General features: G+C 39.6%; 1 pseudogene; it reads left to right on the top strand.

Moving 5' to 3' along the window:
* The first annotated feature begins 42,311 nt into the window (after positions 1-42,311).
* LOC149247952 (iron-sulfur cluster assembly SufBD family protein ABCI8, chloroplastic-like) lies at positions 42,312-115,693 on the top strand (annotated as a pseudogene).
* Positions 115,694-144,179: the final 28,486 nt, after the last annotated feature.

Raw genomic sequence — 144,179 nt, 5'->3', positions numbered from 1 at the left:
ATCTGTGAAAAGATAGGCCATTCGACCTTTATATTGCAAGACTTATCAGGGTTGAGAGAGTCTCTCCCTGTTAATGGCCTTATATTGAAGAAATTCTTTAATTGAGGAGGTAACCCCTTCTCCTTCTAGTTTGATAGATTTTTGTAGTTTGTAGGATTTGCAGAAAATAATGTTGTAAGGTATCTACTTTTGACCTTTGCTGTGTTTAAAAAGTTTGATCTATAGGAGTGCAGCGATATTTTCTTTTAAAATAATAGAACTCTTAACCAAAAGGGATAATTTCTAGGAAATTAGGTATCATTGTATTCTGAAACTATAGTTCAAGTTTTGTGAACTCCTTTCAAAGTTTAAAAGTATTGTAAATCATTCTCTGTTTTCAAATTCGTCTCAAAAGGTTATCAATATCAAGATAGAAGCCAATCCAACTTCAGCATCTTCAACTCTTACCCTATCATCCATTAACTCTTAAGGAGAAGATTGTTCATCCCATTCACTAAAGTTTATGATTACTCAGAGTGTAATTCTAAAATATCTGATATTAAAGATAAGAGGTCTTATTGCAAGCCTGCTTACCATGTTCATAGGGACATAGTTTAACTGACATTACCAATACTGCATACCAAAACAGGGTAATGGCTTGAAATTACAAGACAAGGGGTCTCATCACGAGCCAGCTTGTTCAGTGAGACTACTACCAGTGAATGGCATTGTCAACAGCTGGCCACCAAACCAGGACAATGGCTTTTTATCTTATCAACAACAGAAAAGGAAATGAAATACAAAATATGAAAACATGTTTTGAATTCATTTTGTTAATCGCACTCTTAATTGAATGGAACAATGGACAATAACATGGCTAAAAGGTATCCCTGTCGAAACTGTAAACGTTTGCTGGCAGCAGAGGCTCTACCTATGACAGAGGAGTTCACTTTAAAAGCTGATTTGGAGAAGTTTTCTGTTTTTATACACCCATAGAGGCTCATTTAAAACTTAGAATGTATCTATTTTCTTAAAAAAGAGAGGAAATTAGCAAAAATAGATTCATTTCACTTGGAATGCATATATACCTAGTTATATTAGAATTTTCCCCTTTGATTAGAATTCTATTTTTAAAAAAAAGTTTAAGTATTTCTATACTTTTCAGAGATAACTGTTTCTTCCAGCGAATCGCCAATTGTTGTGCTCCACAACAACCCCCCATTTCATAACATTTTATTTACAAAATTAATATATGAAATGGGTCCCTTTAGAAGTCAATTGGTATCAATATTGCATTATTTCTAAAAGGTCCGCAAACCGAATGAAGGCATTATATAAAACCTTTTGAAAAACCCATATTGAATCAAATATAATAATCTTTTATCATTGCGATAAAGCGATCGCAAGATCGCATATCACAATGACATAGAAGACGCAAATAAGTGACATATGGGATCCCGCCGACGCGATATCGCTATCAGCTATCGGCAAAACTCCATGCATAATAATAAGGCGCCTAGATTATACCCCCGATGCGATGCGATTTCGCTATCGGCGGTCGGGGGTATGCTATCCGTATGTTTATATAACACCTATTCTCCTGATGCGATGCGTTATCGCTATCAGTGATCGGCGTTTCAAAATTGCCAACATAAGGATTTAAAGTGTTCCCGATGCCCGATTGCGATATAGTGCGGATTTCGAAAAAGCCGTTAAATGGAGGGATATTATGATACATTCGTATTTAAAAGTTTGATCTCTTAAATAATCCATCACCTGCACTCAACTGCCAAAATATCCATAGCACGCTTAAGCGAGTCATTCAGCCGAATAATGGTGTAATGAGCATTTAAGGGGTGGAAGGCTTTAAACGGCAATTTAATGTATTTGTAAGATCTTCCCATGGATTGGATCCGCAGCCATTTTTAAAAGTTAATCTCTCAGCACGCTTTGATTGATATATCTTTCCCGTATTAGATTTTCATTAGCACATCTCTGTGTTACGTTTATTTTCGCCGCTGTGCAGAATTCATCCATAGAAGGAAGCTCAAACAAGATGGGGAAGAAATCGAAGAAGACCGTAGGCGCTTCCACTACACCAGCTGCAGGACAAGCTCTCGTGGACAAGAAGAAGGGCTTAATATCTGATACTACATGCACGGGTCTCACCAGAGTTACTTGGCAAGGCACTTACAACCTAATTGAAGCCGAAGAACCAGAAAAGGCAGTAACAGAAGCTACTGCGGATCCTACTCGGAAGTCTGAATGTACTCTCAAGGATTTAGCCAACTCTTTCCTTCACAGAATAGCGGCCAGGGAGAAAATTCTCCCATACACAGATGTAGTGCGGTGGGCGATTCAAGAAATCCCAATCTTGGATAGAACTTTTAGCACTAGAGATGGAAGAATCTTTGGATCGTTCAGGGCGGATGATCTAAGGCAAATGTATCATTTGCCCGAGCCAGAGAAGATATATAACAAAGCGTTCGTGGAGAAGTTTGCAAGCGAAAATGAAGTTGAATCTGAACCCATCCGGGATTGGAGACAAAATCCAGCCAAACACAAACACGAATCTTCCGGTAAGTACTCGGTTGATTCTTTGGCTTCTCCTTATTTCTATGCGGGAATAATGATGTGTAGATTATGGGGATTGCATGACTCTGCTAATTTTACCATAGAGATGGTTCCTCTAATGGAGGCAGCAGTAAACAGTATAATTATGGATTGGGCCACCATCCTTTCTGACAAATTAGCACAAGCTGTGCGTGATTTTAGAAATCAGACTGTCGTCACTGAAAGGAAAATTCCCCCATTCTATTACAGTGCATATATCTTAGATACACTATGTTTCAATTCTGAATTTCCCGTGCTCGGCTGGAGGTGGATGCCACAAGATCCCACGGCTATCCACATATACCATCAGAAACTATGGAAGTCCTCTTACAAGCACCATCTGTACCAAATTTGCAATGGCTTTATGGTGCCTATTCATTATTCTATTTTTGATAAACCCATTCCCAAGATTTCCTATCAAGCTTCGTTTGATATAACAGCGGTAGCAAGTTGGTTTGGAGAGGAGAGATTTACCTACATAAGAGTTTTCGGCAGCCAAGCCGACCCACATGTTCTCCCTTTGTATATACCAGATAAACTGCTAGCAAGAGAAATCTCTTATCAGATTATGGCCGAGAGTGTTACACAGACTCTCAAGAAAGAAAAGAAGAGGGGCTGGCCCTCTTTTCCCTTGAGGTGTGGTGTCTATACTCTGCATGATCTCAAACATGCAGAAAAGGAAGCCACAAAGCTTCAATCCTTAACTCTGGCGACTATCCCAAACAGGCCATATGATCCAAGCAAAGTTGCCTACAATGCACTAGAACAGGCCAAATTGACAAAATTTGAGCACAAAGAAGATATGTTTGACGACCTATTCGTTGCAGCCGAAACAATAGGTCAGGCTAAAGAACTCGCTCGAATGAAATATAATGATGAAGGGCTGACTAAGTTTAATAAGCTTAGAGAACAGAGGATGCAAACTCTGCCTCTAGATTTACTAGCAACAACCCCGGCAACATCATCAAGCGAGCCTGTTCGGCAACAGTCAAAGGAACCTCCGGTTGTGACAAAGGATCATAAAAAGGAACAGGAGGAAAGGCAGAGAAAAGAAAAAGAAGAAAGGCAGAAGAGAGCACAGGAAGAGCAACAAAAGAAAGAGCAAGAGGAAAGGCAAAAGAAAGAACAAGAGGAACAGCAGAGAAGAGAGCAGGAAAAAGTGCGGAAGGAGTCCCAAGCTGAAAAGGAAAAACAAACCACCACAGATGTCAATATAGATACTACTATTGACCCTAATCTGCTTCAAGAGTGGAAGCAATTTGACTCTATCATCAGTGGGTTGGAATGTTCCAAGGATACAGATACTTCCAAGACAAACGATATACAGGACATCACTTCACCTCAGGTTCTAAGTGGAACCAGCGGCCCACCCATTTCCAAGGATGTTGAGATAATACCAAAAGACCCCTCCGACCAAATCATTCTCCAGGTAGAAGATATTCCTCCCCTGGATGTTTTCTACAACCCGAGACATAAGGCAGTGGTAAAAAGATAAAGGAAAAGGAGGAAGATTGATCAACCTCCCCTTTTTCCAGAACAAACTGTAATGGGCAGCGTGGTTTGGAAGGAGGAATTCGACCCCTCCGATGACCTAACAAAACTGTCACAGTATGTCGAAGCCTATTCGGCAGCGACAATCGACAAGGCATCGGAGGTAAGTCTTCTACTAAAGACTAAGGACCAACAAATTTTCGCATTACAAGCAGATTTGGCTGAATCAAAGCAGAAGGCAGAGCAGGCGGAGCAGCAGTTGTCGACACAACAACAAGTGAACAGTCAATTAACTCAGCAACTGCAGGCAGAAAAGCAAAGGGTCGACCAAAACGCAATCTAGAAACAGAAGGAATTATCGGAGGCATTGGCACAATTAAGGGCAGCAAACGAGCAAATGATGAAAACAAAATATGAGCAAATCGCTCAATTGTCATCGCAGCTCGAAAAGATAAAGGGCGCTCAACAGGTGGGTGAATTTAGAGCAGAAGCAATGCAAATAAACACTGCATTAATATCCCAAATTAGGCTCCTGTGTCAACAAATCGCTCAGGCAGAGCCATTGTGTGAGCTAACGACATCCATAAATCAGCAGGTAGAGAAGGCCAGGAATGAGTTAGACCAGGCCGAAGAGATCATAACCGCATATCTTGACTGGAAAGATTATGATCAAGGGAGAGAAGAAAATTTTCCCAAGATTTCAGAAACATATAAAGACATACTTTTCACAGAATGGCACACTCAAGTGATGAAAGCGGAGAGGGATGCTTCAAGATGTAAATCAACTTCCAGCAATCTAGTTGATCTAGTTAACAACACTCTCTACTTAGCAAATAGGATATCCCAATGTACACCAGGAAAGATGACAACAACAAACACATTGGAACAATCATGCTATCCTGATTTAGAGGAAAAGGGGAGATTAATCGCTGGGATTAATAGTTTAACTACGGAAGCATATTGGCTCTTCCTGGTAAAGCCGCATACACAGAGAGCCGCCCTTAAGTGCCTAACAGATGCGATCAGGTGTATAATTCCTGATATTTAGGATGCCACCTATGCCGCCCAGCCCAGTTCGCGCCTCAACAAACCTCCTGAAGTAGAGCCAATGCTTGCGATAAGTCAGCTCAGGTTTAAAGGCAAGCAGCCTACCTGATGAATCATGCCGTCGATTGCCAGATCGCTGAGAAAAATAGGATCAAAATTTATTGATAACGATTTAGTTGCATTTCAGTTTAATAGATATTTAGATTAATTTAGTATTTATAGACCCTTTCATTGTTTTGGAAAGGGTCGTAAAGTTTTGTACCAGACTTAAAGACTGAAGTTTGCACTATTATGCTTCAGTCAATATTCTTTTATGAAACTGGACCAGTTTTTCTTAATTCAACAAGGAGGCTTTTTATGCAATTGTGCACTATTGTCGTTGTTGTGAATGTTTCTGCGTTGAAGAAAGAATTACAAGTAGCGATTGATATCGGGAGTGTCAAAGCAACTCATATGGTATTTCTATCTATGTCTGAATTCATTCCTGTTATGTGAATTGTTATTTGATTATCCTTGCTATTGTTGATTATATGCATGCGCTGTAACAGCAGATCTACATTCATACCACTATTGGATGTTTTATGATATGCTTTCCTTTTAATCATGTATATGTCGATAATATAAATGATGAGTGCGGTAATATTGCTGTAATCGCTGGGCTTAACTATTTAGGCACAGTAATCTTGAATGAATTAATATCTATGTCTGATCGATGGAGTCATCTATATGCCTGTCCTTAGACACAGACCATTAAACGCTGCACTTTAAAGTTCAATAGATTCCCGGGATAGGTCATAGTTCTTTTATTCTTGTCAATAGTTTTAATTATTCGCCCATCGCTAGCTTAATTTTATAAATCATTCATTCATCCCGTTTATCTACTTTTGGGAAACTGGTCCCATTATCCCTAGTCGGAGCCACTATTCCAAACGGAAAAGGAGCTGTACTAAGGTCCGGACCGGGTGGTTATCCCCGATGTTGTTGCAGCGATTTTCGAGGCATCAAAAGGGCCTCAACCTTGATAATACTCTTTGCTATGATGTGGACTAGGAGTATCCATTCAAACACACCAAAGATGCTCTTATTTGGATTCAAATAAATTTTGTACTTTTGAAACTACTCGAATATCTGCTTTAGATTATGTACATGATCCAACCTTTTCATAGAAAATACAGTGACATCATCTAAGTATAAAACAACGCTATGATGTATAAGTCCAGGAAAGGAAATTTCCATAAGTCTTTCAAATGGTGCATGAGCATTGATTAGTCTAAATGACATTCTTTTGAATGTGAATATTCCCCATTTATTATGGAACCTAGTCTTCAACCTATCGAGTTTTGATACGAGCACTTGATTATAGCCTAAAAATTTGTCTAGTAGTGAAAACATTTTAGACCAAGATATTATCTAGAGTATCATCTCCATGGATCACACTAGATAGTTGTCTTTATCTAAATCCCAGTTAAGATTTTAGAAATCATCACATAGGAATATTTCACTAGAATTATTTCTTAGAGGGACCAAGTTGGACACCCATGTAGAATGTCGGACTTTAAAGATGATCCAAGCATCCAACAACTTTCTCAATTCCTTTCGAATAAGGTGCTCCAATGTCAAATGAATTTTTCATAGATTGTGCTTGAACGATTTCACCCTTATTTTTTAGGAATCATGTGTTGGATGACGCAGATATCAGAAGTATTCAAATCATCATATGTTCAAGAGAACACATAACAATACTTCTTTAATAGACAAACAAATTCTTGTCACTCATCCAGGGAATAACATGTACCAAGATTGATATACTTTAGATCTTGTGGGGTTCCTAAATTGAATTGTTCAAATGTGAGATTTGAACTCCGAGTCTTTGTGTTTGTTGACCCTCTAAATTGGTTATGCAATTCATATAATTTATCTAGGGACACTACACCTTTTGGCATGGTGTTTCCTTTCATTTCTTGAGATGCTTCTTACAGAGCCTTCTCACACTCATCCTTATCTATGATGAAATATTTAAATAAATCAACATTCACCATAAAGTGTATTATCTACTGGTCGTCATTGAAACACATAAATTAGTACCATTGTCAATAAAAGATGATTTATATAGAATTTCAATAGAAAGCAATTCTCCAATGGTGACATCCTACCAAGAACATTTGATAATGTATCTGCTACTACATTTATAACTCTTGGAACATAAATAATTTTGAAAGCTTTAAAATCATTTATCAAACACCATACCTCTTGTTGGTATTTCTTGAGATGAGGTGAAACATAGTGTATAGTATTTTGTATCTAACTAGTGACTACCTCTCAACCATCGATTACTATCAGATACTCTACCCTCAAGTCCACAACTTTCTTCAATCCAAGTATGAGTGCTTCATATTATTTAGCATTATTAGTGCACTCGAACCCTGGACAACATGAAAATACATATTTCTTATTTTGTGGGTATGTAAGGACATAGCTAGCTCTGGAACCATCCTACGCCTTGGAACCATCAAAATGAAGAGCCCAAAAATTACAAGCTATGAAGCTATTTCCTATAGAATTACTACTATCATTATTAATAATGTTATCTGCATCTATATTACATAAATCATTTGCAGCAGCCGAAGAACAAAGAAAGAGATCCAATTGTGTCGTTGGTGGAATCAAAGATGGTTGTGCGATATATCATCCAAGGCCAATTTCGAAAATGAAATTACCAAAAATTAGATTGGTGAAAGTGAGCGACTCATTTTTCCCTTCCAAGGATGTAATTGTGTATTTCATGTATGGTTTTGTTTCCACCCAGATCTGATTGTTCTTGCCCCTATATGCAAGCCATAAATGTGATGAGTCAGTTGCAAAATACCCTTGTAATTTTCTCGACGAGTCTCTACTAAGGAGTAAAGCATATATTTCTAGTATGCCCACAATTATGAAATTTATACATTGGCGAACTCGATCCTCTTTAGGTAATCTGATAAGAAAATTTAAAATTTCACTTATAGCCTGGACCAAACATTTGTCCAGCTAAATAATATTTTCCTCCATGTTGTCCCATTTGGCATTTTATTTCCTTGCAACAGAATAAATTAAACATTGTGAACATTGTAATTGCAAATTTAAAAAGTCAATAGAAACAAAGGGTAAATAGTATTAGGTTCTAATCTTTTAGTGTTACGACTGAATCTAGGGAACCAGAATAATTACCATATACCCTCTTAGAAGAAGATTTATTACCTAATGAGGCCTGTTTCCACTAGATTTCTATTCTTGTGATGTCAAACATCGAAATAACTGTGTGTGATTTTTTCATATCCTCGACTATGTTGTAGTCAGTGGAGATTGTTGAAGTGTCTAGAGGAGTCACTTTTCCTAGTACTTCTGGTTTGATGGTCTTGCTTTTATATTTGGTGGAAGTGTTATATTCTATGGTAGCATCTCTAGACTTGTTCAGAGCTTAGATGACGAGTGGAGAGAGTTTTCTTAACAGATGTTCTTCTAACTTTTACCTTGTTAGATCTTATATAGGAATAGCCCCTTGAAATCTTAATTTATATTAGTTATTTTTCTTTTGAGTTAGGGCCTCATTTGATGGTGGTTCTTCAATGTTTTTCTTCTCAGCATTGAATAGACAAATAAAAGTATTAACTCCATGTCCTACACTTACAATCTCTTTATCTTCCTGAGATTATTCCTTTTCTTTTGTTCATTCAATTTTCTCATCTACAAGCACCGAGTTAATAATAGTGTGCAACTAAAGTGTTCATGATATGATCCCACTATGCGCATGTCTTTTCTGAATGATATTCCTGGTGAAAGGTACAATATTGGGCTCTCGACATTCAACATGACATTCAATCTCCATGAAGACTTAGTCAACTGACTATTGTTCTTCATTCTATTATTGAACTTCTTCAATAAGTTAAACTTTGGGGGCTTCTTATTGAAAATGGTCTCTCTTGTCATTTTCTTCATTTCTACCAAATCATTAGATAGATTCTTGATAATGTGGGTCATGCTTTCTAGATCAGTAGTGTCTTTATCCTTGGAATTGTTTGAAGAGGCCTGAGACCTTTTCCATGTATCCTTCGAGTCTTTTGATGGCTCATCATTAACAATGAGTCTAATTGCATGCAAGTCCTTCGCAACAACAATGTCTTTGTCAAAATTTTAAGCCAAGGTTTCTTTCGATGTTCTCTTTACAAATTATGAAATTTTTACAACTAAGGAAGGAGTATAATAATTAATTGTGATGGAGCCATGAGGTGTCGTATCTAGAGGGGATTAGTTCAATATTCGATTAAACCTTTTATTAATGTCCTTCACCTTTTCTTTTTCCCCATATTTATATTCCATAACTCTTTTAATAACATGGTTGGGGTTCTTTTCATCAACGAACTTTTTAGGGGACAACTTTTTAAACCCCCTCCAATTGTAAATTGAATTCACATGAAGACTATGTTACCAAGAAATTTCTCTACCATCTAAGGTATAAGGAAGGAGTCTACATGCAACATCGTCATAACGTACCTCAAGCATTTGTATGTATGGTATAAGTTATCAAAATGGTCTTTCACTTTGAGTGCCTTGTCAGGGTCATATTTTGTCAACAGAGTTTCTAGATGTCTCGACATATTATGTAAAATAGCTGGAAGCGAAAGTGGACCCTGAGCCACCCAATCCAGACCTTGGTTTTCCATGCCCTTGTCTATATCATCCTTCTCTTCTTAAGAATATGAGAGATATTCTTCCTCTTCTTCGTGTCTACCTAACTAGCGGAAAGTTTCGTCTGAAAGCACAACATTGTCCCAATCACCCCTGTTAAAAGATGTAGGTTTCTCTAGATTTTTTGTATTTTCCGCAGATTCCTCCAACTCTTAGAGAGTAGTGAAAACTTCTACTATAGAAAACAATATCCCAGAGGGAGTGGTTTATTTCTTCTTGTAAAAATAAGGAATATTACGTGCTCTAGGAATCAATATGATAACCTTTCTAAAGTTACATATTATGCATCGAATTGCCCATATGTGCTCATAATAAATCTAGAAACTTTGTTGAGATTCGAGCGGAGAAGATCCACTTTCTTTAGGAATATGTGTCATAGAAGTGTTGGGAATATTTCTTCCTTGTCCAAAGGAAGTATGATGTGGGTGGTGGAGTTATGAGTTGTAAAAAACTGACATCCCTCCTTCTATCACCAGAAATGTTGAAATTGTTGGACTTGCCAACATTCAAAGGGGTCTCCCTAATATGTGGCCCCAACTAGACCTCACACTATTTGGGTTAATAGCACCATCCATAATACGGCCTAGATTTCGTGTACTTAAATATTTTCCTTGGCTTTAGTTGTCAGCAAGAGAGAGAATTAGATATGCGCCTTGGTGTTAACGGGAAAAGTGTCTACTCAGAACGCCCCTATCCCACTAAGGTGTGACAGTACCTTAGAAACAAACAGAGAAAACTACTTTCGTATTCTTCTTTATGAACTATAAACGAAGAGGAATAGGATGAACCAACCTGTGTCTTGCGCTAGTCCTTTGATCCAATCTCTCTCCTCTTTGACAGCTTCCAGCTACCTGCTCCCTTACTTGCCCAGTTTCACCAAGTTCCTGCAAGATCACAGAAGGAGAAAACTACACAAAGACATAGATTTATATTCATAAATAGCTTAGGATCAGATTTAAGCTAAACATGCAAATATAACAAAACATCATCGATACACAAGCATGTAGAAGAAACTCAAATAGTTTTATTGATATAATAAGAAGGTCCAGGAGGAGTTACAACCGATGATTCCTGATCCAGCATCAACCCCCCAGCAAAGGAATCCCCTCTTCACCTCCAACAAAGCATAAATCACCCAATGCTCTGATCTCTATCTCAAAACCAACAGCAATTCTCTGCAATGTACAAAATTCCAGCCTCTGGATCTCTAGGATGAGGGATCCATATATAGATGTATGCAAAGAGGATGAGTCAGCTTATGATTTGACTTGTGGCTTCTCTCTGTCAGTTCTTGCTTCCACTTGGAGACTGAGAGCCTCTTACTCATCCTTGGTCGAACTCAGTGAGGCAAGTGTCGTTAGGGAAGATTCTGGAAGCTTCCATTGTCTGTCCACCTCGCGGAATGACACTGCCATTTGTCATTTCCCGCTCAGCGCACCTTGGTAGTGCATTTAGGTGCGTTGCAACGCACCTAGATAGTGTGCTTGGGTGATATGCAATGCAGCTAGCTAGTGGAGCAGCTGAAATGATCCTGATTTGACTGATTCTGAGCAGTTTCTGGTGGAGAACTTCTGGGAGAAGCTGTAATTTGTTGACCTTGTTCCTCTAGGGGTTGGAACAACACTTTTAGGGACTTAGGATCTCTTGGTTTATGGACATTTAATGCTTAGAGTTGTAAGGCACAAAAATGTCTATAACAGTTGCCCCCTAAAGTATGAGGTCGTTTATCGGGTGAAATGCTTTATTAGGAGGATCCGAAGTTCTTTCAATGCTGGGAGGAGACCTGTAATAAGATACAATACAATACATTATCTTCATGATGTTTTCATGATTTAGCTGAGGCGGGCATTCCCATGCTCAGCTTTATAAATTCATTTTCATGTACATAGGACAGACAATCGTCTGATGGTAGACTGATGATTCTGATAGAGCCATCATCCTTTTGGTAGGATGATTATCTGTGCTACAATGCTATACATTTCAATGTCTTTATTTTCCTGAATATATATCGCAGCCCGGATGGATGAAACTAGATCCGGGGTCTTCAATCTCGTCCGATCTTCACTCGAAGTACAAGTCGATCCATGTGAGAAATGTTTTGAAGTCGAACATGGAAAGACATCGCTTGATTACCAGTCAATGATGTAAACTGTTAACAAGTGCGAGAGGAATCACCGATAATGATGATGACCCTCAAGGTACTGCAATACAATTCACGTGGTGTGAATAAAGGACTTGGCGTCGAACACCACGCAAAATCTTTCGGTCGAAGGTCATTGATGTATATCTGTCGCCGGAAGTGAGAAACTTGCCATTGAGGCATGCAAGCTTCAAAGTACTGAATGGGGTGTTCCTAGATCAACTTCTTGGATAATGAGCTGATATCGACAAGAAGCGATCCGTCAAAGGAGGGCCTTAATGAATCCCACATCAATGACACGGAACGGAGCAAATGATTTTGATGGAGGTGAAAACGATCTGATGATATATGGTTCAGGATGGCGGTCATGAAAGAATGAAGTATAATGTATGGTAGTGGATGGGACACAGATGACTTCTCTTGAACATGTCGGCGACACTTATGTGATGGATTAGTAGCATTTACCCCAAATGTGGATGGTATGGCGTGACCATGGCGATGTGACCGGTGAATGAAACAACCCAACCCGACTTAGGCATGGAATGGAAGTGTCATGTTCAAGAGCGACTTGCTACCAATAAATATTCTTTGAGTTTCTTCCCAATTTTTCCCCAGTCATTGCTGACCAGTACCTCTTTATTTTTGTCAAGCTTGAGGAGGATAACATATGCTTGTTCTATAATTTTCCCTTCGGGCAAACCAATTGCTATGTTTTAACGAGCCTAGCGATAGTGAAACTCGTTCTCGTCTAAAGACAAGTTTGTCGCTATTAATCTTTTTAACGAGTTTAACGACAAAGATAACTCGGTCCTTTTCATTTTTAGAGAGTCTGAAAAGGTACGTAAAGGTAACTACAAAATTCCTTTTTCGTCATCTAATCCCTTAAGTCCAAAAAAGTATAAAACAATACAGAAGGGATGAATTTTCGATAGTTTTAACGAGCTGAACAAAACAAACGCTCGATCTTTTTGTGCAATAATCCCTCAGGTCCAAAAAGATTAAAATCTAGAGGGATAGCACTTTCGGTCGCTTTAACGAGCTGGAAGGCCAAAACTCGGCAATCTTTTCATATTTTATGAGTCAATTGAAAAGAGCTTAAAGAAGACTCGTCTTTTGAGGAACGAGTGATAAAATGGGTAGCAGCTGATTCCAGGTAAGGGTTGGAATTTTCCAATCACGGCAGTGTCACAAGGATGGCTAGTGAAATCACTCTTCGCAGCTGTTCCTCAAAATGGGTAAACAATCAAATGGAGGTGAATGATCGGCCAATGGAAAAGTGGAGGTGACGGTGCAAACACGACCAAGGCTTTAATGGCTGAAATGTTTCATTCACGGTGGTTATTTACCGGGGAATAGTTCATTTTTTAACGAGCTTAAACGCGGGTGGAAACATTTGCTCATCTCTTGTGTTTATTTTTTAACGAGCTTGAACTATGTGCTAAAACTGCTCGATTAATCCAGTCATATGATAAGAATGTCTCATATAAAATGGCAATTTTTAGATTTTTGCCCCACATCCTTTCTTTATGCAAGTTCGGTGACGACTAATCCTACGAGTTTAAAGGGTTAGAGGTCCTAAAAATTTAAAAAAATAAATAGCCGCCCCTCATTTGCACTCCAAAAGGTTTGCATGCCTCCAGGCATAAAATATGGTTTCAAAGTTACCCCTCAATTTGCAGACAAAACATTTGTTCTATCAGGAAAGGCCTACCTCTTACAGGTTACCCAAAGATTGTTCTATTCGCGATGCAAACAAAAAACTTCTTCGGCGATGTCTACCGAGATAAACAAAGGTGAGTGACTTAGTTCTGCCAACTCACATAACTTTGACAAGAGAATCTTATTCTAGAATAACCCCTCTTCCACCGACGGACGGGGTACAGACTAGTCATATTCTCCCGCGGAAACCTACCCTATACCCGAAGTTTTTCTTGCCGAAGCAGACCAGGATGCATGCCCCCTGGGTTTCAGTCATATCCCTCCGAATTACTCACGCTCATCGGGAGGACGGACTGGAGATTGAGACATTTCTTGCGTGAAGAGACCATTTAGGGATGGCATATGACTATTTGCTATGCGTGATCTGGGAAATGAAAGCTGGTCCCCGAGCTTGACCACTCTTCCTTCGTGCGGAAAACACATTACTCTAAAGAGTGAGGAGACGATGGCTCCCATGCAATAAATATAGTCTCGTCCAAGGAGTAGGTTATAATCCAAGGGTCCTTGAACAACCATTATGTTCATTTGAACTGTCTTCCTTCTCAATGTTATGGGCACATCGGGAAGGATCCCTAAAGGTCGACTGGTTCCTTTATCAAAGCCTGTCAGATTTCTCATCTCAGGCAAAAGCGATGGCGAACCAAGCGCTTTCCAAGCAGTAGAGGAAAGGATACTCATAGAAGCCCCCTCATCTATGATGGTACCATCCATAACCATTCTATATATTTGAACGATAATTCGGAATGGTATGCTTGCTGGTAAACGGGGTTTGCCTAGTTGATTCCAGTCGAAGGAGACAACTAGGTTGCTTGGAGGTGGGACCGAGTAGACGGCCGGATATGGCTCTGACGAACTTCCCTCCTGCGGTAAGGGAATGGATAGATTGCCCCCATGTTCGTCGGAGTCTGTGTTGATGAAAAGAATTTGGACGGTGTCATCCTTGTTCTCTTCAGTGACTGTATCATCCGAAGATAAAACCTCTGAAGGCAAAACCTGGTCAACTGCCGCCTCGACCTTTTGACTTTCGTCTAGTATGGATTCAGATGGTTTATCTTCGATGATAGGCGCTTCAACCGACCACTTGAGCGGGCCAGCTGGATTCTCAACTAGCGACGGACTCGGCAAGAGTTTTTTATATCCAGGAGGAAGTCGTAACGGTGAAACCGGACGATCATCCAAAACTCTTTTCGCTTCGTCTAAGAAGGGACAACGGTGGACGGCATGATTGCCTTCGCACAGTTTAGAGGGAAATCTAGCTTTCCCTTTTTGTCCTGGGGCTTCACTTTCGCTAGTTGACGGTGTGCTTTCAACATGATCATCAGAGGTTGATGACACCGGATTGTACAAACGAGGAGACCAGTCCCTTAGTATCCGAGGGATGCAAGGAAAATCTCTGTGAAAGTGGTCTCCTTTGCAAATGACACATGGCGATTTAGGCCTGGTCGGTGCAGTGTGTGGATTTTCGTTAGACGACACTCGTTTTCCCCCATTCGCCTTTGGCTCCTTCTTCTTCTTCTCTTTCTTCTTCTTCTCCTTCTTCTCCTTAGGAACTTGACTTTTGGCTTTGCCAACCCCATCAAGCGAAGAGGAAGGAGGAGAGGAAGAATTAGAGGAAGTAGAAGGTTGGTGGGAAACTCTGGACTCGTCTAATTGCTGATTTGATTGTTCAGGAATAGTGGTGTTCTGAACGACATTGGTTGAAAAGAGCCATACTGGCAAGCCAATTGTCAGTCCTGGAAGCGACAATGTGGCCATATGGGGTGCACCAACATCTCCCCAAGAGGAGAAGGGACTAGGATTTCCACCAAGGGGAATTCCTTGGTTGGTAGACTCCGTTTTCTCAACCTAAGATCAACGTAGGAAAAGGGTATGAATATTCCGTTTAAAATAAATTTTTAGACGCTTTGACACAACTTGTTTTTTCAATTTTAAAGAGTCGAGAAAAAACAAAAGATGACTCTAGTCTCCTTCGATTTTTAATGAGCCTGAAGTGACAAGTGCTCAGATGGACCTTTTCCATTAAGGAGTCTGAAAAGGAACGAAAGGGACTGCTCTGGAGATCTAGGTAGAGGGAGTACCAAACCAATCTCAAAACTGCAGAATACTTTTTACGGTACGGCAGTCAATCTTCCCGAATGTTGTGTTCGGTGCATTGCAATCAGTAGGGCGGCCGACACGGCTTCCTATGGATAAAAGGTTTTAAGCCTATAGGGGTCTCCCAATATATACTCGATGGTATGTGGGAGCACAAGTCCGTACTGGCACTTATCGTCTCAAAGTGGAGGAATCACCCAACCATCAGTGAGGACAACAGTTACCAGGCTTTACGACGCCGGAATACGTCTCTAGCCTAGACCTCTAAATGTTGTGCGTTAAGTTCCAAAGCGTTGTTAGATTCATTCAATTTATTTTAAGTTGATCTTTCTTAGAAGTTGCCTTTTGGGATCACCACGAGATGTAGATGTAATTCCTAAAATGCAATCTAAAGATGATAAGAAAACTTTTATCTCTTTTCAGCAATGAAAATCCTAGCTACAAGGGGAAAAGAAAGACACAATCTTTTCTCAAAGAGCAAAGAGCACACTGTAAATGCACTTTTCCTAAATCAAGCCAAATAGACTATCAATATGCAAATGCACATATGCATGTATTTGTTTTCACTTTCTTAATATTGATGCCTAAAAAGAAAGTTGATGTACAAATCTGAATTTGCTTTCAAGTGACAAACACAAACAAGCTTCTTTTCGAAATCAAAAGGTAGAGAAGATTACGACACTTTATGATTTTGAAATAAACACTCGTTTCGACACTAGAAAGTCACAAATTCAAACCAAAGGCAAAAGTAAAAGCATAATCGACTGTCAACAGCAAATAAACTTTCTCCTAAGATCGAAATCGACACTTACGACAGATCTAAATCAAAGGACGACAGTATGACTATTCTACTTTTTCAATGGAAAACTGTAAATGATGTAACAAACACACAAAGAACATCTACAGCCTTTTTGTACAAAGGAGGTGGAATTAAGGCAAAGAAAAGGGGTTTTTAAACAGACACACACTGATCACAGGCTGCAAAAATCATAGACAAAACTGAAAGAATGAAGCAAAGAACCTCAGCTGCACAAGGCTAGGCTGATCAGCGCACCTGTTAGACAGAGAAACTGGATTGTAGCGCAGGTAGCCCTCTCGGGAACTGCGTTGAAATGCAGAATCTCTTCACAGAGCCTGCGCTGGGGCAAAAACGAGAATTCTATCCGGGTTCTGGGTCACGGTTTGCAGTTTAATCTATGGTTTTTGGCCGAGTGAAAGCAATCAGTAATGCACAATCAGAGGGTGGATTTAAAGGAGGTCTAAGAGCTATCACAAAGGGTAATCAGATCATTTGTGAATCAGCTGTTCAAATCATAAACAAATCCAGTGAATGGATTGAAGTAGCAGGTGTCTACTTTGCATTTGATAATGGCAAATGCAGTTCGATTGCTACTTCTGTGTTTATGAAACAAACAACAAGAGAAACACAAACAAACTAACTAGACACGATCCCCAACGGAGTCGCCATTTTGTTAACGGGAAAAGTGTCTACTCAGAACGCCCCTATCCCACTAAGGTGTGACAGTACCTTAGAAACAAACAAAGAAAACTACTTTCGTATTCTTCTTTATGAACTATAAACGAAGAGGAATAGGATGAACCAACCTGTGTCTTGCGCTAGTCCTTTGATCCAATCTCTCTCCTCTTTGACAGCTTCCAGCTACCTGCTCCCTTACTTGCCCAGTTTCACCAAGTTTCTGCAAGATCACAGAAGGAGAAAAATACACAAAGACATAGATTTATATTCATAAATAGCTTAGGATCATATTTAAGCTAAACATGAAAATATAACAAAACATCATCGATACAAAAGCATGTAGAAGAAACTCAAATAGTTTTATTGATATAATAAGAAGGTCCAGGAGGAGTTACAACTGATGATTCCTGATCCAGCATCAACCCCCCAGCAAAGGAATCCCCTCTTCACCTCCAACAAAGCATAAATCACCCAATGCTCTGATCTCTATCTCAAAACCAACAACAATTCTCTGCAATGTACAAAATTCCAGCCTCTGGATCTCTAGGATGAGGGATCCATATATAGATGTATGCAAAGAGGATGAGTCAGCTTATGATTTGACTTGTGGCTTCTCTCTGTCAATTCTTTCTTCCACTTGGAGACTGAGAGCCTCTTACTCATCCTTGGTCGAACTCAGTGAGGCAAGTGTCATTGGGGAAGATTCTGGAAGCTTCCATTGTCTATCCACCTCGCGGAATGACACTGCCATTTGTCATTTCCCGCTCAGCGCACCCTGGTAGTGCATTTAGGTGCGTTGCAATGCACCTATCTAGTGTACTTGGGTGCTATGCAACACAGCTAGCTAGTGGAGCAGCTGAAATGATCCTGATTTGACTGATTCTGAGCAGTTTCTGGTGGAGAACTTCTGGGAGAAGCTGTAATTTGTTGACCTTGTTCCTCTAGGGGTTGGAACAACACTTTTAGGGACTTAGGATCTCTAGGTTTATACACATTTCATGCTTAGAGCTGTAAGGCACAAAAATGTCTATAACACTTGGAAAATCAAGCTAGTGTGCCAACTGATTATTTAGTTGCAAATGCATCAAGGTTCTTTTACCATGTAGCATAATAGCCCACATAAATGTGATGAATTTTGTAACCATTACAACACATTCTCAATAGAATAAGCACTAAAATAACTGAAATAGTTCAACTACCTTAGTACTGGTGAAAGGAAATGTGAACCATGAACATTCACACAATTTCCTTACAAACATCCATAATCCATGTACGAAAATGTTTTGGCCGTGAAGGCTTCAAATATTAACTAAAATTCCCAAGATGCAAGAATATAATGAACATCACTTGCTCCAATATAATTGGTCTCCAAAAGTACTAACTTATCTCTCTTATGCCTTATGAGAGAGGTGGAGGTTAAATGTCCTCTACATGAGAAATGAGGATCTATTTATAACTTTAGGAGTGAGATTTCATATCCTCATGACTCTTGACTTTCTAGCTTCTAGTGACCTTTGGACTTCTAAAACCTTCGAAGTTCTAAATTACTTTTGGAATTACATATGAATTTTGGTATTAAATATCCTTTGGAGTTTCATGAATCTTGAGTTTACATATGACTCTTAGACTCTACTTTCTTATCTTTTACAATAATTACACTAATATATTTTGTCTTCCATATCATCATATGATGAAACTTGACACATCACTATCTAGAATGACTGGGAGTTTGAGTGACTGATGACATGGAATTTCTTTAGTGGTGACATGGTTGCCACTATCTCTATTCTTTATCATCATCTACTCATGGTTCTTCCAAACTCTGAATTGTATTCAACCTTGGAGTGTTCATGATACTTTTATTATCATGTTTTTGGTGTGCACTTGGTTCTTCTTGTGCTTCCTATATTTAGCCTCTTTTCTCGTTCTTCCTTGTGTGTTCTTACCGTGAGGTCCCTGGAATACCTGTTTCTGCAATCACTCATGACAAGCCACCATCAATATGAAAATATAATACTCTACCATGTTTTATGCATATTTTACTCTTCATTCCTTTTTCGTGTGCCTAAAACAACTAAAGGATCTATAAGGAACAAGAGCACACTTCAAGAGACTGAAGGGCTAAGAAGGAGGAGATTCAAGGCTTCAGGATGTGCTCATGCACCATAAAAATCAAGGCAGTCAAGACAGGGTACATGTCACAACTATGAAGGATGAAGGGAAAATATTTGGGCTTCACAAGTGTGTTATGTGCTCGAGGGAGAGAGAGTGTGTTGGAATTATGAGTAATGTGTTGTCCTTGATGGAAAACTACATGATAAAGAATTCAACATGATGAATATGCAGGCTAGTACATATGTGACAAAGAGATAGCAAAAAGGAAAATCATTTCAGAGACATAGGAATGGTAAAGGTAAAGAGTAGGAAAATATATGTGGGTCCTATGAAAAGAGACCACGTACATACACGCATATGGAAAATCAAAGTCGTGTATAATATCTGCACCATAATATTCTCAATACCATGGTATTGTCCCATAGTAATGAATGCAGCAATGGATATTTGATCCCGTCAAAGAATACCATCGAAATTACTACAAGATGGGCCTAAGGTATTGGGTAAGACCTATGCTACATAAGGAGATGGATATCAAAGTGCTAGGTGTGAAATTTATGGGTTATGAATGAATGGTTTGATATGAAGCAAGAGTGCACCAAGGAGCATGAAGGAGGCTCATCTTCGATAGATCTAAAAGCATTGTAGTGACTAATAAACATGCTTTCTTGATCCCTTATGATTATGACTAATAATGATAAATCTTTGATGGTAATGATATTCTAATATGAACATGTGATAGTAAAGGTTGTGAAATATATTATGTGGTAGAAATGAAGGAATGATTCAGTAATTACAGATCTATATTTAGTTTTTCTTCAGAAAGGTCGCGTAAATATGCAAACCTACTTCAGGGGGTCAGGTATATATTTTGCAAAATTTCAGAATTTGTATGCAGGTGTGAAATATTAAAAACGTCTACATACACATGTGTGAAATATTAAAAGTGCGTACATATGAAAGTGTTCTTTATAAAAGTTGCGTACAACTGCTAGATTTTTTGAAGCATGAACTATTAATGATAGCTAATTAGTTTAGATATGTTTGTTGTTATCTTTCAATGATGTCTCTCCCATAATGATCTTTGTCTAACACTACTGTTTGGGTTCAACTAATTGTGGAATGAAATTTTAACTAAATGATGATATTACTGTATAATGATTTGTATTTTCTTTTGAGATCTGTGATGGGTTTAGTATGTGATGCAGTGATTGTTTCGGTGTGATAGTGATTCTGATTTAGGAATAGATGTTTTTTATATCTATATGTGGGTATGATTCAAGAGAAGCATGTACATACGCACGTATTATTAAGAACAATAGCGTATACAATATAATGTATGCTTGCTCACGGTTTCTAGTGGAAAAAGTTAGATTCTGTGATGGGTAAGAATATTTGGCTTGGTATATTGGTTAGTGGCTATGCATTGGCATGATGTGTTCTGATCTACTTTGATCTATTTTCATTGGTTGCATTGGATGATTTAATGATTCAGTTGGTTCAATATTTTAGTAATTGATTTCAAAATAGTTGAAAGGGGATCTAGTTTGAAACATTACGAAAAGTGATCCATAAATAGGTGAGGATACTAGTATTCAGAAAAGGGGTTATAGATCCCTTCCAAAATGAGCTGGAAAATGAGATAAGGTTGTAGCCTTCTACATGTCTGAGTCTACGTACTAGTTAAAGTCTTCAACGGTATAATATTATAAGAAGATTATTTTATTTTAAAAAAAAGACAGAGATGAAAGCAACAATGGTTTTCTCCCAGATTTTGTTTCCACATAAAATATTGGTGTTCATGTGTGTTGATGTTTTTCATACGTGTTGATGATCTATCTACTCTCTATTTCGCATAGTTTCCTCTTAATATATGTTTTAATTAAGTAATGATGCATTAATTAACAAATAATAAATTATATGTAAAGTTATTTTACTGGATATATGCAGCTTCTTTCATCATAGTCACATATGTATGCGGGTTCACTCAATAATAGTTGCATATAGAAATTGGAATAAGAGAATTAAAGTTGAAGTAAGTCTTAAAATATTGATTCACCCCCCCCCCTAAGTATTTTTTCCTAACAATTGGTATCAAACCAGGTTGTTCATAAGAAGCTCGATAGCCTAAAGGAAGATTCATCAAGATGAGCAATCAAGAGGGAGTAACATCTATCAGACCACCATTGTATGATGGATACAACTTGGTCTTCTAGAAGGTTTAAAAAAGAGCTTATCTGCAGCCAGTTGGAGTTGATGTTCAGGGAATCATTGAAGGAGGCTATCATTAGCCATCATCCATTCCCACAGGTGAAGAAGAAAAGAAAAACATTGAGACCAATGCAAACGATGTCAATGCTCTATTGGGAAGATTGGTAGAATTAGAATTTTTAAAGGTCATGTAGTTGAATACTGTTTTAGAGTCAGTCTTTGTGGCCTTCCTCTAGTGATCAAACATGCTCTTATAAAGTGATTTTAGGGTGTCAAGGTTAAATTTTGTCATTTTAGTGAGTCTTCAAGTAAAATTTGGTCACTGGGTATTAGGTCTAAGATTTGTTTTCACTCCTTCCAAAGTCTTCCAAGTATTGGTCCATGTCACCATTCAAATGAGTGTACCATCATTAAAAAAGTTTTCATCATTAGTTCATGTTCCAATGGGTCATTTCACCTTGTTCGTGCTTCAGTTGTACTTGGGTAAGGCTTTTGAAGGTAATTTCTCTTGGATGGTCAAATCATCAACAAAACTTGTATCCTTATGCTCATACACCTTCCCCTATCCTTAATGTACCTTCTTAAGCACTTCCCATCACTTATATCCTTCAAATGCATCATTTTCCCACAAACCCTAGCTTCTTGCTACAATTTGACAATTTCCTAGGCTAGGCATGTGTTTCACCCTTTTGGACCCCTTCCCCTCACTCAATATTTGAAATTCCACTTTCCCTTCCTTCCTAACATCCCTTAATATTTTAAAAAATCTTCTCAAGAATTTAGCAGCCCCTTATCCCCTTCATTTCCCTTCATTTCTACAAATCCCTTGTTCCACACATCGGGATAAGTTTTACTAAAATGAAGTTTCTGAGAAATAGAAGATGAATTTGAGAAACATGAGAGAGGCTTTTGTCCATAATAGGCCAAGAAAGAAAAACCTCCTAGAGAGTTGTAAATAGCTAGGTGGCAGAAAGAAGCCAAAGCTGAAGAGCCAAAGAACCAGAGCCAAAGAGTCAAAGCCAAGAGCCAGAACTAAGAGCCAAAGAGCTAGAGTCAGAGCCAAGAGCCAGAACCAAGAGCCAGAGCCAAGAGCCAGAGCCAAGAGCTAGAGCTTCAATAGCCAGGGGATGAAATGGTGTCTGAACCCACTTTTTGGTGTAAAATAGCAAGATTTGGGCCAAGAGCTTGTAAAAAAGACTTAGACCACAATCCTAGAGAGCCTAGTTGAGTTAACTAGAGCTCACGAAGACGTAGCCCAAGAGTTGTGGGTGAACTCCAAATTAATATTGTTGTTCATGTGTCTGCTTTATTGCTGCATTGTCTCTGTTGCCTTATTGACTGTTATATACATATATATATATGTTTAAGCACATTTACATATCAGTTAAAACAACATATTTTAAAGCACATAAACAACCAACAATAAATATAAGCATGTGCCTATATTTTCAAACATTTCTTAATTTCTACATTCGTTAATCATTGATACTTGGGAATATTCAAGCTTTGTAAGTGGGAGAGGTTATTGTAAGTTAAACAAGAGCCTAAGAGCCCCATTTTCAGATCAAGTGGTATCGGAGATTAAGATTGATTAACCCCACCTTCAAGGAAGGTTATAACAAAATGCTTGATTGACAGAGTAAAGACTACTTGTCTGAAAGGTGTTTGAACAACAAGAGGCTGATTGTATGCTTGTTTTGCAGACTGACAATTTTTTGAGTTTGTAGAGGTGAAGGGAAAGCTATTGATAGCTCAGTCCAAGAAGGACAAGAAGGAGAAGGGCTGAAGGCACTCTTCTTATCCCAAAAGACCTCAAGGCAACCAAAAGCACAAGAGGTTTGTTGCAAGAGGTTGCTTAAATAACACTTTATTTATCTTGTTGAAGATTTTTTGTTCATTGGCATAATGACAACTTCTATAAGTGCGTCCTCAAATTCTGCTCTCTTCACAAGATTCTTTGATGAAGACATGAAGCAAGAGTTGTCCACCATGATGAATATGGTGAGAGAAATGTATGAGGATGGAAGGAAGAGCAACATAATTAGATAATAGCTGAATTCCATGAAGGAAGAGAAGCAGTTGATTGCTGACAAATTGCAGGAAATGGAGAGGCAACTTCATATTGCAAATATGAACCTGAAGAGGATGCATGAGTTGGAAACATAGCTCTTTGTTGCCCAAGAATCCTTAGTCAAGTACCAACTTGAAGAAGAGGTAAGACATTCCAGTTTGTCTTCAAATTCCTCTGAGAATGCTTTATATTGGTTCTTTTGAAAAACATACTAAAGGCATAGGTTCCAATCTAATGTCCAAGATGGGATATGAAGGAAAGGGCTTGGGAAAGCATGCACAAGGTATTGTTGAACCAATAATGGTTGAGGAAAGGCCTGAGTATTTTGGTATTGGCTATGGACAGTCTTATGGACATAGTTCCAAAGCTGCCATGAAGGCCATTGAAATAGTCCCAAGAAGGAGTTTCATTTCATGTCCTCTACCTCAGAAGTGTGAAGGTTGTATTCAAGAGGAATACAATAGCTTGAAACAACAATTTCAAGATACAGGTGTTCAGAAGAACACACTTGAACCAGAGAGTTGGGGAGACTCCAACAACGTTGAAGAGATTGATGATGTTCCAAAGGGAGCTACTTCTTTACTCAATTCACCTCCTCATGAAGGCAATAAAGGTGAAAGAGAAAGGTATAAATTTGGATCTAAACATATTCCTTTTGATTTTGCAAAGTATGGTAAATTTCCACATAAGCATGGAAAAAGAATTGCATGTTCCTTTTGTGGTTTAGATAATCATGATGTTTCTAGATGTTGGAAGAGAATGGCCACATATAGGAAGTAGAAGAAGGAAAAGAAGCAAGCAGCCAAAGGTCCATTGGACAAGGCAAACCATGTTGTCAAGAGAATGCACATGCAGTGCACTTACTACCATAAGCGAGGACATCTTGCTGCAAAATGTTGGTCTTTGAATCTAGCAATGCTTCCACAAAAGTTGAAGAAAGTGGAAAGAGAAGATGGCAGAAATGGAAGTGAAGATTCCATGAATGATGTGTCTCAAAATGATTCACATGATGATGCTGATGTGCAGAAAAAGGTAGTACCTTTGAAAGGGATTGGTAAGGAATGATTAGAGTTCTTTTCCGATTGAGATTGCATGTCTATTGATGCATCTACATTATATTTCATTACATCTTTGAAAGTACAGTGTGCTTAAGCGAAAGTTGAAAGGTGAAATGCATGCATGAGCTTGAGATGCATGAACACAAGGATGTTGATGATTTCCTTGCTTTTGAACATGTATGTGTAATTAACTTGCAGGGTTGATTCCTTTAACATGCATGTGATGCCATGTTGACTTGGAAGAAGTTAACTTGGTCTCCAAATGGAGATAATGATGAAGTGTTTCATCTTTTGAAACAAAGTCCTAATGGTCTTTTTCTACATGCTTGACTTGAAGGGTCATTTATTCAAAGGCATGTTTTGTGAGCTTGTATCTAGTCCATCATTTGTATGCATATGTAAGACATGGAGGTGTTCACAAGATGTGACATTGTGAAATATGTTTATTTTGTTGAAGCAGGAGTTTAGTCCATCCAAGTTGTTGTTTGTATGCCTGTTGTTGTTAACAATTGTTGTTGGCAGCTTGTCAAACAGGTACAAATGAAAGTTTCTGGAGCAGATGTACTTCACATTTGTTGAGCCACCTTGGATAAATGGTCAAGGCAAAGAAACTCAAAACTACCTTCTATAACCATTTCAGCAGGAGTTCTGTAGGAAGGCAAGGAGGAAGACAGTTCTTCCCAAGAAGACCAGCCCATCCAAGAAGGGAAGTGGTCAGAAAGCTTGGTTCAGAGGCACTATGCAAAGGCAAGTGTAGGGAGGCGGAAAGAAGAGGGTGAGTCACTCTCATTTACTATTCAGATCAGTATATCAGCCTTTTCGAGACAAAAGTTCTTTAGAGGGAAGGTGTGATCCAAAAATGGATCCTGGATAAACCTTTAAGTCTAAAAGACTTCATATAAGAGGTAAAAGGTGCCAAATGGAACAAATCCTTTGTAAATAAGAGGAAAATTAAAGTCACTGGCTTTTGTCAGAAATAGTCTCATTGCAGAGATCCCTTCATTCTGAATCCAACACAACTTGAATGGGTGAAAATGGACTTCAGATACAGAAGCTATCATAAAATGAAGCTGCCCTTTTTCAAAGGAAAAAGAGGCAAAATCCCTAGATAATGGGTCTTAAAACTCTCTAAGTCTTCATCAATCTCCTAAATGGTAAAAACCACTGAAAAAGGGGAAGTCTTAAGGATATCGGATTACACTATCAAAACCTTAAAAACATGAGAAGACAACGAAAATAAGGCAATTGGAGGCTTGAACAATGCTTGCACAGGGGTCGTCGGACCTAGCCGATCAACAATCCAGATCCGATCGACAATCGTAATTGGCAGTGATAGGTGGAGGAAGTCGGAGGTATAACATAATGGAACCAAGCTGGTGCAATACCGTGATCGCCGATATCGGCAGATCGCAATCGGCGAACACAATGGAGTGGGGCCTATGTATATATGTGATGCGATATGCTGATTGCCAATTATCGGATTGGCGAATTGGTATCGACGATGGCCGGACCCAATGGAAATATAGACCTTATTCTATATATTCCTAAATCCAAAAAACATCAATTTCCTTTGTAATTGCGTAATTCATTTATTAAATGAGATCAAAAGGGATAAAGCCCTGATGCGATATTACGGACTTGAAATGGTTTATTAACATTGTTGCATATAAATTCAAGTCCGATAAGCGAGTTTTTTCCATGTTTTGGTGTATTTTTAAATACAAAGGGAAAAACCATGGAGCAGGCATTGTGACATATGATCGCGACTTACGAGTGGACCTGATAGGAAAATAAGGTGCAGTTATGAAACTTTGAACTCCGGAACTATGTTTTCTGCAGACTTTCATGTGTTTTATAGTGTTATCTCTCTAAACATATAGCGACTATTTCTAAAGGATTCAAAGCGTCGGTGGCTCCTTTCGTGTGGAATAGGTGGCATTCATCCTCGAGGGCATTTAGCAATAATTGTTAATTCTCAAAGAAGGGATTCGAGCGGACCAAAACATGAAGACAAAGAGCTCGAGAGGGAAATGAATCAACAACATCGTTTTGGCTTAAAAGCAATGAATTTCAAACACAGAGGATTTTTTTTTTAGCGCTGCTAAGTCGTAGTTGGTTTTTGTTTGAGGGTTTGCTAGTGAAGGGGAAGCCAAAGCAGGAAGCTAAGGCAAAAATAGGCAATGCAGAAGTAGAAGCGTAACCAAGGGAGTCACTTGGAGTTCAAGTGAAAAACCCAGAGAGCTGTAAATAGACAGAGGGTGAAAAGAAGCCAGAGTTGAAGAGCCAAAGAGCCAGAGCCAAAGAAGCAGAACCAAGAGCCAGATCCAAGAGCCAAAGAGCCAGAGTCAGAACCAAGAGCCAGAGCCAAGAGCCAGAGCTTCAAGAGCCAGGGGATGAAATGGTGTCTGAACCCACTGTTCTTGTGTAAAATAGTAGGAGTTGGGCCAAGAGCTTGTAAAAAAGACTTAGACCGTAATCCTAGAGAGCCTAGTTGAGTTAACTAGAGATCATGGAGACGTCACCCAAGAGTTGTGGGTGAACTGCAAATTAGTATTGTTGTTCATGTGTCTGCTTTATTTCTGCATTGTCTCTGCTGCCTTATTCACTGTTATTTGCATTTATATATATGTTTAAGCACATTTACATATCAGTTAAAACATCATATTTTAAAGCACTTAAATAGCCAACAATAAATATAATCATGTGCCTATATTTTCAAGCATTTCTTAATTTCTGCATTGGTTAATCAATAAGACTTGGGAATATTCAAGCTTTGGAAGTGGGAGAGGTTCTTGTAAGTTAAACAAGAGCCTAAGAGCCCTATTTTCAAATCACCTATAGCTGAGTGCACAGGGCGAAGTCGGGTCTGTACTTGGGATTGAAAGATAATAAAGAGAAGTTTACGCTATTCATCTATTTTGAAATCTTTATGTTGATGTTAGTCATTGCCTTTATTCTGTTTATTTACTTTGTGTACTTGATGAATACTCGTATGAATGCTTATATGTGAATTTAATCTAAGTAATCAACTAACAGAGACTAATTAAGAAATACTTGGGTAAATAACATGGGTCGTGTTACGGCTTGAACTACAGGAAGACAATATCACAGGGCCTGGAGTACCCGCAGGTGCACATAGCGTAGTAAGTGCGAAGGTTGGAATGCATTCGAATCACCTCATATTAGACATCCCCAGGGCATGGAAACCTAGTTCTAGCACCCTCCCATACTAATTCGGGTGAGACCTCAGTCCGTGCTCCATGGACTATTGTCGAAAGGGCCAATAGTACCGTGATTTGCTTGGCTAAATCACTTTTGAACCTGGGTTAGGCCCCACTAAGCCAAAAAATGGTTCCGTTGTGAGGACCAGGATATGCATAAAGGATGTGTAATTTCATGCCATTGGAACCCAACAAAGAAGGAAATTGAAGAGTGGTTGGATAAGCAGATTCACGAGTTCGCGGCGTAGGAAAACAAAAATCCGCAAGTATCTAAGTAAAAGTGGTTGGATCGCTACTTGTACACTGAAATCCACGAGAGTTTCTTTGCATCTTTTCTGTCAGAGTTGTATGAGCGGATCGCGAAGTTAGCAGACAACCAAGGAAGTTGTAGGCTCAACAAACCAATAGTGTGGACTTCGGAACTAGTGCATAGACTAGAAGCCTCAAAAGATAAGATAGCTTGTGCTGTGGACCACTGGCTTGACCGAATCATAAGAGGATTTATGACTAAGTTTGTGGTGGACAAGACTGTCAGTTATAGCAAGGCAAAGTGACATTTTTCAAGGGACCGCGAGGTAAGTATATTAAATATTTGAACACCTACATTAAGATGTTGTTATGTGAAAAGCAGGTTATGTGAATAAATTAATGTTTGGGACTACGCGAAGCGGAAAGGGCTATAGAAGCGGAAGTAGTGAAGAATTAGAAAACAGTCCCTTAAGTTCACCCTCATAAGAGAGCAAGGACGAGCTCACGAAGGTTTCTCTGAGAAGTTCAATCAATTTGATAAGACAAGGGATTCTGCGGTTACCACCCCCACCCACATCGCCACCCGCTTCACCTCCCTCACTTCCATCTCCACCCACTCCACCCCCACCCACCTCCTCGATTTAGTATGGTGAGTGCGATCAAATTACCAGTATTCAGAGGGGTAGAGAATGAGGATCCGAACCAATTCTGGTTCATGGTAAAAGCAGTATGGGAAGCACAAGGTGTCATGGATGACAATATTAAGAAGGCTACATTGGTAAGTGCACTGTAGGATCGCGAACTAACGTGGTACATCAAGCACTCTAAAAACCACCCAAACGGAGGGATAGCAGAGATGTAGAACATGTTGAACAAAGAATTTAACAGGCCAAAATCAGAGACGCAGTCAATCATCGGGTTTAAAGAGATCGTGATGCTTCTGGGCGAGGACCCTGGGATCTAGATCAATGGTTGAAGATTACAATCAGCGAAGCCAATATGATGTTGATAGATGCATGACATTGCACATGGTTTGTAGCATCTCTAGAACCACACTTAGGGACAATGTTGTCACAACAGAAACTTTCTACCAAGGCTAAAGCATTGGAGACGGCGATGAGATTACATGAGACCCCGATATAGGACCCTAGGTTGGGAGTTCAACAAATCCACACGGAACTACAGAATTTTTGTTTGGAAATGCAAAGCTTGAAGCAGGATAGGGCACCATGGCCAGAGGCATGCGAGGAGGTATGGTGCAAAAAATGCAAGGGCCAGGGCCATGACAAGGATCATTGTCCAGTGTTCGCAGACTACTTGGCAGGAGGAGGGCCAATGTCGTTGAGTACGGAGGTGCAGGCAGGGCCGAGTGCATCACCCGCTTTATGGTGCATGATCAGTGAGATAGGATGGAAACACATGATGGAAAATTATCATTTGTTGCAGAAATATACACAGACACCCCAACAATTGTTTTTTAATTTCTATAGGTCGGCAGGCCACGATGAGAGCACTTGCCATAGTTATGAGCTAATGATGGATCAGACCCCTACCTATAGGATGCAGACCAAAATGCGAGCTCTCGACCAAGATGCGGGGATGGCGCAGGCTAGATTTCAAGGGCGAGGTCGGGGACAAGGAGGAATGGGACTAGGAAGGGGCCGCAGACAATTAAATTGTTACAATTGCATAGGACTAGGGAACTATACCTGCGATTGTACCAACTCGATGAGGATATCCTATTAGTATTGTGCTCAGTTTGATCATGAAATTATGGATTTTCCTACATTGACCACAAAGATGTGTGAAAAATGGCTATTCCAGCCTCCCCTGACTCAGAATATACAAATGATGTGGTTTGAGTCGCGTGAAGAAGACCCAAATGTGAATATGATGCTCAGAAGCGATGTGACCACGGGGGAGGATAAGGGGAAGCAACTTGAGGAAGATACATGGGTTCGCAAGGTTCCTGCGAAGGAACCCAAGTTTGACTTAGAAAATGCAAAAGAGACATTCATGGAAGCTAGGAAGAGCTTCTCGAAGGCCTCCACTTCAAGTAGTAAGGATCAACCCGAGCCAGGAATGGATCCTTTAATGCTCACTACCTTTATGGAGACATGCATGAAACTGTTGCGCAACAACAAGGCAGTTAAAGGACTACAGGAACTTATGACGAGGTGTGCGAGGTCAGGAGAACTGCGTGTATTCTGGAAATTGGGAAAGCATGCATTACACACTCGAAGGGAAATGAGGTTGACTCCGTAGATTGGTGAGTATTAAATGGATCAGGTAATCCTAGATCTGGGCTCAGACGCGAATGTATTATAGAAGTGAACATGGGAACACATGGGCAGGCCCGCATTATAGTGGTCCCCTATTCAACTATGAATGGTGAACCAATAGAAGATTTTGCCCATGGGGAGATTGCAAGGGGTAATAGTTGATATTGAAGGCGCGAGCGTGTAGGTGGATTTTGAAGTAATAGAGATTGTCGATGACAACAATCCCTATCCCACATTGTTAGGAAGAGACTGAGCCACTAATATGAATGGAGTTATCAACCTAAAGAAGCGCAAAATGATCTTCGAGAAAAAGTTGCTACAAGTAGTAGTCCCACTAGACCCAACCGAAGGAACACGCTACACTAAACTAGTGCGCGATGATGAAAGTGATGATGATCTTGATTGTATTTACAAGATAACTACACGAGACCATGATTAGGTGAATCCGACTACATATTGGAGGATCTCGTGGGAGCGCAAAATCTCCTATACTGCGGATTCGGACGAAGAAGTAGAGCGATGGCAGAATCAGTTGCACAAAGTGACAGCGCTGAATTGAAACATGATGATTAGATCACTACGTTGCATGACAACAGAGGCAAGAGAGTTGCTAACATATGATGGATTAATGGTGGTGGATGAATTCCTAAGCAAATTTGAAGGTGCAATGCTAGAAAAACAGCGATTCGATGCGTTAAATGGGCACTGCACAGCACCCGTATGACGGTGGGGTACACATCAAGGATATTTCTAGGACTAGTGCAGATATAGAAGGATGACGCACCTATGATTTGGAAGCCACCAACGTCGAACAAAAGTTGTTTTAGTAAGGATGGACAACTTGTGCGCCAACCTGTCTCGATGGTTACAGACATGTGCTATGAAATCCACACCAGCACACCCCAAATTTAGGATTGAAAATCAGAACAGGACATAGCAGTAGGAGGGGCGACACGCACCACAAACGTTCCACATAGAAGCATTCAAGAAGGTATGTGGAGTCCTGAATAGGGTTCACCAGGTGAAACGAACTAATTGGGAACGGTGCGTACCAGCGATTCGATGGCCCTATAAGGTCATGCGCAAAAACCCTAGCACGGAGATGATTCTGAAGCTGAGGAGTGGAGTCGATACCACAGTTTTTAAGGAAAGGAATCCTCATGCCATAGCTCCCACAGGTAGGAGAGTATGTGAGGACTAGGACAAAGGAATTTTTCAGCTACGCAGGGCAAAAATATGCCGATTCAAGAAGCCATTCGACGAATGAACCTTAAGCTTCACGAACTCGAAGAAGATCGGGTACGACTAAGGAAGAAAAGCATATTAATGGATGCAGAGATCAAAAAATTGGAAAACAAAATCGCGCAAACATGTTGCGTTGATAAAATAATAATGACAAGACAAGATATGGGTAGCCATACCATTGCATTGGGAGATTGTCGTCGAGAATTTGTCACCCTACTACCATGGCTACGACCACACCATACCAAACAAAGTAACTAGGGGAGCGCATCGCATAAGGAAGAATGCGTGGCACTGACTGTTGTGAGGATAATTGAGGAGTGCCCACGGACTAGGCTAGAAAGTGAATTAAAGCCTCGCATAGGTGGTGCAACCACCTGACTATCCGTGGGGAGCACAGTCTCAGCGCTCCAAGTAGTTGAAAGAGAACGCGAGACTATAAAATATTCTATGTGGGAGCTGCACAATCAGGGGGGTATGCACAAAATCAATATGTCACAGGGGTCATGCCCATGCATAGGGGGTTGCGCTGTCACACGGGTAGGTTGGGAAGTGACTATTGGTGTCACTGTTCATGACAAGATGTCCAATTTAAGGCAAAGAGGAGCGGGCAACGGGCAATTAAGACATGAATTAAGAGCTATTTTTGGGATGATCTGCTGCCAATAAGGCATTAATGACTCAGAAGTGGGGGGAATGGTCGAATTCAAATTCAAAATATGCTATAAAATCCACAGGGTTAGCCACGAGGCAACACTTAGCTGTTTGAGAATTGAGCAATTACAGAGCAGTGAGCATCACTTACTCTTACCACCTTTGATTAGAGACAAGATGACTGCTACCAAAACAAGAGTGCGATTCGCCAAAGATACTGCGGAGCACCATATGGCCCATGACGAGTCTGGAGAGGTGGCAGTTGCACCAGAAGTTCCAAAATCACTATGAACGTCGCAGTCAAAGAAAGATAAGGAGACTATGGGCCCAGTCAATGTATCCCAAAGAAGCCCATGGTTTGGCAAATTGTCGATAGAAGAAAAAGGCAAATCCGTCATCGTTGAATCAGATGAAGACGAGGAATACTTGCAAGCTCTAATCGCTCAAATTGAGGTGCAAGATGATGTGGAGGAGGATGTCTCACCAATGCCTTCCGCAACAAAGTTACCCATGTACGTCCCCCTGTGGAAAGTGAAAGCAAAGATACCGAAAGACCTAGAGGCCATGAAGAGTGTGCTCCAGACCCCACTCCTCCCCGATGGTATAAGGTTTTAAGGTCCTCCTTTGGGATGAGTACCTACCATGAAGTTCTAGGATTGGGACCTCGCAAACAACGAGAAGTTCCCACACCTAGCCATGGAGAGTTTAATGAAGAAAAATTCAGAGGGGCCCGTCACAGTTTCCGAGCCGCCAAAATGGTTGTGCGGTGTGGACAAGGTTGGGTTACTCTATCTGCAATGGATACCCCACTACCACCACATGCCCATCACCATTTTCATCATCAGGTAGCTATTATGCTTGGTGCATGATGGGTATCTCTAGCTGGAGGAGCCTATTCCCATCATGGCCGACCTAGTTCACAGAATTTCTTGACTGCCCTTCAAAGGACACGACCCTGCGGCCATAGCGGGAAAAAGCAATGACTTGGTCCTCACAGAAGCTATGAAGGCCAAGTATAAACTAGAGAAGAAAAAGCAGGGGTACGCAATTGCAAGCATTAAGGACAAAGGGGTGCGCGTAGCCACCTAGCTACTGGCCGGTAAGTTGATGAGGAAATGTCGCGCCGATGAAGTACCACCGTCTATGATTTCACTATAAGAGCAGCGCATAGAGGGGGTACAATTTAATTGGGTGTAGTTCCTCTACGAGGAGTTTCTGACGAATTGCAAGGAGGCCCAGGAGCAGGGTAAGACTTTCCACTATGCTTGGTTGCTCTTATCCATCTTTTTGGCTGCAGGGGAACTGTCGGAGGACAGCCAGTTTCCCAGTATTGAGCATGATCTGCTTGAAGCCACGAGGTACACCTCGCTCTGGGCTACAAAAGACGTGAAGAGGATTCACGAGACAAAGGTGTTCTGGGTGTTCCTGGAGGCGATCATACAAATGTGGATCAACTGAAGGCCGCGCAAATCCAGTGCAGAAATGGGTGAAGCTTTCGTTCATCACAGCGGATGATGCGATCTTCACAGTGATGGAGTCATGGCCACTGGAGTGGTGCACCCTGGACTTGGCAGGAATGGAGAAGGCTGAAACCTAGTAAAGAAAGAAGGACACCAAGCTACGCATCGTGCAGCTAGATAATAAGAGGCACTAGGAACAAGAAGCAGCCTCACAGCAGAAGACAGTCGATGTAGTAGCAGCGAAGTAGATGGCAGAAACCACAAGAGTGCCAACAGAAGAGCCTGAGGAGGGCTAGGAGATGTCCACGGGGCAGCAGACTGGGGAAGTAGATAGGACAGAAGAGCGTGTAGACCCCGGTTCAGTGTTGACCCAACTCAAGGGGCCACGCATCCCTGAGAAAACAGCTCCCAGGAAGAAGGTGAAGGCAACAAAGATGCTCATTGACTCGATCAAGCTCACAGAAGGTGATCTATTTAACATCGGCGAAATGGTTCATGAGGTCACAAAGGATGCACTCCAGGAACTGAGGATGGAGCAGAACACTATGTTGTGGGTGCTCAGCGCGTAGCTACAAGGCTTATAGGTACAGCCCCCCCAAATAGGTACAATGGCTCTGTACGTCACAGTAGGAACCACAGAGGCTGAATAGACGTTGCTCACCCGTAGGGACAATCCTTTCATGTTGCCCGAAGGCGCCCTAGTAGCAGCAAGCAAGGTTGACTGGGTTGTAATCAGTAGCATGAAAGGTGTCAGCTGAAACTTGGCAAACCTACCGCGTGAAACCCTGTACCAGTTACAAGATGGGGTCATCAGAGAGCTCCACGCTAGGGAAGGCCATGCAATCCAGGTCTTGAACGAGTAGAATATCAACATGGACTAGCTCAGGCTCCAACATGATGAGTTGGTTGCATAGGCTCGTGGACTGGAGTAGGCGTTAGAGGATGCATGTTAGAGCATCCTAGAGTTGGCCGTGCTGCAGAGCTACGAGCAGCAAAGCGGGTCCATAGATTGGCGGCTGGAATCCACGAGGCCAAGGAGGAAATGGCGAAGGTTCAGTTGGAGCTGAAACTACAGATCATCTAGCTACAGTTGAAGGTGCAGCCTTCCACGCCCCCAGAGGTCAAAGAGTAGCGCGCCTGCACTATCCAAACGGGGTTGGAGCAAATTGGCCAAGTGGTACAGGACTGCACTAGGATGTTGGATCAAGCACTAACCATGCTTACATACTTGCAGGAAGATCCAAACCTACAACGCCTAGAGATAGAGGCACGCGAGTTGCAGCAATAGTACAACAATGTTTAGGGGACCGTGTAGACGATCGTCCTTACTCAACGACTTGCCAAACTACACCAGGAAAGGGCACTGAAGGACCAGTTAGACGCCACGCGACAAAAGGAGGCCTTGATTAAAGCATGCATCCAGCCATGGATCGATGAAGCTTTCACAATTACAGCTACCATTGAAGGAAAGTTAGCACAAATGCAGGAACTTTATGTGGTTAGACAAGAATATGACCCTGCTCATGAAGGTTTAGAGATACGCGTGCAACAAGTATAGCAGACAGCAGAACAATGTGCCGCGGAGACCCAAGCTGCATGAGACCTACTGGATGGACTCCGTGCAAAGATCGACGCACCAACAGAGTGACTCAGGATGAGTCATGATGATTGTGATGGGGGCCTGTTGGGCATGGGATCCCTTGCTGTATGTTTTGGGGCTTAAAGCCCGAGTTTTGGTCAATTGTATTGTAAGACTCTCGAAGTGCGGGCGTGAAGAACGAAAGTCTATGATGAGTCATAGGGTTGTCCACCCTAACAATTTTAAAATAATGTAACGTTGTGTTGGCCTACTCATGGTCGCGGAGCATGGGATTGCATAAATAGAGTGAGGCTATAAGTGTAAAGATAGTTTTTAAGCTTAGAATAGATAGAGGAGCGAAGGCATGGTTAGAGCATGGAGTGGAATCTGAAGTGTACTAGGTCATAGTAGTAGGTAGAGGCACTGCAACTGAGTGCGAAGAGGCCTAGAAGAGTCTACAACTGAGTGCACAGACCCCTACAGCTGAGTGCACAGGGCAGAGTGAGGTTTTTACTTGGGATTGAAAGATAATAAAGAGAAGTTTATTTTGTGCATCTGTTTTCGAATCTTTATGTTGATGTTAGTCATTTCTTTTACTTTGTTTATTTACTGCATGCACTTGATGAATACTCGTATGAATGCTTATATGTGAATTTAATCTAAGTAATCAGCTAACAGAGACTAATTAAGGAAGTACTGGGTAAATAACACGGCTTGTCCTGCGGCTCGAACTGGACAAAGACAGTATCACAGGGTGAGAGGTACCCGCAGGTGCGCATAGCGCAGTAAGTGCGAAGGTTGGACTGCATTCCAATCACCTCATATCAAACATCCTTAGGGTGCGGAAAATTGGTTCTAGCACCCTCCCATACTACTTCGGGTGAGACCTTAGTCTGCGCTCCGTGGACCGTTGCCGAAAGGGCTAGTAGTATCGGGATTTTCTTGGCTAAATCACTTCCAAACCTAGGTCAGGCCCCACAAAGTCAACAGTATAGTAGAAACATGTGTACAATCATGAATGACATATTACTCCATGCAGACTGAGTCATAACAGATAGGACTCAGGGTCTTGCGCTCCATCCTGACCAGATCAATGTACGAATTCTAACATGCGAATAAATGTGTTGAAGTCTAACATGCTAGAAAACCACCTGATTAGCGGCCAATGATGTGGACCATTAATAGGTACGAGAGAAACCTCCAATAATGACAATGGATTTGAAGGTAAACTAGTACAATCCATGAATGTGCTAATGAAGTTGTGGTCGAACACTCATGGAATCACGGGATCGAAAGCCAATAATGAAGACCTTTCATTAGATGAAAAGAAATGGCCATTAGGGCATGCCAGCTCTAAGGTACTTAAAGGGAGTTTCTAAGTCATCTTCCTTGATAATGAGATGAAGTCGATAGGAAGTGACCCATCAAAAGAGGTAAATGATGAATCCCTCATCATTGACATGAAACAAGGAATAAAATGGAATAATATTCAGGACTGTAGCAATGGCTCAAACAATGTATAGGTAAATAATTGGAGATTGGACTTCTCTTTGAACATTAGCAACACAACTCTGGAGTGTGGCAGCAGTTGACTCGACATAGGACTAATGGTCATGTTGACAGAATGGAATGGTCAAATGAGAGGAAAAATGGATCACCCAAACCTGGGAGGACAAGTCACTGAGTGAGGATATCCAAAACCCAACATGAGAGAAGAAGAGTATCATGTTCAAGAGCGACATGTTGCCCATACAAAGGATGTCTCATCTTCATTTTCCCCCATTATTTTTATTGAGTACCCCAATTATTTTTATCACAACATTGAAGGGGATAGCATATGCTTGTCATGTAATTTCATTGTTCAAATGAATCCATCCTAGTAATTTTTACGAGTCTTAGGAAGGACAAGCTGGGTCTCATCATGGTAATGAGTCTTTCATCATAAAATTGTAACAAGTTTGATGTAATAATAGCTCAATATCTTTTTCATATTTAGATAATTTGAAAAAGAAACAGAAAAGAAAAATCCATCATGTCCCTTTTCATAATTTGTCCCTCGAACCCGAAAAGGTAGAAATCAATATCTGAGGGAACCTCTTGACCATGTCAACCAAGGTGTACTCTTTCATAAATAGTCAATCTCATCATGAAAAAGGGGTAAAAATGTATTGATGTGACATCGATTCATTTACTTTAACGAGTTAAAAATGACAAGTACTCGAAAATCTTTTCAATTTTTTAGAGTCAGAAAAGAGTTGAAAGATGACTCTAGGGGGGTTCCTTTTTCATTTATTTAATGAGTCCGAGAAAGAGATAAAATAAAACTCACGATAATCAGTCAATAATGATCACTGCTCATATTGAAGGCTCCTGTAACTACACAAAAAATGCATCCATCACTGATACTGAGAGAAAATATTAAAATATTATGAAAAAATCGTAAAAATGACGTGAAAAACTTATATATAGGCAAAATTAATTTTAATTTTTACCATTTTACCAAAGTGAGCTCTGAAAGTTCATTTTGTGCCCTAATTCTTTTGATTTCCTAGTGGTTATTGCGGGAGATCCATGGTATTGTTTCATGAAATGTCTGTGACAAGTAAGAGCCTCATCACTACTCTTGTATTTTATCTCTTTTTTATGGATTTTAAATGCTAATTTTGATGCTACAAAGGAGTATTCCAAAACGTTATGGCATCGGTGACCATCGCATGTATGGTCATTGGACCCGCGATGGTCACACTTGAGCCTAAATGCTTGTGCGATGCCATCCCACTATTTGTAAAAATAGGTGTGATGGTGTCGAGGGTAGATTCTGAAGAAATGAAACTCTCTTTTAAGAAAAAATTGATGTTTTTGATCCATGAAATATGCATTAATAACTCTTAAAGGTTGTTTTGTAGGAGAATATGGTCCTAGAGTGGAAAAAAAGAGGCCATGAGGCCAAAGACCATAAAGCAGTTCAAGATCCTGAATGCATAAACGCTCTGAGGAATTGTGGAATGTTAAAATTCTTCAGGACCACAGGGTTACGGGCTCAAATGGAATTGTTTCCTATCTGATCAGTCTCTGGGATGTAGATCGAGAGATCTTCATCATAAGTGGCCAAGAACTGGAACTGGAGGAGATGGATATCTACTTCATCACAAGGATTGTCGTGACGATGGGAAGCAGTTCAAGTCTTTGGATCTTGCAAGGAGGTGAGAGTACAAGGTGTTTAGTCCAGAGGTATTATCATCATGCCGGAATAACCAATGGAGGTAAGGTAAAAATAGTGACAATCACCAACAACCTCATCTTGAGAATGATTTTGTTCACTATCGTGCATGTATCTAGCATGCAAACCTTGAATGAGGCTTTAAATTATGTGGAATATGTTGATATGTAATGAAATCAAAATTTCTTTCTAGCAATCTAACACGCAGATACATATGCAATATTTTTGGATTTCTCACTGATTAATGATTATTTAAATGCAACACAACGAGTTGTGAATCCAACTTAGAAACTCAATCCCTAATGCCAAGAGAAGCTTCTTCTAATAACAGTTCAATAACTGCGCTATATTCAGTAATATTATTGGTTGTTCGACCAAGGTAGATACCTTATAAGTTAATCAGCTCGCCATTAAGGTCATATAGTACCCACGCTGCGCAAGACAGATTCCATGTGCTACGAGAAGGACCATCAGCAAAACCAACATAATGGCTTGATGACATCTACAAACCAAGTAGAAAAACAAATGCCTTCAAAGCAATCAAACATACCAAAAATAAAAAAATGCACACTAATGCTTTAACACACTAATGTACGAAATTGATTACATGAATTTCATGCATAATACTTCTTCAGATGGAGTCCATTTCTAGACTCGGTTAATCAATCAACAAAGAATAAAACCAGAGTTTCACCATTGACATGACGTGTAAGCATCGACTTAGCCAAATAATAGAGTAAAACTCATAAAAGACTATGTCTCCATGTCCCCCGGGTGAGCGAGGGTTACATGTCATAGGATGAAAATCCCATTTTGATAATGGTAAAATAGTAGAGACTCAGTGAAAAAATTTCATGAAAGGAGGTAGGAAACGCTTAATCTCATGACGAGGAAAATATGCCCCCAAATGAAAGATTCTCACAATTTTAGGGTGAACTGAAATGTCAATGGGTAGGGTTGCAGTGTTGTTCCCCATATTACCCTCTAACAAGGCTTCATACACCAGGACAATTTTCTAAAGTGGAGGTGTAGGAGAATGAGAAACAGATTCTTCAAGATAGGAAGGCATCTCATTAAGGCTAGGGAGAAAAGAAGAATGATGATGTAGACCATTCCATGGAGTTTCATCCAGAGACATGCCCTCAACGATACTCTCTTCAGTGGGGAATGTTTCATTCAAAGGATCCAAAGAATCACAAGAACCAAGCCAGGGAGATGTCACATAAGTGTCCAGGTTCATACTAAAAATAATATGACTCTCTAAAGCGGCCATCGAAGTCAAGAAAATTTCTTGATAACTCAGCTCCAATGTACTTAAAGGCATAGCATCACCAAATGAATCAATTTGATCTGCAGTAGCGATAATCCAAGGACCCGTAGATGTCGAGGTCATATTAACTTAATGAACATTCGAAGGTGGGAGAGAAAAAATACCCATTAAAGAAGAGTCTTTGAAGAGACCTGACCCCATGGTCTCGTAAGGAATCTCAGTATTTCCCACGTAAGGAACATTACTGTTGGATGAACCAGAAGAGAAGAAGGATAGTTGATCAACCATGACAATTTTTCCTTCATGAGGAAAATGAAGTACGCACAATAAAGAAGACACCACACAAAACATGGCATGGGTCCATATTTTCCCAAGAAGAAGGTTGTAGTTGAGATTTTCATGTACAAGTTCTACTTCTAATTCGACAATCTTTCCTTCTAATTTAATCCAGAAGTTTGTGAGAATACTGCATGGACATGAACCTCTGCCATCAAAGGCTTCCAAGGTGTTAGGAGATTGGTTAAGAGAAGTAGAGCCAATGACTTTCCAACATGAAACTGACATGATGCAGGTAGAGGCACCTTCATCAATAATCATTCAATGAACCATCTTTCCTTTGATAGGAACCTGTATTAGAAATGCAATATGATACAGAAGACAGGGCACATGCTTATCTAGATCGAAAGTAATCAAACTCGAATCAGAAGGATCGATAACACCTATAACAGACAATAGTGACTTCCACTGTGTTGGACAGGATTGGAGAACCTCCAAGGTAGACATCGTCGAAGGTGCTTCAGCTAAATCCTAAACAATATTGTAATGTTGCGTAGCCCTAGCATTCAAATTAAAGGATTACTTCTGAAGAACACCTTTGGGAGGTGGTCGGATGATGAACTCACTGTTAGGGTGCTCTATATGGAGCAGACCAAAACTGGATGGAGTAGAAGTAGAAGAAACATCAGTATCTTCTTTCTCCATTGTCTGCTTAGACGTAGTTTGATAGTCCCTAGTTTGATTAGCGTTTGAGGTAGGTGATGAACCTTGCATGATGAACACTTGAGAAGCTAAGGAAGTAGAGGATTGTGGTTGGTTTACCAAATGTGTCTATTGTGATTGAAAGGGTTCTTTTAAGATGACCATAGTTCCTTGCAGCAAACAAATAAACTCAGATCGTCGGGGACAATCGTTACTATAATGATCCTCCTCACAGATGAGGCAAGGATAATTCAGCTTTCTTGTAGAAGCATCGTCAGCAAATTATTTAGGACGATACTGTTTTGTTGCCTTTGCCCTTATTTTTACATTTAGACGCTTTATCTATTGTGGTAGGTTGGACAACATGTACCTCAGAGGATTTACCAGCACTGGATGAATTTTTGGAGGGATTATTTCAACTAGTCTTCGAGACATATTTCTTCTTCGAAGAAGCTTTCACAAATGTTTGAGACACATAACCAATCACACTGTCAATAGGTGGCATATCTTGAGACTTTGATGCTGTCAGATCCGATGATGGTCTCGGAGCATCAGGTAACATCTTGTAAAATGTGCCAGATTGTGAATAGACCAAGTCTAAATACTGGGCATGGGCAATAGCTCACTCTTCAGTAACACATCCCCATAGCTATGTCATTAGAAATCTTGCTAAATAATGATTTGGTGAACCTTTCTGTCAATAACTCATCAGCAATGTCAAACTTGATGAGGTGACGCAAGCATCTCCATTCATGGATATGATTGGAAATGTGGGTCATCTTGTCTTGCTTAACGGACGTAAGAAAATGAGTTCCAGTTTCATATCGAACCAACAATTGGAAATGAGTAAGGAAAGCCATAGCGAGAGAGTTGAAGTTGACATAGGTACCTCGAGGCAATTCGATGTACCATTTAGCACAACACTTGTGAGAGTTATCTAAAAGAGTCGAAGATGAATAGAATCATCAACATGTGAATTAGAGGAGCACCAAAGGTGATATGTCATCATGTGGGTTTGTTGATCCTCATTAGATTCTCCCTCGAATTTGGGGCAATCACTCAGAATTTTTGTCTGAACTAGAGGCCAACAAGGCAAATTAAGAATGGGATCATTCATGAGCCTTGAGACATCGGTCAACTCCAACGTAGCCAAGAAAGGGAATTGTGTGTTAAATGGAATATAGGTTCTTTGAGGAGACCCGAATTGCAGAGTCCATCCTTGCTGGTAAGGATTATGCCCCCACAATTGAGGATTTTGTCCATGTGGAACCAAATTTTGTCCCCACTAAGGGTTCCCTTGATTGTAAGGTGGATTTGGTCCATGGTAGGCTTGATATTGTCCTACCATAGGCCACTGATAAGCATTGTACACGACATACGAGTTATGAGGTTATTGAACCTGTTGACCGTGGATGTATGGAGATTGACCCTATTACTACAGGGGTTGACCTTGGCCTTGCAAAGGCTGACCTTGTTGATATGGATATAAATCTTGTTACTGCCAAGGCTGACCTTATTACTGCGAAGGCTGACTTCACTACTGCAAAGGCTAACCTTGCTGCTGCAATGGTTGGCCTTGCGAGGAAAAAGGTTGGGATGACTATTGAATAAACTGAGTTTACGGCTACAAAGGTTGTTGCGACTGCAGCAAAGGTTTCCCTTGCTACTGTAACAGTTTCCATTACTGCAGCGATGCTTACCCTTACTACTACAAATATTTCCCTTGCTATTGCGAAGGTTTCCCTTGCTGCTGCAAAGGTTGTCCTTGTTGCTAGTGTTATACCCTAAGGGTATTGATAGTTCCCAAATTGAATCTAGCTGTAAAAATTCTGTTTTCCCACCCCGGTTTTCAGTTTCTCCTTATTTCTCCCATGCAGTTAAATGCCCATTCCCATAACCATACATTTAACAGACTGAAAAAAAATAAATATTGCTGAAAACACAAATTCTGGAAATTTTTCAGAATGCTGGAAATTGCAGAATTAAAAATCAGCAATTAAAAACAGCCATTAAAACAAATTAAAACACTGATATTTTTGGTCAACTTGACCCTGGAAAAACCCCCTACAACTCTTGGGGAAAACCAGTTTGAGAGCTCTTCTTTATTTCTGAAAATTGTCTTTTTACAGTGAGAATTATTCAGCAAAAAATCAGCAAGCAAATTTACAACTTATCTCCTTTCCCGTGCCTCACAGCAATCTGGAAATTACAGCAAACAGGACAGCAATAAATGTTGTACGACCTCCGTTTTGCGTGCAAAAAAATCAGCAAACTGCTCCTCGATTTTTGTGCAAAAATCTGCCTTTCACTATGTGCTGAATCAGCTATACAAATCTGCTCAACTGCTGCCTTGGAATGTGTGCCAAGCTGCTGTCTCCTTCTCCTCCCTGCTCAGAAATCTCTCTTTCTCTCCTTCTCCCAATCTGCTCATGAAAGAATGAATGACCTTTTCCTCCTTTTCCTCCTTTAATATAACTCCAAGTGACTTTTGGGTGATCCAAGTGACTTTTGGGTGATCTCTAAATCCAATGGCTGAAATAGATTTAGATCAATGGTTGAGATTAAATGCTCATTTCAATCTCACTTTCTATTTTTTAATTCACCCCACTTTAATAAAGACCCACTTAGTCATTTATTTCCAAAGTCACTTTTCCTTTCTAATTTTTCATTGACTTTATAAAAGTCACTTTAAAATTAGACTTAATAACTTTATCACTTAAAGTCACTTTTAAATTAGATTTAACTTTATAAAATTATAAAGTCACTTTAGGAGAAAAATTAAATTCTTTTGGACACTTTTCCCTAGGCCAAAGATCAAAGCCTAAGGGAACCACCTGTCCTCCGGTACCAAATTTCAACACTCCCTCTTACCGAGGAAGGTGTTCCTCACCACACCCATCTTGTCTCTGAAGTAGACATGCTTGCCCCGTGGTAAGGCTTTGGTAAGGATATCTGCAACCTGCTCATCAGTGGAAATATACTCAAGCTTCACAGCTCCCTTCTGAACATAGTCTCTGATGAAATGATATCTGATCCCGATATGCTTTGACCTGTCATGAAATACTGGATTCTCCGTGAGTTTAATGCAACTCTGATTATCACAGTAAATCACTGAAGGTCTCAACGGCTGACCAAATAAGCCAAACAACATCTTGCGAAGCCAGATAGCCTCACAACTAGCTAGACTGGCTGCCATATACTCTGCTTCCGCTGAACTCAGTGCTACTGACTGCTGCTTCCGGCTGAACCATGACACTACTACTGAACCCAACCCAAAACAACACCCTGAAGTGCTCTTCCTATCAGAAGCACAACCTGCCCAATCAGAATCAGTGTATCCTGCCAATCTCACTCCATCTCCCTGCCTGTAGTCCAGACCATAATCCACTGTCCCCTGCAAGTACCGCAAAATGTGTTTTGCAGCCACCCAGTGAACCTTCCTAGGCTCACACATAAACTGACTCATCGTGTTGACTGCAAAACAAATATCTGGTCTAGTGTTGACCAAATACATCAAGGAACCAATCAGCTGCCTGTACAATGTGGGATCCACCAACTCGGAATCCGAAGCATGAAGCTTCTTCCAGTTGGTGATCATCGATGTCGACATGGGTCTACAATCCTCCATGTGGAATCTGCTAAGGATGTCCACAATATACTTCCCCTGCCCCAGGAAGAAATGCCCCTCCTCCTGCCACACCTCCAAACCCAAAAAGTAATGCATCAAGCCAATGTCCTTCATCTCAAACTCCGCCGCAAGATCTCTCTTGCAGTGCTCTATGAGTCTCTCTGCACCTGTAATGATCAAGTCATCCACATATAGCACCAGAATGAGAGGCTCCTCACCAATCACAATAAAGTAAAGGTTCGGATCTGCCTCACTCTTTGTGAAACCCATCCCCTGCAAGTATGCATCTATCCTGGAGTACCAAGCTCTGGGAGCTTGCTTCAGGCCATAAAGGGCCTTCTTCAATCTGCACACATGGGACTCCTTCCCATGCACCTCAAAGCCCTGTGGCTGCTCAATGTACACCTCCTCCTGTATGAAGCCATTGAGAAATGCGGTCTTCACATCCATCTGGTGGATCTTCCAACCCATCTCTGCTGCTATCGATATAATGGAGCGGATCGAAGTATATCGAGCCACGGGAGCGAAGGTCTCCTCATAATCAACTCCCTCTACCTGGGAGAACCCTCTAGCCACAAACCTCGCTTTGAATTTCTCAATGCTGCCATCTGCAGCATGCTTTACCTTGTAAAGCCATCTGGAAGTAACCACGGATTTGCCCTCAGGCCTCGGCACCACCTCCCAAACATCATTCTTCATGATAGAAGAATACTCCTCCTGCATGGCCTCTCTCCAGACCTGCTGGCTAGCTTCCTCCTCATAGCTAGAAGGCTCAGAGTCAAGGATGCTGATAACCATCGCCATATAACTACAAAACCTCTCAGGTGGTCTACTCTCTCTGACCGGCCTCTTCGGCTCAGCAACAGATGTGGCATCTCTCAAGGTGTCCTGAAGCCACTTGGGCTTCCTCTTCCCTGAGCGCACTTCTTCCACCGGAGAATGAAACTCCTCCTCCTCATCATCATCAGTAGCCTGAACTCCTGACTGTCTGTCTGCTGTCCTCCTGCCTGCACCTGAACCTGTAGAAGCTGAGGTACCGTGTGAACTGTCCATCAGTGGACTCCCTAGTGAACTGCTCTGTGAACTGCTCTGCATGCTGCCCGGAGCACCACCCCTCTGGCTCGATGAGCCACTGCTCACTGACGGACCTGACATCCTCATAGATGTACCTCCGGATCCTCCTGATCCCTGCCCACTGGATCCCTGCGACTGACTCAACTGCTGCTGAGGGTCTGGCTGATCCAGATACTCTAACTCCCGTGACCTCCTAAAGGCCCTGTCCTCCTCGAACTTCACATCCCGTCTGACAACAACTCTCCTCTGTGCAGGAATGTAAATCCGAAAGGCCTTTGAGGTCTCACTGTAGCCCACAAAGATACCCTTCTCTGCGGTGGGCTCTAGTTTGGTCATCTTCTCCTTGGGTATATAGGAGTATGTAATGCATCCAAAGATATGAAGATGACCAAGATCAGGCTTCTTCCCAGAGAAAGCCTCCTCCGGAGTCATGTGCCCCAAGGCACGATGCGGACTCCTGTTCTGCAAGTAAACAGCTGTGTTGCAGGCCTCTGCCCACAAGAACAATGGCAACCCCTGATCATGTAACATAGCTTTGGCAGCCTCTATGATGGATCTGTTCTTCCTCTCCGCAACCCCGTTCTGCTGGGGGTTGTAAGGAACAGTGAACTCCCTCCTAATGCCTGCCTCCGCACAATGGTCAACAAACTCTCCAAGGGTGTACTCTCCTCCATTGTCCGACCTCAAGGACTTGATCTTTCGACCTGTCTGTGTCTCCACAAGAGCTCTGAACTCCTGAAACCGCTTGAAGACCTCACTCTTGGTCTTCAAGAAATAAATCCAGGTCCTCCTGGAGTGATCATCAATGAATAAAACATAGTACTCATACCCACTCAAGGAAACATGAGACATCCAACCGCTCACATCGGAATGAATCAAATCAAGTATCCCCGTCGCTCTGCTGTCACTGCTGGGAAAAGGGGATTTGGCAAATTTTCCCATCGCACAACCTCTGCAAGTATCAAAGTTATCAGTACTGAAATCTGGCACACCTGTAGTGATCTCCCGCAATGTCCTCAAGGCTCCATGATACATATGTCCCATCCTGCGGTGCCAAATCTCACACAGCTCAGAACTGCTAGCTCTGCTGTCGGTACTACTGCTCAATGCCAAAAGGGGTTGAAATGCAAACTTGTACACCTTTGCATGGCGTACACCTATCACTCTAGCTGAATCAGCTGGAGTGCCCCTGGGATACATCAACACCTGTCCTCCCCTGAACAGTACCTCATATCCTCTGTCCTCCAAAGCTGAGACGGATATGAGGTTCTTCCTCATCCCTGGCACATAAAGAACCTCTGACACCTTCAAGGGAGGTTTGGACTCCCTCTGAAATGTCACTGTCCCCACCCCGACTGCTCTAACAACTCTGTCATCACCAAGTACTACCTCAATATCAGTGCCACTCTCTGAAAGCTCTGAGAAGTACTTACGGACTCCTGTCATATGACGTGAAGCCCCATTGTCCACATACCAGATACCTGTAGATGCTCCGCTAATCGAGGGAAAAGCATGCTCCCAATGAACCTGTGTGGCAGGTGATCCTGCACTAGAGGACTCACACGTAGTGAACGCAAACTCTCGGTCAAAACGACCAGCAAAGTCCTCAATCTCTACTGAAGCTGCCACATCCTGGTTCTTCCCCTTCTTCTTCTTCTTCTCCGGACACACAACTGCATAGTGTCCCATCTTTTGACAATTCCAACACTTCACCTTGGAATAGTCCTTCTGTGAGTTACCATGTTTACCTTTACCTTTGCCTTTTCCCCCACCACTGCTTGTAAAAGCCTGCTTCTTCCCTTTGCCTTTCTTGCCTCCTGCCACCAGTGCTACATCCTCATCCTGCTCAACTGCCTTGGCTGCCCCAAGCTGTCCTTTCCTGATCTCTGTCTGAATGCAATCATCCCAAAACCTCTCCCATGTGGGAAGGGTCTCACGTGCACAAACCCCATCAGCAAAGTTCAACCATGAATGGGGGAGGCCATTCACTGCAATACGCACCAACTCAGTGGGTGGAATGGCCTCTCCAATCGCTGCCAACTCATCTCTCACATTGGTAATCTTTGTGAGATATCCAGCTGCACTATCATTCCCCATCTTAATGTTCTTCAGCTTCTCCTTCAGGACCATCTTCCGGTTCTCATTGGTACTCTGGTAGAGATTGGACAATGCTGTCCACATCTCATGGGCATTGCTCTTTCCTCTCACATGAGGAATGCAATGGTCTTTGATTCCGTCTAGAATCAGCCTCTTACCCTTATTGTTCTTCTTTTTATACTCAGCCAACTGAGTAACATCAGTGGGCACAACAACAGGGTTCTGTGCGGTATGCACCATGATATCCCAGACTTCTGCCTCCTCAAAGATATTCTGCATTCTCTCCTTCCAAACGCTGTAATTTATATGCCCATCCAGCCTATCCTCCACCCTCAATCCCAATGACATCCTGTTGTCCTAAAACTGAAAAATAACACTGTTGTAGTAAAGATAAAACTGTTGTTTATGAAAAAATCAGCTTGCTGGAATTTTCTGAGTGAAAAATCAGCAACTGTAATTTTTCCTTTTGCTGTCCCAAACTGCCCTTCAGCACTCAAGCTCTGATACCATGTAAAAATTTCTGTTTTCCCACCCCGGTTTTCAGTTTCTCCTTATTTCTCCCATTTAGTTAAATGCCCATTCCCATAACCATACATTTAACAGACTGAAAAAAAATAAATATTGCTGAAAACACAAATTCTGGAAATTTTTCAGAATGCTGGAAATTGCAGAATTAAAAATCAGCAATTAAAAACAGCCATTAAAACACATTAAAACACTGATATTTTTGGTCAACTTGACCCTGGAAAAACCCCCTACAACTCTTGGGGAAAACCAGTTTGAGAGCTCTTCTTTATTTCTGAAAATTGTCTTTTTACAGTGAGAATTATTCAGCAAAAAATCAGCAAGCAAATTTACAACTTATCTCCTTTCCCGTGCCTCACAGCAATCTGGAAATTACAGCAAACAGTACAGCAATAAATGTTGTACGACCTCCGTTTTGTGTGCAGAAAAATCAGCAAACTGCTCCTCGATTTTTGTGCAAAAATCTGCCTTTCACTATGTGCTGAATCAGCTGTACAAATCTGCTCAACTGCTGCCTTGGAATGTGTGCCAAGCTGCTGTCTCCTTCTCCTCCCTGCTCAGAAATCTCTCTTGCTCTCTTGCTCTCCTTCTCCCAATCTGCTCATGAAAGAATGAATGACCTTTTCCTCCTTTTCCTCCTTTAATATAACTCCAAGTGACTTTTGGGTGATCCAAGTGACTTTTGGGTGATCTCTAAATCCAATGGCTGAAATAGATTTAGATCAATGGTTGAGATTAAATGCTCATTTAAATCTCACTTTTTATTTTTTAATTCACCCCACTTTAATAAAGACCCACTTAGTCATTTATTTCCAAAGTCACTTTTCATTTCTAATTTTTCATTGACTTTATAAAAGTCACTTTAAAATTAGACTTAATAACTTTATCACTTAAAGTCACTTTTAAATTAGATTTAACTTTATAAAATTATAAAGTCACTTTAGGAGAAAAATTAAATTCTTTTGGACACTTTTCCCTAGGCCAAAGATCAAAGCCTAAGGGAACCACCTGTCCTCCGGTACCAAATTTCAACAATATCCACCAGGAATAGTGGATTGACCAGACTTGACATAAGTTCCATATTGAGGAATGTAAGGCGGATTAACTAAGGCTTCCGAACCATATGGGACATCAGCATGTTGGAACAGAACTTGAGTGATATATGGCTACTGATATTGGACATTACCTGACTCGGATGGACTAGAAGGGTTAGCAATAACACCATAATAAAGGCTGATTTGCTCCAACCATGTGATTTTGTAGTCCACTCACATTGGTTTCACCTGACACAAGAGGAGTATTTATATCTTTCTGACCAGGCGGTGGCACATTCCATCCACTTGATGGAGGGGTAGAAGAACTTACCGAGACCTAACCTGAGATAGTAGGTTGAACCAAAAGAGTCAGTTGAAATGATGAGATAGGCCATGACAAAATGGTAGGTTGAAAAGGAACTGAGGTGACTATAGTTTGTACAGAAGTTCAAGAGGTCATTTTTGGAATGAACGAATATGATGTAGGCATAGCATTAGAAGATCAGATGGGGATCTGATATAATGATGAGGCACTAGGAGTACCCAAAACTAACTGAGCTAAAGTGGTATAACCATGTGGAAACATGGGTCGACTAGTTTCACGGGGGATGAGAGATGAGAATCTTCCTATATAAGGAAATCCTTCTTGAGGAAATTCATATCCTCGCTCATCATCAACATGAGGAGTATGGGTAGCGAAAACTTCTGAATGACCTAGAGAGGAGAATGGAATTTCACTTTCTAACTCCATAGATGGAAACAATTGGTGACGAGGAACCCAAGATGTATGAGGAGATAACTCCAAAGGAATACTAGGCCGATCGTACAGACTGTAATGACACTGAGGAGATATCACAACAGGATCTAACAATGGATTTGATGAATAAACAACAAGCCTTTACGGACTTTCAGGAGTTTGTTGACTCTCAGGGGTCTGAATAGGATTATCAGAGGAATTCGGATCAAATTCTTGAGGTGACCAGGAATTTGATGGAGGTATATGAGAAGACAAAGTTTGAATGCTTAGAGTAATTCCAAGTTCAAAACCTTGATCCTCAAGTGACTGAGGAAGTTGTAGATAAATTCCTTGGGAGGACATTTCAGTATTAGACAATGAAGAGGAACTATGAGATGAACTCAATGGGTCAGCCATGATGACTTCCTCTCAATAGCAAAAAAGGAAAGGAGATTTGTTTAGGGATTTTAACAATCTTGAAATTAACACGGAATTACTCAATTTTGGTCCAAGAGGAAACCGCCTGGGTTTGACATGTTGATCTTGGGAAGCTATTTTTTAGAAACAATAATTTTTCCTTTTCATACTTTAAGAGTTGAGAAAAGGGTGAAAATGTGACTCTAGTTTCTTTCGATGGTTAAGCGAGCTTGAAAGAACAAATTTCTAGATAATCCTTTCAAATTTAAAGAGTAAGAAAATATCTAAATGACTCCTCAAGTGAATCTAGGTAAAAGGAGTACCAAGTAACCGTGAACTACAACATACACCTCAGCAAATAACTTTAACAAGGATTTGACGTACGTGGAGGTAATCTCCCCGAATACTATGTTCGGTGTATCACGTTTACATCATGGTAGATGAAGCTTCATATGGATAATGGTTTGCAACCTATGGGGGTCTCCCTTTATATACACGATGATATGGGGAGCACGAGTCTGTGCTAGCACTATCTAAAGCCAAAGCGAATGACAATTGCTAAGTTTTAAACACGCCAGAACATGTCTCTTGCCTAGAGCACTAAACATGAACGTTAATGTTTCAAATTCTCCTTAGATTAATTGATAGATTTTAAAGTTGATCTTGGAATTATGTTTCAATTTCAAGGCCTTAATGATGTTACCTATTCCTAAAATGCAAACTAGATGATGAAATGAAATCCTTTAATTCGATAAAAGATATCTATGTAGGGAAGAAGATCACTCAAATCATGAATCAAACCAAATGAAAAAATGCATCCAAGGCACTATTCAAATTCAAAATGAAAAATATGAAATCTAATCTTTTATATGATAAGAAAATTCAATGCCAAAACATACCTTAAAGAAAAATTTCCTTAAGATATAATGATGATCTTTTCTCTTTTTCAAAATGCAACTAAAGTAATCTAGTGCAAAAGTAAAATATAATCCAAGCAAGCCAACAAATATGAAAATCTCTCTCACATCAATCATTTAAATGAAACTCAAAATTATTTGAAAACTATAAAAAGAATAACACTTTCACTTTCACTTTTCGAAACAAAAATTCAAAGAAAAAACTTCCTTTTGATTCCATATGAGACAATCAATTTGTAATCTATTGTTTGTCAAAGAGAACTTAAGTGACTTTCCTAAGATCTACTAATGAAAACAACTTAAGACACAAGAACCAAAATTGATTTGAAAAGGATGTCTAAACACACAAAGACTCTCTAACATAGGTAATTGATCTCTAATAACTGATGAAAAGACCAACGAGTGGACAAAGGTTGACCTAGAATACCTAGAAACCTTAAAAGGCTAATCAAACCTCAAGGACACTCAAACCAAGTTAAAAGGTGATTGAAATAAGAAAATAACTAAGCCAATGAAGATCACACTGGTAAATCGCTAGGAGAAGGAAAACATAACTGAAAATAAGAAGAGAAACCCAAAATTTCTTAGTTTTATGTAATCATCGTACATGTTAGGAGGAAAGTAGCGATCATCGCTACTATAATCAACAAACCCGCGATCTCATCTTGAATGTCAAGGTCAAACCAGTGATGGTCGAGGAGAAAAAAAGAAACTCAAAATATTCAAGAACAATTTAGCTTAACAACCTTCAGACATCTACCAAAAATTGACTCTGACTACAAACAAGAAATGATGTCTAAAAATGAATGTTTGATCAAACTCGTCAAAAGACAAGTTGAAGAAAGGGAAGGGAAGGGTCATAGGCTCCCCAGTGGAGTCACCATTTTGTCGACAAGGTTAGTCCTCTCTACGGATATATATGATCCCTCTAGACCAATGAGTGGCTGTAGCAACTGAAGTGACAATCAACTAGACATCTTCCTAGATTATAGTTGAAAAGTATAATGAGAGAGATGACCTACCTCGTTCTGATGCTATTCCAATTTCCTTTTTTGAGTGTGCTACACAAAAATATCGTCATCATGATTATTTGCAGTCAGTATGGGTCTATCATCACTTGTACTGTCCTCCTAAGCAAGTCTCAGACCTCAGCTCTCCAAATCAAGCTTTGAAGATGAGAGAAAGGCATTAAAAATCAATGTAACTCTGGTTCCGCACTTTCTCTCATGGTCACCTGCGGTCCCGCACCTTATGTGTACAAAAACTGCGGACCTGCCCACTCTGTCCCTAACGGTGTAGGTGCGGACCCCTGTGAAAGTCAAAAGGCGCAAGTTTTATCTTAAAAAACTCACTTTGGGTTAATTCAAGAGGTTTCTAGAAGGAATTTTGACGTGGATTGTTCGCTCTAAGGTGGTTCATGCATCCCAAAAGAGAAGGAGCTAATCCCTTGATGAGAGGAGCTATCCCTTTGAAGGAGGGCTTTATCCCTTTGAAGGAGGACCTAGTAACCTCCCTCCATTGCACTATAAATACAGGCATTGGGCTGGTTGCTAGGGAGGTTAGAAGCTGAACATTTTTTGAGGGTAAATGCTGGTGAAATCAAGACTTCCTAGTTAAGCCTAAAGAGGAGAGATCACATACCATTTTTGGTTTCATTGGGGAGTGAGTGAAACTTGTCAAAGTAGAGGAGACTTCTTGCTGGACCCTGGGAGGAGATTGTACAGCGTCAGGCAAAGGTTGTAAGGTTCTTCTTCTTTTGAATTAATACAATCAAACTCATTTTTCTCAACAAGTATCTTATGTTATTTGTTTCATGGACTCCTTGACTTTCATGTTAAATATGTTTTATGCAATTGTCTTTTCAGGTGCTATTTAATTTGTTTGCCTTGTTTGTGTTTGCAGATTCGCGAAAATGAGCTCATTTGGATCGAAGGAGCGAGGGCATCCACAAGCTAGCGTTGGACCTAAGGTAGGCCCTAAAAACACTTGTTTTCTATTGTCTATCAAAGCATATTTAGAGAAAGATAGTGTCTGGTTGGTTTGCTTGTCATTAGGTCTTCTTTAGATTCTAGGAAGGTCTATCTTGTCCGCAAGATCGACTTATTCAGTGTGACAAAATGGCGACTCAACTGGGGAGGTTGATTGTTTTCTTTGTTTTTACTTTGACATGAGAAACTCTATTTTTGTTTCTGTTTTTGACTTGATGATTGTGGGATTGGGTGGATTTAGTTAATTTGGAGTTAGTTTTTATTTTTCATAGTTTTGGGAGAAGTACGCACCCTCTGAGTTAAGCACAGTGCGTACCTGTATGCGCTTTTGCTTTGTGCACAGAGCATGAACGCACCTATGTAAACAGCCTGCCTGCGTACCCTGTCAAAAGTTTGAGAAATTTTAAATTTTTCTCTTTTTTATCAGTTTAGAATTTGTTTATAGGTTTTAGCCATTGCCCAGACCTGCGTGTACCCTATCAAAAACTTTCCTTGGTTTAATTTCACTAGTACTAGGGTTTTAGGTGAAATTCCTAGGAGTTTTGCTTGTTGGGTTTGTTTTTCATTTTGGTTGTGTAGTGGCTCTCAGCTTAGAAGCTATAGGGACTTCAGATCACCTTAGTGTCTACCAGCCTTCTTATGAGTCTGACCATGTATGAAATCTCCCCTTGTTGAGGAATCCGCTTTGTATTTTCTCATTTCAAAACTTCGAAAAGCTTGTGTTTGAGAGTTTGGATTTTCATTTTCAAAAAGAAAACGAAATTGGTTGTTCTTGACTGATTTGTGATTCTGCATGAATTAGTCCTTAGCTTACATCTAGCTGAGTAAAACATCCTCTAAAAAGACTTTTAGTAGGCTTTGACTTCAAATAGGTTTTTATAGTTTGTAGCTCTCAAAGTTAGTCATTTTTATTAGTTTTGAGTGTTTTATTTACAAAATATAAAAAATCTCTTTTGAAAAAAGTTTGTTTTTTGTAGTGATTGAGTGCTTTGAAACGAAAAAGGGAAATTTTTGTGAAATAATTAGTTGTCTCGTTTTGAGTGCTTTGGAAAGGAAAAGCTCTTCTTTTAATTTGTTTAATTGAGAAAGATTTGTGTTTACAAAGTATTTGCATTCTCAAACTCTTTCTTAGTTTAGAAGTTCATCGAAGAGAAAAAGATTGTTTGGATCATCTTAGGTGCATTTTTAGTGATTTTGAGTCGAGTCTTCATACCACGAGTTTCATCTCCACACCTTTGGACTTAAACAAAAGCTACTAAAATTAATGCTTAAAGTAAAATTCACCTAGTAACATTTTTATTTCTAGGGCTCTGATACACCAACTTAGCTTAGTCTAGTGTCTTGGAGTAGGAGAGTAATTAACTCTCCAAGACAGTAAAAACAAACAAGTAGTTGTATCTTGTGGTAGGGAAGAAATCCAATTGTTGCATTTATGCTCTGGGAAAGCTCCTCTTAAAGGAGAAGCACGAGATCGTGTCTGAACCAGTGTGGGAATCAATCCTTCCTCATTGGGAACAATGCCAGATATTCACGTATTACAAATGGTAAACCTCGGATTAACCATTGTCGAGGAGCCTGGGGTCACTTGTTGGTAAACCTTGGATTATGTCAAGGAGCCTTCAAGGGGATTGAGCTTGCTACTCTGCCTTTGCGTGCGTATCGGATCGTAGACTGTTCCCCTAGGTGTATTTGTCTCAGTTGGTAACCTTTGTGGCCATATCCTTTAGGACTCTTCCTAATGTGACAGTGGTGGGAAGATCCCACTGTACCTGGAGAAGACGTCGGCTAGACTCACTTGGATTTTCTGGGGGGTTCACTTCACTCGAGACAGTTAAGTGGAGGAACTTGTGCCAGTCTATTCGTTAAGCAGGTTGCCGGGGTTACTGAACTCTGCGACATTGGATTTCATCACCAACTAGTGTTTTCGGTGCGGAAAGTTACTGTTTGTGTGTGTTTGATTTCCTAGATTCTTTAGGCGTGTGATTCAAATTTGTTTGGTTCTTTAGAGACTTTAGGTGATTTTCATTGAGATTTTACTTTGTTTGTGTGTGAAGTAGTTAAAAGTCTTTAACTATGGCTGAATTACCAAGACAGTCCCGTAGACTTCGGGGCCAGTCTCCTGAGATTATAAACGTGGCTGAGTTACTGAGGAAGTCCCGTAGACTTCGGGGCCAACCTCCTGAGGAAGTACTGAGCCAACTTGAAGGCTTAAAAGTCCTCGTAACTCCTAGAGACAGTAGAGTTGGGTCACCGGAAGAAGGAGAATCTTCTTTGATAGTACATCCTGATTTTCAAACGCCAGTAGCAGAATATAATCCACAGTCAGTGTCTGTCTCTGAAATCGCTGGTAGCTTTTCATCTACTAGAGATATAGGTGAAGAACCCGAAATATCCGAGCCTGAAAATGAATTTGCTGCTACTCCGACATCGGGGTTTGTTTCTCCATCTTTTAGTGGTCCTAGTTCACCTAGGGTAGAAAGAGTAATCACTCAAGATCTTCCTTCTGGATTGATTTCTATTGAAGAACTTGCTCCGGAAGAAGAAGAAGTAGGCATCCCTTTCCCTGAAAATCAACCTATTATTGAATTAAGGGAGCGTGAATCAATTTTTTTACAGTCCGCCTAGGAGTAGTTCTTGGTATCTTTCTTTGACTAATTATTTAGAAAACTCAGGGTTAAGTTTTTCACCACCTCATGCTCCTTATCACTCAACACCTAGAGGTTTTTACACTCCCGTCAATATGGTAGGACAGTCGTCCATGTTTACTCAATCGCCCGAATCCTTTTTGTATGGTGGTCCATCTGTTCCCTCTAGGTATCAGTCTCTTTCTGGTACTTTTTTGGGAGCATCTCCTCAACCCATTGAGCAAGGGTTATTAACTGGAGGCAATGGAACAAAGCTGTTGAGCGTAGAAGACATTCTTATGATGTCAGGTTCCATTCCCAATCCTCAACCTCAAGGTGGCCAGTTACCGCCTTGGGGGCAGCCTCAATTAACACCGGGGGGCAACCTCAAGGTACACAATTTGCATCTGGGGTTCAACCTCAAGGACAGTACATACCTATGGGACAGTACGTTCCTCAAGGTCAACCCCAGACTCAATATGTACCCCAAGGTCAACCCCAGTATCAATTTATACCTCAAGGTCAACCCCAGTATCAGTATGTGCCTCAAGGGTATCAACCCCAAGGTCAATACTCGAACCAAGGTTTCCAACCACCCCAAGGTCAAACGTTTGTTCAAGGAACGGGAAATGTACCTTTCAATTATCAATCCTACCCTCAACCCGGTTATGGTCTTCAGTATTCTCAACCAGTTATGGGTCAGTACCCCAGAATGAATATAGTGTGGGATCCATCGCAAACCCAACAGGTGTTGCGGCCAAGTGTACAGTTGTCATCTCAAACTGGACAACCCTTAGTTTCTGGTACACCCCAGCAACCAATCCAGTCTAACATTCAAACTTCTGTACCTTTGGTAGTTTCTCAGCCTGGGCCTAGTACAACTCGTACTCCGCCTCAAACGACTGCTACAACTGCCGCTACATCTGTTCAATCTACCCCACCTACTTCTGGAGTATCGACAGCTCCAGTTTCTACTATTCCTGTATCTACTCCTCAGACATATTTACCACCGTCTGGATCTAGATTCAAACTTCGGTTCAGATGCCTGTAGGACAACCTGGTTTAAGTACGGTCATCACAAGTCAACCACAATTCACCTATCAACCGTACCAGGGACAGTACCAATTCGGTCCTGTTGTCCAGCAGCCAGTTTATCAGTATCAACCGTATCCTGGGTACACTTATCAACAACCTCAGTACGGTCCGGTTAATCCTGGTTTTCCGGGAGGATACAATATCCCGAACGCGATTCCTATTCCTAGTTATCCTGGATATCCTCCTCCTGGGGTTGGTCTCATGACCCAGAGTTTTAGGGATCCTAATCGGCAGTTACCGTTTATCGCAACTTTGGACTTACCTGACTTGTCGCGCCTAACAAACGATCCCATTAATTATCTTCCATTTTGGCCGCCAATGCCAAATAAGTTGCCCAGTGACATTCCCAAGTTCGAAGGTAAATCAGGAGAGGACCCGTCGAGCCATGTGATGACTTACCACCTCTGGTGTGCGTCTAACTCCATCACAGATGATTCGATCTGTCTTAGACTTTTCCAGCGCACTCTAATTGGTCTCGCGGCCAAGTGGTACATTGAGTTACCGCGATGCACTTTTTATAATTTTAGTCAGTTAGCTACCTCATTTTTAACTCATTTTCAGTTGCCAGTCCGATATGACAATGGCACGGAATTGTTAACTTCGCTAAAACAATCGACATCCACGTACATTTCAGATCATATTCACGAGTGGAGACGTCGACGCCGTTTAGTGAAGGTATTTACTCCGGATCAAATCTTGGCTGAGTGGTTTGTAAAATATTTATTGCCAAAGATCACTGAAGATGTTGCTAAAGCCGGAGTTGTTACTGAGGAGCAAGTCATTGCTCAAGCACAGTACCTTGACTTGGTCTATACTCAGTCAAGTACGTTACATGAAAAAATCTTCGATCTTCCCAAGTCAAATCAAATCGCTGCAACTCCTTCGGGATCTCATGCCTCCGATGGTATGATCGGCACAGTTAACACTAAAAGTAAGAAGAAGTCTTCCAAGAATTCTTCCCCTATCATAACCTTGCCTGATTCCCCAACAAGAGATTCCTCTGCAGAGATTTCCGCATATATTCACATTGTAGAGTCATCTATAGCCAAATCAAAATCCGGTGGGAAGAAGAAAGGAAAGAAGAAGAATAAAACGGACAAAAGATCAAAGGAGAAACCTGAAAAGGCGGAATCCAATGACGAAAAGTGCAAACCTCGTTATCCTTGTCTCATTTGTGACGATGAACATTTTACAAGAGACTGCCCTCATCGTGCAGAGGTTGCGAAGATTGTCAAGGGTTCCCAAACTCCTGATGTTTTGAAGGATCCTTTTCCGGCTCAAGACAGCAAGATGATAGGTTCATCCTCGAGTGCCAATGAAGAACCCATACTGATGATGTCCCATGTTAGGATTGCAACTCGATCGCAAGATTATGGTAGTAAGAGTCCTATTGATGGTAAAGAAGTAGAATCTTCTCATTCTAATCCATCAACCTCAGCTCCCAGTTCCGATCCACTACAGATCGAGAAGCCTAATCCAGACTTAGTAATCAAACCACCCGCCAAGGGTATACTTCGAAAGTCAGCTTTCAATCCACATGCGAGAGCGGCTCAGAATTATAACATTGTTGAGGATTTAGCTGTTTCACCCTCGGCAATGTCGGCTTTGGAAGTGCTGCAATCATGCCCAGCACAACGTAAATTACTTTTGTCGGCTATAGGAGCTGTTGATATTCAGGACCCGAACCTAATAATTTTCGATCTAGAAAATAGTACACTGTGTTTGCCTCATCAAATGGCTTTCTAGATACCAGTGATAGTCAAAAACAGGCCTATTCATCAAACTGTAATTGATGAGGGAGCCTCAACATGTATTATGTCGATTCAGTGTTGGAGATCGCTTGGTTCTCCTTCACTAAATCAATCCCCGATGATTCTAAAGGCCTTTGATGGTCATGGGTTTCATCCTTTTGGAATTCTACAGGATTTGCCTATAGGGGTTGAAGGAAAAACCGTTAGTCTAGATGTGGAGGTGGTTGATGCCCCTCTAGACTACAACCTTCTCTTGGGTCGAAGTTGGTCTTACGCTATGACAGCAATCGTTTCATCGGTCTTTCGAGTAATAAAATTTCCACACAATGGAAAGATCGTAACAATAGACCAGCTGGCTTACTTTTCATCTGACCCAGCCTCTTCGGAGAGTATTTAGCATGTTGGTAAAACGACTATCCCATATAAGGATGTTGGAGTAGGATTAGTTAAAGATGTCGGTTTACTGGGTGTTATCACTAGAAATTATAGTCCATGTATATGATAATTGTCTATAAGTTTTTGAAGAGTCTTGAAGTCTTGTAAATAGGTTTGTTAACTTATGTCAATTTCAAATTTTGAAATTCAAGAGTTATGAATGAAATTCGTGTAAAGGCAAGGGCATTAGTCATCTTCCATCATGGTTAGTTATGTCATGTCATGTCATTGGTACTTGCGCAGTTTCGCAGCGCGGGTATGATCTCTTAGGTACTTGCGCAGTTTCGTAGCGCGAGTGTGATTGGTCAGTTCTGCTGCTAAATAATGTTTGCGTGTTTTCGTAGCGGCTCGTTTGTCAGCGATTTCGTAGCGCATTCCTTTAAATTTGAACTGCCCGCGCTACGAAATCGGGGTTTCGGGCTGTTGTGCAGCATTTTTCCTTGAATGTCTAATCCGAGAAGTAGTGAGTCACGAGTCCGGTTATGATTGTTTCCTCACACCATTTATGTGTCATGATTAGCCATTACTTTGCCATCAGGTCTGATTTCATTGAGTTAGGTGTCAGTTTGGAGGACGTTATAGGAAGTGGTCATTCCATAATGTGTTTTTCATAACATATGAATGTCTTCTGCTCTATGAAAAGCGTGAGCTTTATTCTAAACAGACTACTGCAAGCGAGCCTGATTTCTACAGCCAAAGAGTGTTTTCGTGCTGCAAACCACCGTCATTTCCTTGTGTAGAATTGTGCAAAGAAACATGGAAAGAAAGGAGCACCGTTCGGGTAGATGTGTGAGAACAGAGCCGGAGGGATTAGATGTAACCCTCAGGGATGAGGAAGTAGCAAAGGCGTTCAGAGGTGCTGGTTGTTGGCGGTTTTGTGAAAAACTCAAAGGTGGACATGCAGAAGTGACCAAGGCATTTGCAGTGAACTTCACGGGATTAAATTCAAAAGTGGCCATGCTGGAGTTTCCGGTTTCCCCTGAAGTCATTTCTACAGTCACAGAAATCCCAAGAGGTGGCCAAGAATGGTTCAAGAATTTCAAGTTTGATATGGGTCCGTGTAAGGAGTTCTTAAAGGCACCATATGTAGACGAAGATCTTACTAAAGTTGTCCCAAGGAGCTATCTTAAGGAGAATTATGCTACATTATTGACATGCATCCAGAAGTACTTGACATGTGAAGGTCGGTACAACAAAGTCTACTCATATCATTTCAAGCTGCTACTACACTTCACTGGTAAGAGCTCAATAGACATCCCTTTTTACTTATTCAGGAGTATTACTAAGATGTGTGACAAGATTCAGTTGAAGAAGGAAGCTTATGAAACATCTCTTTTTCATCATGGTCTGGTTAAATTATTGGTGTTGGATAGCCTACATAAAATTGGTAAGGACTGGGATTCGTTTGTATTCATGGCCGGTTTCCCTAGTAAAACGGGCCTCACTCCATTACCTGTAAGAGAAAGAGAAGATAGGAGTGAGGATACTACTTTGGCTGAGATTAGGAAAGAAATAACAGACCATAAGAAGCCCAAAGCTAAAACAAAGAAGCCAGAGAGGTCTGTAACAGTCAAAGAAACACCTGAAGCATCAACAAAGAAGACTCCTAAGTTAGCAGTTAAAGAAACTCCTGAAGCATCAGTAGTCAAAACTTCAAAATCATCTAAAGTATCTGAAAAAGAAGCTTCTAAGTTGCCTCTTAAAGAAACACCAGAATCATCTAAATAGAAGACTCACAAAAGAAAAGATGAAATTAAGTCTAGTGAAGTTGAAAGAGTTTCAAGAGTAAGAACTAGAGGCCAGCTGAACAAAGAAAAAGGAAAATCAGCTCATGTGGAAGAGAGTCCTGTTTCTAAGGGTAGTCTAAATGATTTGTTGGAAGCCATTGAATTAGAACAAGAACATCCAATTCAAGTTGAACCACTTGAAATAGAACAAGATCAATTGGTATCACCTATGCATATTGATCTAACACAATCTTCACCTGAGAGTTCTAAGAAGTCAAAGGCTTCCAAAAGGTTAAAGTTTGAAGAACCAGGTGAAGAGTATGCCTTTAAACCTCGCAGACCAATGACTAGGAGGCAAATGAAGGAAGCAGAAAAGGCTCAAAAAGAGAAAGTCCCTTCAGACATGCCTAGGACAGAGGCACTTGAAATCTTCTCTGAAATAGTCCAAGCAGCTAAAAACAAGAATAAGGACAATAAGGTGGTTATTAGTCAAAGTGGAAATGTGATTGCCATTAAAAAACAAGCTGGAGCAAGTAAGGAGATACCTCAGGTTCATAATATTTTTAAAGAGAAGGCAGTGAGATATACTAGTTATAAGAAAGCTGTGATGAAAGGTAAAACAAGTTTGATCAGTCAAGCTAGTTCGGTATCTGACGCCTATGTATGGACAGTACCAGCTCTAAAACAGGCAAAAACTATGAAACAAATGAATGCAAGTCTAAGAGCAGAGAACAAGAAGTTGAAGGAGGAAGTCATCAGCCTGAAAGAAAAGCTAGACAAGCTAGCTAAATGATTCAAGGAGGAATGTGTTTTCTCAAATTTTGATATATTTTGGGCCATTGTCTTTTTAAAAGTTTTTGAGACTTTTTTGTGTCTTCACACCTGTATGGAAAGACTAAAGGAATCATAGATTTGAAATATTGCTGTTTTGAGGTTCATATATTTAATTTTGATGACCTATAGCAGTTTCGTAGCGCGCTACGAAACTGCTGTAGATGACTGGTTAGGTTTAAAGCTTGAGTTGGAATGCTGAGGTCAGCATATATTTAAAGAGATGGTTTAATATCAGCATGGAGATTATAGAAGATCAGTCAGATATTTTGAAAAGGCGGCCAGGTGTAAATATTCAAAGAAAAGGCCGAAGTTTTGTCTTTTGCCTAAAAGTCACTTTATCTCCGAAATTTTAGGGTTTGGATAGAGCTGCTGAGGTGTTAAATGATACACTTGTCCAGTTGTGGGATGGCTGGGTTATGAGTTCTCTTCAGTCACACGGGACTATCCAAGGTTTAAATGGCTTAAAGATGGATCATTAATATATGAACACCGAGGGGAGGCAGCAACCAAGAATATAGGCTTCATTTTCTTTTCGGTTGTTGAATCATCTATGCATCAAGTATCCGGAGCTGTATATACATTGAATCTGTTTTAAGTTTGGATATGGTTATTATTGCAATACTACAGGTGGCAAGCTCCAAGGACACAGCAGGGTATACGAGGAAGAAGACTTAAAGTGCCAATATGATGGAATCCTCTGTTTTCGTAGCATCATATCTCTTGTAATCAATTAGTTTGTTTATGTTATTGTTAAGGTCATTTATGTCAAAAGCCCGAGCTCCCTTCATGCTTGATGAGGAGTCTCGTACAGCAGTGTTTTGATAGGCTATATATAGGAATAACTTAGATGTAAAAAAGGTTGGATACTTAATAGAAAAAGTGTGTTGTTTTGGGCCACTGTAAGACCTTTTTTGACAGTAATAGTAAAACAGAGTTATTCTCTTCTCAAGATTCTCGAAGGATTGTCATGGTCAAATGAAGTGATGATGTGTTATACCTTATGTTATTTTATGGTTTTGTTGTATGCAATCACTCAGAATTCATAATTATATGCTCTGACTTCCTGTGTATACAGCAAGCTATGTGTGGTGGAATATGTTTGACTTGTAATGCTAAGAGCCTTGATTTCTATGAGATCACTGTGTTTTTCTTGTCTACTTGATATTATAGACTCCATAGCCCAATGAGATATCTTTTGGTGTGTTTCCAACCAGTTATGTTTTCATAAGTAAATAAAGAGTTAGCCATCTAGTGTGTGAAGGATTTTATCAAGAGTTTTGAGAGAGCCCTCTCTGATCAAAGAGGCTAATCTTTGGTCTAAAGATAGGTTGAAATAGTTACATGAGACCATGCTTAGTTGCAGCCCTCAGTACTGGTTTTGTGATAACACTGGGAACTTTTCCTTTTCCTCCAATCAACGCATTGTCTTCATTTGCAACCATTCATATGATTACATCAGACACCATTGTTTATGATGATCCTTGGATCATTCCTTCTGAATCTGAGATAGGCTCATTTGGTGATTCCATGCCTTTGAGTCCATATGAAATTGCCTATGAAGCTGTGCAGCCGTTTGCTGACTCGTTTTCAACCAGAAATGACTTAATGAATGTGGTCTGTGAGATATCACTTTTCACATCAACCTCGGATTTAACTACATTTTCTGAACTTATTCACTCTGATGAGCAAATTCATGAAACCCTGTGTGTAGATGATTTACCATGGGAAGATCTCCATCACAGATCCTCGTTTTTACCTGAGGATGATTGTTTTGAAAATGATTTCTCATCAATTTTTACAACTGAATATGTCAAGGAACCTCAGAATCCAATGAAACATCCTGATTCAGAGTTAAATTTGGGGAACATCTCTTGAACTATTCCTATTGACATTTCGGTTAAGCCCAGAATTGTTGAAAACATTCATATAGGTGCCTCATGTACAGATGACGAAATTCAATTATATAAGGCCCTATTTCAAGAATTCTGCGACGTGTTTGCCTGGTCCTATGAGGAAATGCCAGGAATTGATCCCGCGATTGTTGTTCATGATATCAAGACTTACCCGGATGCTAAACCCATCCGGCAACGTTTGCATCAGATTCACCCACGAAAAGCTGATGCAATTAAAGCAGAAGTTGAAAAACTATTGAAAGCAGGTTTCATTTATCTGATCTCGTTAACGGATTGGGTATCAAATATTGTTCCGGTTAACAAAAAGCAGGGAACAATAAGAATATGCATCGACTATAGGGACATTAATCGAGCCTGTCCAAAGGACAATTACCCAACTCCCTATATCGATCAAATCATTGATGATTGTGCCGGCAGCGAATTATTTTCCTTCATGGACGGTTTTTCCGGATACAATCAAATCAATATTCTACCTGCCGATCAACCAAAAACGGCTTTCATTTGTCCATGGGGGACATTTGCTTATTGCAAATTACCTTTTGGGCTTAAGAATGCCGGAGCAACTTTTCAAAGGGCGATGTCTTATGCGTTTCATGACATCAAGCACATTGTGCAACCGTATCTCGATGACTTGCCTGCTCATTCATTACATCGAGCTGATCACCTCGTCCATTTATGAGCAATCTTTATGAGGTGTAGGCATTATCAGATTTGGTTGAACCCACACAAATGTGTCTTCTGTATAGAAACGAGTCGATTGCTGGGGTTTGTAGTTTCGAAAGCTGGCATTCGCGTTGATCCCTCGAAGGTTGAAGCTATCATCAAATTGCCTCCTCCTTCGAGTCTTCGCCAACTCCAAAGTTTGCAGGGGAAAGAAAACTTTTTACGACGATCCATTCCTAACTACGCCAAGGTTACAAAGGGTTTTACCCGGTTTTTGAAGCAAAACACTCAATTCTATTGGGATGAGATAGCTCAGAAATCTTTTGATGCACTCAAAGACGCGTTGACGCATGCACCGTTGTTGCATCCTCCCAACTACAACCAGGATTACTTCTTGTATCTCGCCACCTCTCATTCCACCATTGGAATGATCTTAGTTCAGGAAGATGAATCAGAAACGGAGCATGTGATATATTACCTCAGTCGCACGCTAAATCCAACTGAGCTAACATACTCACATGTGGAGAAATTGGCATTGGCAGCTGTGCAAGTTGTCCAACGTTTCCGTCACTACATTCTACTACGTAAAACTATGGTAATTTCGGATTGCATCCCTATGATCTACATTTTGACCAAGCAATTGCTAAGGGGCAAGTACTCTAAATGGATCGTTATCCTGCAAGAGTTCGACTTGGAGTTTGAGAAATCTAAGTCTAAGAAATCTTTAGTTTTTGCAGAGTTAATGTGTGACTTCCCGCGTGCTGACACAGAAACTGTGGTGGAGGAGCCCATTGCGGACGAATCCTTGTTTCTAATCAGCACTTTAGATCCATGGTATGGGGATATCATTGTTTATCTCCAGACCCAATCCTTTCAGCCAGAAATTTCAAGGTCAGAACGTCGGAAAATTCGATTCCAGTCCCAACAATTCAGGATTATCGGAGATACTCTTTATTGTCGTGGGGCAGACTCTGTTTTACGACGTTGCTTAACTCACGAGGAAGCTGAAAGGGTTCTAAATGACTGTCACTCTGGAGCGTGTGGTAGTCATATGTCTGGGTTTGCCACAGCCCAAAAGATATTGCGCACTGGCTACTTCTGGCTGTCCTTATTTAAAGATTGTATTACGGCGGTCCGAAAATGCCACAACTGCCAAATTTTTTATCGTAAGATGCGCGCTCCACCTACTCCTCTCCACCCTATAATTGCCGTTGGTCCTTTTGCCAAATGGGGTATCGATTTTATTACATGTAACCCTCACTCGGCCGGGGGGAATGCGTATATCATCCTTGCGGTAGATTATTTTACTAAGTGGGCCGAGGCGATGCCTACATTCGAGGCAGACAGTAAGACAGCTGCAATTTTCGTGTTCAATCATATAATTGCTAGGTTTGGTGTCCCACAAGCGATAATCACTGATCATGGGCATCATTTTCGAAACGTTATGATGACCGAACTTACAGGCCAGCTTGGTTTACGTCACGATAGTTCAACCCCTTATTATCCACAAGCGAATGGTCTGGTTGAATCCATCAACAAAGTTTTAGTTATCATGATCTGACGAATCATTGGGATTCATCAGTCGAATTGGCACAACATGCTATTTTCAGCGCTTTGGGCGTACCGAACTTCAGTAAAAACATCAATAGGGTTCACTCCTTTCCAACTAGTCTATGGTTTGGAAGCCGTGTTACCCATTGAATGCGAAATCCCGTCACTGAAAATGGCCATCGAGTTACTTCCAGCCACTTCCGAAAAGGAAAAGCATTTGTTATACTTAGCTCAATTAGATGAGAATCGACGTGATGCTGCATTGGCGATCGAGACTCACGCAAAACGAATGAAAGCTCAGTATGATCGAAATGTGACCCCTCGAAATTTTTCGGAAGGAGATCTAGTCTTAGTTTATGATCAAGCTAATGATAAGTTAGGCGCTGGAAAATTCGTTCCTATGTGGCATGGTCCCTATGTTGTCAAGCGAAAGCTAGCCAAAGGGGCTTATGGATTGGTAGACTTTTATGGGGACTCTTTGGGTAAACCCAGAAATGGCCTTTACTTAAAGAGGTATTATGCTTAAAAGAATGGGTATGGAGATTTTTTAGTTAGGATAGTTTTTCTTTCTAGCTGGTGTGTTTTAGTTTAAACAGTGTGCTTAGCTTAGAGAGTGTTTTTCGTCATTATTCCTGCTTATCTTGGTTTTTCTCTTGATATTGCAGATGTCGATGCCTCTCCAAACATACATTGGTTTCGCTGATGGTGCTTGTCGTAATACACGAAACATCTCTTCTGCAGCTTGGGTTATCTATTCGCCCTCTAACGAGTTAGTATCTATGCATGGGGTAAGCCTCGGTCAAACAATGAACAAAATTGCCGAGTACAGTGCAGTGATTGAGTTATTGTCTGAATCTATTTCATTTGGGATTCGGAGTTTGATAGTGAGGTTAGATTCTGAACTCGTGGTATTACAGCTTAATAGAGTGTATGCCATTATAAATCCAGTGTTATTAAGATTATTTTTGAGAGTGCGTCTCTTGGAACGTGAGTTTGATTACATTGAATATCAGCATATTCCAAGGTCTTTAAATACATTAGCAGATGCAATTTCTTCTCGAATGTTAAATAGACATTTGCAATAATCATACATGTAAATTTAAAATCATTCCATAACATGATTAACAAGATAAAGCCGATAATAGTGATATATATATATATATAGGATTGTGTCAAAAAATACATCGTCTTCGATCATAGGTTGAAAAACACCTTATGATCGGAAAAAATGATAAGTACAAAAAACAAAAATGTCACATGTGCCCCCAATAGACGATCATCCTATCACTGGTGATGATCTCTATAAGAAACCACTACACGGGCCACCTTGCAAAGGAACCTCCTAAAAGGTCCTGGGACTCCAATCACATAGCGCTAAAGTCGACGAGGAATGTCGACTATAGTGGTCTCAAGAATATCTCCTGTCAAGTGCTCGAGATGACCCTCCAACTCGGCCAAAACCTCTGCTGACTCGTCCTGTGGGGCTAGCACGGGTGCAACTAGTTGTTTCCTCTCGAAAGGCCGGAGAGCGGCTGGTTGCTGTGGACCCACATCTACATTTTAAAATTTTTACTATCAGTTTTGAGACGATGGAAAAATAAATAAAAAAAATAAAATAGGAAAATATTGGAAAGGATTTTACCTGACTTGTCCCACTGCTCTCCTGGTGGAAGAGCCATGTCTGGGTCACCACGAAAATCTATCCCAGCGTAAGGGAAGTCCTGAATGGAAAAGACCTAGTTTTCCAACCATTGGAAATACTCAGGTTTGAAACGAGCAACCTCTATCCTCTCGTCCGGGTGACGGGCCATGACTGCGACCCATCGCATCAGTTTGGGCTCTCGAGGAAGCCCAGCTCCAACAATAAGGTGTTGTGGGATCAGCATAGGAACCCTCTCCAGGCCAAAACTCATGACCAAAGCCCCATAACCAAAGGTCTTTAGTCGTCCGTTCTTGGCCCTGGTCAGTTGGTCTTTCACATTGGCCAACATGGCATCCCACCAGTTGAAGATGGTGCCTCGAAAGCAATCAACTGCCATATGCATCTGGGATCCGGTGGCAATATGTAATGCGGCAACTCCGTAAAGTCTGGTGACAGTAAACGCAATCACCATGAGTTCAGGACGGGATATCGTCTTTATGTCTATCCCTTTGTCTCTAGCCTGGTTGTTGCAGTACTCTAGCCGGAGGCTATCGATAGACTGGCCACCTGGCCTAGTCCCGTGCAGAGTCAAGTCTTCACCTTTCTTGGGCAAACCAATCAAGAAATATATGTCCGCCAGCTCGATTTTGAGGTGGTGGCCGCCAATGGAGAAACACTGGTCCTGTATGCTCCATCTGTCAACCAGCCACTATAAGAAATCCACCTGAGCCCTCATGCCAGGAATGGCCCAGAATTTGTACAGTCCGCACGCCCTCAAAGCATCAAGTGAAGGCTGATGATTCCATGCGGCAGCATCCATGTCCTCATGCTCTCGTTCGCGCCAATCTAGCATGATGTGCTCTCTGCATCAAGTATAAGGATTAATTAAATTGCTAGAAAATATTTTGGTTGGTCCATTTTTGAGAATTTTTGGGTTCAAAACCCTTGCGGTGGGGTATGCACCCTCCGGGTTAGACACAATGCGTGGGACTACACTTTGTCTACACAGAAGGTACGGACCCCGAGATTTTTCCCAATGGAGAAAAAGTCGGGGTCCGCAGGCCCGCAATGGTAAACCTGCAGGCCCCCGCGCGCGGGTTTTGCGCCTAAAAACCCTCCCAAAAAATGAAATGAAGGACTAAAGCAAAAAACTAAATGGTTGAAAATGAAGAGTAGGATGATGTGGATTACCTGGAGAAGACGGCGCTCGAATCCGATGGTTGGATTTTCCGAAATCTTCACGGGAAGTTTTCTAAGCAAAAGCACTATTTTCTCACCCAAATTCAAACGGTAAAAATGAATTGGAAAAGGCCCTTTTTATAAGTTTTTTGAGTAAATAAATCACAAATTTGTTTATGTTTCACTTTGAAAAGGTATTTTGCGACATTTTTATCCATTTCAAATAGGTATGAGTAATTTTTGTGTTTTTGTGCAGAATAAAGGATTATTCAGGCGAAATCTACCATTTTCAATAGAAAAACATGTAGAGTCATCTTTAAGCTCTTTTCTGACTCCTAAAAACATGAAAAGATTGCCGAGTGTTTCTTTTAAACTCGTTAAAATAGAATTAAAAGGCGGTCCACTTACAGCTCTTTTCCGACCGCACAAACATAAAAAGATTGCCGGGTTTTTTCGTTTCAAATTCGATATTGGTTATAAAACGACGTGTCATTGATCGCTTTTTCACTTTTTCGGGTCAAAGGCACTAATGACGAAAAGTACTCCTTGGTCGTAAAAGATCAAGCGGTTCTCTCAAGTATTATTTTATACTTTTTCGGGCTTGGGAGACACAAATGTACGAAAAAGGTTAACCCTGGAGTCTTCTTAAGTTTTTTCAGACTCTATAAAATTGAAAAATGCCGAGTTTCTCCTATACTGGACTCATTAAAATTTCACAGTAAAGGACCTGTTCAATTACAAACAGGAACGAACCACTCCTTCTTAGGGTTTGAATTTAAACTAAGTTGGACTCATCCGAAGGATGAGCTTATAATCAAGCAAATGTTATCCTCCTCAAGCTTGTCAAAAATAAAGAGGTACTTGCCAGAAATGGTGGGGGAAAAGAGAGGAACATGAGCCTGTTTGTCATACTTTGTAACCACTCTTGAACACGACACTTTTATTCACCTGGGTTGGGAAATCCTTTGCCTAACAGTTGATCAAACCACATTGAAAGTCTTCAGCCTGTTTCTGGGTATTAACTTTGGGTCAATTATCACCAAACCATCTGTCGTGTCGTTATGTGTTCAAGAGGTCACTGCCAATAAGTCATTCATCTGAAAAATATCTGTCATCCATCTTGACCATCCCTGAGTCAGTCCTTTCAACTAAATTTCTTCAACTTGATCTATGATTTCGTGTTGTGGGCTTGCCTACGATGGATCGCTTTCTATCGACATCATCTCATTATCTAGAAAGATGATCTAGGAATCGTCGGTACCTTGAGATCTACATGCATCAATGGCAGATTTCTCGCCTTTGACGATAGTTTACATCATTGACTTTCGATCAAAGGATTCCGTGACATGCTCGACATCAACACATCTATTCGCATCTCATGGACTGTACTGGGTACTTTGAGAGCCATTGACATTACTGGTGGTTTCTCTCACACTTTTTAATGGTTTACATCATTGACTGGTAATCAAGTGGTTTCTACCATGTTCAACATCAACACATTCATTCGCATGGATAGAATCGTACTGTTTTGGGAAGTAGAAATGAAGACCCTGGATCTAGTTTCCACAATCCAGGCTGCGAGGAATTTTGTATTCATTATATAATGGACTATTCATAAACAGATGGCTGCGTCCATACTGTGTCCACATGAGTCTATACTTGTGATGTTTTACAAGATCATTCCTGTATCAGAACAGTAGTTAGTTTCTAGTCAGTTTTTATCTGAGTAAGGGAATGCCTACCTCAGCGATGATATGATCTCATATATATATCTTGCATTGAATGTTTTTACAGGTTCCAACCGGGTTCTCCACAAGATGATCCTCGAAATGATAAAGTACTTCACTCTTCCTAAATGATAAGAAATCCTCATCTACTACAGACTTCGCACTTTAGGGGGCAATCTGTTACACAAAAATATCGTCATCATGATTATTTGCAGTCAGTATGGGTCTATCATCACTTGTACTGTCCTCCTAAGCAAGTCTCAGACCTCAGCTCTCCAAATCAAGCTTTGAAAATGAGAGAAAGACATTAAAAATCAATGTAAATCTGGTTCCGCACTTTCTCTCATGGTCACCTGCAGTCCCGCACCTTCTGTGTACAAAAACTGCGGACCTGCTCGCTTTGTCCCTAACAGTGTAGGTGCGGACCCCTGTGAAAGTCAAAAGGCGCAAGTTTTATCTTAAAAAACTCACTTTGGGTTAATTCTAGAGGTTTCTAGAAGGAATTTTGACGTGGATTGTTCGCTCTAAGGTGGTTCATGCATCCCAAAAGAGAAGGAGCTAATCCCTTGATGAGAGGAGCTATCCCTTTGAAGGAGGGCTTTATCCCTTTGAAGGAGGACCTAGTAACCTCCCTCCATTGCACTATAAATACAGGCATTGGGCTGGTTGCTAGGGAGGTTAGAAGCTGAACATTTTTTGAGGGTAAATGTTGGTGAAATCAAGACTTCCTAGTTAAGCCTAAAGAGGAGAGATCACATACCTTTTTTGGTTTCATTGGGGAGTGAGTGAAACTTGTCAAAGTAGAGGAGACTTCTTGCTGGACCCTGGGAGGAGCTTGTACAGCGTCAAGGCAAAGGTTGTAAGGTTCTTCTTCTTTTGAATTAATACAATCAAACTCACTTTTCTCAACAAGTATCTTATGTTATTTGTTTCATGGACTCCTTGACTTTCATGTTAAATATGTTTTATGCAATTGTCTTTTCAGGTGCTATTTAATTTGTTTGCCTTGTTTGTGTTTGCAGATTCGCGAAAATGAGCTCATTTGGATCGAAGGAGCGAGGGCATCCACAAGCTAGCGTTGGACCTAAGGTAGGCCCTAAAAACACTTGTTTGCTATTGTCTATCAAATCATATTTAGAGAAAGATAGTGTCTGGTTGGTTTGCTTGTCATTAGGTCTTCTTTATATTCTAGGAAGGTCTATCTTGTCCGCAAGATCGACTTATTCCGTGTGACAGAGTGCCTCAAACTTCTTGTGTCACAGACTTGTTCGTCCTTCTCTCAGTGCTTATGTACCTGCACGATTGATCAAGAGACAACAAAGCATGCAAAAACCAATAGTAAATACAATAATAACCTACTTAGCTAATTAAGGAATGCCAAACTAATAAATACATGAACATATATATTTTGGGAAGATGAACCAGTAGTTGTATATTATTTAAAGAATAAATGGAAGCTTACAACCATAGAATTGATGTTGAAAGGCTCTCCTTGAGTGGTAATCCAAGTCCAAGCCAGGAAACTCTCCAAACACTCCTTCTCCAAGTCTAATGAATAGCTTCTAAGCACAAGCTCAGCATAGGGGTGCAAATGGAAATACACCAACCATTTTGGAATGATCGAGGAGAAATTTATAGGTAGGGAGAGGGAGTTAGCACTTCTCCAAAGATAGGATTAGGCTCACATCTGGAGGAGGTATCTCATAGCTATAAGAGAAAGAGGTCAAGTTAGGAGGATTTGACCTCATATATACAAAACCACCTCCATCTTGCCTCTCTGGAAGCTTCTAGATCATGAAGCTTCTCATCTTCTTTGGGAAAATTACCTTTTTTGGATCATCGTGGGTATGACAGGGAACAAAGTGATGCCAGCGCGGGTCAAACGTGGTGCAACAGGTGACCATCACAGTTTTGAGCTTCATAAGAGTGATGGCCCTCATTTTAGGGTTTTAAGAGCTATTTCTTTAGGGAAAGCTCAAGACATTTTCCAAGCAAGGTTAAAGGAGGGATCTGAGCTATATAAATGGATGAGTATACTATATAATGGTAATTTTTTAGGCACTTTGAGGTATGTAACAGTGAAGTGTAGGAGGCATGAAAAAATACTTTATAACACACAGAGCAAGCTCTATCCCCCTGTTTGAGCTCCCATGGTGAGGAATTGATGGGGAAGGTCTCCTGGGGTTGAGGGAACTCTCGAAAATAGTGCATGACCCTTATCTATTACCCATAGGGTTGAGGGTGCTACCTCCTAATCCGGTTTTTGCAGAGTATACCCCAGTTGGCATCATACCCACAAGTAGGTTTTGTTAGTAATACTGCTCCATGTTTGGCCAATAAGTTGAGAGTCTACATGGGGGGCGTAAAACCTAAGGCAATTTTTGGGAAGGTTGGTAGGGAATAGGATTGGGTTGAGAGTTACCCTCCTTTTTAGATTTTGGGTTGAGGCTAAGATACCTGATGAAATTTCGGGTTATAGGTAAGGTCCCCAATGAGATTCGAGGGTCAAGGGTGTGCTCCTTTGTATGGTGAGTTATCCTATTGCTTGATATGGGTGGAAGCTATAACTCGAGTATTTGGTTCGAGGTTGAGATGTGCTCCTTGATGATATGCTCTCCAATGACGAGTGATAAGGATATTTTGGGTTGTTTCCCGCTAGCAGAGATTCCAGGTAGCAGCATGATGTATATAGGGTAGTAGTTTAAGCTCCCATACGGTAACAAATTATTCTTCTTCCATATTCAAGAATATTCAACATACAAGCAAGAAGAATCTAGACATAAGAAGGACTAAGCAAAAGATAAATCAAGATGTACAATAACGATTTATGATGGTGAGACACTTGAGATGGACATGGCTTGATGACTAGATGGTAGAGATGATTTGTGATGATACGTGATGACACTTGAACATTACATAATGGAATAATGATCGATGGACAAATATTGGCAGGTGGAATTCTCCCTAGTTGAGAGGGAGCATTAAGTTTTGCAACTATAGTCAAGTTCCACCTTAGACAACTAAAATGACCTAGATTATGATTGCATTAGATTCCTCTTTTAGAGAGGACAAAAATCGAGCTAAATGTTACCCAATTTGGTCAAGCGGAAGTTTATTTATGAATTATTTTACTCATACATGTATTAAGGAATGGTTCGGCCCTAACCACATGTGTAATTACTTAGGTTAGCCTTATCCCATAGTGGACCCTGAGTGTTATCACCAAAAATTGATCATCTAGCCATAATTTACTAGATGGATCGAAGTGCACCATGTAAGGCCAATTTTACCATAGTAAAATTGTTTTCACTGTAATAAATTACTTAATAAACCACATTTGTTTAGTCCTTTCTGGTTAAACCCATGAAGAATAATTAAATAAATCATTGTTTGTTTAAATATCTTCTACGAATAATTAATTAAACCATTTTTTGGTTGGCATTATGGTTATTAGTCCTTGGTAATGATGCTTATATGGCTAAATCATATATCTTGCTATGATATGAGTGTCCATGAGAAAATTTCATATGGTTCTTGGGGTTACATAGTTGATGTTTAGATCAGATTTGTGGTTGATTCTCTGATGATGCATATATGGTGTTTACATGGTGATCTTCATAAGGATAAGGAGAAGTACAAAGCTTGAATACACATCTTCATTACTTGATGATGAGTCACTCATATGCTGCTGTCATCATATGCATAAAGATCATATAATACAGTTATGATGCATGATTCCTATAGTTCTTGGCGCTCATGTGGATGAGGATTGTTGCTGTTGGTGAGGGTTGTTGCTATTGCTGAGGATTGTTGCTGTTGGTCTCTGTTATAAATGTCATATCAAGACTCATGATTTAATAGTTTGTCTCTATCTATTGTAGTCATTTGATGAATCCCTTTTGGTCATATGATGTAATTTGTACCCCCACTATGCATGGGAAGGATGATGTAATATTTGAGTCATGTACAAACATTTGGTATCTGGCATATCCCCACTTGGTTGGGTGGATGAGTCAATATTGGTATATCCCCACTGGGTTTGGAGATGGATGTATATATGAGTCCTTGGTAATAGGAAGGTCATTTATGATAGAGTCATGCTCTTCTTGTAGAACATCTTTTTGCGGACCTTATTTACAGTCAAGGGGAGCATGAACAGCACACTTCAGCAGAGCAGAGATTTCAGCATGTACTCAAAGGGAGCATGGAAAGATTGGTACACCTTGGCATATACAAAGGGGCAGCTCATTCAGATATTTCAGTAGGTACTCAGGGGGAGTATGGACAGCGGAATGTTTATCAAGGAAAGAGAATATCTTGGTCCACCCTTTGCCCTTGATGTCAAAGGGGGAGAGTTATTTGGTGTTGTTGCCATCAAGTCCAAAGGGGGAGATTGTTGGCATTATGATGCATGTGTTGTACTTTATGGCAACCCACTCGTAGAAGAACAACTCACTTATATATAACTAGATGAATCTACAGAAGATATATCAAATGTGACAGAATACATGGGATGCAGGACAGCTCAAAGGAATCAGATGACAGACCTCAGTACGAAAAGTTAGCTTTTCCATCATGTCCAAAGGGGGAGATTGTTGGCGTTATGATACATGTTTTGTCCTTGATGGAAACTCACACAGATGACAGATCATAGTGCAGCAGGTCAGTAGCAAAGAGTTGATGATCAAACTACAAAGAATGAAGAAAGAAGAGTATATATGCAGGTGCACTATATACCAAGTTGCGTACATATTCAAGTTATATGCAGGCTCACTATGTACCAAGTCACATATATACGCAAGTTCGCTATATACCAAGTAGGGTATACATGTAGGTTATACATGCATGTTCTCTATATACAAAGGTGCGCATACACGCAAGATTGCTGATCAAAATTCACGTATGCGTATGCACGCACTTTCATGCACGGAAAAGCGTGTACATGTGGGAAAGCTTATTTTTGTGTCCGTGGTATTTAGACCTATGGTTTTGGTCCTTGGTATTGCATCCGAAGTGTTGAACCCAGGTATTGGGTCCCTAGTATTGGTTCTCAATGGTTTTGGACCATGGTATTGACTAAGGCCTAAGACTATAAAAGGAGAAGAAGATCATTAGGCAAATGCATTGAGAAAGTCTTGAATATCTAATGAAGTATGAGATCCAACATGCAAGTTATGGGTTCATGATGCATTGCTTGATCTAAGATAAGGAGGAATCTCAATGGTTGATGGAGAACAAGATCTAAGGATAGATCAGGATCTAATGGCTTTGAATGAATCATCTCTATACAGTTTGATCTTGTTTAGTCTAGGTCTGTATACTGACGCATGTAATGTTCTGTAAATGTTATGATCTGGGTATAACTCAAGTTTGGAATAGCTGCAAATCATGAATGAATATTTATAGATGTATACACTGGTTGACTATGATAAAAGAGTGTACATACGGAGGTTAGATACATCTAAGTAGCGCATACCATATGAGCTATGATGTTTGAAGTTACAAGTGTTTCTGGTTGTTGATGAGTTCTGATGACTGTTTACTGGTGTCAGTATTCTGCATATTCAGATTGGTTGATTATGTTTAGCTTCAGTATTGATGGATGAGATCTATAATGGATTAGGATCAGAATGACTTATCTTTATGTGATCTGATGAACTAGATCTGGTTGCTAACATACATATTGTCTTTGTATATGTAATGATCTGGGTATGTCTGAAGTCAGGAAGTGGAGTGAAGTTATAAGAAAGTAATTAATGACATATACGCTGGTTCTCCTTGGTGAAGTTGTGTATACACACTAGTTCAGCACTTCCAAGTAGCGTATGCACTCTAATGCATGATTTTTTATGATACAGTTGGTTCTGAATATTGTTGCAAAGTTCAGTGTTCTACTTTGTGTTCTGGTGACTGCATTTTGTTGATAGGGTTTCAGTGATTTAGTATTGGGTGATTCGAAGATTGATGATGCTAGTGTTGATTGATTATGTGCTTCAATGATATTGATGGGTCCAGTATGAAAATTAGATGAAAAGTGGCCTTCAGATTATGATGTTGTGGTCCATGAGTATCCAGTCTGAAAATTTATGAAACGAGGTACCTGGAGGAAGAAAGAGAAGGTTGTAGCCTTCTGTAGGTCGGCACCTACGTACTAGTACATCAGCTAGTACAAGAGCTAAGGGGGTGATAGCTCCCTTCCAGTAGTAGCTGGAAAATGAGTAAAGGTTGGAGCATTTCAGTAGGCTGACACCTACATACTAGTAAATGGATCAGCTAGTACAAGAGCTAAGGGGGTTGTAGCTCCCTTCCAGGAGAGTCTGGAGAATGAGAGAAGGTTGTAGCCTTCTGCAGGTAGAAGCCTACGTACTGGTATAAGACTGCACCAGTACAAAACCATTGTAAAAGAAGTTTCTTATTAAAAAGAAGATTGAGACGACTTGCAGCAGGTGGTTTTCACCCACATTGGGTTTCCACCTTACATCATGGTGTTCATGTGTGCTTCTTGTGTGTGATGATCTATTCTATTTTACTGCTCCTGTTTACTATTCATATGGTTAATAATGTTCTGATGCACTCATTAAGGATCAACTAACTGAATCATAAGTTTATTGGATATACGCTTGTTGCATTACACATAGTTGCGTATACACGCAGTTTTCCTTAACTGAAGTAGCGTATATGAATCTTAATATGGAAATGAAAAAGTTATATTGATTTAATAATACTGATTCACCCCCCTCTCTGTATTATTTCCAATATGTTTAACCAATATTCCTTGTCATACTTGACCCCATTATGAGAAAAAAATAGATAAATCATTAATTATCTTATTTTTCTCTAGGAATAATTAATTAATCACTGATTAGTAATTATTCCTTGTCAAGTTTGACTAAATCCCCTAGGAATACTTGAATAAATCATTATTTTTTAATTATTCATTAACCATATTTCTTGAGACAACAAATAAGTCATTAATTTATTTATTATTTCTAGATAAAAGTATTTAACTAATTTAAATACTTTCTCCTTCCAACCAAATATAATAAAATATTCCAAATGGTTAATTCTAGAATTTGGTTAATAATAATTTATTATTTCATTCGAGAATAACCTAATATTTGTTATAAATAGAAGGGTTTTACATTCATTCTTCACTTTGAATTATTTTCATTGTTGCACTCACTGTTGTAGCTCTGATTATTATCATTGTCTCACACCATCTTATTTTTCATTTAAGTTCTCATTGAGCTCAAAAAATTTGTTTGTTGGGTTTTACACATTATAGAGGAGAGAGACTCTACAAAAAGTTGAAGACATTGATTATAGCTAAGAACCCATCCCATAGAGGGGGACTGGTAACATTATTTTTTCCCTTCACAAGTGTCATTCAATAAAATATATTCTTTATATATATGGTTTCCATTGGATTATTGGAGTTACTTACGCTTATTTTCATATTACATTCTACTCTTTAACTGTTTTTGTTGCATAGATTAGGGCTTTGGTAGGTTTTGTTTCTATCATTTGTTGCAGATATATATTGTTTAACAACCATTTTTACTATTGAGGGTATTTTTGATCCATAAAATCTAAAGTGATTTCTTTTCGTACACTCTCGATAAGAAAAAACCCCAACATATGGCAACTCCACTGCATTTTTAATTCTGATTCAGAAACGTGGGTGACCTTCAATTTTTAACTTAGGGTTTTTCTTTTTTCAGTATCTTAATGTTGTTTACTAACATTATAACCCTAGATTAGTCAAATTTATAACTTCCACGAGTTTTATAATTATTTCCACAAGTCACAGGAACCAACCGCGATAAAAATGACAAAATTGTTTGAGACTTGTCACCTGAGAACTGAGGAGAAAAAATCACACTTTTCTGCCCCAAATCTGTGATCTAGAACTCCAGAGCGCACTTTCTAGTCCAAAAAGTGTGATATCCTAGGAATCAGGTCAGTACCTTCGATTTTAGGGTTTCTAGGATTTTTTTTCTTTTTCTTTTTATGGGTTTTGGTGAGAGTAGTCTGCTAGGATGGTTGACCACTATCTTAGCCCACTTAGGCCTTCATCTACTTTGTTTGGCTCATCTAAGTGGAATTTAGCCCCTTAGGGCTTCTAGTATGCTTCCAGCTTTATAGGAGGAGTTTAGCCAAGTAAGAAGTCTATGTTTTTAAAGAACTTCTAGGCATATTTTTCATATTTTTACCTTCCATTTTTAGATATTTAAAGATGGGTTGTTTCCATCAAAATTTATTTCATCATTTTCCTTATGGTGAAACTATTTAAACATGGTTTCACACCCATTTCTCTATCTTTTGCAACAATTTTCCTCACTGTTTTTTTGTTGTTGTTGCAAAACTTTCTAGTAGCATAGTTTCATTTGATACCAGTAACACTGGTGCTTAGACCTCTTGGCCTTTTCTGTGTGTTTTCAGTTGATTTCACCACCAACCAGCACAATGTTTTCAAACCCAATTTTGGTGGGGTCTTAGATATTTTACTTGTTGTTCATTTTTTGTTTTTAATTTCAATTTATTTTAGCAATATTTTTCTTTCAAACATGATCTGGGCTTAATTAATAAACACACTTCCACACACAATCACACCTTAAGTGAAGGGAACTTGGTTTACACCACCAAGACAAGACTTAACTTAATTAATTTATCTTACCACACATAGAAAAGACATTTTTTTATCTCCCTTCACCATTTCCGTGTCACTTTTCTCTTACAACCATTGTGTCACCAAGGCATTTGTCGCGAAGACTCTTAGGCTTTCATCCCCAGTTTTCACTTGGATGTATTACCCCTCCCAGCAAGATTCGAGTTCATCTTCCCTTGATTCCCCATACTGACTCTTCTCCTCGTTCATATTTATTTGATTCCTCATCTGATTCCAAGCCTCCTTCACCACGTACTTTCATCATGTGACGAGTCACTGCAGGTGTAGGAAACCAACCTGGTGTTGGCTCCAGTTCTACTTTAGTTGTCACATCTAGTAGAATTGTTACACGAACTATTCCGGTAGCCCCATTGCTACCTTTCATGGCTGGGTTAAGTCTCACAGAATTTATTTTCCAATCACGTGCACTCCTTCCATATGTGGTGTTTGTCTAACTCCATCACCAATGACTTCATTCGTCTTCAGTTGTTCTAACGCATGCTCACTAGAGATGCTGCAAAGTGGTACATTAACCATCCCTCTACTTCTCATTCAACTTTCACAATGCCTCCTAAAGCGTTCCTTTCATATTTTCAGTTACCCCTCTGATACGGCACCAGTATGGAGCTCTTGACCGCATTCCATCAGTCCTCTGCCACCTGCCTTTCCTATCATGTCCAAGAATGGCATAGAAATAGGAGTATGTGTGGTGCTCTACCCTTTGAATACCGTGTCTACCTCTATTTGTTTCTTAGGACTCTTTTAGTGCGTATTTCCAAAGATGTCGCGTCTCATTTTCCTCAGACAGTGGAAGAGGCTCTCTAAACTGCTCTAAGGTATGAGTTGATTTATGCTCAATCTGTGTTGGGTCCCTATAATACTAGTGATTACCCCATTACTATTGTAGTTATACCCCTTATTAATATTGTTGTGCCCCTATTGCCCCCATATTGTTATTACTGTGCCCCATAGAATCCCTCTATTGTTATTTTTGTGGCCTTATATTATTATTGTTAGGTCGGCTGGATTATATTGTGACTCCTTAGACTCCTATATATAGAAAGGAGGTTTTGTCATTTGAATCATCCAAGAATTGTTCATTTATGTAATGTAAAGGAGGTTGCCCGCTCGAAGAGGCTGAATTCTAAGGCATTGATCTATCTTTTCTATTTTTTCTTGAGCTGGTTTCATAACATTTGGTATCAGAGCTTTGGATTCTAGGGTTTTGCTGCTCCAAACAGGTCATCGTGGCATTTTCGCTATAATTTTTTTTCTGCGAAGTTTCAGAAGTTGCAAAAAAAACACATTTGAGAAGAAATCACGCTAAACCTCGGGTCCAAATTTCAGAGATTTTCGTGCTATATTTGCGGAGATATGATCTAAGGAAGTTGGTCTTTTTGCAGACTCCCAAATTACATTCCAAACAGGTGACCTAGGGAAAATCATCATAACTTTCTCTCTAGGGATCGGATTGAAATTTCGTAAGAAGGTACAGAAAGAGGACGGAATCTAGTTTCTTGTATGCATTTTTCAGATCCAAATGATCGAAACAGTGACTCGTGCCACGTCGTACAAGTTCGCTCTACTGAACTAGTCTATAATCAAGTCACTGTGGGAGATTTCGCATAACTCTTCCGTGGAGAAAACAATTTGGGTCAGACTTGTGGCATTGGAAAGAGGACACAGAGGGATACTACAGATCACAAATTCAGAACTAGATGATTGAAAAGTATAGAGATACATCAGAGGCAATATCGAGCTCCTACAAAGTGAAAAAAGGAAGAAGAGGAAGAAATGCTACATGATATATCAAAATTACAAGAACAAGTGCAACAAATGTCACGCTCACAAAAGCTAACAGAAGCTAAGATAAATGGCATGGAATCTAAGATAAAGGGTGTGGAAGCTAAGATGGATGATTGGAAGACAGATTTGAAGATAGACATGGAAGAATTGAAGATAGATTTGAACACAGACTTGAAGACAGGTATGACAGTTATGAAGACAGATTTGACAAATTTACTACAAGAAATACTTACTAATGGTGAAAAGGTAGTAAAGGAAACTCATGATGCAAACAAAAGAAATGTTGATCATGATATCATAGACTCCAATGTTGGATCAAAGAATCACCATATTCCAAAAATCGATATGAGGAAGTTTGATGGCAAGGATCCCGCCACATGAATATTATAGATGGAGCAGTTCTTCGATCTCAATAATGTGCAAAACACACAAAAGGTACGTATGGCAACTTTATATTTGGAACCAAATCAGTTTGTATGGTATCAATGGCTTTGCTCTCATAAACAATTTTTATCACTTGGGCAATTTTTACGGAAGAATTGATAGCACATTATGAGGATACAAAAAGCAACACTTTTTTTAGCCAATTGATAAGTCTCAAACAAAAGGGTTCAATAATGGAGCACATTGAGGAGTTCCAAAAATTGAACATAAGGGTAAAAGATATTCCAGAGGAGCATAAGATTGATGTGCTCATAGGGTCTTTAAAGGATAATATCCAACATGATGTTCGCCTTTGGGAACCTGATTCATTAGAAAAGGCATTCAGGTTAGCAAGAAAAATGGAAAGAAAAATTATGGCAACCAGGAAGCATACCACTCACAACTATAAATACGGAAGCGTTGTTGCCCCTAGTCTTCCACAACCTATAAGGTTGACACCACAACAATTGGAAGAAAAAAGAGCAAAAGGGCTTTTTTACATTTGTGATAACAAATACACTAAAGGTCATAAGTGTGCTGAGAAGAAATTATTCTACATAGATTGTGAAGAAGAAGAAGAAAAGGAGCGAGAAAGGTCAAAAGAAGAGGATATACTCCAGGAACAAAGCCTAGATGAAGAACAAATAAATCCGACCATATCTTGTAATGCATTGGTGGGAATTACCACTTCTCAAACCATCAAGATAGAAGGACAAATCAAGAAGAAAAAGGTAATAGTGTTGATTGATTCAGGAAGCATCCACAATTTTATTCATTGTAGGGTAGCAAAAGAATTGAATTGCTTCCTATATCCAGCACCAGAATGTCAAGTGATGATTGCAAATGGAGGAACAATAAATTGCTCTGGAAAGTTCCATGATATCAAGCTATCCATGGGAGAATATGTATTGACTAGCCCAATGCTTTCCATTCCAATGGGAGGTGTTGATGTTGTACTAGGAGTCCAATGGCTACAATCCTTGGGTACAATAGCTTTTAATTTTCAAGAACTTTTCATGAAAAAGTCCTGGACAATCATTCCAAGGTATTTGAGACTCCCAAAGGTCTCCCACCTATGCATGATCATGATCATGCTATTCATCTGATTCCAGGAAGTGTTCCTCCAAACATCAGGCCGTACAGATATCCCTATGTCCAAAAGAGTGAAATTGAACGTATGGTTGCAGAAATGCTAGAGGCTGGTATAATTCAACAGAGTCAAAGTTCTTTCTCTGCTCCAGTAGTATTGGTGCACAAGAAGGATGGATCGTGGCGCATGTGTCCGGATTATAGGGAGCTCAACAAGCTCACTATTAAAGATAAGTTCCCCATTCCTGTCATTAATCAATTACTGGATGAATTGCATGGATCAATTTACTTCACCAAGTTGGATCTTTGTTCAGGATATCATCAAATCAGAATGAAGATTGAAGACATTCCGAAAACAACATTTAGAACTCATGAGGGTCATTATGAATTTTTGGTCATGCCTTTTGGCCTTACCAATGCACCTTCAACATTTCAAGGTTTGATGAATTCAATTTTCAAACCATTCCTTAGAAAAAAAAAATTAGTATTTTTTGATGATATAGTAATCTACAGCAAGTCTTGGAAGGATCCTCTTGAACGTGTTGACAGGGTGCTACAACTATTGGAGGAGAAACAATTATATGCAAAAAGATCCAAATGTTTCTTTGGAGTCCAGAAGGTGGAATATTTGGGTCGTATTGTATCTCATGAAGGAGTTAAGGTAGACCCTAGCAAAATTAAAGCCATTAAGGAATGGAAAATCCCCACATCCATAAAGCATCTGCGAGGATTTCTTGGGTTGACAGGGTATTATTGCAAGTTTGTTAAGAATTATGGGAGAATAGCAGCACCGCTAACAACATTATTGAAGAAAGATGCATTTTCATGGACTCTGGAAGCAAAAAAGGCCTTTGAACATCTTAAAGAGGCAATGTGCCAAGCACTGGTCCTAGCTACACCAGACTTCACAAAAACCTTTATTGTGGAATGTGATGCTTCAGGAAATGGAATTGGTGCTGTTCTAATGCAAGATGAAAGACCCATTGCTTTTGAAAGTCATCCAATCAAGGGAAAGTTTTTAAGAAAAGCTATTTATGAGAAGGAAATGTTGGCAATACTCCATGCACTTAAGAAATGGCGACCCTACCTAATGGGAAGACACTTCAAGGTAAAAACGGATCATGATAGCCTTAAATACCTTTTAGAACAAAGATTATCCTCTGAAGAGCAACAAAAGTTGGTCACAAAGATGTTGGGTTATGACTTTGAAATCATCTACAAAAAAGGGAAGCAAAATGTGGTGGCAGATGCACTCTCAAGAAAGGATGAGGATGTGGAAGCATTGTTGTGCACCATTTCTATTGTCCAACCAGATTGGATAAACGAAGCAAGGGAGGAATGAAAGAATGACGAAGAAGTGTGGGCACTTATTCGAAAGCTACAACAAGATTCCAGTATGTCTGATACATTTAGCTGGCAAAATGATTCGTTATGGTACAAAGATCGCTTATATCTCTGTAAGAATTCGCAGCTAAAACAAAATATTCTTATGGAATTGCACACTTCTCCCTTAGGAGGGCACTTAGGATTTCTAAAAACTTACCACATGGTTAAGAAGGAATTTTTTTGGAATGGCCTTAAATCAGATATTCAAAAGTTTGTGGCGGAATGTTTGGTTTGTCAACAAAATAAAGTTGAAACAATTAAGACACGGGGTCTATTACAACCTTTATCCATTCCAAGCCAACGTTGGGAGGAGGTTTCAATGGATTTTATCACAGGTTTACCCAAGTCTGAGCGAAAGAGTTTCATCATGGTGGTACTTGACAGACTTACCAAGTATGCACACTTTTGTGCATTATCACATCCATTTAAAGCCAGTACAGTTTCTACAGCATTTATGGAAACAATTCAAAAGCTACATGGAAACCCAAAGATTATTGTAAGTGACATAGATCCCATTTTCACTGGAAATTTTTGGACAAAATTATTTTCTTGTCTTGGTACTCAGTTAGCTCATAGCTCATCTTATCATCCTCAATCTGATGGGCAAACTAAGATAGTAAACAAATGTTTGGAAGGATATCTTCGTTGTTTTGTATGTGATAAACAAACACAATGGGTCAAATGGTTGCCTCTGGCTGAATGGTGGTATAACACTTCCTTCCTTACAGCAACAAAAATGACCCCATTTATGGCACTTTATGGGTATCAATCACCATCCATCACATCATATTTAAGAGAAAATTCTAAGGTTCAGGCAGTGGAACATCACATCAAACATCAACAACAAGTCCTCCAACTCTTAAAGGATAACCTCGAGTTGGCACAAAATAGAATGAAACAACAGGCAGATCAACATCGCAGTGAAAGAAGTTTTGATGTAGGTGATTGGGTATTCCTACGGCTACAACCATATAAGCAAATTTCCCTCAAGAAAGCTAAGGATAATAAATTATCACTAAAGTATTATGGTCCGTACAAGGTGTTGCAAAAGATTGGTACTATGGCATACAAATTGGAGCTTCCTGCAGCTTCTCGATTGCACCCAGTTTTTCATGTTTCATGTTTAAAGAAGGTTATAGGCGACAAGCTCCCAGTTCAAACAATATTGCCAGAACTTGACGAGGAAGGAAAAATTATATTGGAACCGGAAGCAGCCATAGAAACAAGAATTCGGCAGCTACGAAATCGATCAATTTCAGAGTATCTTATCAAGTGGAAGAACTTATCCGCTGAAGATTCCACATGGGAGGATGAGAATTTTATGTATAAGTATCCAAAACTACTCAAGCGTTGAGGACAACACTTTTTTGAAGGCGAGGGGCATGTTGGGTCCCTATAATACTAGTGATTACCCCATTACTATTGTAGTTATACCCCTTATTAATATTGTTGTGCCCCTATTGCCCCCATATTATTATCACTGTGCCCCACAGAATCCCTCTATTGTTATTTTTGTGGCTTTATATTATTATTGTTAGGTCAGCTGGATTATATTGTGACTCCTTAGACTCCTATATATAGAAAGGAGGTTTTGTCATTTGAATCATCCAAGAATTGTTCATTTATGTAATGTAAAGGAGGTTGCCCCCTCGAAGAGGCTGCATTCTAAGGCGTTGATCTATCTTTTCTATTTTTTCTTGAGCTCGTTTCATAACAATCTGATTATGTTTATATCATTATACCAGACCTCCTTTGTCCTAGTGGTGCCAATGCACTAGTGGAATCTCACATTTTCAACGGTATCGTTGGAGCTATTTCACATCCTTCACCATATACTCAACAAAGTTATGGCGATCCCCATGGGGGCACTATTTAATTCAACACTCATACTCCTCCCACCAGCAACCTGTATTTATGACAAAGCACATCTTATGTGTTCACGCAACCACATCGGTAGATGTCAGGGTCAATTATTGTTGAACCTATCTACCATACCACTACCCCTTCACCATCTTACACCCATACACTATCGGGTGCCGCAGTCCCTCATTCCTTAGCGCTCTCAACCTCCCATGCATGTTCAAACCTAGCAGCCACCATGCCCCAAGGGTAAAGAAAAAGAATAAGGGGAACGGTAACAAGGGTAACCAGGGTAATAAACATAATGAACCTCAGGAAAACTAGCATAATGCAAACAACTAGCAATAGGGCAACTAGCCCAAGAAAAACAAGGTTATTTGTACAAACAAGCCTTGTTCATGTTGTGGCGTACATGGCCATTATACTCATGAGTGTCCCCTCTTACCCCACATGCACTAAATGTGGCAAGCCCAAGTAGCTTCTAGGGGCCAAACGCTCATGCCACAATTGCCTTAGAATGTTGTGCCTTCTCAGTCAATCGTGCTCACAAATCCTTTGCCTCGACAAGGATTTGTTGCTGCACAACCTCACTTGGGTCAAGCAGCTTGCCCTACCCAACCTTCTGGTCCTAGTGACTACTAGTTCCTCATGATGAATTTTGTCGAGGTCAGTACCTTCAATTTCAACTTGTAAACTCGGTCACGTTAATACCACAAGCCATTGACTTCGTTTGCAACTGAGACAAAAACCAAAACATCTACTAAGCCTCTTACAACACCAAATGGTCCATTACAGATCCCTTAGCCTAAATTTGAGTCAATTCCCAACATCCATAAGGGACCATTATGCATAATGTGGCTTCTAACCGAGCTTTCCATATAGACAATATAGTATACGACTTGGTGTATCACATGTTGCCATGTTGATGCTGGAAGTCCTCCATTCTTGCCCATCTCAAAAGAAAGCTCTACTAACTGCTTTAGGCACAGTACATCCTTCAAATCATAGTTTGATTTTCTTCCATGTTTATGTGTCATAATATCCTCCATTACCTCCATCCATTTCCTTCTAGATACCAGTCCAAGTCTGTAATGCCAACATCTCCTGATCCATTATTGATGAAGGTGCATCCACTTGCGTGATGTCTACTGCTATTTGGAAACAACTCAAGTCACCTAAACTATTACCATCCACCATCACTTTGCAAGCATGGGATGGTCACCCCTCCTAGCCTCTTGGCATCTATCACAATTCCCTAGTGACTCTTGGAGGCAAGACTGTCCATGCAGACATTGAGGTTATTGGTGCTCCTCCAGATTATAACATTGTCTTGGGTCATAGCTACACATACACCATGTCAGCCATTTTGTCTGCAGTTTTTCGCAAGATGTGTTTCGTGCATGAAGGGAAGATCATCACTATCAATTAGTTGACATATTAAGAGCCATCATCCTTAACCTCCTCTGAACCCATTATCTCATTGATGTCGGTCAAGCAGTCTGCCACCCCTCTCACCAGTGTTTCACTAAGAGTCTAAAAATATTCCACCTTGTTGGGTGCTTTCCATGGTCCTCCCCCTCCCATCTGTTGTGGCCACCAAAAACCCCCCTCCCTCTTTAGTATTAGCAATAACACTAAACAAGTGGGGACCCTTAGTAAAAAATTCAAAAAAAAAATTATAATTTTTTTTTGTATTATACTCCTTAAAAATACATCGCACGGAGAAGAGTAAAACATTTCTTTATGAGCACAATAAAAAACTGCGAATAAGTGACGCGAAATTCATCGCATCGCATACATTAAGAAGCGCCCATAAATGAAGATATTAAGAAATCTCCGATGGCCGATATGCGACATCGCATATCGCAACATCGCATAAACAACACACAATAACTTAACAAATTGCAACAATCTGTGATCTGCGATCTTGCGATAAACGTGATGCTGCGATCTTCCGACAACGCGAAAACGCGATTCTGTGATAAACTCATCAGGAAACTCTGCGATGACACATCTTGATAATGCGATCCGCAATGCTGCGATGCGAGTCACAGAAATCACCCATCGCAAATTTTCCTCGGCTCAGCATTCAAGAAAAGCTATCCCTAAACCAAAAATTGGGTGCGCGCCTTAAAGGAAATTAATGAATGTACGCCAAAGTATTCATGAAGGACAGTTTTGTGTTTTTCGAAGAGCCATTTCACTATGGGTGTCATGATTTTATACATTCGTAGAGCTTAGAGCTTTCATGTCAAAATTTATTATCATTACTCTTTTCCTTTGCGTGAACTGCAGGAATGAAAAACAAGAAACAACATGAAGCAATGTGCAAGAAACATCTAAGGAAAAAGGGAAAGCGTCAATGCTCGGAGAACAGAGAAGAGATGTCCTCATAAACGAATACCGCATGCAACAGAAACACAAATTTCAAAGTATTACTGAACAGATGCTGATAGCGATTCGACACTCAAGGTCAAAAACTCACAAAAGCAGCATGTTTACAAAATTCTGAAGCTTATGCCCGGTAAAGGAAAAAGCACTAAAGGCAGAAAACGCACCAGAAAGGCCCGGACTTGCTTAGTCATCCACGAGTCCGGAAACCGAGATAGCAAAAGCAGAAGAAATTTGAGAGAAATTTGGGTTGTTACCAAGTATGTACGCAGTAAATTCACCCAGCCAGAGGATGATTCCCAAAAATATCTTCTAGTTTACTAAAAAATTGGTTCCAGCGCTTGCCATTTCTATTTGCGTAGCTCAAGCAAAAGCAGAAAACAACCAGCCGACTCCTCCCAGGCAAATGTTGAATGCTCGCAACATTAAGGAGCAAATGCAGAAATAGTTAGGAATTAGATTCAATTTTTAGAAATAAGTTTGCTTAGATAAAGGGCGGTCATTTAAACCGTATCCTAAATTTATGTAATTAAGTTATTTAGTTAGCAGTATTTAAACCCTTCTCATGCATTTAGAGAAGGGTCCAGAAATTTGTCAAAAACTTGTCCTCAGAACATGCACTTTTGCACCCTCAGAGGAGGTTTTGGTGAATGAATGGATCAAGGTTTATTGATGTTTGCATTTGATATCTGCTACTGATGTTGCACTTCTGTACTCTTGGTAGATATTAGAACAAAGAGAGATAAATCATTGTTTCTTGCAGCTTATGAGTAGGACCAGTCGTAAATGGTACTTTTATCTCTTGACCATTTCTGCTTATATTCTTTAAAGTGATATACAGTTTTTAGTTGTTTATATGTTATTGCATGAATGTTTGAGTTACCATTTGGCACTTTTGTACGGTGGAGCCATTTATTTATGTTTGATATATGAATAACTTATTATGCGATATGTTGTTCACAACTGTTTTGCCTAACTTTTTATGCAAAGTGGTTCATCTTAATTGATTTCCATTCTTATGATAGCTGAATGATCTTTATTACCAGTTATTATTTGAAATCTCTTTAGATCGCATAATAGAAGAAATACATCCTGGGTTAGCATAGATTAGATGTGTTGTTTTCATTAGATTACAATAGCATAGAATTAGATTAAAGTAGCTCAGATTAGAACTCTTAGATCAGCATCATCCAACTCTGCACACACACACACCCTTAGATTGGGAAACTGGTCCCATTATCCCCAGTCGGACCCACTATACCAAATGGATAAGGAGCTGCCAACCAAGGTCCGGACTGGGCGGGTATCCCCCTTGTTGTCGACCCAATTTTCGGGGCTTCAACATATTTGGCGCTAGAAGGAGGGCTTGAACTATGAATGGCACCTAAATCAAAATCTAAATACCATTCTGAGAGTAAATTGCCCTCATCATCTCCCCCGACTTCTCTAGTATATTTAAATCCAAAGTCAGAAGTCGCTCGAGTATCAATCACTGCTACACAGCCTGATATATTTCAGACCAATCTACCATTAAACCTCTTGGAGTTGAATCTCTGATTCACAAACTTCAGGGATTTTCCATTTCTCCTCAGAGGTCTGATAAATCTCAAAGCAGTGTGACTTCGCAGTACAATCCTGCTCATCCCCTAACCAGGTTAAAGAGTGAAAAATTTGGCATCCAGCCAACTGAGTTGCCTCTTCCCACCAGGAAAAGAGCGAGGAAATCACCACAAGAGTCTGACAGTGAGACTCTTTCGTCTACATCGCCCATTTCAACTACCTCACCACGAAGTCAACCACCCACACCTCCATTCCAAACCATCATCCATCCATCTACCGGAACTCCCACAAACCCTCTTCAATCATCTACGATCATAGTATCCTCATCTTCCTAGCCACAGAGATCATCTTCTGCACTTTTCTCTACTAGCAGCTCAACGATGGCCCAGTCTCCATGGAACAACCCTGGGGCAGTTTTAATGCCCGCGCCCTTGAGTCAAATACCGGCCCATCCTGAGAAATGGCTGCCCAAATTCAATCCAGAAGCAGGCATGCTAGCAGAAGAACACATAAACAATTTCATGTTTTCTATCAATCTCAACGGAGTGACTAACGAAGATGCTGTTGTTCGGATTTTTCCCTATACACTGCAAGGGGCAGCCGGGTCATGCTATTTTTCATTACCCTCCGGGTCTATCACAAGTTGGGATATCTTCCAGAATCAATTCCTTATCAAGTTTGGTGATGACAGATCAACAGCAACATTAATCAATGACCTATCCAATCTTAAGGCCCAAGCTAAAGAACCTATCAAAGATTTCGATTTACGGTTCAATAAAATTTTCAACAAAATTCCCACTACTTCCCAACCCAGTGAAGAAGTACGATGTGAATGGTATATTACTGCTTTACCATCAAACATAGCAATCTTCGTGGATAGAGAAAATAAAACAACCTTAGTTGAAAACATGACAGAGGTGATAGCAGTAGAGAAACGTGTAATAGCCCTGGAAAAGAGATCCGCGATAGAGGAACGCAAGTCTAAAAAAGTCACCTTCAAGGAAGACTCCAAGAAGAAACAAACAAAAGACCCTTTCGATTTGGAAGGATTGTAGAAAGTATTAAAGACCATGTCTAATGAGATGGTTGACATAAAAAAACAAGTAGCAGAAACTTCTTTAAAAAAGCCATATAGAGCTTTTAAAAGAGGTCCTTCAACGGATGCAAAACCACCCAATGCCATCTCCAATGCTGAAATTGAGAAAGAGGAAGAAGAAGAAAGTGCCACTGAAGGGCAGACCGATGACGAAGAAGTTGTGGAATTACAAGGAATGTGGGATTTCATCCTCCCACAAGATGAAGATCAAGAAGTATTTCCGGTTAGCACACGAAGCAAAAATCAGCTTGATCCTCACCAAACTACCCCTAAGCAGAAGAGCGCAAGCCCTACAACAAAAGATAAAGTCGCAACAAAGAAAACAACCACTAAAGCGACTCAATCTAGCCCAGTCCAAGCAGATCAAACAACTCCATCAAAAACACTGATAGTGTCGGATGAAATGGAGTACAATATTATTGATGACATGAAAAAGACTAGGGCTAATATTACCCTTTATGAATTGAGCAAATTGAAGCATCAACAGAAGATAATGATGAAAGAATTACATGTCGTGCCTATTGTACCTTTGCATACCATTGTACTCTCTCAAGCTTCCCACAACATGGGAAGACCTCCAACTAATGCGATCAATAAGATTGATCCAAATGATATTGCCTTGATTGGAGGAAGATCAAGATCTCACACTCCCCCGTTTCTTCTCACTTATGAAATTTTCAATAAAAATGTGCACAATTGTTTGGTAGATTCCGGTGCTTCATCGAATATTTTACCCAGATCAATATGTTCTCAGTTAAATGTTCAACCACAAAAATCCGCAGTGCGCATAGTTCAGCTTGATCGATCTCAAGTCGAAGTGATTGGTGAAATTAATCAAGTAACCATAAGATTGTCATCTAACCCGAAGGTATGTCAGGTTATTGACATTCTAGTGGCTGATATCCCAGAATTATATGGCTTAATTCTTAGCAGGGATTGGTCCGAGAAACTCCATGGATACTTTGCAACTGACTGGTCGCACATGTGGTTACCCTACAACGGTAAACCGAATCAAATAAAGGTTGAACGAGAGTTACACCAGAAGTACATAGTAACGGAATTAGAGGGAGAAAATGAAGCAGTATCGTATAACAACAGTATCATAGGCAATTACTCGGTAGATTCTTTTCTCGGTAATTTCAATGCTCGCACATCACCTTACTTAGAAAATTCAGTTTTGTCCCAAGTCGAAATTTTTTCCCAAACTGATAGTTCAAAGTGTGTTAATTTTGTAGATAAACCTGTAAATACATCTTTGTTTTGGAAATTATATTTCGATGGCTCTAAATCTAACGAAGGAGTAGGAGTAGGATGCGTTCTGATTAGTCCAGAAGGAAAAAAGACCATGCTTACGTGCAGACTCGAATTCAATTGCACAAACAATACAGCAGAATATGAGGCCTTGGTGCAAGGCCTATACAAAGCAATCGGGTTAAACGTCAAGTATCTTCAAGTCTTCGGAGACTCTGAGATTATCGTCAAACAGGTACGTAACACTATACCTTTCCTATCAGGTCATTTAAAACACTATCAATCTTTAGTACAAGATCTGACTGAGCATTTCATAGCATTTAATATTTCTTCAATCCCGAGACTCCAAAACGCAAGCGTAGACCTTTTGGCTAACGTAGCCTCTAGGCTTATTCCCTCCGAAGATTTTAGTCCAGATAGATTCTCAATAGAATTAATCTTTAGACCGTCCATCCCTGACAACATTACAAATTGGAGAGTATTCAATGACGATCCTAATATTGTAAATTTCCTCACTTCTGAAGGATCCTACTCCAATCAGATAATTGACGAAGACCATCACGATCGACAAATACAACAAAATAGCACTGATAATGCTATACCGAAATCGGTGGTTAAGTTAGAAGACTTATACGATTTGAAAAATCGATTTAAAAGGTCTACCAATTCAAAGCTCTACAGTCCAACTCTGAACTATGAATTAGTAAAACTAGGAACCGATGATAAACCACAAAACATTAATCTAGGCATCGGCCTAGTCCCTGAAGAAAAACTAGCGTATATTCGTCTTTTGAGACAATATAAAAATGTTTTTTCTTGGAATTACGATGAGCTGAAGACGTACGAAACTTCTATCATTCAGCATACTATTCCTATGATTGACAACGAAAAACCTGTCCAACAGAAACTGAGAAAGATCCACCCCAATTTAGAAAATCAGATAAAAACTGAGCTAAATAAGTTATTAAAAGCCAGAATAATTTTCCCCGTCAGACATTCCAAATGGGTCTCCAATATGGTACCCGTCAGAAAGAAAAACGGAGATATTAGAATCTGTATCGATTTTCAGAATCTTAACAAAGCCTGTCAAAAAGACAATTTTCCTCTTCCACCTATGGAACAGATATTACAGGCAGTAGCAGGCTCAGAACTGATGTCTTTCTTGGACGGATTTTCAGGATATAATCAAGTGCTGGTGCATCCCGATGATCAGTTGAAAACCACATTCAGAACTAAATGGGGCACATATGCATATCGGAAGATGCCATTTGGTTTGATTAATGTCGACGCTACATTTCAATGAGCCATGGACATCGCATTTAAGGGTTTAGTCAATAAATTTGTAGTAATTTATTTGGATGATATAACAGTGTACTCCAAGAAGCGAAGCGACCATCTCAAAGATTTAAAACAAATCTTTCAACGATGTTTAAGGTATGGGATTTCACTTAACCCAAAGAAATCTTTTTTCACATTAAGTGAAGGAAAACTTCTAGGATTCATAGTGTCAAAATACGGTATTCACATTGATCCTGACAGAATCAAAGAAATCTCTGAAATATATTTACCTCATAATAAAAAGCCATGCAATCTTTCCTTGGTCAAATCAATTTTGTAAAGAGATTTGTCCCGGATTTTTCACGAATTGTGTCTCCTTTGCAAACCATGATTAAAGAGAATTCAAATTTTAAATGGGGTCAAGATGAACATGAAGCATTCAACCTGATCAAACAAGCTATTATTAATGCTCCATCTTTAGCAACCCCGAATTTTTCAGAATCTTTTGTTTTATACACATTTTCCTCAGAGAAATCATATGTTGTGATTCTAACTCAAGCAAATCAAGAAAAAGCAGAAGCTCCAATTGCGTTTTTTAGCTCAAATTTACAAGGTGCTGAACTCAATTATTCAGACGTGGAAAAACAAGCCTATGCTGTTTTCAAAGCGGTCAAATATTTCAGACCTTTCTTACTTAAAACCCATACTAAGATCATAGTACCGTTTCCAGCGGTAAGAAATCTTCTAGTACATAAGGATATGGGCGAGAAAAGAGCAAATTGGATCACTGCTTTACAGGAATATGACCTTGAGATCAAACCAACAAACATTGTAAGAGGTCAAGGCTTCTGCAAAATGTTGGCTGGAGCATCGCAAATTTCTGAAATTTCATCTGAAGAGATACAAATGTATGAGGTAAGCCTAAACAATGCAGAATCATTGTATGTTGATATCATTTATTATCTTAAGAACGGGTATGCCCCATCACACCTGGATCACACTAAGAAAAGAGCACTGAGATTGAAAGCTAAACAATATCAGCTCATAAATGATATTCTTTTTAGAAAGAATTATGATTCTGTTTTTCTTAGATGTCTTGAAAAAACTAAAGCTGAAAAATTTTTGCAGGAACTCCACGATGGACCAGCAGGCGGACACTATGTTGGAGATGCTACTGCACATAAAATTTTACGTGCAGGATATTACTCACCTATGTTGTTCAAAGATTCACACAGTTACGTGAGGAAATTTCAAGTCTTCCAAACTACTGCTGGAAGACAAAAGAAGCCGTCCCTGCCACTACAACCGGTAAACATCGAGCAACCATTCAGTTAGTGGGGCTTGGACATAATAGGTGAGATCGTTCCTCACTCTTCTAAGCAGCATAGATACATCCTCACAGCAACAGATTATTTCACTAAATGGGTAGAAGCAGTTCCTCTCAAGACAGCTAATTCTGAAAATATTATCGAATTCATAGATCAATTTATAATCACTAGGTTTGGATTTCCAATGGATTTAATGTTTGATAATGCATCATACTTTTTTGGAATGCAATGACTGAGTTTGCACTTAAAAGAGGGTTCAAACTAAAATATTTAGCCAATTACTATCCGCAAGGTAATGGGTTAGTTGAGTCAACAAATAAAAACCTAATCCGGATTATTAAAAGAACAGTTGACCAAAACCAAAAGAATTGGCATAAAGCTTTGGTAAATGCTTTATGGGTAGATAGAATAACGAAAAAAGCTTCGATCGGCACTTCCCCCTTTAATTTAGTTTATGGGAAAGAACTGGTTCTTCCAACTCACTTAGTCATTCCCTCTTTGTCTTTAATACAATACATTGATGAAGTACCTACTTCCTCCATACAACTAAGACAAATGGAAATAATTAAATTAGAAGAGCAACGAGAACAAGCTAAGAAAACCCATGCTCATCATCAAGCGCTAATAAAATCCTCTTTTGATTCAAACATAATGACCAGAAAAAAATTTCAGATGGGAGATTTAGTTTTAAAATGGGATAAGGCTCATGAAGAAAAGGGCAAACATACAAAATTACAAAAGATGTGGCTTGGTCCTTTTCAGATTGTTGAATTCATAGGTCCATCAATGTTTGTCTTACAGGATTTAGCAGGTAGAAGGGATTCTTTGCCTGTTAATGGGCAAATCCTTAAAATATATTTTCCATAGAAGATTATTCTTCTATTTTGTAGAATAGTTTTATTTTTCTTTTCTTTTTCATAATAAAACCAGTTGTAAATGGTTACTACCGGTATTCATGAAAAGACACCAATTCTCTTTCAGATTTTGAGCTTTCACTTGTATAAATAGAAAATTTTTGAAAATCTGATCTTTATTATTGATAGATACAGTTAAAAACTTTAGCCTAGATATGATACTAGTTTCAACTTCAAAAAATTTGATGAAAGCAACCTTTAGCGAAGAAATTGTTTTATATCAGCACAATGAAAGGTATCAATAACAAAATAAAGATTCTCCGTAAAACTATTGTTTTCAAACTCTATTATTGTCGTCCAGAGCTTTCTTAAGGAAAACAATGATTTCCTCCCTGTTAAAGAAAATCGCAACATTCAGAGGGACAATCCAAGAAACACTATATCTCAAAGAATAAGAGGTCTCATCACGAGCCGGCTTATCATGATCACAGATATTATAACTTTGCTGACTTTGTCAAACACTATCCATCAAAACAGGGCAATGACTCAAGATTGTTGAAATCAAAAGACAAGGGGTCTCATCACGAGCCAGCTTGTTCAGCAAAAGTGTAAATCAAGTGAATGACTGTGTCATAATTTGGCTACCAAACCAAGACATTGATCTTTAAGAATAAAATAGGAAAAAGTGTCAATGTGGATTTTTCTTTGAAGGTTGTAGATAACCTTAAGCAGGATAAAGGATCATTGCTGGGTAACAGGTAACCCTATCGAGGCTATGGACGCATGCTGGCAGCAGAGGCTCTACCTACAACAAACGAGCATATTTTAAAGCTAGCACACAGAGAAGACTTTATTTTATCTTTACAAGACCAAGTAATGACTGATATAAATACAAGGACAAGCCTGAGGAAGCAAACAATTAGAATAGAAAAAGGTTGAAACAAAATATCATTGATAGAATAAGGCATAATGTACTCTATCTGTCCATAACAAAGTTTAGATTTATGAAAATTTTTCCGTTTTGGAAGTTTAAAAAAAATCAATAGAAAAGCAGAGATAACGGGTTCTTCCAAGTGAATCGCCATTGTTGTGGCCACCAACAACCCCCCTCCTTCTTTAGTATTAGCAATAACACTAAACAAGTGGGGACCCTTAGTAAAAAATTCAAAAAAAAATTATAAATTTTTTTTGTATTATACTCCTTAAAAATACATCGCACGGAGAAGAGTAAAACATTTCTTTATGAGCACAATAAAAAACTGCGAAGAAGTGACACGAAATTCATCGCATCGCATACATTAAGAAGCGCCCATAAATGAAGATCTTAAGAAATCTCCGATGGCCGATATGCGACATCGCATATCGCAACATCGCATAAACAGCACACAATAACTTAACAAATTGCAACGATCTGCGATCTTGCGATAAACGCGATGCTGCGATCTTGCGACAATGCGATAACACGATTCTGTGATAAACTGATCAGGAAACTCTGTGATGACACATCTTGATAATGCGATCCGCGATGCTGCGATGCGAGTCGCAGAAATCACCCATCGCAAATTTTCCTCGGCTCAGCATTCAAGAAAAGTTGTCCCTAAACCAAAAATTGGGCGCGCGCCTTAAAGGAAATTAATGAATGTACGCCAAAGTATTCACGAAGGAGAGTTTTGTGTTTTTCGAAGAGCCATTTCACTATGGGTGTCATGATTTTATACATTCATAGAGCTTAGAGCTTTCGTGTCAAAATTTATTATCATTACTCTTTTCCTTTGCGTGAACTGCACGAATGAAAAACAGGAAACAACATGAAGCAATGTGCAGGAAACATCTAAGGAAAAAGGGAAAGCGTCAATGCTCGGAGAACAGAGAAGAGATGTCCTCATAAACGGATACCGCATGCAACAGAAACGCAGATTTCAGAGTATTACTGAACAGATGCTGATATCAATAGGCGATTCGACACTCAAGGTCAAAAGCTCACAAAAGCAGCATGTTTACAAAATTCTGAAGCTTATGCCCGGTAAAGGAAAAAGCGCTAAAGGCAGAAAACGCACCAGAAAGGCCCAGATCAAAGAACAGAGGCAGTTTTCGATGCGCGATTAGCGCCTAGCGCTAATCGCGCATCGCTAAGAAAATTGTTCAGAAAGCAAAGTCCCTAACTTGCTTAGTCATCCACGAGTCCGCAAACTGAGATAGCAAAAGCAGAAGAAATTTGAGAGAAATTTGGGTTGTTACCAAGTATATACCCAGTAAATTCACCCAGCCAAAGGATGATTCCCAAAAATATCTTCTAGTTTACTAAAAAAGTGGTGCCAGCGCTTGCCATTTCTATTTGCGTAGCTCAAGCAAAAGCAGAAAACAACCAGCCGACTCTTCCCAAGCAAATGTTGAATGCTCGCAACATTAAGGAGCAAATGCAAAAATAGTTAGGAATTAGATTCAATTTTTAGAAATAAGTTTGCTTAGATAAAGGGCGGTTATTTAAACTATATCCTAAATTTATGTAATTAAGTTATTTAGTTAGCAATATTTAAACCCTTCTCATGCATTTAGAGAAGGGTCCAGAAATTTGTCAAAAACTTGTCCTCAGAACATGCACTTTTGCACCCTCAGAGGAGGTTTTGGTGAATGAATGGATCAAGGTTTATTGATGTTTGCATTTGATATCTGCTACTGATGTTGCACTTCTGTACTCTTGGTAGATATTAGAACAAGGAGAGATAAATCATTGTTGCTTGAAGCTTATGAGTAGGACCAGTCGTAAATGGTACTTTTATCTCTTGACCATTTCTGCTTATATTCTTTAAATTGATATACAGTTTTTAGTTGTTTATATGTTATTGCATGAATGTTTGAGTTACCATTTGGCACTTTTGTATGGTGGAGCCATTTATTTATGTTTGATATATGAATAACTTATTATGCGATATGCTGTTCACAACTATTTTGCCTAACTTTTTATGCAAAGTGGTTCATCTTAATTGATTTCCATTCTTATGATAGCTGAATGATCTTTTTTACCAGTTATTATTTGAAATCTCTTTAGATCGCATAATAGAAGAAATACATCCCGGGTTAGCATAGATTAGATGTGCTGTTTTCATTAGATTACAATAGCATAGAATTAGAATAAAGTAGCTTAGATTAGAACTCTTAGATCAGCATCATCCAACTCTGCACACACACACACCCTTAGATTGGGAAACTGGTCCCATTATCCCCAGTTGGACCCGCTATACCAAACGGATAAGGAGCTGCCAACTAAGGTCCGGATCGGGCGAGTATTCCCCTTGTTGTCGACCTGATTTTCGGGGCTTCAACACCATCTTCGAGACTAGATCTTTGAGTGTTTGCATGTTACAAGTGTCACAGGTTTCTCAAAAGTAGTCTAGTACATATCATCAATAGCCAGCTCCTCATCACCCTATTGCTACCACCTCAACCGAGCCATCTGGATCCACCCCCCAGGACCTCCTCCTTTTGTGGGTGGCTCCCCTTTCCCACCGACAAGTATCCCTGCAGGTCTCAACCATGCAGGATACGTTTCGCTAGGACATTACCCTGCAGGACACATACCTTTCTTGTTTCCTCCCCCTGGAATATTTTTTCCTGGTCATGGCTTCATTGACTCTCCCGAATATGACTTTGGGGATACCAATGGATCTATGCCAGTTATATATATATATATATATATATATATATATATATATATATAAAGAACCTGCATAGATCCATCTTAGCTTAATTTTATTAAAACCTTAATTTAATTTCTATAGGAATATTTTTAGTAGTGGTTAGGATAGAGGGTTTAGATATATCTCAAATTGTAACATTTTTCCTTTTAGATTCAGTTAAAAAAATGTTGTAAAATAAAATTAAAATAAAATATTTTTACTATGAAATAAGTTATGTTTTCTTGGCATGTGGTATTGATAAGCCATGGTATTAGCCCATGGTATTGTAATAAAGTCAATTAACAAGTTAATATCCATGGTAAAGTGAGGGTGAAAATCCATGGTAAAGTGAGGGTGAATATGCATGGTTATAAAATATTTTGATTGTAAAATAATTTATGTTTTTTGGGCATGTGGTATTGATAATCCATGGTATTGTAACAAAGGCTATTTTTTACAACTTAATAATATCTACCGTAATGCGAGGGTGAATATCCATGGTTAAGAATCTTCTCATATTGTTATAAAATATTTTGATTGTGAAATAAGTTATGGTTTTTGGACATGTAGCATTGATAAACCATGGTATTGTAACAAAGCTTATTAATAACAAAATCAATATAACAAATTGAATTTTATTATTTTTATTAATCTAACTTTTTATTATTAATTAAGGCCATATTTAAATGTTTACACTCATCCCAATATCATTTTTAACTTCTTCTTGTTTTTAATTTAGCATCTTATGCAAAAATAACAAATTCTTATTAAAAATAAATTACATAGCCCAATTGCAATTTATATATTTTATTTTATATTATAAATATTTCTTTTATTTTTTCCATTATAAATATTTCTTTTCTTTTTCATTTTTAGTTTAGGGCTCGGTTAAAATAAAATATTCATAGATCACAACATCACATTGTGGCACTGCACTTTTCTTTGCCTTGTTGGAATCTGCCTGGAAATGTGAGAAGAAGGAATACCATCAAAGTAATCTATGGATTTCATGGGATTCAAACCCCATATGGAGTTTGCGTGGGAAACACCTTAGGATAGCATCAACGATTAGATGGAGGAAGGGCATGGAAATGTCAGAAGAACGAAGACCATCAACGTGATGTATGGATTTCATGGGATTCAAACACCAGATAGAGTTTGCATGGGAAACACCATAGGATAGCATCAACGATTAGATGGAGGAAAGGCAAGGTCATTTGGTGGCAATTTGTACATGGTTATGAATTTGGAATCTTTGCATGGGAAACACCTTAGGATAGCATGAATGACTAGATGGAGGAAGGGCAAGGTCATTGGGCGTGTAGATTTTGGTCATTTGTACATGTGTATGAATTGGGAATTTGAAGTTTTTTTCCTTTTTACTAAAGATGATTTTTGTTTTTATGGGTAAAAAATTTCGAGATTTTATATGATAAAAGAATAAATTTCATCTACAGTTGAGGGTTTAATGATTATGATAACACAGATCTTGATTGCGGCCAGAAATTCGTCAAAAGAAAATTCACAAGTAAGAATTTTTCATGTCCTTATTGTACAAAGGGTTTAATGATTATGATAATGCAGATCTTGATTGTGGCCAACAATTCATAAAAAGGCAATGGACAAGTAAGAATTTTGCATGTCCTTTTCTAGGGTTAGAATGAATTTTTTTTTTTTCACCTTTTTTTAGTGGTTGATTGTTGCGTAATGGACTATACCATGCCCAAATTCAAAGGGCTTGAGTGCTGCAAGCAAATTTTCTGGTAGGATGAAAATACTAGACCTTCCCCAAACTTTGTTACATGAAATGAAAATTTCTTGTAATCATGAACATAAAATATTGTATGTTTCATTCTTAGATTATGATCTCAATGCCTACAGTTTTAAACCATGTTACTATATTTTAAGTAGAATATACTTACATCCACTAAACCTTACAACTCTCGAAATATTAGGTTAATTTCAGCTAAAAAGAAGGAACCTGAATGGATTTTTCAATTTATACTCAATGCTTACAAACAACGATTAAAAATGGAAGAACCGAAATGGTCTGATAAATTTTACTCACCCATCAATTTCCAAGACCTTTGTTATTATTCTAAACCTAAACCGAGATAGTAGAAAAAGAAGAGGAGCTTGGATGAGGTGTACCCTAACCTGCTTGATACTTTTTAAAAGTTGGGCATGCCCTTGACTATAAGAAGAGATTGACCAACATTGTTGTAGATGTCGTTTTTGATAGTGTTTTCATTGCTACCATGCATAGGTAGACTCTATAGGCAACTAAGGTTATCTTATGTTCGTTATAAGAGGTAATTCGGGAGTATTTTGATCTAGTTAGGGATTATCTTCCCAGGGTTGTTCCTCATACTGATAACTATTATGTTGCATGGTATTTTTTTTTGTGATAGCTCTTTCTATTAAATCCCCAAGTACACTTTTTCACCCATGGAAATATCCACTTATTTCAAGATGAATGAGATCGAGACCAGGCATTTTGAGAGGACTCTTATTGTTGTAGATGAGAGGAGTTATGTGAGGTGAGAAGAGTTCTGTGACATATATTGAAGGATGCACTGCACCATTTTATGACACTAATCATCTCCATGCCATAGTAGTGGATCTCTATTGCACCGAGGGAGCAACGATAAAGTATTCCAATTTAAAGAATTGGTATGTCGGGGACAACGAATGCAGACATGGGATTTATAATTTTATTATGAAAAGAGGTTTGTTCGATGGAGAGAAATCAAGGATTTCATGGACCTGAGTAGAGACTAGTTCGACAATAACCTGGAAATACTTAAGAATTGTTTTGAAAGGTGATGATGCAATTGGATAGTTCTATTTTCTTTCATTGAAAAATAAATATCAATAGGGTGGGACAAAGATGATCCATATAGGGAAGAATTACAGGAGTAGGGTTGTTTCTAAAATTATATCTGTAGGCAGGTGAAGGAACTACTACACAGGATTACTACAGGTGAAACAAAATTCTCATAATGCAAGGAATTTTTCACAGTTTGATTTGATGAGCATCAGTGACCAGGCAACTGCAAATACTTATCATTACATTCAGGTACAATCTGAGTTGCATTGTAAATTCTCTAATTTCATTTATTGATAGTCCTTCTTGTTTCCTTGTGATGGAGGAGCATCCAACACTCTTCATTAAATGAGGAATCCAAAGTGGAGCAAGGAGGACATGGACCATTGGAGCAAAACAGGGCACCAATTTCGATTAAAATAGAGCTAGTTTTATGGACTTAATTAAATGTATTTGATGAGCATCAGTGACCAGGAAACTGCAAATACTTATCATTACATTCAGGTACAATCTGAGTTGCATTGTAAATTCTCTAATTTCATTTATTGATAGTCCTTCTTGTTTCCTTGTGATGGAGGAGCATCCAACACTCTTCATTAAATGAGGAATCCAAAGTGGAGCAAGGAGGACATGGACCATTGGAGCAAAACAGGGCACCAATTTCGATTAAAATAGAGCTAGTTTTATGGACTTAATTAAATGTAATCTGCTATATGTATGCATATAAAGAGATTAGTTTAGAGATTTGAGGAAAGGATGTGATTGGATCCTTCATAGTGATCCGATCCAATGTTCCCTTATATATATATATATATATATATATATATATATATATGATGATGAACCTATGTGTTCAAGATGGGAGAGACAAACATTAATAGATAGAGAGTTGTAAGCCGAGTGAGCAAAATGTAATCAATTGGGAGCTTGTTCTAAGGTTGAAATGTCTTAGCATGTAATTGTTCTCTATAATATAAAAGTGTGTTAAGTGTTTAATTTGTGTGTTTTGTAGAGCTATAAAAAGGGTCTCTTTCACCTCTAATTACCTCACATTAATATGTCAATCCGGGAACGTTTGGTTATTTCAAAGAGTGACTCAATCCGAGGCTATTTGTCAGAGTAATGAAAGTAGTACAGCGTCCTACAAAATACAAGAGTAAACTGATGCTTGTCTATAACTAAGTTCCTTCAAATGAATAAAGCACACACTCTCAAAATATCAGTCAAGGGTCCGACAGCAGTAGTCCATCCCTTTGGAAACTGATGGAAAGGAAACTAGAGCATGGGTCACGGGTCTGGGAGCAAGGCAGTAAATGCAAAGGTTCACTACAGCCATAGATCGTCTCTCACACCAAATGCGAGTAAATGAAACGGAAAATAGAAATGGAACGGCAAATAGGAAATTAAACAGTAAATCTAGAAAGGAACAACAATGCTTAAAATGGAACAGCAATTCTGAAATGGAACAGCAATCACTATAACTAAACCTCGCGAGTAACAATCAAACTTTATCCTATCAACTCAAAAGTTCTTATCGTAATCAAAACTCCAATCTTTCATTCTCCAAGAAAATCACGCAGTCCACTAAAGGAACAGCAATAACTCTCAATTATGGAACAACATATGAAAGTCATACACACATAACACTCTAAGAAATTAATCTGAATTTAATCCCAATCATCAACAGGAATTATAACTGTGTCTCCAAATGGAACAGCATGAATTCTGAATCATAAAGAACACACCTTTCAGATAATTACCTTAACACACATACTTAGCATAGAAGCTTCATAACACAAGGATAACATTGTTCAGTTGAATCTAATAAGATTTCATCCACTCTGAAAGTATTGATAATATAATGCAGAGTCAATGGAAAGAACATTAATGAACGAATCTTAGTAGAGCATGTGATGTAACTTATAAAGCATATCAGATTACCAACTAGTGACGATAAGCAAACCACGCAGAAATCAAATCGTAGTGATATAGAAGCAAGTGTCCTCCGGGGCCAGGCCCTTAGCCTCAAGGGTACACCGCTTTAAGCTAATCCAGATATGAAGATGAGATAATCACCAAGTTTATATTAATGCATAAAATAGAAAGTACAATGAGCCAAGTTCAACGAGACTCGATGATCAAAGTTAAGTCTTTAACAAAAAGTTACATAAAAGCATCTCTCCTCAGACTAACAGTGTCGTCCCTTTATATAAGGGTAATGGCGGAGATGTCTAAGTGATAAGATAAATAAAGCAGCGATCCCTCAGGATCAAAGATCCTGAGGGATTCGCAAATTTGTTGATTCCTAATCACTTCTTTCTCTTCCGCTGAGCTGGTATCTTTTCCTTCTTTTGCGGACCGGTTTGCTTCAGCTTGATTTGCCTAGTCTTCACTCGGTCCTTCGTCAAAGGGACAGCAGTTACCCTGTTCTTATCTTCTTCTTTGGAACATCAGCTCCTCGTCTTTACCCTTTCCTGCACATGAGAATGACAATTATCAGCAGATAAGTCTTTGCATACTAATTCTACGTATTCTACCACAATTCTCTATTGTTTTCCTCATTCATGATGTAAAATATTCATAAGTCCTACTGAAAAGCCACTAAAATGATCATTAAAAACATACCTTTTTAGTACTCCACACACCCCCCTACTTACCCTGTTTCATGCCCTCATGAAAACGTTGTAGTTGACATGTAAAGCAGTGAGAGAGTAGGCTGGAGAAGGAATCTCATGCGGAGGCCTACAGCCATGGTGAGTGACTAGGTAGTCAAAGAACTGGCCTGTTTGACCCTCAGGCATCTCATATAGGGCTTGATATTCGGGTGCAGGATGCCAGATAATTGGACTACGGAATCTATATCCTAACCAGGATGGGCCTGCCCTCAAAATGCTTTCGCCATAGAGATTCAAACGATTGGCGGCTAACTGAAAATTCTCATACTTAAATGGCTCCCTGAGCTGGATGTTTGGATTAGAGGTTCGGTACCGGAATTTAGCAGCATCAATGGTGAGGTCTTTGATAGAAAGAAAATATTCTAAACTTTGTCGAATGAGTGCCTCGTGCATGGGTCCTAATGTTTCAATGACACCCGGAGTTCTCATAAGGTTTCTATGCGCTCTCCATGGTTGTGCTGGGTCCCTAGGCTCAGCCCTTACCCACAAGTCTAGGCCATTTTCCTGTCTCTGAAAAGTGTTATAGGCTTTGAGCCATTTAATCTAATTGACCTCGAATGAGATGAATGCTTGCAATTGAATGTCCCCAACAAAAGGGCCAGGGTTCAACTCAGTTTCCTGATCTAGCACGAGGTTATGCAAATAGAATTCACATAGCAATCTCTAGACCTTCACTCCATAATGTTTACAACAATCTATAAAGTCATTGACAGTATTAATTTGTATCGGGGCACCTGCTTTAACAGCCTTTATCTTTAATTGTAAGTATCGTTCCAATAAAAACAAAGCATAGTTTTTGGCAGGGGCCCTACATGCTAAAACGTCATTGTATAAAGAACACAAGGTATCCATCTGCTTGACAACAGTATCTAACCTACGGGTTACCTTTGCAACTTTCTCATGTTCCTTTTGCCACCCTTCAAAGGCCTGGCTTTCAGATTGATTGACATTCCGTAGTTGCTGTTGGAGTTCTTCATACTTCTCACGAGGGACTGTCTACTCTCTAAGCCTCTCCATTTCTTGCCGAGCCTCTTTCAATCCTTTGTGCAAGGTCCTTGTCTTTGGATCTCTTTTCCATGCATCAGTGGAGGCCGGGAGTTTTACCTGAACTTTCTTATTTCGTTGCTTTGAGTTCAGAACCCTTATCACCCCTGAGGGTGGTGCCTCTGTTTGAATCTCCTTGTTGTCTTTTTCTTTTTTAACACGAATACCGGCTGGCAGCTGTTCCTTTGCAAATGGAATGGCAGTCGGTCCCTCAGCTTCATTTGGAACAACAGCTGGGGCTTCGGCTAGATTTGGAATGTCAGCTGGGCCTTCAGCTTCAATTGGATCAGCAGTTGGATTTTGGGCAGGGTTTTGATCAACAGAGCGATTTTTAGTCCTCCGCCGTTTTATCCTGCGGTTTCTTACTGCAGTGGTCATCTTTTTCTTACTGGCGGTCTTCCTTGTCCTCTGCCTTGCTTTAAGAATCCTGATCTGCTGGTGGAGCTGGGCGATTATGCTCAATAACCTCCGCTGTTCATTCCATAATTCTCTAATTTCCAATGTTTTGTTAGAAGGAACAGCAGGCTTTTTCCTGCGTTCTGGGCCGTGACTAGTCCCTTGATCTTTCTCCTGGGGTACTTCTTCACTATTTTATGTTGGCTGTTCTGGGGTAAGAACCCTAGCTAATTCCGTGGCTTCACTTTCTATTCTCACTTCTTCTGGAATTTCTTCTGGTGTCGTGGGAACAGATTGTTCCCTCTCAGTATCTCCTATCTCTTTTTCATCATGAACGGGCAGGTTTCCTTCCTCTGCCTCTTCTGCATGTGGTTTTTCAGGTGCATCTTCTTCCTGGGGTTTGTCTCGGAGGTATGGTGGAGTGGAAGGTTGGCCATACTCACCCATATTGGCTAGGATTGCGGCCAATTCCTCTTCTCCCACTGGGTCCTGTGGTGGGCTACCTACCTGCTGTCCCATTTCCTCCTCCTGCCTGGATTGTCCATCTTCTGCCTCAGGATGCTCGATTTCCATTTTAGGGTTCTCGGGTTCTATCTCAGGATGTTCAACTTCTGTCTCAGGGGCTCGGCTCCTGTCTCAGGAGGCTCGGCTACTTCATCGTTTTCTTCTTCGGATCGCTTAGCCTTCTTGGCCTCCCCTTCCTTTTCTCCTTCAACTTGTTCCTCTTCTATTTCTGGTCGTGCGGGTTGTTCATCCTCAATTACCACTGGCTGGCTAGTGCTTTCCCGGAGTTTTTCCAGCCTTCCTCTTATCCGAGCTAACCGAACTGATTTTCTGCGTTTCTCTAGCTGTTTCGGTGTCTCAGTGTCATGCTTATGCTTTGTTGATTCCTGGCGGGTTTCTGGTCGTTCGGATGTGCTTGCAACAGGTTTTTGTTTTCTTAATTCTCTGCGTTTTTCCGGACGTTCTAGTGTGCTTAGAGTATGTTTACGTTTTGGGGAAGGTGTTGTCACTCTCCCCTCAATTATTGCAATTAATTCTTTCTAGCTGCTTTGCTGCTAGGTGAGACTATGATTAACTATTAGTCGGATTAATCCATGGTGGCTGACAACTGATTCTACATGCTGTGCCTTTTTTAGGCTTCGTGCGGCGTCATGGAGTAAATAATTCAAAAGTGCAGGAAGGTTTACAGAGCATTTCTGTTTTAAAATAGCTAAGAGTTTAAGGTGTCGTGGCCATACCAAGTCTTTTCTCCCCTTGCAGGTGATGTAGCTTTGCACTATTCTCGCTAGTTCTGCCCAGGGTTCTCCTAGCGTTGTTGGCAGGACTCCCTTCCCTTTAACTGTTAAGCTCTGGCCTTCGTCCTAGAAAATTTCCATGATCTTCTAGAGTCTTTCCTTCTTCAATGTCCATACAGGTCTGGTGGCTGGCAGTCCCGAGACTTCGGCAATTATATCATCGGTGACTGCTATTCACTTCCCCCGCACCGTGGAATAATCCTGGTAGCTATACAGCGTTGTAGGACTTTTTCTAGGGTATTTAGTGCTGGATCAAAATCTTCTCCATAGGGTGTAAATTCATCCATATACACTTCAAGTCCATCATTTATTAAATCTGTAAAAATGCTAAGGATAGCCCTTTGGAATGTGGCGGGAGCATTACATAGGCCAAATGGTAGGACTCGGTAGGAAAATGTCCCCCACGGACAAGTGAAAGTTGTTTTGTCCTGGTCTTCAGGGACAATCTAAATCTGATTGTATCCACTGAAGCCATCCAGGAAGGAAAAGAATTTTTTCCCTGCCAAAGTATCTAGCACTTGGTCTATGAATGGGAGTGGAAAGTGGTCTTTTTGTGTTGCTTTATTGAGTTCCCTGTAATCTACACAAATTCTCCATTTCCCATTCTTTTTTGGTACGACCACAAGTGGAGAGACCCATTTACTGTCAGAAATAGGATAAATAAAATTAACATCTAACAGTTTCTGAAGCTTCGCTTTAACCACATCTTTTAAATGAGGATTGAGTCTTCTTTGCAGTTGATGGACAGGTCTAGCATCTTTCTCTATATAAATGTGGTGTGTACACAAATGTGGGTCGATTCCTTTCATATCAGGGTAATCCCATGCAAATGCCTGTTGATATTTTCTTAATACATGGATGAGCTTAGTTTCTTGTTCAGATGTGAGGTTGGCATTGATATTTAAAGTTTTTCCCGGTTCAATTTCCACAATTTTACTATTTGCGACAGAAGTAACAGGTATTGTTTGATCATGTGTGTCTTTCAAAGGATCTTCCTCTAATTCATTATCAAATGTTGCTTCTATCATGTGACATTGTGTGCAGGATTCAGCTTCAGTTTGACTGATGAAATTATTAATAGCATCATCTTCTGTTTGATCTTTAAAATCAAGTGCCTCTTGCAACGTTAATGGATATCTAATGTTGTCAGTAAGGTATGATACAGGATACTTGTTAGTTTTAGTTATTGTGAGACTTGGCTGCGCTGGAGGGTATAGAACCAAATTCTTAATATCGGGTCCTTTAGTTATGGTCATATTTCCTTGTCGGCAACCAATGTTTGCATCGGAGGTGGCAAGCCAAGGCCTTCCTAGGATTAGCGGGTGTCCATAAAGTTGGGTTTTTGGATTAATTATCAGGAAATCGGTCGGATATTCCCAGGAGTCTACAGAGACCATGACATCGTGTAGAGTACCTTCTGGTCTAATCACAGATTGGTCAGCTAATTCTAACAAAGTAGAGGTAGGTTCTACAGATGTAATGCCGAGTTTTTGACAGGTGGTGGTTGTTAAAATATTAATTGCAGCTCCTAGATCAACTAAGGCATTAGACAAGGTCTGACCGTAAATTTGAACAGCTACAATTGGATTTCCTGGGTCTTCATATTTGATGGGTGTTTCTTTCCCAGATAAGAGATCGGATAAAGTACCGACTACTTGGACTCTTGGATTAGTTGTTATATTCCTCCTTGGTTTCTTTATGCACAATTCTTTAATAGTTTTTGCATATATAGGAATGTCTTGAATGGCTTGGAGGAACGGGATTTTTATGTACAGATTTTGTAATTCCCCCAGAATGTCAAAGTCAGGGTACTGTAAGGGTCGAGGTATGACTAATCGTTCTGGGAATGGGGGAGAGGATGTGGTTGCTTGATTATGAGACTTCTGATTATTTACATCCTCTCGTTGCAATTGATGTTCTCTTACTAACTGATCTTCATTATGAGTTGTTTTACCTCCCTCATTTTGAATGATACGTCCAGATCGTAATTGAAGATCATTACACTCCCGCAAATCAGGTTCTATTTCTGGTGATTCAATGATTTGAAGAGATTGGACCGGTTTGTTATTTGGATTGGGGTTGGGTTGGGCTGGGAGTTGCGGTCTCAAATTAGACTGGGGATTTTATTGTAGAGCTGGCAGAGTAGGTTGAGGGAGCGGAATAGTTCCTACTGGCTGTTGCATCGGTCTTTGCCAGTTTGTCTGCCAAGATGAACCTTGTGAAGTAGGGGGAGTCCATTGCGGAGGATATGGGCTATTTTGCCAATATGGTGAATTATAAGGGAAATTTGGCCAACTAGATTGATTTGGATGATTTAGCCATGGGTTTGAAGAAGGAAACGGTGGTGGTGACCAATTTGGGAATGGGGGTGGGGACTGATTTTGCCACATATTATATTGTTGAGCGTTATATTGTGGAGGTTGAAAAGAAGAGGTTGGGTCTGAAAACATACCAAATTGTCTTTGCTGCCACTGGCGGCGCTGGTTGATCAAGTACACTGATTCTGGTTCTTCCTCTGCTTCCTTATATACTGCCTTTAATCCAGGAAGTGAGGGGTAGCTTTCCATAAGATGATCGTTTGTACAGATGGCACATGTTTGGACTGTATCCAGTGGACACTCCTTGTGGCTATGTTTTTTTCTGCATCGGGGGCAGAAGATTGCCAAATTCTGTTCCGCCTCCATCTGCTTCTGCTTGGCCTGCATAATATCAAGTTGTGTAGTTAGTGTCCCTAGAATATCAGTTTTAAAATTCTCTAATAAATTTCCAATCTCCACACTCATTACTCCTTCTGTTGCTATCTTATTGTCTCTTGCAAACCGATCATATTCTGCCGCTTTTATTCTTGTGCTGCCTCTTGAACTCCTGATGCATAAATCAATAATGTCAGCAAAATTCTCTTGATAAATATCCCCTTTTCCCATAATGTTTAATGTTTCAATCCACTGTTCCTTCATGCCCCTTATCAATGCAGTTTTTAACACATTATCAGGTAAAGGTAGTGATGCATAAGGAGATATTTGTAAATTATATTGAAAACGTTCCACATATTCCTCTAATGTTTCATTTGGTTTGGCTGTCATTTGAAATATTTCATCTTTCAATTCTCTAGACCTACAATAATCATGATATTTTTTTAAGAAGGATTCTTTCATCTGATCCCAATTGTTGATGACCCCACCACCTAGTCCCATAAACCATCTTAGAGCAGCCCCCTTTAATGTTGAGGGGAATAATTTCAATTTCTGGGGATTGGTGGTGTAATCATATCCCCTACACAACACATCGAATTCGAATAAAAATACATCTGTATCTTCTGATGTAAGACCGTGAAAGGTGGGGATATGTTAAAGAGGGATAGCTTTCATGGGTGCATTTGCTGCAGAATCCACTATAGGATATTGTAATGTAGAGGTTTGAGTATTTGGCTGATTCTGAGCCATAGGATCAAATATGTGCCAATAACGTTCTGGGATATCTAGGAGGGTATTCCTAGGTTGAGAGGGAACGATTTTAGCAGGGATAGTTTTAATGGCACTTCCTTTATCTGGGATAAGAGGAATACCTGATGTTTGAGGAGATTGAATTCCTTCAACAATGATTTTTGCAGCACTCCCCTTATCTGGGCTGTTTAATGGCTGATCTATTCCAATGGGAGATTTTGGTTCCTCTGTTTCCCCTGTTTCTCCTTCTCCTTCACACAAGTTACTGAAATTCCCTTCCTGCAATAGTTCTGGAGTAGAATTTTCAATTTCCTGAAATTCCTGCTCTTCAGTTTGACTATGCACCTCAGCAAAGGCTACAGATGGTGATCCTGTGGCCTGAAGGGAACTAGTAGGTTGCTTAGAAATGGTTTTCCTGAAACCTACTGATGGCTGAGATTCTGTTTTCTTATAGATTTCGCCTATGAAAGTTGTTCGGCCAAGGGTCACCAGCCCCTTAGCTTTTTCAGGTTTGGATGGAAGCTTGATATTCTTTTCTGGTTTTTTCTGCTTAGTCATACACTTAAATAAACTGCTAAATTCTATTCAATCAAAGCAAAAGCAAATCTGTTAGGAAAGCGGACAATGGAGCAGGGCTTTTACATGCTCCGTACGAAGGTTCTTACCTTTCGTTTTTAAAATCCAACTCTTTCCTAGCAGGTTCATACACTACTCTGAAAAAAACAAATGGCTACACTCTTTCCCCGGCAACGGCGCCAAAATGTAGAGCTATAAAAGGGGTCTCTTTCACCTCTAATTACCTCACATTAATATGTCAATCCGGGAACGTTTGGTTATTTCAAAGAGTGACTCAATCCGAGGCTATTTGTCAAAGGCAAGTAGTACAGCGTCCTACAAAATACAAGAGTAAACTGATGCTTGTCTATAACTAAGTTCCTTCAAATGAATAAAGCACACACTCTCAAAATATCAGTCAAGGGTCCGACAGCAGTAGTCCATCCCTTTGGAAACTGTTGGAAAGGAAATTAGAGCATGGATCATGGGTCTGGGAGCAAGGCAGTAAATGCAAAGGCTCACTACAACCACAGATCATCTCTCACACCAAATGCGAGTAAATGAAACGGCAAATAGGAAATTAAACAGTAAATCTAGAAGGGAACATCAATGCTTTAAAATGGAACAGCAATTCTGAAATGGAACAGCAATCACTATAACTAAACCTCGTGAGTAACAATCAAACTTTATCCTATCAACTCAAAAGTTCTTATCGTAATCAAAACTCCAATCTTTCATTCTCCAAGCAAATCACGCAGTCCACTAAAGGAACAACAATAACTCTCAATTATGGAACAGCATGTGAAAGTCATACACACATAACACTCTAAGAAAGTAATCTGAATTTAATCCCAATCATCAACAGGAATTATAACTGTGTCTCCAAATGGAACAACATGAATTCTGAATCATAAAGAACACACCTTTCAGATAATTACCTTAACACACATACTTAGCATAGAAGCTTCATAACACAAGGATAACACTGTTCAGTTGAATCTAATAAGATTTCATCCACTCTGAAAGTATTGATAATAAAATGCAGAGTCAATGGAAAGAACATTAATGAACGAATCTTAGCAGAGCATGTGATGTAACTTATAAAGCATATCAGATTACCAACTAGTGACGATAAGCAAACCACACAGAAATCAAATCGTAGTGATACAGAAGCAAGTGTCCTCCGGGGCCGGGCCCTTAGCCTCAAGGGTACACCGCTTTAAGCTAATCCAGACGCGAAGTTGAGATAATCACCAAGTTTATATTAATGCATAAAACAGAAAGTACAATGAGCCAAGTTCAACGAGACTCGATGATCAAAGTTAAGTCTTTAACAAAAAGTTACATAAAAGCATCTCTCCTCAGACTAACAATGTTGTCCCTTTATATAAGGGTAACAGCGGAGATGTCTAAGTGATAAGATAAATAAAGCAGCGATCCCTTAGGATCGAAGATCCTGAGGGATTCGCAAAACTGTTGATCCCTAATCACTTCTTTCTCTTCCGCCGAGCTGGTACCTTTTCCTCCTTTTGCGGACCGGTTTGCTTCAGCTTGCTTTGCCTAGTCTGCACTCGGTCCTTCGTCAAAGGGATAGCAGTTACCTTGTTCTTATCTTCCTCTTTGGAATAGCAGCTCCTCATCTTTACCCTTTCCTGCACAGGAGAATGACAATTATCAGCGGATAAGTCTTTGCATACTAATTCTACGTATTCAACCACAATTCTCTATTATTTTCCTCATTCATGATGTAAAAGATTCATAAGTCCGACTGAAAAGCCACTAAAATGATCATTAAAAACATACCTTTTTAGTACTCCAAATGTTTATGTAATAATTCCTTTCTGAGTCATCTGTGTATATATGCGTTGGTGGCTTGAATTCGGTGTTATTAGATTGTTGATCAACCATCGATCACTTAAAGGATTGATGGCAATCCAATAATAAACCCAATATGTCGAGTTGATTGTGATATGGGAATTGTAACAAAGTATGGTAGGAACCTTGGATGAGGCATAAAATCCATCAATGGAAAGTAAGATCAAGCCAAAGAGGAATGGATGAGTCAATACACAGGATCCGTTGGATCTCATAGATCGACGGTCATCGCATGGTGGAAGAGCACGGGAGATAATTCGCGAGGAAAGTAGTTTCACAACAGGAAGTGGTATTTCAGGCAAGGTAGAAGTGGTAAGTGGTATTGAAGGATGAGGACCTGATTCCACTAACCGAGCGACATGTAGCCCTTGGGAGGAGAGAAGAAACTGCTTTTCGGGCAGGTAATCCCCGTGCTATTTGTCTGCCTGAAATATCTGACAGTCGTCAGATCAAGTGTGTTAGATCCATGATGGAGGATTTTCGTGCAAGTTTATTTGATTAGATGTCAAAGAATGGAAAGCGCAGCAGAAAGGCGATGGACCGAGAGATGGACCCGATGATTTACGAATGTGGGTTTATAATATTTGAAGTCCAACTTACGTGTTCGGAGCAAGGGTTTCCCATCTAATCCTGTGTATTCCGATAGTTGTGTGGTATGGGTTTAAAGGCTTAAGGCCTCAATAAATGCTTCTGATAGGTTTATGGGCCATAACCGAGAGGCCTCAGGACCGAAAATTTGTAAACGAAAGGGATTTTGCCTTACCCCAAAATCTCCTTTCATCACCTTGTCCCTCTTAATTTCATTGTGGTAGGATTGGAATGGGTTAAAAAATCAAGCATATCATTGAGTAAAATAGACACCCACATGTCACTACATGCATTGTGCATACTCTCTATTTTTGATACAATTAAAAGTGATAAATATGATGTGTGCACAACTAAAAATCCTAGCAGGCATGATGAATCTAGTATTTGCATTGAAATCGAAACCTAGAATCATAAAATATCAATAAATTTGTGACACAAAGTAAAAAACACAATAAACGATTCTATGCCAACATTTTCTATTTAGTGCAAGATACTACTAATATTTCATAATTTTCAGAGATGGTGGATGTCAGGAAGATTCCCTCAAGCAAACTTGATTCCCTCAAGTAAAGTAATTGACTTGAAGATAAGATGGTTAGTGCCACTATTTACTTTAAATAGGCTAAATATAGGAAATTAAAACAAGTTTGAAAATCACTAGAAACACCACCCCCACATCATTTTATTTCAAGTTGTCCAAGATAATATTGAATAAAATTATGAGCACTTCCATTTAAATTGACCATACATAAAATAACGTGAAAATAAAAAACAAGGTTGATTCTTTTAAAAGGTGTATCGATCATTAAATATAATATATGACAAGGATGGCTCATAATTTTAAAGGCTATATCCATCACCAACTATAAGATAAGAGTTAATGAGATGAGAAAAAGTTTGTCTTGATATAACATGTAAATGTCATATTACTTATAACTCATGCATATTGTATCTTATTGTACATATGTTAATTGTATAACTTGAATCTGGGTAATCTTTTACATTTAAATTGTCAAATATGCAGAAGTTACATTACACTAGCTTAAATCCAGACACAAATAAAATATCATAAATATGGTAGGGGAACGAGTAGGAATTTTCACACTGGTTTACAGATTCCCCTTGGTTGGTGAAGAACAAATTCAATGTTATTTTTGGTGGAGTATTAAGTTATTAACCGAAGATAAAAAAAAATATTAGTCTCTTAAATGAATGAAAAATGATATTTAGAATGTTATATAGAAGTTACATTTCACATAACTATGATATTCAATCTCCATTTTTTTATATATAAGTTACATTTCATGTAGCTATAGAAGTTACATTTACGTGTTTTAGAGAGAAGTTACATTTTACATAGCTATATCTACCCTGACATAACTATAATATTCCAACTCCACCTTTTTCACACTTTTCAACATTTTAAAGATTTGTTTATTTTAGTGTGATTATGCAATTAAATAGTTGATATTGTTTAAGATATCTCCTATTTTCAACATTTTGAATTCTTAAGTGGGATCATGGGTAGGTTTTTGTTACTACCATATGTCATTTTTAAAGTAGATTGTGTTTTATAATTCACCCAAGAGACTTTAGGAGAAACCTTGAATTGCATGCTTGTTTCCAATATACATCTAATATCTGCAACCTTTTCCACGTGAAGAACCCAATAGCCCATGTTGAACATGAAACAAGTACCTCAAAAATTGGGGAATATTAGTTATTCTATTTCCAAAGGGGGATAAATCCAAATAAGGCAGTGACAACTATCATAAATGGATTTTTTTGGGTTGTATTTAATGAAATCTCACTACAATTTGCTACTAAAGTAAATAAACTGATGAATTTGAAGCTTGGAGGTAGTGTTCAATAGGTGTTGCAAGGTATCTCTTTAACACTATCTATCTACATGATTCTAATGCCATGAGATGGTGTCTCAATAACACTATTTTCCAGTGATGGGTGATAGATGTAGATAGCTTGCTCATATCCTACAAGTAAACCGTATCATTATATTTCTACAAAATCTCAGAATGTGTTCAAAGTTTGTCTCAGATAATGAAATATGTATGTACACTCGAATTTATCTATGTTGTAATAATATCAAGAATAAATTTTTCATTGCAAATAATTGGGATCTACCATGTAAGTTCACTTTACTACATGAAATTCTTGATTTGTTAGATCCCAACTAGTTAGGGTTGAATTTATTTTTGTTGTAATGAGATTAAGAATAAAGTTGTCATTTTAATCAATGAAATATACCATGTAAGATTTATTCACTACATGAAATTTTTTATTTGCTAGAGCTCAACTTATTAGGATTACGAAGAGTCCTCTTTCACGACAATATTTATTAATGCTCTATTCTAGCTTAAAGAATTATATATTACAGAAAGCTGGAAAAAATGAGGTGCAGCTAAATGGTTTCTATTTTAGAATGTGTGGAGGGAGTATAAAATCATTTTCAATTGCGTTCAAATATTTTGGAGCACCAACTAAAGTGCTTCATTTTCCTCCTAGTTAATTCCATTTCTACTATCCCAATGCTTCTAGAAGTCCTCCAAAGCGATCTCTTAGCTATCTTGGAGGGAAATTGATTACTTGATTGGAACCCAGGGATTACAATTTGATTAGGAGAAAGGGATAAGAAAGCTTCATATTCTTCAATATATTCCACAAGTTAAAAGTATATCAAACAATTTCTTTTTTGGTTAATTGATATGATAATCACTCGAGCATTTGTTAGGTTTTTGAGGCCTTTTTCAATGCTTTTTTTTCTCTTGAAAGTTATGTTCTCAATTAAAGAAATTAAAGAAAAGGTAGAAATGATGCAATCAAAAGATTTTATGTTTTAGTGCCTAAGAATGCCTTGCTAATGTGAAGGGATTTGTATTTTCTTGACTCAAGCTTAGTCGCATTTGACTTCCTGACATTTCTTTTAATTTAATTTTTGTTGTGTTTATATTGCTATCCTTTAAGTTGGTGATCTACTGTGTGTGTAATAGGAAGTATTAACTACAAAGAACTCTTGAAGGTGATATTGATGGATGAATAACTTTAAATGTCCCTACTTGACACTTTAGTATTACATGATCATGCAAAGAAACTATTAATCAATATGAAAGAGAATATGATTAACGTGCAATGTTTCTTGTTTTGTCATATAATTACTACATTTTGGACCCCAATAATATATTTGAGGATACTTTTTGGTTGTTACTTGTGGAGCTTCCCTTTGGCTTAGAAAAACATAAAGGATAAATTTCCATTACATTCGCATTTGACATCATCAAAGATGAATTCACCAAAAGTAGTAGAGAACATGGGAGAAATTGGTACAATGAAAAGATAACCGCTAGAGAAGCACAGAGGGACCATAATTTCTTGGGTATTTAGATTCACTCGAAATTAACTAGTCACAAAAAGTACCTTTTTTTTTAGTATTTTCATGTATACGAATACTTAAAATACAATTTCAGACTAATTATTTAAACTAATAATTAACTGATAGTCATAATTTATAATTAAATAATACGATATGCTTAATATTATAGGACACAACTATAGGTTTGGACTGTGAGGGGCATTGTGACAATATATGTCCACTTCTCATTGTATTAGACAATCATCTCTCAAAGTGTGATATTCATCCAATGAAATGTACTCCCATAGGTCATTGTGGGATTGAATTTTTTTTTAGTGGACAAGTGATAATATATCTTCTCAAGCCTTAGTGTTCTACTACCCTAAGGTTCTAAAACTACTCATAGCTAGCACCTTCATTCAACCAAGTGAGGTAATCATCTTGGAAAGCTGAATTATTTTGTTTCCACAATCCAATATGATGTTGGATCAATCTCATGATCCTAAAAACATAGGTCATAATAGTGATGAAATTATGTTGTGGGAAAAAGAATATCCAAATTTAAGGAACATGACTCTTTTATAACAAGCAATAAAGATAGTTTTTACACTGGTATTTTTTTTCCATGTGTTTTCACAAGTTATTTATTGCCTCATATTTTTAACATGTAGCTTACCCGGTATGATTGTGCCTAAAGTTTTGCTGAAGGTTGAATAGTAGGTTCCTAAGGTGATATTTTCTATTGTGATATTTTATTTTCTTTGTTTATACATGTCATCTAGCTGCATAATGGCCACTATCGAATGTTGAGGTATATGTTGTATAAATATTTTATAGTCTAATTTACTTTATATTCAAGTATTCATCGTCTTTCATGTCTTATACTCTGCATTGTATCTTGTTTCATTTTCAGGAGAGGAACTCAATATTGATGGTAAGGGGCAAAAATTGAAGAAAAGGAAGAACAATAACACTCGAGTGACAAATGCAAAATGAGGGAGAGAAGAGAATATGTCTAGTGATACCCTTAAAGCCATTATTTTTCATAAGACACAATCATAGAGACTAATGGTCAAGCCTTCAGAGTTGGTGAATTCACCTCCAATGCTTTGGCAACACAGTGATAATGTTTTGAAATGATGAAACTGTATTTCATGTGTAAATTGCAGTCCAATTGATATTAAGTTGGAAACTCATATTGTAATACTTGATGTTTTATATAATAAAATTTACATGGTTGAAAATATTTTTATTTTCACTTGATATTATTTAGTCTTGTAATTACTATATGTAACTTTGCATTATCATATTAGATAAACATGAACATTGTATGGAATTTATTGAATTTAGTCCCAAAATCATACTAATTAAATTATGTTGATTAATAATGAACACATAAAATCAATCTAAAACTACTAAATTAGTAGTTTATATCAATTAATGATGAACACGAATAAAATGAAAATATGACTAAATTAGTTGTTTATAATGAATCGTTATGAATGAAATTAAATGAAATGAATAGAAACTGCTAAATCAGTCATTTATATAATGAATATGAAAATACCAAAGAAAGATAAATGACTACTACAAATAGTAGATTTTTTATTAAAATGATGACTAAATTTTGCATAGATATGACTATTAGTAGCTAATTTACAGTATCTTATAACACAACTAAAATTTATTCATATTTATTTGGCCATTAGTTGGTTTCAAATGATGACTAAAATTTGCATATATATGACTATTAGTAGCTAATTTACAGTATCTTATAACACAACCAACATTTTGGTCATATTTCTTTGGACATTAATTGGTTTTCTCGAGGATTCATATAGTAATATATTTTGTTGTATATTTGGTCATTAATTGTGACAATTAATGACTAAACTAATGAAAAATTAATGAGCAAATTTATGACTAAATATACTACTAGATGGTAAAATTGAGGAAACCAATTAATGACTAAGCTAAAAATGACTAAAAGTTGGTCACATTATAAGATACTGTAAATTAGCTACTATTGGTCACCAACTGAAAAATGGTCATTTATATACAGATTTTAGTTATCTTTTAGTAACTAATTAGTCATTTTGTACTAGTGCTCCATTCCTTGGCTTTCAACGAGTGTTCAATGTGGACCGCGTTCTACCATGCTTCCCACCATTATTGGACACATTAGAGATTGCAGAACATCTCACGAGGGACCAGGTTCAACATACATTTCCTCACCTCATGAAGGCTCTGCACGCAATGGAGACCATTTCTTCCTAAGGGGGGAGGAATGATCCAGGTGGGGACTCATGGCCACCCACCTATTCCACCTAGACCCCCCAATGAGTTTCATATGTTTATTTAGTTGTAGCACATTTAACTATTTTTCCCATTTTTTGAGGTTCTCAACTTTCGCCGCAGTTTTGAGACCCTAAACGACTTTTTATTGGGCAAAACAATGACTGCATTTGCAATTTTGTTGACAAATGTAGTCCTCAAAGAGATATTTCCAATGAGGTATCGTTCATGTCAAATGAAGATAATATGACCAAGTTACGACCCTCAGAAGTTGGATGCCCAACTAACCCCAACGGGGCCCATAAACTCTTGGTGTTACTTCTCCTCGGGTTAGGGTTTTTGTTTTTTAGGGTTGTCGGGAAAGGGTCCCATGGGAGTCAATTTTTGGGTTAAAAACCCAAGTGTTGGGGCAAAAGGCCTGAAGTTTGTATAAAGAAATGTAAAGTCTCCACATTTTGTGGTCGTGGAGCGTGAAGATATCTAGAGTCAAAAAGGGTTTTCTGCCCTTAGTCTAGACGGTTGTGTCAGTTTGGAGATCCACCCTTGGTCCACAAACCATGGGATTGTATAAAATGGAGGTCTTAGAGGAGTCTAAGGGAGTCAGTCAGTGAAGTGGAAGTATTTGATGAGTCTGTAAAAAGCTAAGAGCGAGAGTCTTAGCATACGAAGAGGCTATGTAGCTAAGTGCGCAGAGGCCTAGGGTAGAAGTCCGTAGCTATGTGTGCGGACCCCAGTGGGCGCAGGGCAAATATAGTATGTATTGAGAATCTGAATCATCAATAAGGAGAAGTATTATGAAACTACTGTGTACTTTTCATCTGTGTGTACATTATTTTATTTCTGCTATGAATGTTGCGATTATGTTATGTTGAATATTGGGGTTATGAATTAATGCTATATGGATGCACGAACCTCTATATTTTCCTTTGTCATATGAACACAAGTAAGAATATATGTTTACGTGAAGATAACTGTAATGCATGTTAAAGTTAACCAATACTGAAGCTAATCTGGGTAGACACAGAAGTAAGGATAACTGTAGAGGCATGTAAGTACTTGATCTATCTATTTACGATCTGCGAAGGACGATCAGAGACTTTCGTGGAGGCTCTAAGGAGGAATAAGATAAGTACATTGATAAGCCTTGAAGGGCTTATCGATTTACGTGAAGGTAGAATGAAGGTCTAAAAACTGACATCACAACCATCTCACGGTGTAGAAACTTGGTTCCTGTGTGCCCCCATACTACTTCTGTTGAGACTTCAGTCTGCGCTCCAAGGATTGATGCCGAAAGGGACAGTAGTGTAGTGATTTTCTTGGCTTCTTAACGATGAACCAAGGTCAGGGCCCATCAAGCCAACAAATGGTTATGTTGCAGGGATCAGGATCTGCATAACGAGATGTGTGATGTCCCATCATTGGAATCCAACTAAAAAAGAGATCGAAGACTGGTTGTATAGAAACATCCATGAATTCACGTTTCAAGAGAACAAGAATCCATGATTCATGGAAGAATAGTGGTTGGACAGATATATGTACATAGAAATACATAAAGTCTTCTTTTGTTCCTTCACAATTGAGTTATATGAGTGGATTTTGAAGTTACCAGACGGCCAAGCAAGGTGGAGACTTGAAAATATGATTGTTTGGACAATGGAGTTAGTGTGGAGATTGGAAGCCTCTGAAGATAAGATCGTGCATGCTATCAAGCATTGGCTCGACTACATCATAGGAGCGTTCGTGACAGAGTTCACAGTCGATACTTCTGTTAGTTACATCAAACCAGAGTGCTGCTTCTTCAAATGACCACGAGGTAAGTATTTGGAGTCACTAAATATTTGGATTAAGATTCACTTGTGTGAAAAGCAGGTCAAGTAGTTACCTTGAGGTTTGGAGCCACACGAAGTGGAAGGTATTTTAGGGATGGAGGAAGAAAAGGTCCTGAGTATAGCCCGTTGATTGAGCCTCCTTTGAGTGATGAAGAAGAAGCAATGTAGTCTTCTCCACTGAGCATTATTTAGCTGATAAGAAAAGGATTCTCATGAATACCTACATCACCTCCATCCTCATCCCATCCATCCACACTGCCTCCATCCTCACCTCCACCACTCACCTTATCGCCCACACCACTACCACCTCCACCACTATTCAATATGGTGAACTCTAGAAAGCTACCTGTATTCAAGGGCATAGGAAATGAATATTTGGACTAGTTTTGGTTCATTGCGAACACTGTATGGGAAGCTTAGGGTATCACAGACAACCAAATGAAGAAAGCCACGCTGGTTAGTGCTTGGTAGGACCACGCAATAACATGGTACATTAAGTAGAGTACTTATAACCCAACGTTCATGTTGGAAGATATCTAGACTACGTTGAATAGATAATTCAACAGACCTAAGTCTCAAGCGCAATGAATTGTGGGATTCAAGGAGATCATGATGAAGCCTAGGGAGACACCCTGAGATTTGGATCATATATTGAAGTGTACGATTCATGAAGCCATTGTAAACCTAACTGATGGGCAGCACCGTGAATGGTTCATGGCCTTGCTCCTGCCCCACCAAATGGTTGCGCTATCACAAGAGAAGATTGGGACCCAGGAAAAATATCTGGAAATCATGATGAGTCTGCATGAGACACAAATGCAGGATGCTAATCTGGGGGTTCATCAAATTCATGCACAGTTGTAGAGCCCTAGCCTCAAAATGCAATGTCTAAATAAAGACAGTACAACTCGGTTGCAGGCACGCGAAGAAGTTTGGTGCCTAAAATACAAAAGTCAGGGGCATGACAAGGATCAATGTCCCATCTTTGTGAATTATGTTGTAATAGGGGGACCAATGCCTCTAGTACTAGAGGCTGTGGCAAGCCCAAGTACAAGGCCCATGCTATGGTGTGCTATATGACAAGTAGTTGGGAAACATGCAACTGAAAACTACCCTTTGCTGCAGAAATTTTTACAGACACCACAACAGCTCTTCTGCAATTTCTATCAATTAGTAAGTCATGATGAGCGCAATTTCTGTAGTTATGAATTAAGGATGGACAGGACACCTGCATATTGGGTGTAGCTGGAAAACCAGCCTACGAACAAAGGCGCTGGGGTAGTGCGAGTGATTATCAGGTGTGCGGCTAAGGCCGAGGTGGAGGGGGGCTTGGTAGAGGACGAGGGTAGCTTTTTTGTTACAATTGTGGAGGACCAGGACACTACGCAAGAGATTGTCCGAATATGACATGACCATCATGCCACTATTGTACTCAGTTTGACCATGCAACTAGGGATTTCCCTATATTGTTGGCTAAGATTCGTGAAAAGGGGGCGTAGCTCCTAGAGCTGATGTAAAACCTTGAAATGACGAGGGCTGAGCCTCGCGAGGGAGACACTAACATAAACATTATGCTACGGAGTGAAATGATGACTGGGAGGATAGAGGAAAGAAACCTGCAAATGGTGAATGGGTTCGCAAAGCACCAGAAAAGGAGACTGGTTTTGATTTGGAGCACACAAAAGAAACATTTATGGAAGTTAGGAGAAACCAGTTGAAGAAATGGACTCATCCATGATTACCACATTCTTAGAGACCTACATGAAACTACTCTGCTTAGGAAGGCTGTAAAGGGACTGCAAGAACTAATCAATTGGTGCACTGGCAAGGACGGTGCTACTAGTGAATAGTGTGTAGCCAGAAAGCTTGCTAAGCATAAGGCAGGGAATGAACGTGAGATGAGACTCACCACGTAGATAGGGGAATATGAAATGGACCAAGTTATCTTGGATCTTGGGTCTAACGCAAATCTTTTGCCAAAACAAGCATGGGAAATAAGGGGGAGACCTGCTCTTCAGTGGTCCCTGATCCAGTTAAGGATGGTGAATCAACAAAAAATCATCCCAATGGGTAGGCTGCAGGGGGTAACTATTGACATCGAGGGAGCGAGCGCACTGGTGGATTTTGAAGTAATAGAGATTGTGGATGATAGCAATCCCTACCTTATGCTTCTTGGGATTGATTGGAGCTACGTGAAGTGGAAGGTATTTTAGGGATGGAGGAAGAAAAGGTCCTGAGTATAGCTTGTTGATCGAGCATCCTTTGAGTAACGATGAAGGACCAGTGCCGTATTCTCCACTGAGAACTATTCAGCTGATAAGAAAAGGATTCCCGCAAATACCTACACCGCCTCCATCCTCACCTCCACCACTCACCTCATCGCCCACACCACTGCCACCTCCACCATTGTTCAATATGGCGAACTCCATAAAGCTACCTGTATTCAATGGCATAGGAAATGAAGATCTAGACCAGTTTTGGTTCGTCACGAAGGTTGTATGGGAAGCTCAAGCTATCACAGACAACCAAATGAATAAAGCCACACTGGTTAGTTCTTTGTAGGACTGTGCAATAACGTGGTACATTAAGTAGAGTAGTGATAACCCAACGTCCATGTTGCCATATATATAGACTGCGTTGAATAGAGAATTCAATAGATCTAAGTCTCAAGCGCAATGAATTGTGGGATTCAAGGAGATCATGATGAAGCCTAGGGAGATGCCCTGGGATTTGGATCAAATATTGAAGTGTACGATCCATGAAGCCAACGTGAACCTAACTTATGGGTAGCACTACGAATGGTTCGTGTCCTCGCTCCTGTCCCACCTAATGGTTACGTTATCACAATAGAAGATTGGGACCCGGGAAAAATCTCTGGAAATCATGATGAGTCTGCATGAGACACCAATGCAGGATGTTAATCTGGGGGTTCATCAGATTCACGCGTAGTTGCAAAACCTTAGCCTTAAAATGCAAAGTCTAAAGAAGGATAGTACAACTCAGCCGGAGCCGCGTGAAGAAGTTTGCTGCCTAAAATTAAAAGGTTAGGGGCATGACAAGGATCAATGTCCCATATTTACGAACTATGTTGTAGTAGGGGGACCAATGCCTCTAATACAAGAGGCTGCGGAAAGTCCAAATACAAGGCCCATGCTATGGTATTCTATATGCCAAGTAGTTGGGAAACATGCGACCGACAACTGCCCTTTGTTGTAGAAATTTTTACAGACATCGCAACAACTCTTCTGCAATTTCTCTCAATCAGTAGGTCATGATGAGTGCAATTTCTATAGTTATGAATTAATGATGGATAGGACACCTGCATACAGGGTGCAAGTAGAAACACGACCTTCGAACCAAGGCACTAGGGAAGTGCGAGCTGAGAAACAGGGGTGCAGTTGAGGCCAAGGTGGAGGGGAACTTGGTAGAGGACATGGGTAGATTTTTTGTTACAATTGTGTAGGACCAGGACACTATGCGAGAGACTGTCCGAATATGACATGACCGTCATGCTGCCATTGTACTCAGTTTGACCATGAAATTGGGGATTTCGCTATATTGTTCGGTAAGATTTGCGAAAAGGAGCCACAACCTCTGGAGCTGATGCAAAACCTCCAAATGATGAGAGTTGAGCCTCAAGAGGAAGACCCTAAGATAAACATTATGCTACGGAGGGAAATGACAACTGGGGAGGATAGAGGAAAGCGGCCTGCAAATGGTGAATGGGTCCGCAAAGCACCAGAAAAGGAGACTGGGTTTGATTTGGAGCACGTGAAAGAAACATTTATGGAAGCAAAGGAAAGCTTTGCTGAGGCCTCTACCTTAGGAAGTTAGGAGAAACCAGTTGAAGAAATGGACACATCCATGATTACCACGTTCTTAGAGACTTGCATGAAACTGCTCCACGATAGTAAGGTCGTGAAGGGATTGCAAGAACTGATCAATCGGTGCACTAGAAAGGATGGTGCTACTGGAAAATAGTGCATAGCCAAAAAGCTTGCTAAGCATAAGGCAGGGAACGAACGTGAGATGAGACTCACCATGCAGATAGGGGAATACAAAATGGACCAAGTTATCTTGGATCTGGGGTCTGATGCAAATCTTTGCCAAAACAAACATGGGAAAGAATGGGGAGACCTACACTTCAGTGGTCCCTGACCCAGTTAAGGATGGCGAATCAACAAAAAATCATCCCAATGGGTAGGCTGCAGGGGGTAACTGTTGACATCGAAGGCGGGAGCGCACTAGCGGATTTTGAAGTAATAGAGATTGTGGATGATAGCAATCCTTACCTCCAATGCTTGGGATTGATTGGGCCACTAAAATGAATATGGTAATCAACCTAAAGAAGAGAAATATGATATTTGAAAAGAAATTACTCCACGTAATGGTGCCACTGGATCCTGTATAAGGATCGTAGTATACAGAACCAGTCTATGATTATGAAAGTGATGACGATTTGGACTAGATTTACAAGATAATAGTGCAAGACCTGGACTGGGTAAATCCAACAGCAGACAAGCATATTGCATGGGACTACGAGAGCTCCTGCACATTAGATTCAGACAAAGAACTAGAGCACTGGTAGAACCGACTGCATGAAGTGTGTACGCTGTGTTGTAATATGATGACCAAGTTATTGCACTGCATATCATCAGAGGTAAGGAATCTGCCTCATTATGATGAGCTAACTATCGTTGATCGCTTTTTGGATGTATTTGAAAGAGAAGTGTTGGAGAAGCATTTCTTTCAGGACTTGGATTAGGCACTGTGCGCTACGCTCTCAATATGGTGTGGTATGCACAAGGATAATTTCGGTGATTGGCACAAATATAGGAGAATTATGAGAATACATTTTGGATAGACAAAAGTACATATGATAAGAAAGTATGATGGAAGAGATGGTTCGCGTCACCACCTAGCCAAATGGACAAAGGCTTATTTAGCAGAGCCCAGCCTGAATGGGTGCATCTGTTTTGTCATACCCTGGATGTCATACCAATGAATTGGTACTTGGAAAAATAGCTTCGCCATGGCACTGAAGAATGGGATATCTTGTGCTAAGGGCTTATAATGATGCTCATCATTGAGGATGGGTTTGACTGTATTGACGTGGCATTACAAGAGGTTAAAGCAACGATATTTAAGATACCGCAAGATCCTTTAGACCTGATTCAACCTGATTGGACTACCTAGCTGAGCCACACAATGGAATGCTATAATGTGATCGTTGAAGAAGAAGACGAGGATCTCAGAAAGGTTAATATTCCGGAAAGTGAGGGTCACTGCAAGGTTGAAGGACCATAGATAGAGGACTCACACATAATCGCACCACTAAAATCTAGACAGGTCAACATTGGCATAGAAGCAGAGCCAAAAGAAGGTTGGGGACTACTGGGATGACACGACAATAGATAAGGTCATTGAGCTCCTCCGCAAATATCAAGATTTTTTACCCATAAAGTTTTCTTATATAAATGGAATAATAGGAGACCTGGGTATCATGATGATCACCCTAAAACCGGATGCAAAACCTGTGAAACAAAGAACTTACCTCCTTAAACCCAAGTATAAGGAAAGAGTCTGCACTGAGTTATATAAGATGCTTGCCACGGGTATTATTGAACCAGTGGAAGAATCTGATTGGTTAAGCCCAATAGTGGTTCAGAAAAAGAAACAACAAGAAGAAATAAGGATATGCGTAGATATCTAGAAATTGAATGATTCTTGTGTGCATGGTCCTTTCCCAACCCCGTTCACTGACGAGGTTCTGGAAAATGTAGGCAGCTAAGAGGCATACTCTTTCACTGATGGGTTCTCTAGGTATCATCAGATCAAAATCGCGCCTGAGGATAGAAGCAAGACAACCTTCATGACTGAATGGGGGTGTTTTCAATACAATGTGATTCCTTTTGGGCTGAAGAATGCACCAGCAATTTTTTCATGTGTAGTCATTGGGGCATTCAAAGACTTCATTCATAAATTTCTCGAGGTACACTTTGATGATTGGATAGTGTTTGAATTGGTAAAGTACCATGTGGCGAGTCTGCACTTGATGCTAGATACATGTAGGAGATACTAGATCATGCTCAATATGAAGAAGTGTTTGTTTTGTGTCCCTTTTGAGATCATACTAGGTCATGTAGTATGCAGAAAAGGATTAGTGGTAGACCCCCGAGGAACGTGAAAGAGTTACGCACAACTCTAGGGCATACAATATACTATAGGAAGTTCATTAAGAGCCATTCCCAGATCACTGCACCTATGGAGAAATTGTTCAAAAAGAATGCTACATTCTATTGGAATGATGAACGTCAAAATAATTTGGATGTGCTGAAAGAGAAAATGGTCACCACAACAATCCTAGTCTTCCCAGACTGGAAGAAGGAATTTCATGTGCACGTGGACACATCATGTATTATGTTGGGGGTCGTGCTGACACAGGCCGGTGAGGTAAAACTGGATCATCCTATAGCTTTCACAACTAGGAAGCTATCTAAAGTTGAGAAAAACTATTCCATGACACAGCGTGAAGGATTAGTTATAGTGTATGCGCTCCAGAAGTTCAGGCACTATTTGTGGGGCGGACACTTTAAGATGTATACAGATCATTCCGCGTTGAAGTACCTGGTCAACAAGCCTGTGTTGGGGGGAAAATATGTAGGTGGTTTCTACTGTTCCAGGAGTACGACTTTGAAGTTATTGTGATGCCAGGATGATTGAATGCGAGACCTGATCATCTGTCGCACATTGAAACTGGAGAGGAACCTACTAATTTGGAAGAAGGACTACTTGATGCAACACTCTTTGTGGTGCGCATCATAGACAGTCACTTTGAAGATATTATCCACTTCGTGACGACAGGATCGGCTCTAGAAGGTTATACAAGTCAATAGAAGAAGGAACTAGTAGTTTGCGCAGTAGACTTTTCTATCATTGTAGGGAACTTGTACAAAATGGGGTCAGAATAATATTATGACGTTATGTGCCTGACTTTGAACGAAGTAGCATCCTCATTGAGGCTCATGGAGGGGTTGCAGGAGGGCATTATGGAGGGAAAGAAACAACACAAAAGATTCTATGAGCTGGGTTGTGGTGGCCAACATTGCATAAGGATTCGAAAGCATATTGTAGGGAGTGTGACTCATGTCAAAGGACTGGCAGGCCATCGTAGAGGGATGAACTACCTCTAATTCCATAGATGACATTAAAACCATTCGAGAAATGGGCAATTAACTTTGTGGGTCCAATTCAGCATCAAGGAAAGAAGACGGGTGTGTGGTACATCATCACCGCGATTGAGTACTTGACCAGGTGGGTGGAGGCACAGCTTGTGAAGGAATATACAGGCCTGACAACAACAAATTTTATTTTTTAATATGTGTTGACAAGATTTGGCTGTCCAAAGATATTGATGAATGATCACGGTACACACTTTCTTAACGAAACAATCAGTGCATTGATAGAAGAATTTCAGGTGTATCATCTTAAAATTATGCATTATCATCCGTAGGCTAATGGGATAGTTGAAGCATTCAACAAGATACTGGAGAGTGTGCTGATGAAGGTATGCAATGCTCATAAAAATAACTGGGATGTGCATCTACCCCGAGTGTTATGGGCCTACAGAATGACTTGCAAGGCGCTAACTGGGTAAACGCCTTTCAGACTCATGTATGGCATAGAATCTTTGATGCCAATGGAATACATTGTACCCAGTTTGTGCATAGTGTCATTCATAGGATTGGCAGATCACAGAGCCCTGGAAGAAAGGCTCGTGTAATTAGCAGAGCTTAAGGAGAACCGATTTCTAGCTGAATTTATCTACAAGTTCACAAAGAGTGCGAAAAGGCATGGCACGATCGGCACATCAAACTATGCACCTTCAAGGAAAATGATCTGGTCTTATTATATGACATTAAATTTAATAAATTTCTAGGGAAATTTAGGATGAAATGGCTAGGGCCATATGTCATTAAGGAGATTACCGATGGTGGAGCAGTTTAGCTGGTCAAATTGAATGGAGACCCCTTCCGAGTGAAGGTGAGTGGTAGTCGATTGAAGCCATACATCAATGATCCAGCTAGGTGACTATATGAGGGAAGCCCAGTCTTAGCACTCCAGGAAGCTGAAAGGAAGCACGGGATTATAAAATACACTGCCTAGGTTGGAGTGTTGGGCGATTGGGTAACTGTGCGGAATGAAGAAATGTCATAGATCCTGCAAAAGCATGCTAGAAGTTGCGCTACCAGAGGAGAAACTGCGTAGGATAGCCGAAAAGTGACCGTTAAAGTCACTGTTCATGATTTGACAATGAAATAATGGCCAAAGGGAGTGGGGGGGTGGAATTTAAGTCGAAAATTCTATACCAAATCTTTGAAAATTTGCCACCAGTCTAGAATTAATGAACCGATTTTGGGGGGAATGGCCAGATTTGAACTTGAAAGTGCCTAAAAATCACAGGTGGCTACCCAACAAAAAACAATTGGCATTTTGAGAATTGAGTTGTTGAGCTCTCAAGCGCACATGAACCGTGAAACCTTTGATTTTTTTTGGCAAGTTCAGTATTTCAGACATTCCCATCGGAGACATAGGAGTTGTTTCATGGCATCATGTTGACACCCGCAAAAGATATGAGCATTGAAGCAGTGAAAGCTGAGGGAGTTGTTCTAGAGGTAGCTATGGCAGCAGAAGGAGCTGCCTCGGAAGTTGCACCTGTGGAAGTATCGACAGAAGTACCTAAATCCCCCAGCACACCTCGACCAAGGCCTACACCGACCCAGGAGGGGCCAAAACCGAAGAAGGACGAGAAAAAAATGCAGTCGTTGGTCTGTGCATCACCTAGGAAGCACCCATAGTCAGAAAAACCCACCACGCAAGAAAAGGCCAAAATTATTGACCTAAAGCCAAAAGAAGAGGTTGAAGAAATCCCCATGGATGATGAGAATATTGTAGTGGAAATGGAGGCCATTGAAATTGAGGGGTCAGACCCCATATCTAAGTTGCCTGAATACATTCCTCTGCATAGGGGCAAGATGAAGGTGCCCAAAGATATTGATGAGAGTAAGGTCACCCTGTACACATCCCTCCTGCTGGCCCAAATCGTCTTTGAGGGACCGTGCTTGGGGCGTGTCCCCCTTTTGAAGTTGGAGGACTGGAACTTAGTTGACACAGAGCGCTTCCCTCATTTAGTGACCAACCAACTTATGCACTGGGTCTTCCACAAAATTACTGGAGTGACCGCATTGGAGCTAAGGAAGTGACTAAAAGGCGTGGAGAAGGCAAGCCTGCTAAACCTGCTATGGGTGTCGCATTACAGCCATACATATATCATGCTGGTAGTGATCAACTAGCTGATGTGCTTGGTGAATGATGGGTGTTTGTGGTTGGAGGAGCCGATACCCATCACGGACATGTTGATCCATAGGATCACACAGCTACCATACATAGGAGAAAATTCAGCCATGGCGTTTGGCAGAAAGGCTAGCGAGCATGCGCTTACTGAGGCGATGAAGGAAAAATTCAAGTTTGTAAAGAAGCCACTGGGCTATGCCATTTCAAGTATTTGTGACCCTATGGTCAAAGTGGCAGCACAAATCTTGGTAGGGAAGGTCATGCAGAAGTGTCACGTAGATGAAGTGTCAGCACTAGTGATAGCTTTCACGGCATAGTACGTGGAGGGAGTTCAATTTAACTAGGTGTGCTACCTCTGGAGTGAGTTCCTCGTGAACTGCCGCAAGGCACAAGATCACGCTGAAAATTTCCACTACGCATGGTTATTGCTATCCATAGTGCTAGTTGCATGGGAGCTACCTGAAGATAGCTAGTTTCGTTTGGTAACACTGGACCTACCAAAGGTAGCGAAGTTCTCTTCATTGTGGGTGACAAAGGATCCTTAGCGAATAAAGGATAGCAAGATCTTCTGGATCTTGATGGAGATGAGCATCCATATGGCCATCAACTAGAAGTCGGGGTTGACACCTACAAATTTTGAAAAGTTGGAGGAACACATGGAATTCAAGGCTGACTTCCACCTTGTCTCAATATGGGCGCAAAAAGACCCTGAGCAGAAATGGCACGATTTCCATACTTGGCTATAGATGATGCAACTGCAGCAGTCCTCGATTGCTGACCAAAAGATTGGTGCAATGCCATGGAATCGACAGCAGGATCTAGCGAGACTGCCACACAACGGAAGAAGGAAGAAGTCAAGCTGAAGATGGAATAATTGGTTGTGAAGAGAAAAAAGGTGGTCGATTCGAAGGACAAGGCAGAGTACATTAGCACACAATAGTTGGGTGGACAAGCAGGAAAAGAGGGGCATGGCTCTAATGACAGTCAGAAGTTGCCTTCCCCGGAGACCGAGGAATAAGATGATCAGATGGAGCAGGGAGGAGCGGACTTGGAGACGACTCCATTCCACACCAAGTGCACTAGAGATCCAGAGAAAGCAGGACCGTAGAAGAAGTCCAAGGCTAGCAAGATGTCTCTAGACTCGATCACCCTAATAGAGGGGGACTTGAATGATATAGGTGATATGGTGTGAAATGCCATCGCATAACTACTGTAGCAGTTTGAGTGGGAAAAATAGTAGGTGTTGGGTGCTATATAGTTGGTTCTGCACGAGTTGTAGATCCGCACATCACATATACAGACCAACACAACATCAACCAGCTTGGCACCTAGCACCTCAGAAGCCGCGGGGATGGTGCGTGGAAGGGATCCCCGAGCAATAGTGTTACCGGATGGAGCACTAACAACAGAGACTAAAGCTGACAGACCTACTATAAACTCCCTCAAGAAAGTTGAACTCAACCTGGCCGTGCTTCCCAACGAGGCGCTTCACCTTTTGCAGGACAACGTGATCACGGAACTTTGGGCTTGTGAACACCATGCCTTATAGGTGATTAGCGAATAGAAGGTCAACAATTCCCAGGTAACTGTGTTGATGGAATCTTCCCTTAACCTTGTAAAAGACATTATAGACAAGAACCAACGCATTTCCACAGTCGTGGCTAAGGCGTGTAGGACTGTCCTAGAGTTGGGCATTCCTAAGGCTAAGCTAATAGATGTGAGGTTTCGGAAGCTTGCTGTTGGAGCGTGCGATGCATGAACTGAATTGGAAAAGGTTCAGCTGGAGCTGAACCTAAAAATTGTAGAGTTACAGTTGAAGGCCTAACCTTCAATTCCACCAGATATTAGAGAGAAGTATGAGACCGCTCTGAAAGACACAGTAGCAGGAGTAAAGAGTGCAGTGAAGGATTGTACTACATTCTTCGAACAGTCGGTTGAGGTAGTCACCTGCCTGCAAGAAGATCCTACGGTACAGTGGCTGGAAACAGAAGCACGGTAGCTACATTAGTGCTACGACAAAGTCAAAGTGATAGTGCACACTGTCGCCATCACGTAGAGGTTAGCTAAGCTGTAGAAGGCCAAGGCGTAGAAAGAGCAGGTAGATGCAGCTCAGCACAGGCGAAGTCATGCTGAAGGCTTGTTTAAAGCCTTGGTTGGACAAGGCCTACTTGATCATGGCCACTATTGAAGGAAAGCTGGCTAGTCTGCACGAGACTGAGAAGAAGATTAAGTCAGATAGCGCAGGGACAACGACAGAGCAGTTGGTCGAGGAGATGAAGCAGGCAGCAACACAATGCATCACCGAGGTAGCAGTTGTCCAAGTCGAGCTGGGAGGTCTTTACGACAAGATCTCCACGCCAACTGAGTGACTCGAGGGTGAGTCACCATGTTTGTGATGGGGTCCTGTTGGGAACGGGTCCACTGGGGGTCAATTTTGGGGTTAAAAACCCAAGTGTTGGGGTATAAGGACCTAAGTTTGTATAAATAAACTTAAAGTCTCTGCATTTTTTGGTCGTGGAGCGTGAAGATATCTAAAGTCAAAAGGGGTTTTCCACCCTTAGTCTAAATAGGTTGTGTCAGTTTTTGAGATCTGCCCTTGGTCCGTGGACCATGGGTTGTATTAAAAGGAGGTCTTAGAGGATTCTAAGGGAGTTAGTCAGTGAAGTAGAAGTACTTCATGAGTCTATGAAGAGATAAGAGTGAGAGTCTTAGCATAGGAAGAGGCTCTGCAGCTAAGTGTGTAGAGGCCTAGGGTAGAAGTCTGCAGCTAAGTCTGCAGACCCCTGTAGTTGTGTGTGCAGGGAAGTTAGAGTCTCTACTGAGAATCCAAATCATGAATAAGGAGATCTATTCGAAAATTTCTTTGTACTTTTCATCCATGTGTGCATTATTTTACTTCTGCTATGAATGTTGCGATTATGATATGTTGAATACTGGGGTTATGAATTAATGCTATATGGATGCACAAACCTATGTATTTTACTTTGTCATATGAATGAAAGTAAGAATATATGTTTACGCGAAGATAACTGTAATGCATGTTAAATTTAACCAATACTTAAGCTAATCTAGGTAGACACAGAAGTAAGGATAATTACAGAGGCGTGTAAGCACCTGATCTATCTATTTAGGGTTTGTAAAGGATGATCAGAGACCTTTGTGGAGGCTCTAAGGACGAATAAGAGAAGTACATTGATAAGTCCAAAAGGGCTTATCAATCTACGTGAAGGTAGAGTGAAGGTCAAAAAACTGACATCACAACCATCTAAGAGTGCGAAAACTTGGTTCCTGCATCCCCCCATATTGCTTTAGGTGAGACTTGAGTCTATGCTCTGCGGATTGATGCTGAAAGGGCAGTAGTGTAGGGATTTACTTGGCTCCTTAACGCTAAACCTAGGTCAAGGCCCATCAAGCCAACAAGGGTTTTCTGCTATTGTTCAATAATAAAAATTTCCTTGACTCTCATTGTAAGTCATTTTAGAGCCATGTAACCACCACATCTCTTCTCAGGGATAAGCTACCATTGCCCGACCTAGTCTTATTTCCATTCTATTTGTAGGCATAATTTAGTATTTTTCTATTAATGAAATGAAGTGCTATTTCTGCCACATCTCTATATTTATACTTATATCTATAATTGGTAGCATTCTTGTTTAAATTTGGATCACATATGTTATTTCCACTTCGAAATGAAATTATTTGAATCTTCTATCCAGACTAGTGGTGAATACAAATACTTCACCAATAATTATTGAACAAATTGAGGACGAAGTCTTGTCATCAGAACCAGAACTTAAAAACCCCTATGGGGAAGTTAGGTGTAATCCAACACAAAATTTTGTAGAACAACATCCCCACACAAAAGCAATTATCACTTTAGGGGGTCACACAAGCTCACCTTATCCTGAGAGGTGGTTCTTGAGTAAACATATCCGTCAACCTAAATTTGATCTCTTGGGAGAATTAAAAAATCTATTTTTTAAAATCCCATTGCTCCAGGTCATGAAAGATGTGCCGATTTATGCCAAAACAATTAGGGAATTGTGCTCAATGAAACCTGGGAGCTATTTGAAAGACCCACTAACTATTCATGTCACGAGGAATTTGGTAGAAATGATGTTAGGAAAAACTATACTCGTCAAATATGGTGACTTAGGAAAACCAATCCTCACAGTCCAAATCAATGGGGTTGATATTTCAAATGTTCAGGTAGATCTTGGGGCTTAAATTAACATTATAACATCAGCAATTGTACTTACCCTCTGCTTACATAACCTTAAACCAACCCCAATGGTTGTATAACTTGCATATTGATCTACTTTGAGAGTTGTCGGGAAATTGGAAGATGTAATCATTTCCGTGGATTCTTGGGTGTAGCCTATCGATCTCTTTGTACTACACACTCAATCAGCGGTAGGGGGGACCTCCTAATCTTAGGAAATCCCTCCTACAGAACCAAGCTCATCGGGTCCAAACCACAAAATCTATCCCTTTGGGATGAAACTGAACCTAAAAACGATAATGTTAGATCAATTCTCATTATTGGGAAAGCTCTTTGTTTCAAAGAAGAAATGAAAGACAATGTTATTACTATGTTTATTAGTGATGCCGACTTTGTTTCTTTCATGACACTGTGAGTATTAGATTTCATTGTGATCTACACTACCCACCAAGCTATTCAGCCAAAAATGAAAATTGAAAATGTTCCTATCACAATAGCCCATAGAAGTATTCTAGTATAGATCGATCCAGGGAAAACACTGAACATCAATCCTAACCCATCGCCCTCCCAAACTGAATAATTGCTAAAAAATCTTCTGAATGAGAAGGAAGCCTTTTCTTGGGAATACAGAAATATGAAGGGGATTCATCTTGATTTATCTACCCACCACATATATATAAAACATGAATGTCTTCCTATTCACCAACCACAAAGAAGAATGAACCCTGCTTTGAAAAAGATTGTTAAGGAAGAACTGCAGAAGCTATTGGATGTTGGGTTTATTTATCTGATCTCTGACAGTCAATGGGTATCCCCATTGGTCATAGTCCCAAATAAAAATGACAAGTGGAGGATCTATGTCGATTATAGGGACCTAAATAAAGCTACCCAGAAATATCACTTTCCCTTACCTTTCATGGACCAGGTTCTCGACACACTAGCTAGAAAGAAGTTTTTTTTTTGTTGGACGGGTTCAGTGGATATAACCAGATTGATATAGCCCTTGAATATCAAGACAAGACCACTTTTACTTTCCCTTGGGAAACTTTTTCATATCGGGACCTCCTGTCTAGTATCTATAATGCACTTGCTACTTTTCAATAGGCAATATTGGGAATATTGTCTGATTTGATTAATGATATTGTTGAAATTTATGTGGAGGACTTTACCCTATATGGTGATTCTTTTGAAGATGATTTGGAAATTTTAGAAACGATACTTGAAAAATGTAAATAGACTCTTGTTTCTCTTAGAATTGTGAAATTTCATATGATGATAGATCAACGGATTGTCCTGGAGCATGTACTTTCAACTCCAGGAATACAGGTTGATCCCACTAAGGAAGAGGTAACCTTAAATGTTCCCACTCTGAAGACACAGACAACAATGCGATGCTTTATTGGTTATGATGGGTATTATCAACGTTGCATATAATTTTTTTCTAAAATGCCATTTCCACTCTTCCAACTACTATATAAAGATGCAGAATTTGTGTGGATTGATGCTTTTGAATTGACCTTTTCATGGATCAAGAAATTAGTCTGTGAGGCTCCAATATTGCATTGCCTCGATTGGAAACTTCCATTCCATATCTCTATGGAGGCTTCCCATTTAGCTATTGGGTTAGTTTTGGGACAACAGGAAGATAAGAAGTCATATGGAATCTACTACATCAACAAGAATTTAACTCTTGCTGAACTTAATTATACAGTAACTGGGAAGGGATTTTTGGCTATCATTTATGCTATTAACAAATTTTGGAATTATATTATGAGGTACCCCACCTTTTTTCATACATATCATTCAGCCATAAGGTATCTGATGAACAAACATATAACTCCTAGACGAATCACAATATAGTTTTTATTGTTACAAGAATTTGATATCACTATTGTAGACAAACCAAGAAGAGATAATGTTGTAGAAGGATTCATGTCTAGGCTAAATATTAATAAAAAAGATACAACTATAGAAGGTAGTTTTCCTGATGAACATCTTTTTGTAATTTCTACTCACACCCCTTGGTATGCAGATCTTTCTATCTATCTTGCTATAGGTAAGGTACCTTATCATTTCTCATACATGGAACAACAAATAATTATCTAGCGGAGTGCCCGTTATACTTGGATATAAGGGTACCTCTTCAACACCCAACCAAGTTAGAAAATGTAACGTTGTGTAGGTGAGGATGAGATCCATGATGTTTTGAAATATTACCATGATGTACCTTGTAGAGGAAACTTTTTTGATAAATGGATCAGTCACAAGGTGCTATAGATCGGATACTATTGGCCCTCTATATTCTGGGATGCTAGAAAATAAGTTCGGGGGTGTGACAGTTGCTAACAAATGGGCTAGGTTGTTGGATCATATGAATGCCACTAAAGACTCAACTAGTCCTTGAGCCCTTTGACAAATGGGCTATTAATTTTGTTGGGCCATTTAACCCTCCATCTTGCCAGAAAGTCCATATCCTTTTCTGTACAGAAAATGTGAGGAAATGGGTGGAAGCCAAAGCCAATTCAGAACCCACTAAACAAACTATCTAAAAATTCCTGTTTGAAGACATATTTACTCGATATGGGGCTCCCAAGGAAATAGTTTCAAATAGAGGGGCATAGTTTACATTGCATTCAATAGAAGTTCTTATGAAGAAATTAGGAATCAAACATCGTGTGACATCCCCATATCACCCTCAGGCAAATGGTTAGGTAGAGAGCACAAATAAATTATTGGAAGATATTCTTACAAAGACTGTGGCTAACCATCACCAGAATTGGGCTAAAACTATCCCTGAACCACTTTGGGCATATAGAAATATATTACGAAATACAACATGGTTTTCACCATATGAACTTGTGTATGGGAAATCCCCTCTGTTTCTGGTTAAAGTTGAGGTCAAAACGCTCAACAACTTTGGAAGTAGGCCTGGAGTGTTGACCTAGGTTGTCATTTATGTAAATATGGCAATATTTTAGATACTAGATGATCCATGAAGGGGAAGTAGAACAAATCCATGAAGAGACAGGAGCAAGGCCGTCAGGATAGCCAACCCATGAGCAAGAGTCTGTTAACACAGGAGTTAACAAAGGAAGCATATCAAAGCTATCGCTTATGCTTAAGAGTATTGTACAATATCAGAGCAAGAGAGGCATATCGAAAAAGGTAGAAGCCATCAGAGGATGTCATTGCAAAGCCAAAGGAAGAAATTAGAGCAAGAGGAGCCACATTGGAGGAGCATTTCATGTAATACATGCCCAAGAAGAACCGAGAGGAAGAAGTCTTCAAAAGAGGAGTTAACATGCTAGAGGAGGCAAAACATGGCTATCGAAGCTACAGGAGGAGCCATATATATATGTCATATATATATACCAAAGAAGAACATATTGGAGGAGAAAATCAAAGCCATTAGAGGAAGCAAACAGAGCTACCAGAGCAATGAATGCCAAAGAATACACTATCGGGAGCTATCAAGAGAAATATAGTGTATATGCATGTGAATACACTATCAGAGGTGCAAACACATATATATAGGCCAAATACACTATCGAAGGCACAAACACATATATATAGGCCAAATACACTATCGAAAACACAAACACACACACACACACACACACACACATATATATATATATAGATATATATATATAGGCTATATACACTATCAGAGGCAAAAAAACTTATATGTATGCAAATATTGTTGGCATTATGATACAAGTGTTGTCCTTGATGGCAACTCACACAGATGACAGATCATAGTGCAACAGGTCAGTAGCAAAGAATTGATGATCAGACTACAAAGAATCAAGAAAGAAAAGTATATACGCAGGTTCACTATATACCAAGTTGCGTACATACACAGGTTCACTATATAACAAGTCGTGTACACACGCAGGTTCACTATATACCAAGTCATGTATATACGTGGGTTTTCTATATACCAAGTAGTGTATACACGCGGGATCACTATATACAAAGGTGTGTATATTGTACACATGCAATTTCACGCAAGGAGAGGTGAGTACATGTCGAAAAAATAAGTTTTGGGTCCGTGGTATTTGGTCCATGGGATTTTGGTATTTGGTCCTTGGTATTGCATCCAAAGTGTTGAACCCGGGTATTGGGTCCCTAGTATTGGTTCTAAATGGTTTTGGACCATGGTATTGAGTAAGGCCTAATATTATAAAAGGAGAAGAAGATCATTAGGCAAAGGCATTCAAAAAGTCTTGAATATTTGATGAAGTATGAGATCTAGTATGCAGGTTATGGGTTCATAATGCTTTGCTAAGGAGGAATCTTAGCAGCTGATGGAGAACAAGATCCAAGGATAGATTGGGATCTAATGGCTTGGAATGAATCATTTATATATGGTTTGATCACGCTTATTCTAGATCTGTACACTGACGCATGTAATGTTCTGTAAATATTATGATATGTGTAGAACTCAAGTTTTGGAATAGCTGCAAATCATGAATGAATATTTATAGATGTATACGCTAGTTGACTATGATAAAAGCGCGTACATAGGAAGGTTAGATACATCTAAGTAGCGTATACCATATGAACTATGATGTTTGAAGTTACAGGTGGTTCTGGTTGTTGATGATTTCTGATGACTGTTTACTAGTGTCAGTATTCTGCATATTCAGTTTGGTTGATTGTGTTTAGCTTCAATGTCGATGGATGAGATCTATAATGGATCATGATCATAATGACTTATCTTTATGTGATCTGATGGACTAGAATTAGTTGCTAACATACATATTATCCTTGTATATGTAATGATCTGGGTTTGTCTAGAGTCACGAAGTGCAGCGAAGTTATAAGTAAGTAATTAATGACATATACGCTGGTTCGCTTTGGTGAAGTTGCATATACACACTGGTTCAGCTCTTCCAAGTAGCGTATGCACTCTGATATATGATTTTTGATGATACAGTTAGATCTGAACATTGTTGCAGAGTTTTTTGTTCTGCTCTGTGTTCTGGTGATTGCAGTTTGTTGACTGGGTTTCAGTGATTGAGTATTGGGTGATTCAGAGATTGATGATAGATTGTGTGCTTCAATGATATTGATGGGTCTGGTATGAAAATTGGATGAAACGTGGCCTTCAGATTATAATGATGTGTTCCATGAGTATCCAGTCTAAAAATTTATGAAACGTGGTACCTGGAGGAAGAAAGAGAAGGTCATAGCCTTCTGTAGGTCGGCACTTACGTACTAGTACATCAGCTAGTACAAGAGCTAGGGGGGTGGTAGCTCCCTTCCAGTAGCAGCTGGAAAATGAGTGAAGGTTGGAGCATTCAGTAGGCAAGCACCTACGTAGTAGTAGAAGGATCAGTTAGTACAAGAGCTAAGGGGGTTGTAGCTCCCTTCCAAAAGAAGTTGGAGAACCAGAGAAGGTTGTAGCCTTCTGCAGGTAGAAGCTTGTGTACTAGTATAAGACTGCACCAGTACATAAATATTGTAAAAATAAGTTTCTTATTAAAAGAAGATAGAGAAACCTTGCAACAGGTGGTTTTCACCCACATCAGGTTTCCACCTTACATCATGGTGTTCATGTGTGCTTCTTGTGTCTGATGATCTATTCTGTTTTACTGCACCTATTTACTGTTCATATGGTTAAGAAAAGTTCTGATGCACTAACTAAAGATCAACATTTAATGGATTAACTGAATCATATGTTTACTGGATATACGCTAGTTGCATTAGACACAGTTGCGTGTACACGCAGGTTCCCTTCACTGAAGTAGCCTATATGAATCTAAGTATGAAAATGAAAAATTGTTTGATTTAATAATACTGATTCACCCCCCCTCTCAGTATTATTTCCAACAATTGGAGTCAGAGCAGGTCCTTTGGTAGAAGCTTGATTGCTTGAAGGAGATCCGTAGAACAATGGGAAAGAAGCTTAAGAAGAAAGCACCTAAGAAAAAAAAGACATCCCAAAAGAACTATGACAGTGGGAGAATCGATTGGGGAATATGTGGAAGAAGCACTTCAGATTCGGAATCACTTTAGAATGAAGATGAACAAGCAAAAGAACTATAAGGTATGAATTTGTTATCCTCTGGTGATACATTTCTCCATCCATTTGAAGATGATGAAAGTGATAGTGAAACAACTAAATTTTCTCTTATGAGTGAGAAAGAAAGATATCAAATAGAGGCGGAATTTAAAAGGCTTACAGACAAAATTAGAGATCAACAAGATCTATCGCACAAAAGGGAATGTATCTCCAAAGAAGAAGTTACCAAACTTAAAGCTCAACTAGAGGAAGGAAACAAGGTAAGGAAGCTATTCAAGGAAAAGAAAGATCAATGTCAAAAGTTGCAGGATGAAGTGACATCATTAAGAAGTGAAGGAAAGGAGGACAACAATCAAGAAACTTAGAGAAAGATCCAGTTACTATGAAAGTCTTGAAGCTACGATCCTCTCGCTGAAAGAAGATCTTGAAGAATAAAATAAGCAGAATAAAGAACTACTCCAAGCTCTTGAAAAACAAGAAAATGAAGTTCTTGAATTAAGACACCAATTGGAAGAAGGAAGAAAAGTTGAACAAAACATGAAGAAGCAGTATCGTGAAAAGGAAAAGCAACTTCAGTTTGAGGTAAATATTCTAAAAGTTAACTTAAAAGAAAAGGATAAGCTCTTACGATTTCAAGATAGTAGTAAGATCTTGGATGATATTCTTAGTAGTCAAAGGTCTCCTACTATCAAAACTGGTCTTGGTTTTCATGAATCTGTTGAAGGTGAATCTAGTTCACAAAATAAGACAAGGAACCCTAATGCACAATTTGAAATACTCAACAAGGAGATGAGAGGTCAATCCCATCAACAACCAAGGAAAGAAATTCTTCAAAGAAAATCTTTTACTCCTCCAATGAATAATGTTGAATGTTATGTATGTCATAATCCTGGACATGTTGCAGCAAGATGTAGAAGTAGAATGGTTCAATACCATCACACAGAAGGATCATCACGTTCTAGGTACTTTAAGGGATATTTTTTTTCTTGCAATATGTTTGGTCACAAAGTTGTTGATTGCTACAGAAGGAATATGAAACATGTAAGATGTTATGCATGTAACAAGCTTGGAAATATAGCAAAGGAATGCAGGAACAAAGTATGGGCACCATACCAAAAGGAGAAAACATCATCACACTTGAAGATATGGAAGAAGAAGGAAGTATTGTCAAAAAGATGTGGCACAGCACAATGTATAGACCTAACAGACTCAGAGGAAGTTGAAAGTGTAAAACTTCAATGTTCTCAATATCATACGCAAGTTTCATAAAGAGAAGTCGCGTATATATGCAAGTTAGACAATGCACTGTCGCGTATATGTCAGTTTGAGAAAAGCAGTGGGACAGGCTCAGGAAAATGGTCTGATATGATTCAGTCCATTACTTGCTCTATTTGACAATGGTTATAATCTACTAATGATGTGTGGAAATGTCTTGATACTTGTAAGATGTTTAGAAGTGTTTTGATCCTAACTTGTTGATGATGATGCCTTGATACTTCTTGGTGATATATGCATGATCAGATCTGATAGTAAACAAGATGGCACAGGCTCAGGGGAAGCATATACTTTTAATAATGCATTGTTGGCATTATGGTTAGTAGTCCTTGGTGATGATGGTTATATGGCTAAATGATACATCTTGCTATGATATGGTTATGCGTTGTCCATGAAAAAATCTCATATGATTCTTGGGGTTACATAGTTGGTGTTCAGATCAAATTTGTGGTTGACGATGCATATATGGTGATATTCATAAGGATAAGGAGAAGTACAAAGCTTGAATGCACAATTTCATTACTTGATGATGAGTCACTCATATGATGATAGTTCTTGGTGCTCACATGGATGAGGATTGTTGTTGTTACATAGTGCTATATACAGTATGCTGGATACATGGATGATTACTCAAAGTTGCAGACATGATGATGATGATTTCCTACCTATATGATGATAGGTTGATACATACATATGTTGATTGATGCAAATGTTCCCAAGTGATGATACTTGGATGATATATAAGATCATGCAGATCTTGATGTTGATGAGATGGCTATGGTGTTTTTCACATATGATATAATGTGAATGATTTTGTATGTCATATGCAGAATTCATTCATGGAAGCCTATGATAATGTTCAAAAGAATGAGTTGATATCTATATGCAGACATACCTTGTTATAAGTTGTTGTCTTATACACTAATGGACATATACATGTTGTTGGTCTAGATGTTGTTGACAGATGCTTATGGAGAAGATCATACATAGTGTATGATAGTCGTTGATGACTATCATGGTATTATTTAGATGTTTGGTCTCTATTATAAATGTCATGTAAAGGTCATATCAAGACTCATGATGTAATAGTTTGTCTCTGTCTATTGTAGTCATTTGATGAATCCCTTTTGATCATATGATGTAATTTGTACCCCCACTATGCATGGGAAGGATGATGTAATATTTTAGTCATGTATAAACAATTGGTATCTGGTGTATCCCCACTTGGTTGGGAGATGGATGTATGTATGAGTCTTTGGTGTATATAGTCATGTTCTTCTTGTATAACATCTTTTTGTAGAACTTTCTTACAGTGAGGGGGAGCATGAACATCACACTTCAGCAGAGCAGAGATTTCGGTATGTACTCAGAGGGAGAATGGACAGATTGATACACCTTGGCATATACAAATGGGGAGCTTAGTCAAATATTTCAGCAGGTACTCAGGGGGGTATGGACAGCGGAATGTATATCAAGGAAGAGAATATCTTGGTCCACCCTTTTCCCTTGATGTCAAAGGGGGAGAGTGACTTGGTATGGTTGTTGCCATCAAGTCTAAAGGGGGAGATTGTTGGCATTATGATGCATGTGTTATACTTGATGGAAACCCACTTGTAGAAGAACAACTCACTTATATATAACTAGATGAATCTACAGAAGAGATATCAGATGTGACAGAATACATGGGATGCAAGGTAGCTCAAAGGAATCAGTTCAGATGTAATGAACAATGACAACTCATTAAGATGACAATTCTCAGTATGGAAAGTTAGCTTTGCCATCAAGTCCAAAGGGGCAGATTGTTGGCATTATGATACAAGTGTTGTCCTTGATGGCAACTCACATAGATGACAGATCATAGTGCAACAGGTCAGTAGCAAAGAATTGATGATCAGACTACAAAGAATGAAGAAAGAAACGTATATATGCAGGTTCACTATATACCAAGTCACGTACATACGCAGGTTCACTATATACCAAGTCGTG

This window comes from Pinus tabuliformis, chromosome 7 (genome assembly GCF_031772625.1).
Source record: "Pinus tabuliformis cultivar Carrire ecotype Pingquan chromosome 7, CPIR1, whole genome shotgun sequence".
Lineage (NCBI taxonomy): Eukaryota > Viridiplantae > Streptophyta > Pinopsida > Pinales > Pinaceae > Pinus > Pinus tabuliformis.
This window is presented reverse-complemented; position numbering and strand designations above follow the sequence as displayed.